Source organism: Eleginops maclovinus, chromosome 22 (assembly GCF_036324505.1).
Source record: "Eleginops maclovinus isolate JMC-PN-2008 ecotype Puerto Natales chromosome 22, JC_Emac_rtc_rv5, whole genome shotgun sequence".
Taxonomy (NCBI): domain Eukaryota; kingdom Metazoa; phylum Chordata; class Actinopteri; order Perciformes; family Eleginopidae; genus Eleginops; species Eleginops maclovinus.
In genome coordinates this window covers 23,048,570-23,191,552 of record NC_086370.1, presented here as the reverse complement: position 1 = coordinate 23,191,552, position 142,983 = coordinate 23,048,570, and the positions used below count along the sequence as shown (strand labels likewise).

The window sequence follows — 142,983 nt, the reverse complement described above, 5'->3', positions numbered from 1 at the left end:
AATGGAAGTGTGGCTTTAAATGTGCACATTAAAGAAACTCTCATGTGCAGGTTGTCTTTGCACAAACCCACCAGAACCTGAAAAACTGGAGAGATTAATTCATATGGAGGTCCAGAGCACCATGAACATCTCTGAGAGAGACCCCCCACCCCCATCAGGATCTTTCTTACACCTCCAGATTGTCAAATAAAAGAGGGACATTTCCACAGAGACATTCCTCAGACCTGTCTCAACGTCCTGCAAGAGTTCACTGTTCTGCTATGAAGGTTTGCATGCATGCTTCACAAGCAAGTCTACTGGAAAGCAACCTGTTGTCATTCACAAAACAATGGTGAAATAATGGTTTCACTCCTGCTCAAACCATGTACTCTCTGCACGAGCAGACTAAGGAAAAAACAAGTTCCTATTCAAGTAATGCAACTCATGTGCCGCACAAAACACTCTGCAACATGACAGATTAAGGATGAGGCGGTTTGAAAGCTCTAAAAGATGCTACAGAGAGACGATAAAGGCCTTTCCCAACAGCTGCGTTCAACCAGGGCATGCAAAGGAAAGATAACTGGTAATGACTTCATAATCAATCGATCTATGAGCACACTTTTATCCAGATTACATATGTTGTGCAGCATATTTAAACAGCTTCTACCTCTTCTCTACTTATTAGGGTTAGGATTGAGAGAAAAAGACACAAGTTGATGTGAATCGGAGACGTACAGAGGGCAGGAAACCTTAACCCTCCACTACAGTCGCTGTTTACACCTGGATAAAGTGAGTTCAAACAAAACATTGTATGCACAAGTTGGCTGTAAAACAACCCAGGAGACAAGCAGTGGTCTCCTGGGTAAAAGTCATGTCAGAGATTCCTTGTGCGTCAAAATCAGACGCAGGTGATGGTTGTGGATGGTCGTTGACTGGAAGAACTTCTGGGACACAAGCCAGGACTTCATCCACCGTTGTAGGGTTCCTAGGGTCCGGAAAACACCCCAATGAGTAGAACTGAAGACCCTCCGAAAAGACGTTACGACGTAAGGGTTTTATTGCTTATTCTCTTGCATGTATTGCAAATGATCAGAGGTCCTTGTGGCCGTGTGCAGGTGCTTTGAGGAGCTTTTGTTTCAGTGTGTTTGTCTGTTATCTGGGAACTTTAAAAATGCGTTGGCAGATTTTAATTAAATGTGATGGACCCGGCCCAAGAGGAAGGAGATGTGTAGATTCTGATCTGGGATTTTATAAATCATTTTGCTTTATCTGGATCATTTCCTGCATCAGTTCTGCTTGTGAACTGATTGATGGACGCACTGAGTGACAGATTTAACGGCTGCTACTGCCAGACATGATTATTATTTAACGGGTGTTACATACGCCGCTTCCACTTCGTGTCACACTGTGATTCAGAGTACTTTTGCACTTTCGGCCAACCTATTTACCCAGGACTCACAGTGCTATGCGCAGGGAATTTCAATGATTTAGATATTATAGATGATGCCGTCCATCTGGGGATTCCACATGCAAATCAGACATACATGTCTTTCTAGCCTAAAAATCTACACGAATACACGCAAAGAAATGAAGGGAGCTCTGTGTGAACTCATAAGTATAAAACCTTGATGCCATGACGGCTAAAAATCTCTTTCCCTGCATGAATGAAGTTGTATCCGCTCTCTGGAAGTGACACTAAACCCCTGAACCATTGCTGTTTCCAGAAAATATTCATATTATTCTCCTTGTGCGAGGGCAGAAATCTGTTCCATACCTCGCAGCTCCGGCGCCACATGGTTCACAGTCTGCCAATTTATTCCATGCATTTCCACCCAACGCACTGCAAGCATTTCATGGTTCCACGGCGTTGATGGACTCACACCTGTGCAGCTTCCAGCTATACTGCAGGAAACACATCCTGCATGCATATCATGGCAGAAATGTAGATATAGAAGGCAGTATAGCTGGCTTCTTATCCTCAAACTGAATTTAAAGTCATGGCTTTACAACTCAAGATGTTCACAACGACTTATTCAGATGTTTTTCACGTACTTATCTGTATTAAAAAAAAGCTGCAGGCGATTAAATGAGACATGATGAAGCAGCTATTGAAATTGTTTGGGTATTTAGGGATGTAAACGCAGCCGTAGGGTGCTTTCTGCAGAGTGATGGGTGTTAATGAGTGTGGGCCTCAGGCCCAGAGACATTGAACAAAGTCCCAAAACTCTAATCATCTTTGGAAAGCCTGAAAACAGCCTGTAGTTTAAAGTATTGTCTGAGTGAAGTTGTTTTCGTCCAAAAGCATTCAGATATTACTCTAAAAGTAAAAACAGAACAATGGGGCATATTTATAGCCCAACATTAGCCTCCTTTAGCTTAGCGGTGGGGACGTGAAGTCATGTGACCGTGCTGTAGTTCCTTTATAGCCCAACATTATCCGCCTTCAGCTTAGCGGTGGTGACGTGAAGTCAGGTGACCGTGCTGTAGTTCCTTTATAGCCCAACATTAGCCTCCTTTAGCTTAGCGGTGGGGACGTGAAGTCATGTGACCGTGCTGTAGTTCCTTTATAGCCCAACATTATCCGCCTTCAGCTTAGCGGTGGTGACGTGAAGTCAGGTGACCGTGCTGTAGTTCCTTTATAGCCCAACATTAGCCTCCTTTAGCTTAGCGGTGGGGACGTGAGGTCATGTGACCGTGCTGTAGTTCCTTTATAGCCCAACATTAGCCTCCTTTAGCTTAGCGGTGGTGACGTGAAGTCATGTGACCGTGCTGTAGTTCCTTTATAGCCCAACATTAGCCGCCTTCAGCTTAGCGGTGGTGACGTGAAGTCATGTGACCGTGCTGTAGTTCCTTTATAGCCCAACATTAGCCTCCTTTAGCTTAGCGGTGGGGACGTGAAGTCATGTGACCGTGCTGTAGTTCCTTTATAGCCCAACATTAGCCGCCTTTAGCTTAGTGGTGGTGACGTGAAGTCATGTGACCGTGCTGTAGTTCCTTTATAGCCCAACATTAGCCTCCTTTAGCTTAGCGGTGGTGACGTGAAGTCATGTGACCGTGCTGTAGTTCCTGTAGCTCATCGTTGCAGGACTCCATATGTGACATGATGTTCTCTCAAATAGTTAGAAACATTTTCCTCTCAGCTGAACCCAGGTTTCGATCCTGTAGCCAAAAAACTTGGACTGTCCAGTTTTAGTTAGTTTGATAGACATATGGAACTTGTCCCTGAACCCCCCCCCCCCCTCATACTCTGCATGATATATTGCAGAAGGGATCTTGCAGTTTTGAATTTTGGCTAACTCTATATATTGAATGAAATACACGATTGATTCCTCCGGAGGATCTTTAAATAATGTTTCTTTTAATCCGTATTAATGCTTTGTAAATATTGTAATATTAGTTATTGTGTATTATAATATGCACATCTTCACTTGAACCTCTTGTTTTATTTTGTTTCTTTTTTATTGCACATTTTTCCAGATTAAACACACACATGCAATTTGTTCTTATTTATCACACTGACACTAACAAGTAATCTGCACAGAGGAGCTAGATCTCCTGTGTGTCGGTCGGTCCAGATGTGATTCTCCGCTCCAGTGAAACCTCCTTTGATGATTTGGACTGATTTCTGCAGCAGTGTTAAGGGGATATCTGGAGAATAAACTGGCAAACTGAGAGAATCTGGCAGTGAGATTAAGTGTCTCTGTTGCAGGTAAAAAATAGAATGACTTTTGGGCAAAGACATTTATCCATCTGCTCTTTCTGTCCTCACACACTCCTGTTCACACACATCCTACGTATTATAACACTGGAGGGATATCATAGCCTCTCTTTCCCCATCCTCAAATTTTTTGGGACGAGGCACAATCGGAGGTCGGGGCTCAGAGTCCAGCTGTGAATGAGAAGGAGATGAGGAGGAGGTGGCAGGGAGTGACTGTGTAATGAGATTGATGCCAGGAGAAGAGGATGCATGAGTCCTAATGGGATGATCAGTGATGTAGAGGAGAAGGAGGACAAGCTAATGATGAGAAATGGTGTTAATTCAATCCGGAGGGAAGAGGAGGAGACAAAACAAGTTTCATTACGGTGTTCCCTCTCCATATCGGCTCCTTATTTCTCTCTCTCTTTGAAACCAAGTTAGTAATTTATCTGTATTTGTGTGTTCTTTATACTCAGGTAAAATGACATTTCACAGAAACAAAGAGCAAAGAGAACGAGTAGTTTAAATTAAATGAGATGATATTTAGATATACCTAACTCATCCTAAATTGGGTAATTGTTTTGTCACAGCAGCAGAACGTACAGGTATTACCTGAGTGAAAAGTAGAATAGAATATAAACACTGCAGGATCCAAAATGCTTCTTTTGTTATTTCTATTGTCCTTCATCTCGTTAGCACCACGTTCAATCCCTATTGGTTATCTCTTTGTCACATGGGTGTGGTTAATTGGTATGTATTACATGGCTTAGTTTAATACAGTTAGAGGCGGCAAGGGCTCAGTCTGTAGGGACTCGAAGGACCAGTGTGGACTGGTAGCTGTAGAGGTGCCAGTTCACCCCCACCACTGCTCCTAGTAGGATGGGTTAAAGGCAGAGGTCCTGTGTGTGCACGTACACGAGTGACAAAATAAAGAGGGTTTCATCCTCCGATTCCGACCCCGATTGAGTACAACTTGTGGAAAATGTCCCTGGTTATTAAAGGGGAAAAACTGCAGACGCTATGGCATCACAATTACCAATTACCAATTACCATGATCAGGTCCATGCATCATTTTCCTTTACACAGTTATCTAAAAATGCAACTAAGGGAAAAACGTTTTAGTTTTCTGTATCCTGATTATATAATCCTGTCACACCCTGGAGGAACTCAATGCACAGTTCATGTTGCTCCCTCTGGTCCAGGAGGAGTTTGCTCCAGTTCTGCAGAAACCCTCCATGTTTTCTGAGAGTGGGAACAACAAACAAGAACTCAAACTGGGAACGACCGGACGACCAGCTGAGGGTTTCTGCAGTGGGAGGAACAAACAACCACCAGCTCAGTGCCAGTCAGAGACCAGGGGGGGAGAGTGATCACAAGCATCATGTAACATTTCCAAAATACTGACATCAGAAAAACACTCCACCACTGCCTTGTTTCCGTCTGCCATCCTCCCCTCTTCTTTCTGCACCTCTACTGTCCTAAATTGCACCGTGCATGTGAGTATTTGCTCCTGTCATGTCTCTGAACCTGTGTCACTAGCAGCCACTTCACAGTTTCCATCAGCAATTTGAGAAACCCAAGGGATCCTCCTTTAGCAAAGCATTTCAAAGGCATCTACTTTCTTTTCGACATTGGTGTTGTATGACCAGGTTTCGCATCTCTAGAGTGCAAACGTTGTCATGTAAATGAAAACAAGGGTTCTATTACACTATTACCACACCTCCTTGTTATCCCACAACTCCACTTGAGCAAAGGACATTTCCATTTACCGTGGCAGCGCTGTTAAGTGCTGCATGGTATTATTGCAGGTACATTTTTAAGAGTTTTATAAAGCCTGAAATGAAAGTAAAAGCTGCAGCCAGCGCTGGAAAACCCTCAAACCCCTCCTCTACAAATACAAACTATTTGCTTTAATGTCTCTGCTTTCATGGCAGCAGGAACTATTTCAATGTTTGGGGGGGGTTCAGTCAAGATGACATTTTGACATCGGACCCATGTGGAAAATTATGCACATTTCCTCCAACTGCTGAAATTATAATTTGTACAACACTGTCACGGCTCACATCACGTTCATTATACCATGTTTCTGCTGCCAGAGATGCAGCATTTGGCAGGGATTTGTATTTGGATGCATACTCCGAGGCCCTGAAACACGAGTGGGCGAGCGTTTCATATCCCGCAGAACACATAGCAGCTGAACCAGAGGTGTGTTAGTAATCAGTGTTTGGTTGGAAATTAAATCCTGGAGGCTGTTCTCTATCAGCGCCGGTTGCTCATCTCTGACCTGAACCGTGCCAAGGAAACTCAGCCAGGTCTCTCTGCAAGGGGAACAGGTGCTCAGGTCTGCTGGCAAACACTGAGGATACACTCATTCACCGGGACTAATCCATCATACAACACTCAAGCACACAAACACATTTAACTGAGTTGTTACCAAGGTGAGGAGGGGTTACAGTTACCTGGAAAACCTGCCTTTCATAAAGCAGATTCAGGCAGTAGGCGTATAGATTCACTCAGAACAGCTGACAGAGGAGAGTAACATCTGATGTAAAAAGTAAGACATTTATTTAAAAACTTGAGATTTGGGAGAAAAAAGTCCGAATTTAGAGAGATTTGAGGCCGGCCTGAACGCCTGGAACCCAAAACCATGAGAGGGAGTTGTTTTAATTAAAATGCTAATTTCCTTGATTTGAATAATGATAATAAATGGATGAAGCACTCATCATGATTCTACCTAGCAACACGTTTTTTAAACTAAAGATATGATGAGAGCAGGACCTCTACCTTTTTTAAATGATAACAATAATATAACAAAGATAAGAAGAAGAAGAAGAAGAAGAAGAAGAAGAAGAAGAAGAAGAAGAAGAAGAAGAAGAAGAAGAAGAAGAAGAAGATTGACGTTACAATGTGGGTCACAAGATTGAACAGGAATCCAAATATTTCAGGGCAAGACTCTGAAGACATTTTTTCAACAACAAAAGGTTCTGAACTGGACCAGGTTCAGGAATTTGGTTTCGGTATGAGGAAATCATGTGAAATTCACAGAAACGCAGGATTCTGTACGACCAAAAACAAGGACAAGGCTAACACAAAAAACATCCGATTGATATTTGAGTTCTCTTACATGTTTAAAGCAACCCTCCCCGCCACGGTTAGCATGTAGCCTGTGTTCAATCTAAGGGTCTGTTTGCAGGTCTCATAGTAACAGGGTGGATCAGAGGCCATAATTAACCCCTAAATTAACTGTTTTAAATCAGTGAAGTGAAGAAGCCTCTGCAGACAGCAGTCTCTGCAGAGTCGCATATGAACTAAATGTGTTTGTGCTGCAGGCGGTGTGGCATTCACCAGAGTTCACTGCAGCAGCAAACCAACAGCACACAGAGGCTTCGTGATGAAGTGTGAAGTAATATCCGGTGTGTGAAATTGTCATTCGGTATCAACAGGACGTTTGTCCCGAGACCGAGGATAAGCCTCATCCTGACTGAACTCAGATGTATATGTAAACCTCTTTCATAGAGTCCTTCCTGAGCTCTCCAAAGTTGATAGGATTAACTTTACAGAACTTTAGATGATGCTCTTTTTATCAAACAGCGGAGAAAACAAGCTTATGGTTTAAAGTTGATTTACCTTTAAATAATTGTATTCACCTTCATGTAGCCCCGTCGCTTTTCCTGCTTCCGGTTCATATGCATGTGTTAGCTCTTCTTGTTTAGCCTAGGTGACAACAATTGCAAGTGTCCTCTTTTTCGCCCCCTCAAATCTGGTCACCCTAGTTTAGCCTTATCTAATTTTACAAGCTAGCTACTGAAAGTTAGCTATAACAATAGTGAGCTATCAGAGAATAGTAGCTTAGGTTTGCTATCTATCTTGCTAATTAGCTAGTGAAATGTTAGCCATCTATTAAAGTCAGTAGCTAACATTAGCATTCTACTTAACAATCCTTCTAACAAAAGCGAGCTATCTGAACAAAGTAGCTTGCTATTGTAAGAAATAATAATCAAGATTAAGAGTAACCACAACACTGTCTTATTTTGAAATACAATCTTATTTTGAAATGGTTTATTTTGTAACCGGATGTATACAACACTGATGACGCGTGATGCCGGACGGAAGAAAACTGCGGGTTTGAGCGTTGGTTTCCTTAGCGGACAGAATCTGGATAAAGAGTGAATAGGGGAATTACTTGTGGTGTTATACATTAAACACACAATGATTCATTCTCCTTGTTGACGCTGTAATACCGTAAGGAGGGAGATGACCCTATGCCACGGAGTCACTAAACTGACCGGAAGTACTGTTACGACTTGAGGCGACCAATAGGAAGAGGCGACCTCTGGACAAAGAGCAATGCAACTAAGGCATCCATCTCTTTTTGCTCGGACCCTCGGACAGTAAACACCTCATGAACCCTATTCATGTTTTGGGCCTGTTCAAGTGTGTTCTGAGCTACTGAGCCACAGCTGTGAGACTTTTGTAAAACCTACTGCATCCATTATTAAATACTCCTTTTAAAACGGAGCTTCACTTCGCTTATTTTAAATCGACTCCTGGGCTTCGAATAAAAGAACATTTCCTACACTATCTAAATAATGATCTGGCTAACGTTAGCTAGTTATCAAACAAGCTGGCAAAAGAAAGATGGTTAGACAGTGATCTACACGCTGGCTAATGATTGCTATCTATTTAACTAGTAAGCTAGCTTCCAGTAGCTACGTATCAAACAAGATAGCTTGCAAATGTTAGCTATGTAGCTCGATATTTCAGAATGTGTGGCTCTCATTACTTAAATTATCATGTAACCCCCTATGGTTGGACTCGCAGTGAGAGAACCTTTATAACTTATTAGCAGTTCCTTCAAAAGCTTAAGCTTAGCAAAGAGTGATAAAGCTGGCGACGCTATGCAAATAGCACCAGCAGAAGAACTACCACATATAAGACAATGTGGAGGCGCCCTTGAGCAGGAGGAGCAGAGGGATAATCGTGAGAGTAATTTGTTCCAGCTGTCAGTGTGAAATGAATGCAGACCGCTGCTCTCGTCCAGTGCTGTTCCTGGCTGTAACGACGTTATTATGTAATTAGTCTTTCTGGGAACAGAGTCCTGCCGAGGCCCCACTCACTCTCCTGATGTATACTTATCGATGTATTAATCGGTGCTTTCCTCGCTGGTGTTGTCCTGGTGACACAGGGACAGAAATAGAGAAGTTTAATCCGGTTAATGCAGATTAAAAACACACCGACGCTCCGGATCCAAACATCAGCACAAACACAGAGAGACATCAAGGTACCTTGCACTACACTTTGAGACAACACTAATGGCCCTTTTCCACCAAACTGGTTCCGGTTCTTGTGCTTTTCTAGTTCTACTCTGCTGCGTCATCATTTGCGTCATCGCTTGTGTCATGGCGTAAGCGTTTACGTGCCTGCATCGACAACAACACTGGCGGATTGTAATCATGTTGCTCTTGCTTTGTCGAGCCCACCTGGAACGTGTGAGAATGATGAACATATCAAATGTGTCTCTGTGCTTAATTAGGTCATTTGCGTAGCTGAGGAAGTATTGTGCAATATGTGTTACTTGGTTACTCCTCTCTCTCTCAGGGCGACTGAAGATCTGATCTGAGCAGCAATGCGTTAAGAGGCGTGGACATACCTAATACACTGACAACCCCCCACCCCCCCCCCCGCCAACCAATGGGAGGAGACTACACCTCCAAGGGGAGGGTAGACAACATCTTTGTAAACAGAGAAGGGGAGCTGTGGATCTGTGAGAGAGGAACTACTTAAATGTGGTCTGTGGAACAGTGACTTAGGAAGGGACCTCGGCCGAGCTCCTTTTGTAGACTCATCATATCATCATATCTTTGCATAAATAAATACTGGTAACTTCACGAGAAGCTTCCTGGATTCTTTTTGGCTACTCCTTCAGATTTAGATATGCAACAAAAGACAACGACTCCTTCCAGCCTGCAGCGAGGTTCAAATGTTCGTCTACAACTTCAACGACGATGACGCTTGAGAAAGAAGGTAAATATACCGTTGATCAGGTTAATCCCTCCTCCCAACGTAAGCGTGACGTATTGGTTTCTTGGTTCTTGCCGGGCAGCCAAGTGGGGCCAGCTAAGAACCGGTTGGTGGAAACAGGAAGAACCAGATCTTAATCAGGCTCTAGCCCGGCCCTGGTTTGGTGGGAACGGGGCAGAACATGTTGAATATCATGTACTAATACTGAAGGACACAGCAGGACTCTTGAGGCGAAGCTCTCACCTGAACGGAAACATAATGCCCTCGTCACCACCCTGAAGCTGCCACACTGATCAGAGATGGGTTTTATCCCATGTGAGTTAATGTTAAAAGCAGAAACCAGATGCTACCAGATGTGTTACAAGGTCACTGCGGATGAAATGATGGTCACATGAGCAGACGCTCCTAAAGGTCACATTGAGTGAGACGAAGCGGAGATGATTAAGTTATGGGTGAAGTTTCAGAGCTCAGTATAATTCCCAGCTGATCGAGGTAGCTTAGTTTGGACCACCTTCAGTTACGTCCTGTGGAGAGGATGAGTTCTGTGACCTTCAATAAAAGCTGTGAGAAAGAAAAACGTCCTCTGTGTTATTGAGATCCATTGTTGTCCAAAAATGAACACAAACACATCAATGTTTCAAATGGGAGTTGAGAAGTGATAAAGGAATGAGAGACTCTGCAAACCCAGTCCTTCAAAACATGCTGTAAGGTTTATGTCACTGTTACCATTGGTGCCAAAGACTACCTGAGTGAATGAGCATAGGCAAGTGTTGATGTTGCATTTATTTAAACTGAATTTCCCCTTCGGGGGATTAATAACGGTCCATGTTCTTCTTCTGTTTAACGAGAAGAAGGAGAAGAAGAAGTGCCATTTCTTTACCACAGTTTGAGGTTTGGTGTCGATCGGGATTTTAACCGGCAACCTTTCAGTTCCCAAACCAAGTCCCTACAGACTGAGCTTCTTCTGCTTGCTTACCCCACTAACAAATGGAAGTTTTGGATCAGAAGTGAACAATACAGCATGTGAGCAGAATTAGAAGTGATAAACAGGAACAGCTTCAAACTAAACCCAGTCTCAGCATCACCTGACAGATCTGATCCCACATCCTGAGGAACTGATGAGCTGCTGCCTCAGCTCCGGCTGCCTCACTGGAGCTAATTACTCCTCCTGTAGCACCCTGCACCCTGCACCCTGCTAACTGTGGTTATTCAAAGTAAACACCTTCAACAATTGCATCCCAGCAATAATATCCACTATTTTAGTTTCATTATGTCTACTGAAGCTGAGACGCACTGCTGAAAGCCAGTGTGTGTGTGTGTGTGTGTGTGTGTGTGTGAGTGTGTGTGTGTATGTGTGTGTGAGGGCAAACACAGCCATAATTAAACCAGTGTGTTGCACGAGCAACAAAAGGAAGACAGACGGCGCTATCAGAGGAGGTTTCCGGTTACAAATGATTAAAATATGGTAATTCTGCAAAATTTGGCCACAAACAGCTGCTTTCCTGCTGCCAAGAACACGCAGGCTTGATCCCGCAGACTCTGATGGATTATATTGTTGCCATTAGCAGAGTTTATTGTGCTGAGCTGGATATCAATGTGAGTTTGACAGCCGTATGAAACAGCTTCCAAATAAAGGACTAATGCAAAAATACATAAACAAATAAATCTGATAAAGTGCAACACCACTGATCAAATGTGTGGCATCCCAGCAATTCATTTCTGAAAACTGTGAGAGAAGCAATAATAGAAATTGCATAAGCAGTCATGACATTAGCTAATGTGATGAATTACAGGAGAGGACAACGTCTCATTTGTCTCTGGAGTAGTAGTGAAGAAATGGCGGAGGCAAAGACACAACACATCTGTCCACACAAACAGAAAAAGAACAGAAACACATTTATCTGAAGCTCATGTCACTACATTTGGAAGTAGGCAGCATTCCCAGCAATTTAAAGGGGCTTTAGGTGGTTTTAAGCTCTCCTGCAGGGACTTCTTCAGGTTTTAGTGCATGTAAATGGTCTGCAGAGGTAGTTTCTCTGGAGCCGTGTCCTGAAGAACAGGAGTAGGTTTACATTTTTAAGCTTCAGCCCTGTTATGATGGCATGTAGAGACGATGTGTGTTGATTCTCCCAACTTTAAGCTGCATGAGATTTCCTCTGGGAATAAAGAGGAGTTTGGCACACTGCTTCACAACTCATGCTCTCTCCATATCCATCTCCTCCATGCTCCTCCGCTTCCTTTACTCTCCTGACATGCATCCATCATGCAACGCTGCTGCACTCGTTTACACTTCAAAGGCTTCCCTACCTCCGTGACCGACTCAGATAAGTGTATAGGATGGATGGATGAAGGCTTCCCTCCCATAGAGCGCTTTAAGCTGTGCTGGCGTGATTCTGTGTATCCTGTGATATAGTTATACTCTCAAGTTTGAGAGAGGCTCCTGCTCCAGAGAGTAGAACACACGACACCTTTAAAGTACAACTCCCTCCCGTCTTAGGTGTGTTTACGTCTCATCAGGGGTGTCTGCCTTCCTGTCCTCTCCCTGATGTTATGCATACATACACACTGAACACGCACCCATCCAAAGAATCCAATCTGAGCCTTTGCTCCTCAGTAAATGGGCCACATTTGCATCTTTATAATATTCCCTTTCAGCCGCCCGGGCGCAGGGAGCTGTGTGTTTTGCTCCGTTCACTGCTGGATTAATTCTTAAACTGCTGCCGGTAACATCCTCACAGCTCCTTTATTCCCATATCATTGTAACCCAGTGTCTGTCTGCCTTATACGCACACTGCTCTTGTCTCTCTGCTGCTTTATTTACAGCGTCTTTCTGCCTGTCACTCTGCCTGTCACTGTGCCGTTGAGCCGAAGCGCTTATCAAGACTGACTCACCGAGGCGGGACAATTATTTTAGCAGCAGTTCATTTTCTTTGATCCAGAGCCAGAGGGGAACATCTCTTATTTGGTGAAGATTTTTTGGATTTGGATCAGGAGAAGAAGCAACTTCTTTCATCTAAATCTGGATTAGTCTACATTTCACTTTGTTGTAGTATCAGACGCTTGTTGATACCCACAATCCCTCACATGTTGTTTCCTTAGGTTGGATTGGATTGTTTTTTAGTACATAAATCTTATGCACAAAGAAATGAGTTTGATTAAATGAAGAATAAAATCCTCCAATGTTCCCATTTTAATCCAAAAGTTAAAGCAACATCAGCGTCTGACTACGGATTATCTGCTTGACACGTGTACCAAAAGATCATTATTTAAGCAATTACTTTGGGCTTACACCCTTCTGTTTCTGTAGTCCCAGTGGCTTTAGCTGTGAGAAACAACCATGCATACTCCAAGCCTGCAGGAACAGTGTCGGGCATTGAAGTTAATTTTACTTTACATGACAGGTTGCATGCAAATCTTTGCCAAAATGACACCTTTAATAAAAAGTTTTTCATGGTATCAAATTCCTGGAAGTTGCTCAGACATATTTTAACAAGCAAATGTCAAAGTCACCGAGTTTTTCCTGCACATCTCCCTGCAGACAATGATCCGTCCCCATCAGGGAGGCATGTCGTTCCCCCCGATGTGTGAGGAGGATTAAGGGTCGTAGTAACGGCACAGGGTGTGAATACTGAGCAGACGTCCGTCACTTCTGTGTCGCTCAGAAAGTGTCATCTTCGCTTTCTGACACTTTGAAGACGCGTCTGCTGTAATACCAGGCTGCCTCCGAGACCTTTTCTATGCCAGAATAAATTAGTTTTAAAAGTCAAAAGTAATTTGGCAAGTTTGAAACAGAGCACTTCAGCCTCAGCAAAAATCCTTCCAGTAAAACGGTTTACATTATATTGCAGAAGTTAATTATTGATCCATAAATCATCACTTTAATGTTGCAGCGTGTCATTAAATGGAGCAACAGAAGAAGACAGACAGGAAGTAAACACTAAATGGAACATTAGAAGAAGACAAATAGGAAGTAAACACTAAAGGGAACAGCAGAAGAAGACAGACAGGAAGTAAACACTAAAGGGAACAGCAGAAGAAGACAGACAGGAAGTAAACACTAAAGGGAACATCAGAAGAAGACAAATAGGAAGTAAACACTAAAGGGAACAGCAGAAGAAGACAGACAGGAAGTAAACACTAAAGGGAACAGCAGAAGAAGACAGACAGGAAGTAAACACTAAAGGGAACATCAGAAGAAGACAAATAGGAAGTAAACACTAAAGGGAACAGCAGAAGAAGACAGACAGGAAGTAAACCCTAAAGGGAACAGCAGAAGAAGACAGACAGGAAGTAAACACTAAAGAGAACAGCAGAAGAAGACAGACAGGAAGCAAACACTAACGGGAACAGCAGAAGAAGACAGACAGGAAGTAATCCCTAAAGGGAACAGCAGAAGAAGACAGACAGGAAGTAAACACTAAAGGGAACAGCAGAAGAAGACAGACAGGAAGTAAACACTAAAGGGAACAGCAGAAGAAGACAGACAGGAAGTAAACACTAAATAGAACAGCAGAAGAAGACAGACAAGAAGTAAACACTAAAGGGAACAGCAGGAGAAGACAGACTCTGAAGCTGAGCGATAAAAGCCTGGCAGGTTGGAAAGCTGCAGAGTCAGTGCTATGTTTACAGTGAATGCTTTAATGGACAGTGAAAAAGAGGCTGCACAAACACCTGAGGTATGAAAACGACACAAGGTCAAACAAAGGGCAGGTGGTGCGTTGTCTCCGAGTAACCTTTAGTGGACGCTTCAGCAGAAAGCAGCAACACACTCTTTCTTAGCTGGAGTTAACAAGACATCAAATTGTGGAGTGGATGCTCTATCTGAGGAGCTGCAGCTGTCATTACGGCGGAGTGACACTTAAAAGCAAACAAGAGGAGCCTTTCAGAGGAAATCAAGACAATTGTAGAGCAATTTAAAACACTCCCAAGCAGAGAGAAGAATCTGCAAGAGTGAGGTGTTTGGGCTGGAGCAAAACAAGAAAATAAAGTCCAATGACGACAGAAAATATTCTACTAACATTTCTATGAATGAAAGGAAAGACAGCTTAGGTTATGGGATGTTTTTCACGTGCTGTTTTGTGTTCTTCTGACTCAGGTTTTGGTTGGACGTCCTAAGTTCCTGCTCGGTGGTTTAAGAGATTAGTAGCTCTGAAATGTAATCAGGAACAAGGCCATGGAGTACATTAAGAGTGATTAAACTTCTCAAAATCAATACTACACTTCACTGGCAGAGGATACACTAAACGCAGGCCAGGAGAGTTTGCATTAAGCAAGAGGATGGGAGGTGCAGGAGCCCCTTAGCCTATCATGTACAATATGCTGGAGTGCTGGCCAATAAGAGGGTTAGTGTTCCATAATAATGTCACTGGGGGGGAGTGTGTGGGAAAGGGGATTTTTGACTCTGCAGACCATTTACATACACTAAAACCTATAGAACACACCACAGGAAAGAGAAAAGCCCAAAAAGCAAAATAGGCCTCTTAAAAACATGCTCACCCATTCTTTACTTTACTTTACCCTCTTTAGAGATTTTTAGTTTCCCCTGCAATCGTCCATGAGGTGTCCGTCTGGATCAATAAAATCATAAACCAGTTTTAATCCCCTCTCTGAATCCATTCAACAGTCTGTTCCTGTCGGCCCCTCCTCTCTTCCTGACACCTCCGAAACTCCAGCCCCCCCTGAGAGCGATGACAGGAGCTTTTTGTAATGTTCGGGTCCTGCTGATTTTCCAAAAAGGAACCACATTAAAGTAGGACGAGCCAAACGGGGTCAGGGGAAGAGGTGAGTGCTCAGCTCTCTGGGACGAGATGCATCTGCCAAAAAAAACAACCCTGAGCCAACACCTCTGATCCAATCAGCTGAGACAACACCTCCTGTGCTGGGTAAGACTTCAACACACACAGATACTAATTTCACTTTGGAGCATATGTCTGTAGGGCATGGAGTTTCTATTATCAGTATGTAGTGTCTCTACTTTAAAGAGTCCTCTCCTGCTGATGTTCAGGTGTATATCAGTATGTAGAGTCTCTACTTTAAAGAGTCCTCTCCTGCTGATGTTCAGGTGTATATCAGTATGTAGAGTCTCTACTTTAAAGAGTCCTCTCCTGCTGATGTTCAGGTGTATATCAGTATGTAGAGTCTCTACTTTAAAGAGTCCTCTCCTGCTGATGTTCAGGTGTATATCAGTATGTAGTGTCTCTACTTTAAAGAGTCCTCTCCTGCTGATGTTCAGGTGTATATCAGTATGTAGTGTCTCTACTTTAAAGAGTCCTCTCCTGCTGATGTTCAGGTGTATATCAGTATGTAGTGTCTCTACTTTAAAGAGTCCTCTCCTGCTGATGTTCAGGTGTATATCAGTATGTAGAGTCTCTATTTTAAAGAGTCCTCTCCTGCTGATGTTCAGGTGTATATCAGTATGTAGAGTCTCTACTTTAAAGAGTCCCCTCCTGCTGATGTTCAGGTGTATATGAGTATGTAGTGTCTCTCCTGGGACATGTCTCCATGCTCTAATGTTCAGACAGCTCTTTATATTTCTCATACTGCCTGTGCTGCAGCACCTCTTTTCACCCTCTGTCTGAAACCAGAGCCCAGTCTGCTCTGATTGGTTAGCTGGCCGGTTCTGTTGTGAGTGGTCGACCGCCAACAGATGTCCCGCAGTGTTAAAAGCTGTGACTGCAATCAGGGAGTATTCAGGAAATTGCTTCGACATGCATCGACAGTTATTTTTTGGGGAATGCAATTTAGTAGAACAAAGAAGTCGGGTGGGGGGAGGGAAAGGAGGGGTGATACATCGCTCAAAATGATTGCTTAGGTATATAAACAAAAACAAATTAGTATGCTTTGCAAACACAAATCAGCTCACTGGAACACAATGCATGCTGGGAAACAACATATTCTGATTCAGGCGACTCGCTCTGACACACACACACACACACACACACCCACACACACACACACACAAATTGAGAATATAGTCCCGCTGCCACATTTAGAGCCGTTAGCTTTCTGCAGCCCGATGCAAACATGATGAATGTCTCAGAGGAACCAAACATCCACACAGAAAAACACGGGGGTACTTTTACTCCAGTACAGATTTGAGGTTCCTGACATTCAATTTTCTTTGTGTTTGCACCGTTGATGGGAAGACAGCTTAAGGGTTACAGTTTTTCTTCTCAATTTTTATTCCTCTTCTTATTTTTACTCTATTTTATTTATATTTTTAATGTTATGTTATTTTCATTCTTATTTTACCACCGTTGGATTATTTACTTATTGTTTGATTTCTTAATTTGTTGAATTACAGTTTTTTATGTTATTTTTATTGTTATTTTATTCTAATTCTTGTTGTTATTTTTATTTACTCTATTTAATTTTAAATTGTAGTTTTTTTTATTCTTATTTTTTATTTTTAAATCTTATTTTATTTTATTTATTTTACAGATATTTTTAGCGTTATTCGATTTTTTAATTTCCATTTTAATGTTTTTATTTATTATTAATGTATTAGTGTATTATTGGTACTTCTAGGATCTAAATACCTCCTCCACCTCAACGTCTCTGTGAAGGCTGCACACACTGGGTTCACTTTCCCCAGCAGACCCTCTGCAGCTTCAGGGCGGCGTTAAATAAACTCTTATTAAAGGGTTTTAGTAAAGAGTGATATTAGAGCCGCTATGCTCTGCTTTGTGTTTCTGATCTCTCAGCATCTGTTGAAATACGGGAATCAGAAATGCCGGCTGACTGAGAGTGGTAAGTATTTCAGCTCTGAGTGTTGCTGTGTCAGAGAGGCCGCCCTGACGCCTCCACTATAATCACGATGACCGAGGGAGAAGCAGAAGGTCAGGGTTCAACGACAGGAAGCAGCGACGGGTCCGTCTCACTGAACCACAGAGAGAAAACACAGATTATAAATCTCTATGATTTCAGGATCACTTTCAACTCTCTCTGGGATGATTGGTCAAAGTTAGACAGACCTGGATCTGCTGGGACTCGTACTGTAATTGGGTTTCTTCGGTTTAGCTGTTTACTTCATGACAAATAGTTTGATGCTATAAATCAGACCAAACTTTATTCATACAGCAACTCAAAGTGCTACCAAACCCTCCAAAAATAACCTAGAGAATTAAATAGCAATTACAAAGAGAATTGAATGAGAATCAAATAAGAATGAAATAGTTTCATTCAAAGAGAAATTACCGTGCTCAAGCTTTAAAATGGTCGCTTCAATTCACAGCACTCTCCGAATGTTAACGTATGATTAAGTGTTTTTGGGCGGCTCTTGCTGGAGGGATCGTCGCTCTTCATTATCTCCGCCTAAACGACTCCTCCTGGGACATCGTGAACCTGCCGCTCCACCTTACAATCTCTCAGCCGTCCGCGTGACGACAATCAGGAGTGACAAAGACAGAAAGAACTCTGCTCTGGGACAAAAATGAGTGTTGTTTAACAGCATTAGCTGGATTTACATAGCGTCCATTCTGCAGATGCATGGTGCTGCATTCGGGTAGATATTATCCACCTGTGTTTAGAGGAAGAGGTAATGGCTGTATTGATGAGATGCAGGACAGCGTCTCTCAGGTTTTTAGCCTGCAGCGAAAGAAGCATTTAAAAGTTTGCCCTTCACACTTCTACACACTTTTTAACACACTTCTCACTTTTTAGACAAACAACACACTTTTCATTACTGTCACTAAACCTCCAACTCACAGTCAACACACTTCAGCACCACGGACAGCTCCCAGAACTTTCTGGAAAACACTTCTACAAGCTGTGGACTCCCCTTTCCTGTAGTGTGTTGTGTAGATTTCTGTGCATGTAAATGTACATTGTACGTGATAGGGTTAGGGGCGGGACATCTCTACCCATCAAAACAGAGCCGGCCAGCTCACCAATCAGAGCAGACTGGGCTCTGGTTTCAGACAGAGGGTGAAAAGAGGTGCTGCAGCACAGGCAGTATGACAAACATAAAGAGCTTTCTGAACATTAAAGCATGGAGACATGTCCCAGGAGAGACACTACATACTGATATACACCTGAACATCAGCAGGAGAGGACTCTTTAAAGTAGAGACACTACATACTGATATACACCTGAACATCAGCAGGAGAGGACTCTTTAAAGTAGAGACTCTACATACTGATATACACCTGAACATCAGCAGGAGAGGACTCTTTAAAGCAGAGACACTACATACTGATATACACCTGAACATCAGCAGGAGAGGACTCTTTAAAGTAGAGACACTACATACTGATATAAACCTGAACATCAGCAGGAGAGGACTCTTTAAAGTAGAGACACTACATGCTGATATACACCTGAACATCAGCAGGAGAGGACTCTTTAAAGTAGAGACACTACATACTGATATAAACCTGAACATCAGCAGGAGAGGACTCTTTAAAGTAGAGACTCTACATACTGATATACACCTGAACATCAGCAGGAGAGGACTCTTTAAAGTAGAGACACTACATACTGATATACACCTGAACATCAGCAGGAGAGGACTCTTTAAAGTAGAGACTCTACATACTGATATACACCTGAACATCAGCAGGAGAGGACTCTTTAAAGTAGAGACTCTACATACTGATATACACCTGATCATCAGCAGGAGAGGACTCTTTAAAGTAGAGACACTACATACTGATATACACCTGAACATCAGCAGGAGAGGACTCTTTAAAGTAGAGACACTACATACTGATATACACCTGAACATCAGCAGGAGAGGACTCTTTAAAGTAGAGACTCTACATACTGATATAAACCTGAACATCAGCAGGAGAGGACTCTTTAAAGTAGAGACACTACATACTGATATACACCTGAACATCAGCAGGAGAGGACTCTTTAAAGTAGAGACACTACATACTGATATAAACCTGAACATCAGCAGGAGAGGACTCTTTAAAGTAGAGACTCTACATACTGATATACACCTGAACATCAGCAGGAGAGGACTCTTTAAAGTAGAGACGCTGCATACTGATACACACCTGAACATCAGCAGGAGAGGACTCTTTAAAGTAGAGACGCTGCATACGTCACCAGCGTCTCTTTTCTCCCACAGCTTATTATCTCGTCGGTCTTAAATCTGACGAAGGCTAAAAGTTTGCAGGAGTTATAAATGAACTTCTGAATCCCATCAATCTTGGTGGCGTGGCAGCAGAGGATGACAGCTGAAGTTTACCTCATGCTACTCAGCTGTCACACTGCTAATGAAGATCTCTGACCTCGTCTCTTCAGAGCTGCGACACAGTGAAGAACAATTAGACTCAGCGCCAAGGAGAAGCAGTATGTGAGACAACAGAACAATGTAAAAGAAGAAATGAAGGATCAAAGAAGTGTTGCCCGCTGAGTATTAAAAATAACAGATGCATGAAATTAAAAACACAACTCACAGTGGAAACCATGTGACTTCCTAACCTCCACATGCTGACTCCCTTCACTGCGCCGATGTGATATCAAACTGTGTCCTTCAGGAGCAAACAACAGCAGATGCATTTATTATTGATATGAAACACAGCGGCTCAGTGTCCTACAGACTCCCTGCAATACACACAGCAGTGATACTGAACATCAGAACTAACACGAAGCAAACACTGATATATGGAGTACAATACCAGCTGACTCAGGTCAAAAGTCAAGGTAAACAAACACAACAAAAACAAACGTGTCAATTTTAGGATTCAATAAATCAGAATTTGACACACACACGACTCCCGTGTGATCAGGTAATTACTGGTTTCATTCAGCAAGCCATTTTTCTATTTGTTCTGTTGTGTTTATAGGAGCAGCGGAGGGCTGGTGTGTGTGTGTGTGTGTGTGTGTGTGTGTGTGTGTGTGTGTGTCTCCTCACACTGTTGCGTGTAATTCCCTCCTCCGCTGAAACATTTATGTGACAGAGACAGAACAAACTCTGAGACATGACAGAGCTGTGATCATATCTCACACACACACACGCACACACACACACACACACACACACACACACACACACACACACACACACACACACACACACACACACACACACACACACACACACACACACACACACACACACACACACCGAGCGCAGTGCATATCTTTTGCTTTTGTAATCATGTGGACATTTGCATACAGTCCGAATCATTCATTGTTTTAGACCCTGAAGTAAAATCTTAACCATTTCCTCATTAATCCAGAATATATCTCCAACACACACACACACACACACACACACACACACACACACACACACACACACACACACACACACACACACACACACACACACACACACACCAAAGGCTATTTTTGTCCGTGATTCATTAATGCTGGTCGCTGTGTTTAACGTCTCTCAGCGATGGTCGCCATTCATGTGATCTGACAGCTGAGGCAGGAAGCGTCGCGTGCAGAGACGCTGAGCAGCTGGCCGCTCTGCAGGGTGTGTGTGTGTGCTTGTGGTGTTGTGTGTGTGTGTGTGTGTGTGTGTGCTGTGTGTCTGTGTGTGTGTGTGTGTGTGTGTGTGTGTGTGTGTGTGCATTTTTAGCATTGATGCATTTTTTGCAAGACTCCTTTGGGCTGTTTTTGGCCCTCGTATTTCAGAAAATCGAAATTTGCATCGATGCACTTGTTTGTTTTTGTGTGTGTGTGTGTGTGTGTGTGTGTGTGTGTGTGTGTGTGTGTGTGTGTGTGTGTGTGTGTGTGTGTGTGTGTGTGTGTACATTTCAAAGAGGCAGGCCACTAGGGAGCTAAATAGGCTCAGCCAACACAAGAGCAAAGAGAGATGGTATAAGGCAGAGACTGCAAAATATAACTGAATAAATATGTGAACCCACCAGAAACTAAAACTTCTGCGGGGTTTCATCAGCGTGTTCCAGAGGTTGTACTTTGTTTTTGTCTTAAGAAATATTATGTTGACCGTGGAGGAATTTTGCAGAGGAAGCTATCCCTCATATGTACTTTAGTAGAAGCTCTATTGTTAAAAAATAATAATGCAATCAAACTAAAGACTTGGAGTTAGACGTAACTTTGTGTCTCAGTTATAAATCTTACTTTCTGCATTAAAGAGGCTCTGTTATGCTTTTACCTGCTGGTTGTGGTGCATGTAAATGGTCTGCAAAGGCTCAAATCCCCGTGTTCAGGCAGAGTGAGGAGCACTTTTATCCTTGATTTTTATCATTTGCAGGCCATTTACATGCATTCAAACCTATATAACACACAGGGGGAAGGGAACAATGGAAAACCCCAAAAAGCAGAATAGGGCCTCTTTAAATAAAGCACCTGTTAAAGGGTTTTTACAAAAACCATACCACTGAATTTTGGCAATTAGATGAAAGAAACCAGTATTTCTCACACCTAAAAACATTTAAAAATGGGTCAACAGAAATAAAGTATCCCAAAAATGTCATTATCACATTGATACTCAGGAGGATGCATCCTTTTCCATCCTGTTGTCCAGCAGTGGCTCAGTCAGTAGGGGCTTGGACTGGGAATCGTAGGGTCGCCGGTTCAAGTCCCCAAACAGACTTGAAATATGGAAAGTGGACTGCTACTTGGAGAGGTCCCAGTTCACCTCCTAGGCCCTGCTGTGGCGCCCTTGAGCAAGGCACCAATCCCCATTGCTCCTCGGGCGCTGCACAATAGCTGCCCACTGCTCCCAGTACTAGGATGGGTTAAATGCAGAGGACACATTTCACTGTGTGTGCTCTGTTGTGTGCATGTGTGTGACACTAAAGAGGGTTTCATCCTCCGATCTATTAATATTGATAACACGCTTTGTAATTTCTAACAGGGAAATTAATCACAGTTTTTCCAGCACGTATTTATTGCATCATTTAGGGACGACTTCATACTTATCAGGATCTTAACTCCACTGCTTTTGAAGATATTATAATCATCCTAAAACACTGAGAAATGACTGTCACTGTGACACTGTGGCACAAACAAGCCGAGAGGAATACCAGAGGAAACTCCCTCACCCGGAGTTGTTATTTTTCCACAGAAATGATAGATCCAGGAGGCTGTGAAGTGGTAATGTCTGGACACTCCGGCACTGGTTTAAAGTGGAGCATCGTACCGGTTATGTAACCACGTCTGTCACTCGTTCAAATGAACCATACAATGTTAAAGAGTGCAGGAGAGGAGCTGCCAAGTAATGTCCCATGGTCAGCGATCCACGCATCAAAGGGAGGAGATAATGTTCTGAATCATTTAGAAAGTGTTTAATTATCAGCTGCAAGGTACTGTGTGTGTGTGTGTGTGTGTGTGTGTGTGTGTGTGTGTGTGTGTGTGTGTGTGTGTGTGTGTGTGTGTGTGTGTGTGTGTGTGTTGTTTATTTTTATTCTAGGAGCTCTGTGCAGCTAACACTCATTCACACCTCCCAGCTGCAGAGTTCCAGCAGTCACAAAGTGTGAAGTGCCTGAGCCGCTGTGGTCCTGCTCTTTATTCACAAAGCTCTCATTCTGCAGCGGCTCCATTCTGCGGGTCAGCACTGTGAACCCTGTGTAGGACCCCAAAGGGTTATGATAGAAATGTATGGTGCGGGTCCCCAGCACATAATACCTGCCTGATGCTCACCTGCAAATGTTGGGCAATTTGCACAACTAGCACGAGTAGCGTTAATTGGCATAAACAGACAATAGCTTAAAAATGCTTTCGCTGTGGTTTTGAAGGTTATTGAGGATTAGGATGAACAATAACAGTTTTGAATCCCCTAAAACTTTAAAATGGACCCAAAATTCATCTAAATCAGCCCACAGGATGTACAAGTATGGCCACTTTCTGGTTAAGTTTGCCATTTCCGGGTTCACAATAGGACTCTATGAGCTGGCAAACAGAGGGAGAATGTGCAGCGAGGCGGTCATCAGGGAAAACATGACTACAGTTAAACACAAGGAATCAAATCTGAGCTGACAGAAAATGCTCCGTGTCCACACATTTAAGATCACACACACTAGTTAATGAACATATAGGTTCACCTGCTGAATTAAAAACAGAGCAAATGATCCAAAGAAAGAGAAACCCATGAAGCAGGTTCAGGCAGAAGGCGCATAGACTCACGTTTAGCACTCAGGTGGAACCTCTGTCACTAACAGCCCGGATTGTTTCTGGGGGACACTTCCTCTCACAGGTGCATCTGGATAGTGAAGAGCTCTTGCTGAAGTTCTAACTTTACAGGTGAGGAGTCTGGGAACATTACCTCGGTGAACTCGTGCCAAATGTCTCCAAAGTAGAACTTCAGAAACTTTGATATTTCACCGTCACTGTCGCGGGGTTTTCACCCGATTGCAGTCTTGCAGGCAGGACAGCCGCAGCTCAGCAAAGGTGAAGTGGTTTCTGAGAGAAAGGGTTCATCTGATTGAAGTCAGGTAGTTAGTGTTAAATATTTTAGCTGGGAAAAGAGACCTTATTCAACGAAATTGACGTTGTTTGTTGTCTGTAAACGTCCATTAGCACCGCATCTCGGATGGTTACCACCACCTGAGTGCGGTCTTGCAGGCAGGTTATCCACAGCGCAGTTAAAGTGCGATTATTTCTAAAGAGGTAATTTAACGGAAATTTAAGACCGTTTCTTCTCTCTGAACATCCATTAGCACCTCAGAGGCTTTACTCCACCTGAGTACAGTCTTGCAGGCACTGAAGGTTTACTGACTTTGTTTTCAGTGTTTTTATTTTGCTCCTACGTGTATAAACTGCCCCCAAGAAAGTAGGTGTATTCAAACAAACCAAACCAATGGGACACTGCTGAACGGGTTATTGTTGAATAGTTAATATTGAGATTTAAGACGATTAGCCCTAAAATACAAACATTTGGCTAACAGCCTTTCTCTGGTTTATTGGCATTGTGTCGTTTCCTTCAGTGCTGCTGTTTTTGAAATGGTTAAGGAACATTATTAATAGTATGATGTTTATGTTTACCCATCTTGTGTAGTAGATGGAGGTTTTTGTATGCACTGAAACAAGAGAACAGATGCACGCTGTTGTGTTGTACACTTCACCTTGTTGTTATTTGTTCTGACGGAATGCAAATGCACTCCTTCTGTGTTACATCGATCATGGATGAGCACACACTTCACAACACCTTCTTCCATACAGGAAAGAAAGCCTGAGAGACAGAGAGAGAGTTTGCTGAAGCAGAGGGAGAGTGATATATTTATAAAGCAGGAGACAGCGAGAGTGGAAAGGTGGAGAAGAAGTGGGGAAGAAGAAGACAGAAATAGATGAGAGGAGGTGGAGGAGGAGGAGGAGGAGGAGGAGGAGGAGGAGGAGGAGGAGGAGGGATGCAGCTTTTTGTTTTGGTGTCTTTCCAAAAGACTTTGTGGGTGAGCTCCTATCTTCTGGAAATAAGATCCTCTTCAGGGCGAGATGTAATTGTGCAAAGAAGCGCCTCTGAGATATTGTATAAGCTTTAACCTTAAAGACCCCACGCTGGATGCATAGAGTTCCGGTTTCTTTACTTCCTCTCCAGAAAAAGGAGAGTAAAAGAAAGGATCAGAAATCTCAGTCTCAGTGTCAGCCTGCTGCCCGCCACTCGTCCCCCACAGACCCACCGGACACCCACCCCTATTTATTCTCCGTAAGCTGTCTCTGCCGTCTGACCAGACATCTGACCCCATCTCCATATCTCTGGACTCAGTAAACCCTTTCTGACCAACAGAGAGATTGTTTTCTGGCAGAACTTTCACATTTTACGGGGTAATCTGCATTTTGTTTTGAGGGCTGATGAATACTGTGACTGCTGCAGAGTCATTTGCGGCGGGAATGAATTCTAATCACCTTCCCATTAAACACAAAGGCCCGATTCAGCTGGTTTAACTGGGATATGGAAACATGCAGCCTCCATTGCGCACACATGTTTACAAACAGAAAAAAGTCATTTTGTGTCTAAGAGCTCTGTATTCCCCTGCAGGGAGAGGGTCAATTTGAGAAGCTTTCACCATGTAATGAACGTTTTGCGGAGACACAGGCATCAGAACTCCTTTAGTCGTCCCACAGCGGGGGAAGGTTCAATTACTATAAACCTCCAAGTGTTTCCTTTGTGTCTGTAGAGGGTGTTTAATGACTTCCAGAAACCAGAACCAGACATCCTATGAAATAGTGTTGCTCCAATCTCTATCCCATCAGCGCTGTGATACTTCGGTGTTTGTTCCTCTCTTCGAGGAAGAAGTCGTTCATATTTTGAATATTGCCACTAATGAGCACCTGCAGGGAAAAAGGAAACGCTGGTTATTAGGAGCTCCTTCTCCCCGTGGAGAGGCAGGTAATCACACATGATTTGTTAGGCCGGTATCCGAGGGTCTGTTCAAATGTAAATGAGGATTTTAGGAAAGGAAGGTGAGCAGCACTCAGAGAGGTGTTTGTAGCCGCGTTGAAGAGCATAAAGGAGCCGGGGTTTTCATGCAGAAGGTCAGCCTGTGATGATTAACATTCACAGCTGATTTATAGATCACTAAAGGGCATTGTGCACGGTTTGAAGCATCCTAAAGACATCGTGAAGAGAGTCAACGTAGCCTTGATTACTCTTCATATGATGTAGATATCTTTCTTATCCTTTGATTGTGAAACGGCTCACCTGAATTGTCAATTCTAAATTGTCAATTTGGAGATTCTAGAGGTCCGTTAATTTTCAATAACAGACCGTTGCTAAGGAGAACAGATCAAGTGGCTGTCCCCCAGTAAGACAAGAAAAAGTGAACCAGAGAAGGAGAGAGGCTAGAAGAAGGAGCGCTGGACGTGAGAGAACTCAACAGAAGAAGCGACTTACTCACGGCATGCTGACTGCAGTGAGGATATTAAATCAACAGGACGCAGCGTCTGGCCTCGGCCTCTCGACGATGGGGAGGGAAGTCTTGGAGGAGTCTTAAGACATGAAGACGATCCCTAAATAAATAATGATGACTTTGCTCGGGGGCCTGCAGGGATCCTGCTCCCAGAAAGTGCGGAGGAAGCAGCGGGATCTTCAAAGTGCTTCGTAACCCAAAATGTCCAATTACAAGACAGAATCCCTTCATGTTTTCCTCAGTTCTGTTCGTTTGAATCGGGATGTGTCTGAGTTGTGTGAAATTGCGGCGCTGAAACATACTTTTGACGTGAGATATGAAGGACAAATCCTCGTTGAAAATAATGCCAAGATGTTTAACTAAAAGCCTGAGTGGTGATACTATATTTCCCTCCATTGCTTTTATTTTACCAAGTTATATCTTAATGGTTAGACTAGTTCTTTGGATTCCCGCTACTGATAAAATAGTGTTGGCAAATCGGCGTTATTCCGCATCCTCCGGCGAGCTACTATCGACAAATCTAGCACCTTCTAGTTCTGGTGTTGTTGGAGACTTTTCCTTTGACTGCAAATGAGTCTCTCATGCACAAAGTCTCCCCTGAGTGTCTCTTCTGGGTCACGTTGCCGGTCCCAAGCCCGGATAAAGAAGGCAGGTTGGAGGTAGAGCAACAACTCCATCCCATGTAACGTAGTCTTTTGATTAAATGTGATATTCCAGTTTTCAGGACAGCATTTACTTATGTAACGTGGGTCTAGACAAAGCATTTAAGTCATCAAGTGTTTGTCTGTTCCAACGGCAAACATTTAAGGGGGTTTTTCCCACTTTTTGTCTCTCCTACATCACAATCAAATCAATTAGCTAATTATGCAAATGAGGCGATGATGTCATTTAGTGACTTTCAGGACAGCCAATAGCTGCTTTCCTTACTATGGACACTGCGATCAACTGGATTTGGTTCTTTCGCCCTGGCTGCTCTAACTCAAAAACAGACCGTAGCTGTAATTATTGCACACTTTGCAATTTAAAAACTGAAGTAAATTCATCCTGCACAATGCCTCCTCGTGAACCGGGTATGTAATGAAGAGTGTCCTCATTGTACCTCACTCTGCATGCAAAGTGGATGACTATGAAAATGCATAACCTTTCCTTATTCACAATCTTCTATCCAATACTTTCCCTTCTTCCACCTTAGTGTGCTCTTGAGATGTGCAGAAACGGACATGATGAAAGCTTTTACGTTATTTTCTGCAAACGGACACATTTAGTCTGTTTTGGAGGTGAAAGGGGACGTTCAAAGTGTCTCTGTATATGTTCATCGTATCTTCTAATGGCCTCCCAACATCAACCCTTTCAAACGGCATGTATTGATTTCCTTCGGGGACAGAAGAGCAGTCTGGCTCTGACATATCATTACTTAATAACAGAGGTAATGGCGTTGGTGTTGGCTAACTGCCCCGTATATAAACGTCCAGCAGACACAGAGCAACATTAGGAGTAAATTGGTGGTTTGTAGAGGCGTCTGATGGATGTGAGTCCAATATTCACTCTGCTTTTATCTCCCTCTGAAGCTGCGCTGTTCCCTGAAAACAAATCTGTATCTCAGTGTGTAGCGTCTCTACTTTAAAGAGTCCTCTCCTGCTGATGTTCAGGTGTATATCAGTATGTAGTGTCTCTACTTTAAAGAGTCCTCTCCTGCTGATGTTCAGGTGTATATCAGTATGTAGCATCTCTACTTTAAAGAGTCCTCTCCTGCTGATGTTCAGGTGTATATCAGTATGTAGTGTCTCTACTTTAAAGAGTCCTCTCCTGCTGATGTTCAGGTGTATATCAGTATGTAGTGTCTCTACTTTAAAGAGTCCTCTCCTGCTGATGTTCAGGTGTATATCAGTATGTAGAGTCTCTACTTTAAAGAGTCCTCTCCTGCTGATGTTCAGGTGTATATCAGTATGTAGAGTCTCTACTTTAAAGAGTCCTCTCCTGCTGATGTTCAGGTGTATATCAGTATGTAGTGTCTCTACTTTAAAGAGTCCTCTCCTGCTGATGTTCAGGTGTATATCAGTATGTAGTGTCTCTACTTTAAAGAGTCCTCTCCTGCTGATGTTCAGGTGTATATCAGTATGTAGTGTCTCTACTTTAAAGAGTCCTCTCCTGCTGATGTTCAGGTGTATATCAGTATGTAGTGTCTCTACTTTAAAGAGTCCTCTCCTGTTGATGTTCAGGTGTATATCAGTATGTAGTGTCTCTACTTTAAAGAGTCCTCTCCTGCTGATGTTCAGGTGTATATCAGTATGTAGTGTCTCTACTTTAAAGAGTCCTCTCCTGCTGATGTTCAGGTGTATATCAGTATGTAGAGTCTCTACTTTAAAGAGTCCTCTCCTGCTGATGTTCAGGTGTATATCAGTATGTAGTGTCTCTACTTTAAAGAGTCCTCTCCTGCTGATGTTCAGGTGTATATCAGTATGTAGTGTCTCTACTTTAAAGAGTCCTCTCCTGCTGATGTTCAGGTGTATATCAGTATGTAGTGTCTCTACTTTAAAGAGTCCTCTCCTGCTGATGTTCAGGTGTATATCAGTATGTAGTGTAGGGGCGGTGGTGGCGAAGTCCATAGGGGCTTGGCCTGGGAACTGGAAGGTCACCAGTTCAAGTCCCCGAAAGACCAAGTGCCACCGTGGTGTCCCTGAGCAAGACACTGGTTACCTACACTGCTCCCCGGGCGCCGTACATAATGGCAGCCCACTGCTCCTAACACTAGGATGGGTCAAATGCAGAGACCGCATTTCGTTGTCCTAGTACTTGTACTCTGTGCAATGACAATAAAGTTGAATCTTCTATCTTCTAATCTTCTTCTACTTTAAAGAGTCCTCTCCTGCTGATGTTCAGGTGTATATTAGTATGTAGAGTCTCTACTTTAAAGAGTCCTCTCCTGCTGATGTTCAGGTGTATATCAGTATGTAGTGTCTCTACTTTAAAGAGTCCTCTCCTGCTGATGTTCAGGTGTATATCAGTATGTAGTGTCTCTACTTTAAAGAGTCCTCTCCTGCTGATGTTCAGGTGTATATCAGTATGTAGCGTCTCTACTTTAAAGAGTCCTCTCCTGCTGATGTTCAGGTGTATATCAGTATGTAGAGTCTCTACTTTAAAGAGTCCTCTCCTGCTGATGTTCAGGTGTATATCAGTATGTAGAGTCTCTACTTTAAAGAGTCCTCTCCTGCTGATGTACATGTTTTCTCCTGGGAGGGACAAAAGCCTGGATGTTGCCGGTCTGACATTTCCACTAACTAACTAACTGTGTGTGTGTGTGTGTGTGTGTGTGTGTGTGTGTGTGTGTGTGTGTGTGTGTGTGTGTGTGTGTGTGTGTGTGTGTGTGTGTGTGTGTGTGTGTGTGTGTGTGTGTGTGTGTGTGTGTGTGTGTGTGTGTCAGCTGGATGAATGCGCCTTCATCAGTGCGATGTCCGTCCTGATGAAGTTGCCGCTTCCTCGCAGTGACTCATCCCGGCAGCATGTCTTCCCCCTCAGTGAGAACACTAAGAGCCCGTGAGTCAGCGTCGAGTTGGACGGCCGATCAACGCTCTATCGTTTATTAATTTGCAGAACTCATTTCCTCTGTTTCCTCCTCCCTTCCCCTCACCATTCACTCCTCTTTCCTCTCCTCCTCCCACTCTTTTTCATCAGCTTCTTCCTCCCCATCTCTTTCCTTCTCAATCTTTTTTCGCTGATGCAATCAAGCTTACAGAACTTGCCAACTTAACTTTAAGAAGAAACCTAATAAAGGTAGCAGTGTTCCTTCACTCCTCCTCCTCCTCCTCCTCCTCCTCCTCCTCCTCCTCCTCCTCCTCTCTACACAGCTCACTTTCTGACTGGGAAAACAAACTTCTCACTTTGAATTCACGACGAAAGAAGTGTTAAACATTCTGAGTATCAGGACATGACAGTAGGTGTGAACTTCTCCCGGAGTTTCTCTCTGCTGAGTTTTGAAGAATTTACTCTTCATGATATTTTCTGAATGTGGGAAAGCTGAATCAATACATGAACCTTCAAGTTACTACCTCGTGCTTTTGTAAACTTCTCTCATTCTTAAATGTATGGAGGCCGACAGGTGCAAACGCGCAACAATGGTTCCATCAGGAAGAACTGCAGCTTCAGAAAGGATGCAGATATAGAAACACAAACTGAACTCCTGCAGAAACATCTGCAGCAGCTCTTCAACACATGCAGCATCTAGAGAACATTCAGCAGAGGAAACATGAGCAGTTTACTGAAAGCTGCAGAAACCAAACGCTGCAAGAAGCTCCAACACAACGGAGACCAGGGGACACTAAAGAGAGACGCACACAGCTGGAGACCAGGGGACACTAAAGAGAGACGCACACAGCTGGAGACCAGGGGACACTAAAGAGAGACGCACACAGCTGGAGACCAGGGGACACTAAAGAGAGACGCACACAGCTGGAGACCAGGGGACACTAAAGAGAGACGCACACAGCTGGAGACCAGGGACACTAAAGAGAGACGCACACAGCTGGAGACCAGGGGACACTAAAGACAGACGCACACAGCTGGAGACCAGGGGACACTAAAGACAGACGCACACAGCTGGAGACCAGGGGACACTAAAGAGAGACGCACACAGCTGGAGACCAGGGGACACTAAAGAGAGACGCACACAGCTGGAGACCAGGGGACACTAAAGAGAGACGCACACAGCTGGAGACCAGGGGACACTAAAGAGAGACGCACACAGCTGGAGACCAGGGGACACTAAAGAGAGACGCACACAGCTGGAGACCAGGGGACACTATAGAGAGACGCACACAGCTGCAGACCAGGGGACACTATAGAGAGACGCACACAGCTGCAGACCAGGGGACACTAAAGAGAGACGCACACAGCTGGAGACCAGGGGACACTAAAGAGAGACGCACACAGCTGGAGACCAGGGGACACTAAAGAGAGACGCACACAGCTGGAGACCAGGGGACACTAAAGAGAGACGCACACAGCTGGAGACCAGGGGACACTAAAGAGAGACGCACACAGCTGGAGACCAGGGGACACTAAAGAGAGACGCACACAGCTGGAGACCAGGGGACACTAAAGAGAGACGCACACAGCTGCAGACCAGGGGACACTAAAGAGAGACGCACACAGCTGGAGACCAGGGGACACTAAAGAGAGACGCACACAGCTGGGACCGGAGCGCTGGGGGACGTTCAGGATCAGAAAGCTGGAAACTATTTTTGTGTCGATCTTTTTTTGCATATTTTTTTAGGTCAAATTTATTTTGGTCGCCAACATTTCTTTCTCATAATTTTCCTTTTTCTTCTTTTTCTCCGCTTGGTAACGTTCAGGATCATAAATGTATTAAACACCACCGTGGTAGGGAACAGGTTCGCAGTCTTCTTCCTGCTCAGGGGAAATCCAGGGACTCAATAAAATACATAGACCTAAAACGTACCATGATATCATCTCCAGTTTACTGTGAGGTGATCTCTGTCATTGATGTCTGAATGTTAGACTTATGAGACTCAAATGTTGATGTGGGAAAAACAAATGGAAGAAACGGACCAATCTATTATTCTGCATCTAGGATTTCTTCAAGTCTGTCCCAGAAAAACCCTGGCTCCGGCAGTTGGAGTGCTTTAAAGATGAGACCTACTTTCTGAAGATAACAGAACACGTCTGTGTGACAGCAGAGATAGGAATACATCCCAGACTCCATTGAAGACGTTCACCCGGGCTTTTCTTAAAAAGACAGATGAGTCATGTCTTTGATGCTCGACAGCGCACAAGAAATAATTAGATCCAGTTATTTTATTAAATCGAAAGAGATTAGAAGTGTAGGTCTGGAGCGAGGGTGTCAACATGCAGGCACGAACACAGCGAGTGGGTGAAGAGCGCTGCCTTTTTATTCAATTGAGCTTTTTGTGATTACTGTAGCTGCCTGTCCCTTCCTGAGCTGAACCCGAGGATAACATCACGTCCAAAAACGAGATATCATGTTAAACTTTAACATTCATGCTGATCCGCCAAGAGCTGAGGCAGATACAAGCCCTTAAAGGGGCCCTACCGTGTTCCCTTTAGTGTTGACTTCCTGTCCGTTTGCCTCGGATGTTCCCTTTAGTGTTTAGTGTTTTATAACGGGCAAAATACTGAAATGAGCACATTGGATTGTTTTTAAACCAAATGATAATTCATAAAATAATTTAACAACAAAGTTATCTTTGTGTTCTCCGTTTTGCATCTTCGTGAAGTGGGTCTTTTGATTGATTAAGCACGCCTTTAAAATATGGGTCTTTTTTGCATCGAAACAACCACACACACACACACACACACACACACACACACACACACACACACACACACACACACACACACACACACACACACACACACACACACACAGAGCTGCAGGCTCACAACAACAAAGACTAAGAAGAAAGAAGTCTTTTTTGCAGCTGCAGAATATTTTACCCACTGCAGAGTTCAAACCAGCAACCCTCACAGTGTTGCTCAGAGGTCTGTGGACAGTGGAAAATAACACCAGATGGAAACAACACACAGCCTCGCGGCCTCCAGGGAAAGCACCAACAGTACAGCTCAGTGACAGAGCGCTGCATCGACCTCTGTTCTTTAATCGATCAGAGAGTCGGATGGGTTTTCCTGCTGACGTGTTTGTTGTTTGACTCATTTACTTCACGGCCCGGGGCGGCCTTTGTGTGAGTGGTGGCTATTGATTCAGCCTTCGCACATTCAGCTCACAAAATATCATGAAGAGTAACTTCTTCAAAAACACAGCGGACAGCGGGAGAGAAACTCTGGGAGAACTTCACACCTACTCTCGTGTTCTGATACACAAAGGAGGATTGTTTTAAACGTCTTTCCCTGGACAAGTTTGTCTCTGTGAGTTGCAAAAAGAATAATGCTTGCAGGACGGGGACATGTCAATCATTGTTCAGGCTAACTGTGTGTGAGGTTTTCCTCTGCTTCTTTCTGTTAGTTATTTGTGTCCCTGCAGCACATAGATATCTGTGCAACATTAATTCCAATCAGCACAACTCAAACATTTTTCTCAACAATGAGATGTCTTCTGCCTGTTCTGTGTGTAACTTTGGAATCGTTTTGAAGTCCAGGTTTCAGGGTAACCACACATCCCCTACATGAAGGAGAGCTGTAAAAGAAACCACTTGCTCTCATCTTCTTTCTCCATCCTCAAATCCGTCTCCAGCAGATCAATCCCATCTGCTCCTTTGAAGTATCCCAGTTAGATGTTGAAATGGAGGGAGGTGCTTTTGGTCCGTCGCCTATATTTTTAGAAAAAGCTGACAGCAGCTTTGATAGGTTTTATGCTCTTAAATCTCTCGAATCAGGCAAGTGAAGCAAGATGCTGAAATAATAGGAAACAAAAGCTTTGTGAGTTTTATTTTTAGACAAAGCGAGACATTCTTTATTCCACATGACGCCCATCATTAAGGTCAAACTGTCCTTTAATCTCTCTTTGAGGTGTGGGATTAAGAAGGTCAAGATGAGAACAGAGAGCTTATTACAAAGTACAGAGGTGGAGCTAAAGAAAAACATCTTCGCTCCGGTACAAACTTCCATCCAGGAATCCTAAACGGTAAGATTAGGTTAGCTACGTTAGCGAGTTAGCTTCCAGCGGATCTGCAGTGACATCAGAAGGAGTCATGTGATCACATCGTTAGAATAAGAGCAGACAACATTTCAGGAGAACAACAACAGAGACAGAGACAGCTTTATGACCCTGAACGTCCCCCAGCGCTCCGGTTCCAGCTGTGTGCGTCTCTCTTTAGTGTCCCCTGGTCTCCAGCTGTGTGCGTCTCTCTTTAGTGTCCCCTGGTCTCCAGCTGTGTCTGGTCTCTCTTTAGTGTCCCCTGGTCTCCAGCTGTGTGTGTCTCTCTATAGTGTCCCCTGATCTCCAGCTGTGTCTGGTCTCTCTTTAGTGTCCCCTGGTCTCCAGCTGTGTGTGTCTCTCTATAGTGTCCCCTGGTCTCCAGCTGTGTGCGTCTCTCTTGAGTGTCCCCTGGTCTCCAGCTGTGTGCGTCTCTCTATAGTGTCCCCTGGTCCCCAGCTGTGTGCGTCTCTCTTTAGTGTCCCCTGGTCCCCAGCTGTGTGCGTCTGTCTTTAGTGTCCCCTGGTCTCCAGCTGTGTGCGTCTCTCTTTAGTGTCCCCTGGTCTCCAGCTGTGTGCGTCTCTCTTTAGTGTCCCCTGGTCTCCAGCTGTGTGCGTCTCTCTTTAGTGTCCCCTGGTCTCCAGCTGTGTGCGTCTGTCTTTAGTGTCCCCTGGTCTCCAGCTGTGTGCGTCTCTCTTTAGTGTCCCCTGGTCTCCAGCTGTGTGCGTCTCTCTTTAGTGTCCCCTGGTCTCCGTTGTGTTGGAGCTTCTTGCAGTGTTTGGTTTCTGCAGCTTTTAGTAAACTGCTCATGTTTCCTCTGCTGAATGTTCTCTAGATGCTGCAGATGTTGAAGAGCTGCTGCAGATGTTTTTCCTTATGTGATTTATCTGATGGGTCATGTGCTCATAATACTCGCTTTAAAGAGCTTATTATTATCCTGCTGGAACAAAAATGTTTCCTGTGACTGCAGGGATAAAATATGTGTGTACAGGAATAATTTGTGGCAGAGAAATCCCATAAAGCTTCAGTCCTGCACACTTTATGGGTCATTAAGTCCAACTGTTCAGATCCTTTCTCCACTATATCTACCCAGCGCTTTCAACACAATGCACATGTTGGTAAACTGCATATATAACCCCCGCCCCCCGGGACTGTCTTCTCTTTGTTGTGTGTGCTCCGAGGACAGCACAAACTCCTGCAGGATGTATATGAATAATCCCAGGGAAGAACATCCCCCCTTCGCTCAGGACTTTGTTAACGGGCCGAGCATCTGCTGGCATTTCAGAAGCATCCGGAGAGCCTTTTGTTTGGTTTGCATCTCTATCTTTTCCGGGCTAAATGGGATTAGAAGGCCCTGATGAATACAGTCACAGTGATCAGTCCGTTCTCCTCTTAATTCATACGGACAGATGTTAGAATAACTTCTCCTTTTTTCTTAAGTGATGCCCCTCAGTTTCTGCCCAGAGCGTCTCTTTGAAGGGCATTTATATTTCGCTCATACTTTATGCATTTCCGATGCGAAACGCTATATATTTAGTGTGTGTGTGTGTGTGTGTGTGTGTGTGTGTGTGTGTGTGTGTGTGTGTGTGTGTGTGTGTGTGTGTGTGTGTGTGTGTGTGTGTGTGTGTGTGTGTGTGTGTGTGTGTGTGTGTGTGTGTGTGTGTGTGAATGGCAGCGAGCCCGGAGCGACTTCCCTTCAGTGACTTTCCTTCTTTTCAGATCACCGCCTCTAAAGTGATCTGATTTTTCACACACAAGGTCGAAGTCGTGCAGGAATATGACGGCTAAATATTTTCACGAAGTAATGAGGGCAGACGGGGGGGGGGTTGGGTTTGAGGTGAGACGACAGGCACACACTCCTGACTACTTCGCGTTACCTTTGGATAACCTCAATGCAAATAAATACAAGACAAAAATAAATATCAATAAGATGGTTTTTATGCAAGACAACAGAACAACGTGAGCTTAGAAAAGAAAGGTATTCAGGATCAGAAATGTGTCAAAAGAACAGAGTATTTCACAAATGCTGTTTTAGTTTAACACAGGAATTAAAAGCAAATCAATCTTGTGTAAGGAAGTCGTCTGAATGAAAACCAAAAAGCAGACTCAGGCCGTACGTCAACCTATAACTGATCTTCATTATAAAATGTAGAAAGTAATCCCACTGATTTGATCCGGACTGATATACGTTACTTATCTTCTATTGCTGTGACTTCATACAACATGATGTCTGGGTGGATGGATTTGTCAGAGGGGCGTGTAATCGTCCTTTTGTTTGTTTGTTTGTTGGAGACACAATGCAGGAGAGGGACAACCCCCAGGAGCAGAACAGGACCTCTTTAATTCACAGTGTTGAGATGAAGCCATGGCGCTGTCCGTGGTGCTGAAGGAGCAGACAGAACACTCAGTGTGAGTTTATAATGGGTCTAAAACATTCTGTATAGTATTTAAGTATTAAAGGTATGTCTATAAACTACACAGATATCCACAAGGGAGGTTCTGAACCCATCTACACAGATTTATGTTGCTTTGTGAACTGCTTTATGCTTCCTTTTGTGTATGACAGGTGCTCTATAAATAAACTCTGATGTGAGTTACAGTATTACCAAACAAAGATGAGCAAGTCAGTAAAAGAGTGAGTCAGGATCACCAGTTATCAGAGTGAGTATGATTATCGTATTCATTTTTCAAACTGAATCTCTTCTGCACTCCCATGTAGTGATGCAAGCTCTGAAACTGGGTCTCTTTTTCTATATTAAAAGGAGTCTTTCACTTAAATGAAAGATTAATAAAGTTGGCATTAACACTGATGACGCTTCCTCAGTAAAACCAGACTTTTGTTTAATTGTCCGTCCGTTTCTCTTCCTCAGTTCAGTAGAAAGGAGGACAGCAGCACTGACTGTACAGATGGTGGTGTGCAGGGCAGTAAAAATGCACCTTATAAATCCAACTGCAGGAACATCTCTTTGCTAATACTCTCATGAAATCACAGAAACCGGGGGGAATAATCCGGGTTATACACTCAACACACAGTAAGGTCTTTTTGTTGCTCACAGGAGGTGATCTGAAACACTGAATTATTTGGGATTTGATTTGCACCTCCCCAGACCTGAACTGAGCGGACAGTCTGCTCACAGTCTCACATCTTTTTCAGCTTCTCACTTTGGAGTGGACTTATTCCCTCCTAACAGATGAAGGTAATCAGTAACCTCCTCTTCATCCCTTCATCCATTCACCACTCCCTCACTTCGACCCTTTATCCTTTCATTCTCTTCCTGTCTCAACCAACTTCCTACTTCCCTTCATCCGTTCATCCCTTCCTCTAAATATCCCCTTGACCCTTCATACCTTTTATCCCTTCATCCTTTACTCCCCACTACCCTTCGACCCTCATTCTTCACTCACTTCACCCCCTTAACCTTCCTTCCCTACATCCCTACATCCATTCATTGTTCCCTACTTATATCCCCTCGACCCTCCATCCCTTAAACCTTCCCTCTGTAGATCCCTTCATCCATTCATTGTTCCCTCCCTAGATGCCTACTATCCTTCAATCCTTCCTCCAGCCCTACATCCTTTCATCTCTAAATCCCTTCATCCCTTTCTTCATACATCCGTTTGACCCTCCTCCCTCCCTCTATCCCTTCTTCCTATTTCTTTAGTATATTTAGTCGTCCCCAGATGAGGCGACACCATGGGGACTGGGTGTTTGTATTTGCAGTATTACGAGCGTGTGGTCTGGGCAGAATTCCTGGTGAAACCTTAAAGAAAACCTTCGATTACCCCTGAGCATCTTGGGGAAGGAAAAGGAGATCTTCGTGTTTGAACTTTGGATTTGGTAATGGTAAACGTTTATTAAATAAGTCTTTTAGAAAAAGATTTGTCACCAAGTCATCTGTCGTACAAAAACGCCCAGGATTTACAGAAAGGATTGACTGCGTCTGTCTTTGATTGTCTTTGGGTTCAGACAAGAAAACTTATTTGCAGACATCCCATTACTGTCTGAGAGATTCTGACTAACACATGTTCTGACCTTCTTTAGAGCTCATCAACACTTCAATTGATAACACTTCGATGGATATGGATTGGGATAGCTCCACAAGCGTTTGTGCGTGATGAAATATACAACCAGAAGAGATTCAAAGTGCCGGGGGTCTCTCACACAGGGGGTCCAGTCTAACACGTGAGGTGCGTAGCTGGAAAAGAGACCTTTGTGTGTTGCAAGTAAACCCTTTACGAGTGAAAGGCACAGGCTGAGAACCTCCTCCAAACCTCTCCGGTGTGTCGGCTCGCCCGTCATGACCTAAAACATGTGTTCATAAGTGAGCAGCCTGATTACAAAACATCTGCTTCATGACTTTTGGCACATTCAACACAGTGATTTCGACAACAAACAATATAAACTTATACCCCAGAAAGGTCTTGGCATGGTTGTGTACACATTTTACATATCAGTTATAGTCCGTTGTGTTTAGAGGAAGTGAAATAAAACACGGTGATGATTAGGGAATACATCGGGGGCTCTAAGGCAAGTTTTCCTTGGCTTCATCTGGAAAAAGAAGACACGGGTGGAAAGCTTCCTTATGGTGGTGAAACAGTACAGAGTCAGTGAGTAGATCCAACATTTTACGCAAAGATAATCAGTTTGGTGGCGGATGGGTTCATCAAATGTTGCACAGGAGTTTTCTGCACTGATTTAAAAGAAAGTTCCTTCATGTGCATCCATGCACCCCCCTCCTGCCTCATCTCCCCGCAGCAATCATCGCACACATTTGGTCGAACGAACGGTCCTGGCAGTGGAAGATCCTTCTCTGCAGAGCGTCTGATCGGCAGCTTCAAGCCTCGCCGTCCGGCTTCTCCACCAGCTTCAGAGCCTCGTGCATGCCGGCAGCCGACAGCTTCCGGTTGATGTTCCTGTAGCGGCACCGCAGGAGGTTGCTGTAGGTGGTCCTCAGGTCGCGGTTGAAGAAGGCGTAGATGAAGGGGTTGATGAGGGAGTTGGCGTACCCGAGCCACAGCAGCGTCCTCTCCAGCCACAGCGGCACGCAGCTGCACTCCACCCCGCAGACGAACGGCCGGGCGGTGGATACCAGGAAGAAGGGAAGCCAGCAGAAGGTGAAGGCGCCCACCACGATGCCCAGCGTGGCCGCCGCCTTCTGCTCCTGCTTGAAGATGGACTGGTTTTTCCTCTTCCGGCGCTGGTGGTGCTCCCCGGTTTTCAGGAGGCGAGAAACCCGGGTGCTGCACTCCTCCTCCACCTCCCGCTGGAGCTTCAGCGCCGCCGCCACGCAGTCCAAACTCTCCTCCTCCTCCTCCACTACCTCCGTGCCTTCCACACTTCCAGTCTCCTCCGATACATCCGCCCGGTGACCTTCTTGCCCTCGCCTCCCCCCTCGGACACCCTCCCCCTCCCTGGGGAAGCAGGTGATGGTGTGCTTGGCAGCGCTGAGCTTGGCCGCCCGGTAGATCCTGTAGTACATGATCAGCATGACGGACATGGGGATGTAGAAGGCCACCGCCGTGGAGTAGACGGTGTAGCCGAAGTCCTGGCTGATGAGGCAGACCCGCCCGTCGTTGACGTTCTGCGCCCAGCCGAACAGCGGGGGGAGGGTGATGGAGGCGGAGAGCAGCCACACCGACAGCACCATCTTGGCCATGCAGCAGCCGTTCTGCCGCACCGGGTAGGTCAGCGGTTTGGTGATGCCCAGGTACCTGCAGGGAGGGAAACGTCTGTTTTTACTGAAATTCATGACTTTTTTTCCCCAAATTAGGACTTTTTCAAAATGCAGATTCTAACTTTTTCCCCAAAATCTCAAAATTGTTCTCTAAATTCTTTAAATGTACGACTGCTTTTTCTGAAATTCTGACTTCTTTTAATAATCCTGAGTGGATCAGCTGTTCTCTCTCCTCTGTCAGCTGTTCTGTTCTAATACTTTCAGTGTGAATACTCCTACTGCCTGAATCTGCTTCATGGTTTCCTCTTTCTTTGTTCGTTTGTCCTGTTTTTAATTCAGCATGTGAACCTATATGTTGATTAAATAGTGTGTGAGCTTAACTGTGTGTCTTAAACTAAAAGGGAGCTTCTCCTGTCAGCTCAGATGTTATTCCTGCTGTTTCATTGTGAGGCTGCTGGCTGAATATGCTTCATGAAAGGAAGGTTTTCCTAATAAAATCATTTCTGATCCTCAATATCTTGGTTTGTTCTTTACTAAGGTCACATTGTTCTGCTGCTTTTTCATCCCTTTGGATATGAGACATGTTGAGTTGAGTCCGTCAAAAAGGAATCTGACACAAGGACAAAGAAACCATCAGGAAGGTCACATATCTGATCCCGTCTGCAGCCCCGGAGTCTCCCCAAATTTGCCCTCAGGTGCCATTAAGATCCATCACAGAAACCCCACGTTACAGTGTCTTGTGAACACATTTCTTATTAGTCCAGGTAATGGCAATTTTGGGAAGAATATAGGAGTAGGATGTTGCCAGAATGTGTCTGTTTCTGACAAAATGTGCATGGGGAGAGTCCTGTTCCATGCGTAACAGCTGGATAAATCATCACTCATTAATATATAAAGTTGTATATCAGCCCTGGTGTATTCTCTGGCTTCTCCTTCAAAGATCAGAAGTGTAAATGTTTGAAATCTCGTCAGGAATAAAAAGCGTTCCTCTGTGAAAGGTTAACATAACTCCATCTCACCTGTCGATGCTGATTACGCACAGGCTCATGATGGACGCGGTGCAGCACATCACATCCATGGCGATGAAGACGTTACAGAAGAACTGACCGAAGATCCACTGACCCCCGATCAGGTCCGTGATGCTGACGAACGGCATGACGGCCAGAGCCACAGAGAGGTCCGCCACGGCCAGGGACACGATCAGGTAGTTGGAGGGCTGCCGGAGCTTCTTCACGAAACACACGGAGATGACCACCAGCATGTTCCCGCAGATGGTGCTCAGGGTCAGCATGGTGAGCACCGCGCCGATCAGCACCTTCTCGAAGCGGCCGTAGCTCAGGATCTGCTCCCCGCACCGCGTCCCGTTCATCTCCATCACCTGCGGCTGAATGGAGGTGGATGGAGACGTCGTGGCTGCCGCTGCCGCCGCTGCTGCTGCCGCCTCTGCCGCGCCTTGCGCAATCTTCAGCAGCCGCGGCGCCAGACCCTCAGAGATCATCATGGTTCCTCCGGGATCGCCCCCTCCAGTCCGGTCTTCTATCATCCACGACGACCTCATGTTGCCACTACCGAAGCTGCCGTTACTCGCTCCCACAACAACCATGCTGCTGCCCTCTGTGCCCTTTTATCCATGGACTTGGTGACCGGTCTGCTGGTGACATGTGCGCACACCGTTGTGCCGGTGTTGGAGTGAGAAATTAGTAATCCCCCTCCTCAGGGTGAACTACTCCGGCTTAGGTCCTCTTCCCTCAAAAAGCCTCCAGTCTTCTATTTACAGGAACACGCGTCATTGCGCACAGGACGCATCTCCCCAAAATACCTGACCTACAATACACCAGTGTGTTTCCTCTTGTCCACCCTAGTGGTACACTCCTCTGTTCAGCCTGATGTGTGGAAAGACAAACACTTATGAACCGCAGTGCCGCGCATTTATACAAAAATTGAGCGTGACGTCAAAGTACATGTTGGGTAGCCCATAGCTCTGCAGAGAGCTGGGTGTCCGGTCATCAAGCAGATAAACGGTCCGCAGAACACAACATCTATATGGCATTCATTAGAGTTCATATAGCGACAATGTCTTGGCAAGGACACGCGGATGTCCGTGCGTAATTACGCAGAATGGATCACTAATGCCTGTTGGGGTCGCCTGTGTTTTAAAGCATCGCTCCTTCCATTCACACACAGAAGAGAGAGAGAGAGAGACAAAGGGTGTGAGCACACACACTGTGAATGGACAATAGATTATGAAGTGGGCATTTAAGGAGATGCTACTACAATATAAATAATCCATCCAAGAGAAACTGAAGACATTTTGGGATGATATCAGTTCCTATTTGACAGGGTCAGATGCTTTAACTGTCCAAGGGAAACTTTTAAGGAAGAGACAGGTGGTTAATTGCCTTGTCTGTGGACAGATTGAATTTGTTTTGCTTCAGATAAAGAGAGCAGGGCTTCCTCATCATCCAGGAGTTCCTCTCAGTCTGTCAGATGTATGGTTCTGTTGGTGAGAGCAGAGCTGCTCCTGAGGACTGTTCATCATTTTCTAATCTGAGTCCAATTATTTCTCGATAACCTCACACCGGACGTGGGGACGGTGCTGTGGGAGCCTTGGACAGCATTGTCCTCCTGTGGTCAGACGTCTGTACTGCAGTGGTGCTGGAATTCACTTCCTTCTCAATGAACAGTGAACACGTTGCAAAGTGTAATGTATTTCCATCTCCTTCAAAGTAAAAGCATCATTTGAGTTTGGCTTTATGTATTTTTGAATGCCATGGTTTTTATTTTTCACCTTTATTATTTATGTCAAAGTATGTTTGTTACACCACTTCTTCAATTAGGCAATAGGACTTGTTTCTTATATTCTATTTGACTATTCTAATCATCGTAATGGTTGCTAATGGTGTGTTTGGTTTGTTTCAAGTGTAATTAAAGGATGTACGCAATTTAAATGTCAAAATAAATGTTATGAAGAAAGTCAAAGTTTAATGTTTGTGTGTGTGTGTGTGTGTGTGTGTGTGTGTGTGTGTGTGTGTGTGTGTGTGTGTGTGTGTGTGTGTGTGTGTGTGTGTGTTTATTAGAGACATCTTTTAAAACGTATTGTTTCTCATGACAAAGAAGCTCAAAATAACCATCACTTGTTTTTCAGACCTATGACTGATACCATGAGGAATAATACATTCACATGGTACCTTTATGTTATATCAAGTAAATAAATAAAACAAACAATGATCTCAAAATAATTATAATATATATTTTATGAGTCTTTATTTGAAGATAACGACTTCAGATTTTATTACATTACATTGGCGTAATTTGGCAGAATAGACTTTCATAAAAAGGGCATTTATAATAAATACACAAATAAAATTATCTCAGATTAATTAGAAAAATTCTCACAAATAACGAATTAAAATGAGGGCTTTTATTGTGAAGGAAGCAGTGTGAGCTTCCTCCACCTGTCGCTTGACACACACACACACACACACACACACACACACACACACACACACACACACACACACACACACACACACTCCCCTCCACTTCTTCCATTAATCCTCTCCACAGTTTCCAGCCTTCCCACAGGGAGCTGCTGTCAATACTGTGTTGCCTGTTCGGAGAGAAACCCCCTTTATGAGCGGAGCAGTGTGTGTGTGGCGCAGCAGCTTAGAGTGGAGGATTAAAACACACCAGATGTGGACACCGGGAAGAACACTGGAACTGGATTCCAAAACACGGAGGAGGAAATGACCGAGGAGGATGAGGGAAGAGCAGTTAATCAGTGGCTGAATGGGTGACAGTTTATTAGGATTATTTATTTATCTTTGACCCGACACCGGGGGAGGATCCCTGGTCCTCCTGGACACCAAAGCGCTGGGTTTATGCACTCTTCCTTCCTTCAGCTTCTGCCTGACATCATCGGCTGGTGGCTGGGAATGAATCATCGTCTTCATCATCAGGGGGGGTCAGGGATGCTTTCACTGCACCCTTAAAACACACACACACAAACACACACACATAAACGTACACAAAGCCTCACTGCTCCGGCGTTATTTGGGATTTGGGAAGCATGGAGGAAATCCTGCGGAAGCTGCAGAAAGACGCGTCCGGACACAAGCACAGATCCCTCCGCGACGCCTGCGTCTACGCCCGCGGTGAGTGCTCAGCCGGGGGGGGGGGGGCGACGACTGTACATCCATGGGGGAGAAACTGCGACTGTATTCCCTGCTAGCTGTTAGCAAACATGCAGCTGCTGTCATCAGCTCAGGCCTGTGAGGCTGTGTATGAAGCAAGACGCCAGGATGCGTAAGGTGTTTCCCACAGGTTGACCCTTTATTCTTGGTGACAGTGAGGAGGGGGTTTCCCTATCCATGATCTAAAACAGGAAGCTGCACCTGCTTCGTTTCAGACCATGAGAGTGTGTTTCAAATCTGATCTGATTGTGCATCATTCCTGTCCTAACGTAAGGTGGCTTTAGGGATTGCATGGAAGATGGTACATGAATGCACCACCAGTTTATCTGCTGGGATAATTGAGAGGCAGCATACTGTATGCTTCCTTTACTCACCTGCAGTGTTGCCTAAACAACCTAAAATTCCCAAGCTATTCCTAATATCCTGGTTCAATTTGATTTTAACTTGCAACCAAGGAACCAGTCTGTTTAAAAAGACCTTTATTTCAGACAGGCATTAAAGGGAAGAGGACAAAAGTACAGCTTGGAGTTCATATTCTTGTTAATATGAGTGGGATTTAAAGGTATCGGGTTCATGATCGCTGTAGTCTGCTGTGGCACGACTTCACCATGAATCAAGAAGACATACAAATGAAGCACAGATCACGATATACATACCACTGAGCAGCGCAGATATGCAGTTCAGTTCAGGAATATGTACGATAAGGGGCGCGTTGTGTTTTTGTGGGAAGTGGCTGACTCTCAAAAAGGTCCACATGATGTCCTCACATGAACCACTCCGTCAAAGAGGGGTAAAGAAACCAGAAAATATGGGAAACATGAGGCTGTCGCTCTTGTGTTATTTCCCTGTGTTACATTAGAAAAATGGGAGGAATAAGAGGAACGAGAGCATTAATCCTCAGTGCTGACGTTACTGCTGACTCACTCAAATCAACTCAAACACAAAAAGCTTCACAAACAAAAACAATACTGACCCCCTCTTTTCCCATAAACAGTAGCTGTGTGATTGATAAGAACACAGGACTGAATAAAACATGAATAACAAAAGTTGTATGAATCCTTTATTTGCCTCCAGGTTTGAAAAAGGGTTGTTCAAACTCTAATGATGAATTGCATTCACAAAAAAGGCAGTTTTCCTTTTAGAAACTCTCACTAAGTCTCACTAAGTCTTCACAACACATGACTTTAACTGGACTAGAAACATTAATTTCACATCGTTTGAACACGTGGAAAGAAAGCCGATTGTGCTGACGTCTGTGGGGATATTTTTAGTCTGAAAGCATGACTGGGCAGCCTGACCTTTAGCTGACAGGTGGAACTCTGAGGCAGCAGGTACAGAACGTCTCACATTGTGCTGATTGTAACACACACTCGCCTACACACTGAATTAGTGCACCCACACACTGCGAGGCAACATAACCGGGATGCAGATGCACGGTGTGTGTATTAATGGGAGCCTCTATAGTGACATCATTTAAAGGAGGATCGACTGGGATGGATTTCATCAGCAAATGTTAAATGTTTTACAGACTGCTTCTGGAAAAGTGGAGATACGCCTAAAACATTTATCAATGTTTAGCAGCTCAGAGTTACAGCTCCCTGAATGTGAAGTGTGGAAAATGTCCCACCTTAAACACACACACACACACACACACACACACACACACACACACACACACACACACACACACACACACACACCCACAGGGCAGGTGTATACGGTGCAAGGGCAAGGCCAGTGTACACTGAACCTTGATGCACGTCTGCATCATGTCAGCCTGTGCAGAGCAACAGGAGATTTAAACTGGACTGTCAGCAAGGCTCATATTTCACTGTGGAAGATTGGCAGTATATAGGATGTCCCTTTATAAAGAAAAATAACGAAGCCAGGTCGAGACAAAATGTCCCTGAATCACAGCGTCTGAGGTTATTCCAGCATGGGACGTACTGTTCCCTTTATGTGCTGCACAGCCTGACTTTTAACAGGACGTCTGATCCCTGGCTTTGTTGAAAGAGGACATATTCTGCCCAATTCCAGGTTGTATTTTGAGCCTCTACTGGGAAATGTCTCCATGCTTTAATGTCTAAAATGTGCTGTTCTAATGTAACACAGGGAAATAACACAAGAGCGACAGCCTCATGTTTTACAATACAGCTACTCTGTTTATGCCCTGGGAAAAGAGGGGGTCAGTACTGTTTTTGTTTGTGAAGCTTTTTGTGTTTGAGTTGATTTGAGTGAGTCAGCAGTAACGTCAGCACTGAGGATTAATGCTCTCGTTCCTCTTATTCCTCCCATTTTTCTAATGTAACACAGGGCAATAACACAAGAGCGACAGCCTCATGTTTTCCATATTTTCTGGTTTCTTTACCCCTCTTTGACGGAGTGGTTCATGTGAGGACATCATGTGGACCTTTTTGAGAGTCAGCCACTTCCCACAAAAACACAACGCGCCCCTTATCGTACATATTCCTGAACTGAACTGCATATCTGTGCTGCTCAGTAGAGGATTAGGGTCACATGTGAAAAATGATTTGATCTATTAAACGTGAATCTTTCTACCTGAGTTTTCAGATGGAAGTCTGAATTCTGAGAAAATAAACTGAATTCAAAGAAGAAAAATCAGGGCAAAATTCTGAAATCTGAGAAAAGTAGTTCTGTTTTCCCTGAATCCTCTTCCATACGGTTGAATTTAGCTTTTGTTTGGGAAACCAGCTTTTCGTTGAGTACTTTCAGAAGTTCAACAAAAATAATATATTACAGCTGTTTGCTTTTGGTTTAATAAAAGAGTTACGGCTTTTATCTGTCTCAGTAATCACAGCGTTTGTTTGTGCCTTCAATTACTGCAGAAACCCTGGAGTGTCAGAATGGATCATTCAAGATTTCCCCGTCACAACTCCGGTAAGTTAAACGCCATGAATTCTGTTTCATTTCAGCTCAACTCACTTCAGATTCAAAGCTTGGATGTCAAGACGTCCTATAGTCGCAGTAGCAAAGAAAACGGTAGGCCTAACAGAACATAAACAGTGTTTAGAGCTGGAGATGATGGGGTGCAAGACGGTTTGTTCGGCCATGAAACGCTTGCATTAAGTGGTACAGCTTCCAGCTTCACTGCAGAGGATATAGTGTAGCTGAATAATGAAATGCAAACTGTTCCTTCACCTCTATTTTACACACGCTGTACGATTTGAATGAATTTGAATGATCAAATTGTTCCTGAGATGATAATGCAAATACTTTAAGCACAGGTAACGGACTTTCTCTTCTTTGTTTGGCAGACAGAGCAGTTTGTCTTCAAGCAGGTGTATGAAGCGTCTCTACTTTAAAGAGTCCTCTCCTGCTGATGTTCAGGTGTATATCAGTATGTAGTGTCTCTACTTTAAAGGGTCCTCTCCTGCTGATGTTCAGGTGTATATCAGTATGTAGTGTCTCTACTTTAAAGAGTCCTCTCCTGCTGATGTTCAGGTGTATATCAGTATGTAGTGTCTCTACTTTAAAGAGTCCTCTCCTGCTGATGTTCAGGTGTATATCAGTATGTAGAGTCTCTACTTTAAAGAGTCCTCTCCTGCTGATGTTCAGGTGTATATCAGTATGTAGCGTCTCTACTTTAAAGAGTCCTCTCCTGCTGATGTTCAGGTGTATATCAGTATGTAGTGTCTCTACTTTAAAGAGTCCTCTCCTGCTGATGTTCAGGTGTATATCAGTATGTAGAGTCTCTACTTTAAAGAGTCCTCTCCTGCTGATGTTCAGGTGTATATCAGTATGTAGAGTCTCTACTTTAAAGAGTCCTCTCCTGCTGATGTTCAGGTGTATATCAGTATGTAGAGTCTCTACTTTAAAGAGTCCTCTCCTGCTGATGTTCAGGTGTATATCAGTATGTAGAGTCTCTACTTTAAAGAGTCCTCTCCTGCTGATGTTCAGGTATATATCAGTATGTAGCAGGGCTTGAAAACGAAATTATTTTTCAATCGTTCCGTTCCGAACGGTTCAGGCATGTTTAACGTTTTCGTTCTTGCGTTCCGCCACCAACATATCGTTCCTGAACCGGTTCGGAACGTAAAATATCGTTCGTTCTTATCGTTCCGGCAGTGTTTGGCGGGCCTATCAAGTCTATGTGTGTGGACTTTACCTTAGAATAGACGTAGGCTACTCATTAGTATTTGCCCTTGATTTACACCGTAGCTCTGCCCAAAAATAATAGGCTAAATCACCGGCGGCATCCAAAAACATTCTGATGGGCTATCCATCCCACATAGCTTACTGTAGCCTGTAGGCCTATTCCATGATAAATAATTTCTTATCAAAAACATTTCTGGATAAGTGGGGGAGAGACGGGACGAATGAAACACGTGCGCCAATGCGCGAGATCCACATTTCTGTTAAGCTTTTTTTCTACCATTCTGAAGACTATATTTAATCTAATTCACTTATTCTATTATTATTACTTTAGGCTACTTACTTGAGCCCTGTTGCAGAATTTATAGTGGATCCTCCTGTTTTATTTTGATCCAGCATTAAGGCGTGGGTGACGATTGAAACAAGTGTTTCATTCGTCGAGTGTCCTCCTATACTGACACTTAAATCCTTTTTGTCAGTAAACCTGACAACGTTAACATTTCAGACTTTCGGATTTATTAAAGTAACGATTCATCTGCTGTATGGTCATAACATCCTACTGCATAAAACAACTAAAACAACTTTTGATCACAAAAAAACTACGACGGGTAAGATGAATGTAGGCTACTGACAGAATAGCCTACATGTTTCATATGTGTACTGTTCTCGAGGAAATCGCTGTTTCATTCGTCCCTGCTCTCCCCCTCTCCTGCTAGAAACTCCTTACCTGGTTGTAAGTTTTATCCATATGGAGATCTTCAAAGGCTTGCTCAATAATTCCTAACCCCGCTTATAAGCGAACATGTTGTAGCCTGTCTGTTGCTGACAAATATACCTCCAATTTCCTATTTAACGCCGCATTAAATGAGAAATGTTTTCTCATCGGGTTTTCCTGGTTCCGTCCCATCTAAACAACACGTAAAAGCCAAAATAAATGTAAGCATTCAATCCGTAACAACCAAACTAGCCAGCTAACATTAAGTCCTAATTGGCTATATAGCTAATGTTGGCTAGTTAGCTCACATTAACAGTGTAGCTGATTCGTTTTTCGCTGCTAGAAATGTCTAATACATAGATTTTATATTTATATATTTATATTTGTAACCTTGTAGTGAGTTACTGCTAAGTTAACGTTATTATTGTGGACTCGGTTGATTAAACTCAGTTACCTTTGTTGATGTTTTATATAGCTCAGCTTCAAAAGCATCGCCTCTCGCTGGGGTGTGATTCGTGACAGCAGCCTGCATTGAGCCTAGCGGGCAGCGAAGTGAACGTTCAACCGGAAGTAGTCTTTTTTTCCCCTGACAAAGGCTATGCTTTTGTGAAATTTTATAAAAGTTTTGAGAACGAAAAAAAACGTTATTAACCGGTTTTGTGGATTTCAGAATAACAATTCTGTTCCGGAACAGTTGAAGACCATTTCGTTTTCGTTTCCGTTTCCGTTCCTCGTAAAATTCCGTTCGTTTTCGGTTTTCGTTTTCGTTCCTTGAACCGGTTCGGAGCCCTGTGAGTGTCTCTACTTTAAAGAGTCCTCTCCTGCTGATGTTCAGGTGTATATCAGTATGTAGTGTCTCTACTTTAAAGAGTCCTCTCCTGCTGATGTTCAGGTGTATATCAGTATGTAGAGTCTCTACTTTAAAGAGTCCTCTCCTGCTGATGTTCAGGTGTATATCAGTATGTAGAGTCTCTACTTTAAAGAGTCCTCTCCTGCTGATGTTCAGGTGTATATCAGTATGTAGTGTCTCTACTTTAAAGAGTCCTCTCCTGCTGATGTTCAGGTGTATATCAGTATGTAGTGTCTCTACTTTAAAGAGTCCTCTCCTGCTGATGTTCAGGTGTATATCAGTATGTAGTGTCTCTACTTTAAAGAGTCCTCTCCTGCTGATGTTCAGGTGTATATCAGTATGTAGAGTCTGTACTTTAAAGAGTCCTCTCCTGCTGATGTTCAGGTGTATATCAGTATGTAGAGTCTGAAACCAGAGCCCAGTCTGCTCTCGTTGGTTAGCTGACCGGCTCTGTTGAGATTGGTCGACAGCTTACAGTCCCGCCCCTTAGCCTATCATGTACAATGTGTTGGAACGCTAAATCATGCTGAGACTCTGGAGAGAAAATGGAAAACAGTGTGGTTGGTAGAAGCTGCTTTCAAAACTAAAGTCCAGTATTTGAATAGGAATGTGTTGCCATGGAAATACTCCTGCTTATGTTTCCAAGTGTTTAAATGGATGGAGGAGCCACTCTGAATTATTCATCCAATAACATCTGTTGTTTCATTAGGGATTATGACATTAAATATTGATGATAATGTCTCCGTGATGTCCGCCTCTGTCTCTCAGACACTCACACTGCCTGACAGAACAAAGCAGCATTGAAATGGGACGTCTTTGATTGACAGAATTATGATAGTTTTGAATGATTAAATACGAAACCTTTTTTCAATGAATGTTTTAAATTGAATGTCGGCTCTTTTGAACCTTTCTGAGCAGTTGATAAATAGCTTTTGGGTCTTTTTAGGTAGTGTTTCTTGTGCTGTTGACTTTGAGATTCTCATCCTGATTATTACACAGTTCACTTGATTCCGATTGGTCAATTTGGATATCCGGAGGTCTGTTATTTTTGCTAGCGGTCAGTTGCTAAGGATAGTAGACTGTTGCTAAGGATAGTCGACTGTTGCTAAGGGTAGTAGACTGTTGCTAAGGATAGTCGACTGTTGCTAAGGGTAGTAGACTGTTGCTAAGGATAGTACACTCTTGCTAAGGATAGTAGATTGTTGCTAAGGATAGTGGACCGTTGCTAAGGATAGTAGACTGTTTCTTAGGATAGTAGATTGTTGCTAAGGATAGTAGACTGTTGCTAAGGATAGTAGACTGTTGCTAAGGATAGTAGATTGTTGCTAAGGATAGTGGACCGTTGCTAAGGATAGTAGATTGTTGCTAAGGATAGTGGACCGTTGCTAAGGATAGTAGACTGTTGCTAAGGGTAGTAGATTGTTGCTAAGGATAGTAGATTGTTTCTAAGGATAGTAGATTGTTGCTAAGGATAGTAGACTGTTGCTAAGGATAGTAGATTGTTGCTAATGATAGTAGATTGTTGCTAAGGATAGTAGATTGTTGCTAAGGATAGTAGATTGTTGCTAAGGATAGTAGACTGTTGCTAAGGGTAGTAGACTGTTGCTAAGGATAGTAGATTGTTGCTAAGGATAGTAGATTGTTGCTAAGGATAGTAGATTGTTGCTAAGGATAGTAGACTGTTGCTAAGGATAGTAGATTGTTGCTAAGGATAGTAGACTGTTGCTAAGGGTAGTAGACTGTTGCTAAGGATAGTAGATTGTTGCTAAGGATAGTAGATTGTTGCTAAGGATAGTAGATTGTTGCTAAGGATAGTAGACTGTTGCTAAGGATAGTAGATTGTTGCTAAGGATAGTAGACTGTTGCTAAGGATAGTAGACTGTTGCTAAGGATAGTAGATTGTTGCTAAGGATAGTAGATTGTTGCTAAGGATAGTAGATTGTTGCTAAGGATAGTAGACTGTTGCTAAGGGTAGTAGACTGTTGCTAAGGATAGTAGATTGTTGCTAAGGATAGTAAACTGTTACTAAGGGTAGTAGATTGTTGCTAAGGATAGTAGATTGTTGCTAAGGATAGTAGATTGTTGCTAAGGATAGTAGATTGTTGCTAAGGATAGTAGACTGTTGCTAAGGGTAGTAGACTGTTGCTAAGGATAGTAGATTGTTGCTAAGGATAGTAAACTGTTACTAAGGGTAGTAGATTGTTGCTAAGGATAGTAGATTGTTGCTAAGGATAGTAGATTGTTGCTAAGGATAGTAGATTGTTGCTAAGGATAGTAGACTGTTGCTAAGGGTAGTAGACTGTTGCTAAGGATAGTAGATTGTTGCTAAGGATAGTAGACTGTTGCTAAGGATAGTAGATTGTTGCTAAGGATAGTAGATTGTTGCTAAGGATAGTAGATTGTTGCTAAGGATAGTAGATTGTTGCTAAGGATAGTAGACTGTTGCTAAGGATAGTAGATTGTTGCTAAGGATAGTAGATTGTTGCTAAGGATGGTAGACCGTTGCTAAGGATAGTAGACTGTTGCTAAGGATAGTAGACTGTTGCTAAGGATAGTAGACTGTTGCTAAGGATAGTGGACCGTTGCTAAGGATAGTGGACCGTTGCTAAGGATAGTGGACTGTTTCTTAGGATAGTAGATCGTTGCTAAGGATAGTGGACCGTTGCTAAGGATATACTGTTTCTTAGGATAGTAGATCGTTGCTAAGGAGGACGCTCTGATCAATGGACGATGTGCAGTCATCAATTTGCAGAAAGAAGTCTGGTCGATTTACCGTCAGCTGTGGACAGCAGACCTTGAGTTGAGCCGCTGTAGAACTGAAGCTCAGTGGCCGGAGGTCAGCGGTAACCACCTGTGAATAATGAGGGAGACAGAGAGCGAGTGGGAAGCAAAACGAGACTGAAAAAGATTGAAAAGCTAATCACAAACAGCTGCTGGGTTAGCTGTGTTATCCTCCAATTATATTTAACTCCAACAATGAGATGGTGGGAGGGTAAAGCAGGGCCGAGAAATAACTCTATTACAAAACACTCTCCATAGCCAGTCATTGAACTACGAGCAATCATGTTGACAGAGTTGTTTTTTGCTCGTGTGTTTCCAGAGAGCGCTGCCTGCTGCCTCTACAGATGGCTCTGGAGTCTAAAAACACCAAACTGGGACAAACAGCGCTCACTGGGATGCAGGTACCGTCAAAAACCTGCTTCAAACTAAATGTTTACTGTTTACCATTATCCTGTAATAGTGGGGCAGGAATTACTGAAGTGGTGAGGTGAAGTCATGTGACCGTGCTGTAGTTCCTTTATAGCCCAACATTAGCTTCCTTTAGCTTAGCGGTGGTGACGTGAAGTCATGTGACCGTGCTGTAGTTCCTTTATAGCCCAACATTAGCTTCCTTTAGCTTAGCGGTGGTGACGTGAAGTCATGTGACCGTGCTGTAGTTCCTTTATAGCCCAACATTAGCTTCCTTTAGCTTAGCGGTGGTGACGTGAAGTCATGTGACTGTGCTGTAGTTCCTTTATAGCCCAACATTAGCCTCCTTTAGCTTAGCGGTGGTGACGTGAAGTCATGTGACCGTGCTGTAGTTCCTTTATAGCCCAACATTAGCTTCCTTTAGCTTAGCGGTGGTGACGTGAAGTCATGTGACCGTGCTGTAGTTCCTTTATAGCCCAACATTAGCCTCCTTTAGCTTAGCGGTGGAGACGTGAAGTCATGTGACCGTGCTGTAGTTCCTTTATAGCCCAACATTAGCCTCCTTTAGCTTAGCGGTGGAGACGTGAAGTCATGTGACCGTGCTGTAGTTCCTTTATAGCCCAACATTAGCCTCCTTTAGCTTAGCGGTGGAGACGTGAAGTCATGTGACTGTGCTGTAGTTCCTTTATAGCCCAACATTAGCCTCCTTTAGCTTAGCGGTGGTGACGTGAAGTCATGTGACCGTGCTGTAGTTCCTTTATAGCCCAACATTAGCTTCCTTTAGCTTAGCGGTGGTGACGTGAAGTCATGTGACCGTGCTGTAGTTCCTTTATAGCCCAACATTAGCCTCCTTTAGCTTAGCGGTGGAGACGTGAAGTCATGTGACCGTGCTGTAGTTCCTCTATAGCCCAACATTAGCTGCCTTTAGCTTAGCGGTGGAGACGTGAAGTCATGTGACCGTGCTGTAGTTCCTCTATAGCCCAACATTAGCTGCCTTTAGCTTAGCGGTGGTGACGTGAGGTCATGTGACCGTGCTGTAGTTCCCTTATAGCCCAACATTAGCTTTTTTCTTTAAAAATCCTTCAGTGGTTTTAATATGTGGAGATTATCCTGCAAGTATCATAGTATCATAATATTTTCTCTGTGCCTTTCGTCCAATCAGAAGCTCCTTTGTGAGGACAGGTTTGTGGGCGGGGGCGGTGTGGAGGTGGAGGTCCTGGACAAGCAGCTGCTCAGCCAGATGTTGGAGGCCATAAGAGTAACCCCCTCCCTCCATGAAGACCTGCAGGTGGAAGTCATGAAGGTATAACTTCTATAAATACCTGAATAATGTTGTGTGTCTTTAGTATGCTGTTTTCTAACTCCTTGAATAACTTGACAGTAAATCAAATATATGAAATGTGTCTCCCCCTTTTTCTAAATAACAATAGAAAACTCTGTTTCTGTTTCCTGTGTGCAGGTGCTGCTGTGTATCACCTACTCCCCAAACTTTGACATAAATGGAGACTCCATCCTCCGGATCGCTGAGGTAGGACAGACGCTTCATTATTTCAAGTTCCGACTCACAGGGACTTTCTTGCTCCTGGTTTCAGTATTGATTTGGCTGTTCCACTTTGTTTTGTCCTCTCAAAACAAAACACACAGACAGGCAACTGTTAGCAGAACAAACATGGGCTCAGTCTACTTTTAAAGGTGAAGCCTTGTTCCGCCCTACTCGCCTGAAGCCTGATCTCATGCTGTAATCTCATCAATAATTCAGAAAGCTGAGATGAGTGGTTCTGCATTCATAGCAAAAACCTACAGACCGTCATGAAGATGTTATAGCTGGAGACTGAGACATGGGGATGAAGGGAGAAGTCTTTCCTCTGATCTATGAGGCGTTATTTTAGGCGTCCTCCTGTATTTGCATGCCAACAAAGGAAACCCTCCGAGCTAAGATCTTTCTGCAGACTTTTCAAATTGTTATTCCATCCTGATGTGGATATTGCTCACACATCAAATGCACTGTCTTGCAATGTAAAGGAACGTAAACACATTATAATATTAATCCTTCAGATAAGCATCCTGAAAACAGGATAGAAGTTGGCCACAAAAGGGACCAATAAATCATATTTCTGCCTGGCTTTGAGTTGATCCTTCCTCTGCACGCCTTGAGGAAATTATCCAGGGTTTCAGGATCTCTAAACCCACCACCGTTCAGCTTGAAACACGTCTCTATGAGTTTGCATCACGCTCCCGTGTGGAGATTAGCAGCTGTGGTTCGAAGCAGATGCAAAAATCGTATCGGATCATCTGTAGAAACTTCACACATCACTCCTTTGTTCATTATGATCCAAAACTCCCTTTTACATATCCTCTAAATCATTCTGTGCACAACCAGCCTCCTCCAAACAATAACCCAAAGCGTACAAAAACATGTTTCTATCTGGAGTGTGTCCTGTGGCATCACAGCGGCTCCTGTGTGTGTGACGTCCATTAACAGCTCATAAAGAGCTGCTCAACATGATGTGTTAATGGGCTCCACTAGCAGGGTTGTGTGTGTGTGTGTGTGTGTGTGTGTGTGTGTGTGTGTGTGTGTGTGTGTGTGTGTGTGTGTGTGTGTGTGTGTGTGTGTGTGTGTGTGTGTGTGTGTGTGTGTGTGTGTGTGTGTGTGTGTGTGTTGGGGCCTAACTCAGGCTGGCTGGAGAGGCTGTCCGCACCACTCCATTATCAGAAACACTGAGGCTCGGTTCTTTTAATGCAGCAGTGATGGATTTATTCAGTTCCAACCACTGGGAGTTAACCCTTCACCCAGACACATGAAGGAGCTCAATGCTCTGGCTCCCATTAGAGACTCTGGGAACCACTGATAACCCGGCCATGTCGGAGTGGGGCCCATTTGAATGCTGTCTCATGAAACGGGTTTGTGTCCATATCCTGTTTATAAGAAGTGGATCACTCAGTATTCCCCATTTGTTTGAAGACCTTGGTTTTAAATCTTGGGGTTTTGTTTTGTTTTGTTCGAGAGGGTGAAGCAAAGTTTAGCCTAAAGCTCAAAGCCCCAAATAATACCACGTTTTATCGTCTATGTAACAGAATGCGCAGTACTTCACCTTTACTCACACCGTAGGAAAGTAGTCTGCATTTACAGACATCGTTCCTGTCTCCATTGTTAGTCGACTGGTTTAACTCCATGAACTGAAATCTGTAAAAGGTTTAAAGTTATAAGACGAGAACACACACAACCATCGGACTGCGACCTGTCAATATCAATGTCAGACATCCTAAATAATAACCTGACTTATCGAGGCGGCCTTTTGATCCTCTTAGCAACAGTCTGTTCTCGTTAGCAACAGTCTGTTCTCCTTAGCAACAGTCTGTTCTCCTTAGCAACAGTCTGTTCTCGTTAGCAACAGTCTGTTCTCCTTAGCAACAGTCTGTTCTCCTTAGCAACGGTCTGTTAGCGAGAAATAACGACCTCAGAAATTGACCCATCGGAATCGAGTATTCAACTAAGCTACTAAGTAATATACAAAATTAAACTCTAATTGACATCATGCAGCGTTGAAGAAGACTTGAAACTGAGATTTAGACCTTAAAACCTCAGGGAAAAGGTTGACGGAGGACCGGGTCATTCTCTCATAGACTTCTACACAATTGTACTCCTGCCAGCCTGCATTACGCAAAGGAGCAGAAAGAAGACATGCAGTCTCCTTGCAGCTGGATGCAGGGTGTATTGAGCCGTCATTGATCAGGCTCAGGTGCTGGGAGGCTGTTACAGCTCTGTAATTAGCAGAGGCTCTACGGTCAGAGTCTTTATGGAAAGAGCAGACCTCTGAGAAGACTGTAAATCACATTCATTGCTCCCTTTAACCCTCCTCCGGTTCACCTCTGCAAGGATGTGTGTGTGTGTGTGTGTGTGTGTGTGTGTGTGTGTGTGTGTGTGTGTGTGTGTGTGTGTGTGTGTGTGTGTGTGTGTGTGTGTGTGTGTGTGTGTGTGTGTGTGTGTGTGTGTGTGTGTGTGTGTGACCTTCTACTGTGGCAGATCTGATATTTGAAACAGACAACACATCCTCCTGCCCCCCCACACTCAATTGTCTGGTCTCCGCGGTAACCTGTGACGCCATGGAAACCTTCCTTAAAATCTTGTGTGTGTGTGTGTGTGTGTGTGTGTGTGTTTAGGTGTGTATCAGGACATACATGTCCAGCTGTCACCAGCGCAGCATCAACACGGCGGTCCGGGCCACGCTGAGCCAGATTCTGGGAGACCTGACGCTGCAGCTCCGGCATCGACAAGAGGTCCAACCCTCACACGCAACACACACACACACAAAACCCATACAGCTGTGTGCAGTGTAGACTGAGCGTGGGAAACACAGCAGAACTGCAAATATAATGCTTTCACTCTTTATGAAATGTTGCAGAACAAACAAACCAAGTGCACGGGATGAGGAGTTCAGGGAGCGTGGGACATTTGAGCATTGACGTCATAAACAGGGAAAAGAAAAGTAAAGATGACGGTTAATTAGGAAATCAATTAATGGGTAAATAGTCATTTCTAAGAAACAATTTGAATATTTATTTCTGTCCAGATCCACAAATAGGAGTACGTAAGTAACCTTTGAAATTTTAGTACAGGACTCAAACTCCCCAATCTGTCACACACACACCACTAAATAACCCCTATAGAAAGCTCTCCTCACAGTAACTGTACATCCTGCTGTGTTTCCTCCCCCCCAGGGAGCCGACGGAGACGAGGTGACTCCCCCCCCATTACACAGAAGAGGTAAATCATCCATCACCAGAGAAGCCGCCGGGCTGTGATCACCTCTATCATACTGTACCCCCATGCAGGATATGCAGTCAGCAGCCAAGTCTGTTATCACTGACTGTGTGTGTGTGTGTGTGTGTGTGTGTGTGTGTGTGTGTGTGTGTGTGTGTGTGTGTGTGTGTGTAGATATTTCTCCTACCAGTCAGTCGCTTGGTGAAGATGTGGTGACGGTGCTGACAGTTTTCTGTGAAAAGCTGGAGTCAGTGGACAGGTAACCCTACAGTGTCTTATGTTTTTATATGCATGTATACAATATATGTTTTCCTTCTGCATTTTAGGAATTGAAATATCTTTTACAGAGACACAAAATATAGAAATTAGGAGTGAAGAACCCTTTCTTTTACTTCAATATGTAAGTGATCCTTCAGTTTCACACTTGTTGGTGGACATCAGGGATTTTCTGTCGCCTCAACGAACCTCACAGATTCTCAGTGACCTAAAAGGAAATGTATTTTAATGTGCCAGACCCTTTAAAGAACCAAAACTGAGTGTGTTAACAGACTGTGTTGATGAGTCGCTTTACTGGTAAAATGATTAAGCATTAAAGAGAGAGCTGAAGCGTTAAGGTGACTAATTGGTAAATCCATTGACGGACACATAATTGGTTACTTTAAGAAATATTTAATAAAAAAAACAGTCTCTCAATTTAGCTTTTTTAATTTAAATAGCATTATTTAGTTTTGTTCTAACAAATCAAGACACTTGAAAAGATGACTTTGGATGGATGCAATACATCTAGAAAATAATCGTCACATTAATGACTGTAGCTCAAATAGTTTGCATTATTCAAACAGGATTACAGACCCCCTCCTCTGCATATACGCCTCCATTTCTCATTGCAGTAACCTGTATTAGTTGCAGGATTGTGGCTGAATCATCGCCATCCAAAATCTATTTAGGAAGTTCTTCTCATGCAAGCTTCTTAAAAAGGATGAAGTGTGATGTGTGTTATGCTGCTCTGAATCTCCCCCCCTGCAGTGATAACCAGCTGCTGCAGCTGCTCTACCTGGAGTCCATCCTCTCCATGCTCAGCAGCTGTCCTCCCACAATGCACCTGTCCAGAGGGTTCACAGACCTCGTATGGTACGAAAAGCATATCATAATCTAAGGTGCATGAAGTGCTGTCCATATGTCATTTACTTGATGTGTGACTTTGGGAGACTTTTCTCCAATTACTGGATTTTTTCGTGTGTTGTTCGATCTGTTAACCAGGTTTATTGAAAATAATCACACTAATGTATTCTCCTATAATCCCAAATAATCCTCCTCCCAGGAAGCAGCTGTGTCCGTCCCTCGTGGCGATCATGGGAAATCCTGTCAACGACAAAACCATCACCTCCCACCACGGCCACATGGGGGCGCCGGACCGCCTCTCCGACAGACTCAGTCTAGGTAACCTGGTTTTTAAAGAAAATACACAAAATTGCAATAGCAGTTTGAGTCATTTGGAGTTTGTTCTACAGACATGATGCAAAGAAAGCACATTTGGAGATCACTTACGAAGCCCACTGGGTATTTCTCTTTGGCTGTTGCAGAAACCTGCTTTAATTTGACTCATTTGGACTCAAAAAAGTATGAAAATGTCCAAAATATCCTATTTTTTCATCATTATTTGAATGCAGCCTTTTGTCGACGTAAAGCCATGACAAAGTTTGTAGAAATAAGCTTCACGCAGCGTTGTTGTTACTGCTTTAGAGCGAGCATCTAATTAGAGGATGAATAAGCCGTCATGGTGACCGGCTCGCTGGGGATCAGCCTGTAAACTTCTTTCTGTTTCAAAATGTTTTTATCAACATGGCTTTAGTGGCTCAGCTTCATTCCCCTGCTTGTTTCCCTTCTCCCAGGAATCGGCCAGGAGGTGGAGCTCTTCGGTGGGGGGGTGTCGGATCAGGGCCGAGGGTCCGGCTGCTCCTCCAGCGCCCCCGCCAGGATCGCGCCGGTGGTGCGCACTGTGTGCTACATCGCGGCGGAGCTGGTGCGTCTGGTGAACTGCGTGGAGTCCATGAAGCCGGTGCTGCAGTCGCTCTACCACCGGATCCTGCTGTACCCCCCGCCTCAGCACCGCACCGAGGCCATCCGCATCATGAAGGAGGTGGGCGGGCTGTGGGGGGGAGACAGCATTATACTTTTCCAGATAGATTTTATACCTTCAGACAGCTTTGATTCCCTTTACTACTTCACTGAAGTATTTCTTTAGGCTGACAAGTTTCCACCTCTAAGCTAAAGGCTGCTTATGTTGGGCGTGATGACGTTTAGTCGAGTCTTTTAGACACTTGTTAGCAACCCCCGTTGTGAAATCCACCAGTGGGGTATTTACTGATGTATTTTATGTCATAGAACAACCAAAAACACACTCAGAAAACCATCGACTTAAAGATGAGGCTACAGGAAGTGGTAAAAGGCTAACTAATTTCTGGGTCTTAGGACTCATTCCTGCAATACATTTGTTTAGTTGTAATCTATCTTTCTCTGTGTGTGTGTGTGTGTGTGTGTGTGTGTGTGTGTGTGTGTGTGTTAGATTCTGGGCAGTCCTCAGCGTCTCTACGATCTGGCCGGTCCGTGCGTGGCTGAACCTGAAACCCGGAAGCGTTCATTTTCAAAGAGGAAGTCTCACCTGGACCTGCTGAAACTGTGAGTGAATCTTCCATCTTTATTCTAAAAAGGCAAAATCTACTGAATGCATGTCGTAGATTTTCCAGAATTGCATCAAGTACACATCTCCCAGGGTTATTTTAAAAGAGTGTTAAGTAGTAGTGGAGGTGTATGAAACGCATATAAAGGTACGTCTGTGTGTTTCCTCTCGTCCTGCAGAGTGATGGACGGGATGACGGAGGCCTGTATGAAGGGAGGCATCGAGGCGTGTTACTCCTCGGTCTCCTGTGCCTGCGCTCTCCTCGGGGCCCTGGATGAACTGTCCAAGGGCCACGGCATCCAGTCTGAGCAGGTAGGCTACTGACACAGCGGGTGTGTGTGGAGAATGAGGATAATACGTCTTCTCTAAATATGAAGTAGTAACCCAGCTGCTCCTCAGGCTCGGCTGCTCCTCCGACGTCTGGAAGACCTGAAGGACGGGACGGAGTCGACCCGGGAGTCCATGGAGATCAACGAGGCGGACTTTAGGTGGCAGAGACACATCCTGGCTTCGGAGCAGCCTCCCTGGGACCCCAGCTCCTCCTCCAGCATGGCCCCCGCCGAGCGCAGCCCCGACATCAGCATCAGCATCACCACCGAGACGGGCCAGACCACCGTGGACCTGGAGGTGGAGGTGGAGGTGGAGGTGGAGTTGGAGGAGCCCAGCCAAACCTTTCCAGAGGACTGTGAGGAGGACACGCATCTCCCATCGCCATCGAGTGGAGTAAGGGTCTTCAGACTGCCCGTGCATTCTTTTATCTTTGTCGCTTCTTTAATAAGTACAATCCTGTCCTCAGGAGGGGACCAAATGTGATCCGAACCTGGAGGTGAACCAGCGGGAGGACGGGGGAGGGGATAAGGAGAGACCGGGAGGAGGAGAGAGAGGAGCTGTGGTTCCTCCAGATGTGGTGCAGCGGAGTCACGGCCTGGTTTACCCCGACATCACCAACTTCCTGTCTGTGGAGTCCAGGACCCGGCCGCACCACGGGGCGGGGTCACGATACAGCGAGAGCAACTTCAGGTGTGTGTGGAGGCTAAGACTGGAGCATACGGGGGGGGCAGGGTTGAGGTGTTTCTGTGGTCGGAGCATTGATTTGTTTTGTACTTTTTGTCTCCTCAGCATGGAGGAGCAGGACTTGTCCCGGACCGAGTTCGACTCGTGTGATCAGTACTCCATGGCTGCAGAGAAGGACTCGGGTCGCTCCGACGTGTCCGACATCGGCTCCGACAACGTGTCCCTGGCGGACGAGGAGCAGCAGACCCCGCGGGACTGCCCGGGCCACCGCTCCCTGCGCACAGCCGCCCTGTCGCTCAAATTGCTGCGCAACCAGGAGGCGGACCAGCAGAGCGCCCGGCTCTTCGTGCAGTCGCTGGCGGCGCTGCTGCCCCGCCTGCTGGGGCTGAGCACCGCCGCCGACGTGGACCTGTCTCTGCAGAACTTCTCCTCCACCTTCTGCTCCGGGCTGCAGGCCGGTGAGGAATCCTTCTCTGACTGTGCTGTGTGTGTGTGTGTGTGTGTGTGTGTGTGTGTGTGTGTGTGTGTGTGTGTGTGGGTGTGTGTGGGTGGGTGTGTATTTGCTGAAGGTGTAGGGACGTCTTCCTTTATGTATCAGCTGTCCACAGAGAGGTCTCTGCTGCTGGTTGAGTCCCGTAATGAGACATTAATGGAGGACCAACACAGAAATGTCTCCTCCTGTTGATTTCTCTGAAGTCCAGCTCTCTGTGTTTCTTGTCTTTACTCTCCAGTTTAGCCATCATCGATCCAAAAGTGATTGATTGTATCCGCACTATTTTAAATGCATATACATGTTGAGCTTCTCCTCTCGGATCACATTAAACTTCAACATTAATTGACTTTGTGAATTTCTACTGAGGCTGCATACAGAGAGTTGGTGATTAAAACACAGTACACCTCTCTGACTCACACTCAGTCCATGTTTCACCCCTTGTCTTGTCTACTAACTCACTTTCTTATCGCCAGTTTTCCTCACAAGATCAGTATACAAACAATAGTTTCAATTCAATAATGACGGCACATTTTTAAGGAACAACATGCACTGTAAACATCAATCTAAATAAGATGTGAGTAAGGAATGATTCCAGTCTGAAGGAGCTTTGAGCTGATCGTTTCCTTCTGCTTTGGAGATTGAAGTAGGGGAATAAAAGTGCCACCTGGTAATGATGTTTCCCCTCTGTGTCTCTCCACAGGGGGGATCCACTCCCCGGGATTCGAGGCAGGCGACACTCTGAGCTGTCAGTCTCTGATGAACGCCGACGGGCTGTACCTGGTGTCCTACTCTGCCATGTTGCTCAACCTCAAGCTGTGCTGCTGCGACTACTACAGGAGGAGGACGCTCGCACCCGTCCTCAGCCTGGTGAGCACGCACGCACGCTACTACACAAGACAGGGATTTGAGCCTCTGCAGACCATTTACATGCACCAAAACCTATAGAGCAAACTAGAGATGGAACCACACAAAAAGCAGAATTAGGGTCTCCTTAAACCAGAGGGGTGTGTGTGTGTGTGTGTGTGTGTGTGTGTGTGTGTGTGTGTGTGTGTGTGTGTGTGTGTGTGTGTGTGTGTGTGTGTGTGTGTGTGTGTGTGTGTGTGTGTGTGTGTGTGTGTGTGCACAGAAGGAGTTTGGCCGTCTGATCCAGAGCAGCGGGGTTCTGGTGGTTCTGTCTCAGGCCTGGATCGAGGAGGTGTACCACCAGGTGTTAGAGCGCAACCTGCTGGGGGAGGCTGGGTACTGCGTCTCCCAGGAGGACCACTCACTGCCCCTCATCACCATGCTCACAGGTACACACACACACACACACACACACACACACACACACACACACACACACACACACTGAGGTTTATGAGGCGCTAACCTTTTCCCTGTCCTCCTCCCCCTCCTCTTCCTCCTCTCTCAGATATCGACGGTCTGGGCAGCAGTGCGATTGGAGGTCAGCTGATCAGAAGGGCGTCCAGCCAATCACCACTTAGCTGTGATAGGACGAGCAGCGACACGGTGACGGCAGGTCAGCAGCTCATGTTCCTATGCATAAAATCTCTGAGCAGAGGCCTAAATATCTTCCTCTCTAAGGTCACTTTGTTCTGGTGTCACACACACACACACACACACACACACACACACACACACAATCTTAAAAAACGCTATCATCCGGTGTGACTCAGCGGCGGTTACCATGGAAATGCTGCCCAGTTTATTGTCTTCCAGGGAGCAGGAGGGCAGGTGGTCTCTGACTCATTTTTTCCAACCGCTCACTAAATCTGTCCTCTGCTCTTTCAGCCTCTTCACACAGACTCAGTATGTAGTGTCTCTACTTTAAAGAGTCCTCTCCTGCTGATGTTCAGGTGTATATCAGTATGTAGTGTCTCTGCTTTAAAGAGTCCTCTCCTGCTGATGTTCAGGTGTATATCAGTATGTAGTGTCTCTACTTTAAAGAGTCCTCTCCTGCTGATGTTCAGGTGTATATCAGTATGTAGTGTCTCTGCTTTAAAGAGTCCTCTCCTGCTGATGTTCAGGTGTATATCAGTATGTAGACTCTCTACTTTAAAGAGTCCTCTCCTGCTGATGTTCAGGTGTATATCAGTATGTAGAGTCTCTACTTTAAAGAGTCCTCTCCTGCTGATGTTCAGGTGTATATCAGTCTGTAGTGTCTCTACTTTAAAGAGTCCTCTCCTGCTGATGTTCAGGTGTATATCAGTATGTAGAGTCTCTACTTTAAAGAGTCCTCTCCTGCTGATGTTCAGGTGTATATCAGTATGTAGTGTCTCTACTTTAAAGAGTCCTCTCCTGCTGATGTTCAGGTGTATATCAGTCTGTAGTGTCTCTACTTTAAAGAGTCCTCTCCTGCTGATGTTCAGGTGTATATCAGTATGTAGAGTCTCTACTTTAAAGAGTCCTCTCCTGCTGATGTTCAGGTGTATATCAGTATGTAGAGTCTCTACTTTAAAGAGTCCTCTCCTGCTGATGTTCAGGTGTATATCAGTATGTAGTGTCTCTACTTTAAAGAGTCCTCTCCTGCTGATGTTCAGGTGTATATCAGTATGTAGTGTCTCTACTTTAAAGAGTCCTCTCCTGCTGATGTTCAGGTGTATATCAGTATGTAGTGTCTCTACTTTAAAGAGTCCTCTCCTGCTGATGTTCAGGTGTATATCAGTATGTAGTGTCTCTACTTTAAAGAGTCCTCTCCTGCTGATGTTCAGGTGTATATCCGTATGTAGTGTCTCTACTTTAAAGAGTTCTCTCCTTTTCACAGTCCTACAGTGCAGTAGGATTTAGTATTCAGTTATAGTCTTGCTGATCTGTGCTCTCTAATTTCAAAGCACTACTAAAGAAGGTTTCCAGCAGCAGCAGCAGCAGCAGATCCAGGGTCAGTGAACCTTCCTATTTAGAGCGTGGATGATTTATCAGCGCTGGGGAAACACTCCTCCTCTGAGCATCACATCAAAATTACTCCAGTCTGGAAGAACACTTGAGTTTTGACCTGTGATAAACACCTCTCGAGACAGAAGGGAATTCAATGCTTCTTTATGAATATCACTCCTTTCACAGCGGCTGTAGTGGCCAGGTTATTTATCCTGTATTGGATTGATTGACAGTCGCAGACAGTGCTAATCTAAAGTAGTCCCGCCCTCCTCTTTGACGTCTCTCGGCTGAGTATGTCTCTGTTTGTTTTTCAGGCGCCGTGTTCTCCCGCTTCATCCTCACTGGCGTGTGGAAGAACCTGATCGACGTGCTCTCCACGCCGCTGACGGGTCGCATGGCGGGAAGCTCCAAGGGCCTGGCGTTCATCCTGGGGGCCGAGGGGGTGAAGGAGCAGAGCCAGAGGGAGAGGGACACCATCTGCCTGAGTTTAGACGGCCTCCGCAAAGCTGCTGCGCTCAGCTGCGCCTTAGGTGGGTGGAAAAAAACCCACCAACACAGGGATTTTAGCCTCTGCAGACCATTTACATGCACTAAAACATATAGAACACACTACAGGAGAGGGAAACCCCCCAGAAAAGCATCAATGGTCCTCTTTAAATCTACCAAGGAGATTATATTCACGGTTTATCAGCAGCGTTAAACTAAATCTGCTCCAGTTTGAGTGGAACTTGTTGGAAGAGGAAGAAACTCTGGAGCTGATCCGATTAACAGGGAGGATACACACAATGGGGTTCATCATCATGTAATCTGCCCGGCAGATCTTAATGAATATGAATGAACACATGGTGCACAACCTCAGACGATAGGGGTGTGTGTGTGTGTGTGTGTGTGTGTGTGTGTGTGTGTGTGTGTGTGTGTGTGTGTGTGTGTGTGTGTGTGTGTGTGTGTGTGTGTGTGTGTGTGTGTGTGTGTGTGTGTGTGTGTCTTTCAGGTGTGGCAGCCAACTGTGCCTCAGCTCTCGCCCAGATGGCTGCAGCCTCCTGTGTTCAGGAGGAGAAGGAGGAGAGGGAGGTGGGGGAGATGGGAGACACCATCACACAAGGTACTGATGGAGAACACACACTCTGTGAACACACATTTAACCGGGATCTGCGTACACACACACACACACACACACACACACACACACACACACACACACACACACACACGCACACAACTCACAAAAAGGCTAAATGATTTCATTTTGTCACAGGATGATTTTTATTGATTTCTTTCATGGTAATGTTTTTATTGAAGGTAAAGATGAGAGATATTAATGAGTAAAATCATTTAAATAACTTAAATAAAGATATTTACCTTTCAAGGAAAAGTAATCCTTTAGTGACACCTAGTGGAATCTCTGACCACATCTCCTCTCTCATCCTCTACAATCCCCTCCTTTACTGAAAGCAAAGACAACGTTTAGATAAAACTCACGCAATTCAACAGCTTTTTTGATATGCATTATGCAGTTTCACTTAGAGTGTGTGTGTGTGTGTGTGTGTGTGTGTGTGTGTGTGTGTGTGTGTGTGTGTGTGTGTGTGTGTGTGTGTGTGTGTGTGTGTGTTTAGTGAAGCAGCGTGTGGAGCAGCGTCTGGAGCAGATGGCTCGTCCTCAGGGAGTCCGGTTGCACACGGCTCACGTGCTGTGCATGGACGCCATCCTCAACGTGGGGCTGGAGATGGGCAGCCACAACCACGACTGCTGGCCCCATGTCTTCAGGTACACACACACACACACACATACACATACACACACATACACACACACACACACACACACACACACACACACACACACACACACACACACACACACTCACACTAGCCCTGCCTCTGTCTCATAGGGTGACGGAGTACATCAGCTCGTTGGAGCACACACACTTCAGCGACGGCTCCCTGCAGCCCTCCTCTCTGACCACCATCATGCAGCAGGGGGGGGCGGTGGACCTGGGGACGGAGCTGAGCTGCGAGCCCAGCCCGGAGGCCTCGGAGCTGGGCCTGAGTCAGCCCGTCATCCAGCCTCTGTCCATCCAGGAGCTGCTGAGGGAGAGCCGGGGCCGGGGCCTGGAGCTGAGGGGGGGCAGCCTGATGACGGGGAACAGCGCCGCCAAGGCTGTGTGCACGCTGTCCACTCAGGCCGACAGGTCACTATTTACTATATATATCATGGATTTATGTCTATACATTCCTCTCTACTTTCAGTTATGTTTACATGTTGTCTTATTTTTATATTTTACTGGACTTTTAACTTCTGATGTTTAAAGAACTATTTTGGTATTCATTATTCCACATTCTTTAACCATTATATTTTTTATTTAATTCTTTATAGCAATTGTCTTACTTTAAATGTTTGTTAGTAATTTTTAGATTTTTATTTTATTAACTTGTGTTTATAAAAAGAAATCTTGATTTGATTTCATATTTTATTCAACATTTTACTCTGACTTCTGATTTTTATTATTTTAATTCACTTTTATACTTGAAGTTCTTGTTAATAAAATGTGATTTTTTTACTTCACATTATTACTTTATCAACTTATTTTTATATAAATATTTTATTCAGATTTTTGTTTTTATTTATTAATATTTATTTTTAAATACATTTCTAAAATCCAAATCAGATCTCACAAATTTCCCCCCAGGATAAAAACAATGTTATCATTAAAATGATGATCAAATAGGCTGCAGAGTGACGGTGACTTTAATACACTTATCTCCCAAAACTCTGCTTCCCTGACATCTGTCGCTCTGCAGTAGTATCTGAAACGACCACCAGGGGGCGGCAGCAGCACAGCGATGCCTGCTGTACGACTGCCGGATTAAATCAGAATTAGGTTTAAACTCAGTCCTCACAAGTATAGAAATATGAACATGTGTGTGTGCATGCCGGCCGCTCTGCACTTATTAAAGTTTGGCACAGCAGGGAATACAGTGTGTTTATTTCAAGGATCATCTCTTATGCAACCGATGATCTCGCTGCTTTTAGGGTAGAGTAAAATAAATGTTCCCACTGATCTCCAGCAGCAGATGGACGGCACATTCTCAAGCTGCAAGTGGTGCCGGGATAATAACAAAAAAAACAGTGACATTAAAGGACAACAACGCAGCGTTTCTGCCTGAATAATTTAATAAGTAGAGTTCTTAATGCAGAGTGTTTTTGCACAATTTTGAAAATACTCAATCATAATCATAAGTGTGTTTCTGTTGCAAAAGAAAAAGCAGGTATCAAACAGTACATCCATTATCTTTTGGGCATTTTTTAGAAGTATTTTATTTGGGAAAAAATCCCAGAAATCAGAAGGAAATTGAGACACTGAGAGGCGGGGGGTGGAGATGTGATGAACCTGTTAATGTTCTGTTTAAGTGGCGCAATTCTATGGAGAGAAGAAGGGAAAATACCTTCTACATGGCTGCATTGAAACCATGGTGTGTGTGTGTGTGTGTGTGTGTGTGTGTGTGTGTGTGTGTGTGTGTGTGTGTGTGTGTGTGTGTGTGTGTGTGTGTGTGTGTGTGTGTGTGTGTGTGTGTGTGTGTGTGTGTGTGTGTGTGTGTGTGTGTGTGTGTGTGTGTGTGTGTGTGTGTGTGTGTTGCAGGCTGTTTGAGGAAGCAGCCACTAAGCTGAACCTGGTGGGTCTGGTGGGTTTCCTGCAGCAGCTCAGGAAGGCCTCTCAGTGTCAGCTGTTCCACTCTGTGACCGAGACCGGAGACTACTCACTGGCAATGCCAGGTACACACACACACACACACACACACACACACACACATACACACACACACACACCAGACACACACACACACGCAGACACACACACACACACACACACACACACACACACGCAGACACACACTTTTTTTGTCATTTTTGTTTGAAATTTGCAAATATTAGGATGCATTTGCAGCAACTTAGGGAGTTCAAATTAGAGGAAATAAATGCTGAATAATAAAGACATGCAGACTCACCCCCCCCCCCCCTGTACGTCTGTAGGAGAGGCCAAGTCGACTCTGGAGCGCCGCAGTGCTCTGCACCTCTTCCGGCTGGGCGAGGCCATGCTGAGGATAGTCAGGAACAGGAACCGGCCCCTGCTGCACATGATGAGGGCCTGGAGCGTGGTGGCCCCCCATCTGGTGGAGGTAAGGAGCCTCTTTAAAAACGAGAGGCGGGGGTATCCAGACTTTGTGCGTGTGTGTGCTTGTAATGCCGTTTAAATGATCTTCCTCTCGCAGGCGGCGTGTCACAAAGAGCGCCACGTTTCCCAGAAGGCCGTTTCCTTTATCCACGACGTGCTAACAGAGGTGCTAACGAGCTGGGCGGAGCTTCCTCTCTTCCACTTTAACGAGGCGCTGTTCAGACCCTTTGAGCACATCATGCAGCTGGAGCTGTGCGACGAGGACGTGCAGGACCAGGTGAGGACAGAATGGATATCTGGTAATATCGATAGTAAGTCCCATGCAGCACCTCCACGTATCCTCCATGTGTCCCTGCAGGTGATCACCTCCATCGGGGAGCTGGTGGAGATGTGTTCCCCTCAGATCCTGTCGGGCTGGAGGCCTCTGTTCAGCGCTCTGAGGACAGTCCACAGCAGCAAGTCGGACACTAAGGACTACCTGCTGGGGGAATACTCCATGGGTACGAAGAAGACCTTTACATTTCTACTTTATCATCCTTTATTCCTTCTTTCTTTAAATCCTTCCTCTTTTCCCCCCCCTCTTCCTCCCCTCCCCTCCTCCAGGTAAATCCCAAGCTCCGGTGTTCGATGTCTTCGAGGCGTTCATCAACACCGACAACATCCAGGTGTTCGCCAACGCAGCCACCGACTACATCATGTGTCTGATGAAGTTCGTCAAGGGCTTAGGTTAGTCTCAAAGGGCCTCTGGGATTCAATGTATGCTGGATGTAAGACACTCCTAACAGGATGTGTACATTCCCTTCTTGTAATCTGTTGTGTGTGCAGGGGAGCAGGACTTTAAGGAGATAGGAGACTGTGTCCATGCATCTGGTTTCAGCTCCACTGACCTCTGCCTGCCCGCTCTGGACTATCTCCGCAAGTGTTCACAGGTAGGAACTCAAAAACTACACATTTAAACGGACTTGGTCCTGATCAGGGATCCTTTATGCCTTAACGAGGGACCTAATTGAGCGTTTGATTGACAGCTGCTGGCGAAGATCTACAGGATGCAGTCGAAGCCGGTGTTCCTGGGGGCGCGGCTCGCCAGCCTGCCAATGAGATCGCAGGAACGCTCGGTCAGCACGGAGGACGGGATGGACTGTGTCCTGCAGGAGTTCGACGACGACACAGGTGGGGTGTCTGTCTCTTATAGGTTATTGTTAGGCTCCTCAATCACCACAGTCTCTGTAACCCTGTGTGTGTGTGTGTGTGTGTGTGTGTGTGTGTGTGTGTGTGTGTGTGTGTGTGTGTGTGTGTGTGTGTGTGTGTGTGTGTGTGTGTGTGTGTGTGTGTGTCCTCAGGTCTGATCCAGGTGTGGATCCTGTTGCTGGAGCAGCTCACAGCAGCCGTGTCAAACTGTCCTCGCCAGCACCAGCCTCCGACCCTGGAGCTGCTGTTCGCTCTGCTCAGAGAGGTCTCCACCGTGCCAGGTAACACAGACACACACACACACACACACAGTCCAGACCACCCACACACACTTCGACCGCTACATGCCGACTCCGCCTCCCCTCCCTCCAGGTCCCGGGTTCGCTATCTTCTCCGTCATCCAGCTGCTGCTGCCCGTGATGTCACTGTGGCTGCAGCGTAGCCACGGCGACCACTCCTACTGGGACGTGGCGGCGGCGAACTTCAAGCACGCCATCGGCCTGTGCTGCGAGCTGGTGGTGGAGCACGTCAACAACTTCATACACTCAGGTGAGCGCCGCGCGTGTGACGGCCGCTTCCACAGCACATTATAAAGGATTATTTACATGAAGCATCTCTACGTTTTAATGACCTGTGTGTGTGTGTGTGTGTGTGTGTGTGTGTGTGTGTGTGTGTGTGTGTGTGTGTGTGTGTGTGTGTGTGTGTGTGTGTGTGTGTGTGTCAGATATTGGTTACGAGTCTCTGATCAACCTGATGCTGAAGGACCTCTTTAAGCTGCTGGTGGCCTGTGTGTCGGAGCCTGCAGAGACCATCTCCAGAGTGGGCTGCTCCTGCATCAGGTGAGCCTCATGACCAGCTGTTAAACTGGTATGTGTTATGGTGGGAGTGTGGGAGGGGAGGGGGGGTTGAGACCTGGAGTAACGTACTGCTGGTTTTGGTCCCTTCGTTGGGTCTCTCCCTGCAGGTACATTCTGGTCACAGTGGGTCCGGTGTTCACAGAGGAGATGTGGAGGTTAGCCTGCTGCGCTCTGCAGGACGCCTTCTCTGCTACACTGGAGCCTGTCAAGGTACACACACACACACACACACACACACACAAACAAACACACTTTTTGGAGATCATCTGGAATCGTAACCTACTGTCCGATTTAAACTGCACACAGAGAACAGCTTGTTACTGTGCGTGTGTGTGTGTGTGTGTGTGTGTGTGTGTGTGTGTGTGTGTGTGTGTGTGTGTGTGTGTGTGTGTGTGTGTGTGTGTGTGTGTGTGTGTGTGCACTCAGTAGAGGGGACATCTCCAGGCTCTTAAACACTGGATAGTGTTTGTCCCTGTGGCAGCTGACTGACTGCAGATAAGCAGCTTTACAGCTTACAGCCGTGTGTGTGTGTGTGTGTGTGTGTGTGTGTGTGTGTGTGTGTGTGTGTGTGTGTGTGTGTGTGTGTGTGTGTGTGTGTGTGTGTGTGTGTGTGTGTGTGAGAAAGAGATATAATGATGATCTTATCACCGTTGACAGATTTTGCTTTTTTCTATAAGCACTCGCGCTCCTATTGGCTAGTGCTCCAATACATTTTACTCAATAGGCTAAGGGGCGGGACTTCTCTAATTGGTTGACTTATTATAACAGAGCCAGACAGCTAACCAATCAGAGCAGAATGTGCTCTGGTTTCAGACAGAGGGGGAAAAGAGGAGCTGCAGCACAGGCAGTATGAGAAACATAAAGAGCTTTCTGAACATTAAAGCATGGAGACATGTCCCAGGAGAGACACTACATACTGATATACACCTGAACATCAGCAGGAGAGGACTCTTTAAAGTAGAGACACTACATACTGATATACACCTGAACATCAGCAGGAGAGGACTCTTTAAAGTAGAGATGCTACATACTGATATACACCTGAACATCAGCAGGAGAGGACTCTTTAAAGTAGAGACGCTACATACTGATATACACCTGAACATCAGCAGGAGAGGACTCTTTAAAGTAGAGACACTACATACTGATATACACCTGAACATCAGCAGGAGAGGACTCTTTAAAGTAGAGACTCTACATACTGATATACACCTGAACATCAGCAGGAGAGGACTCTTTAAAGTAGAGACACTACATACTGATATACACCTGAACATCAGCAGGAGAGGACTCTTTAAAGTAGAGACACTACATACTGATATACACCTGAACATCAGCAGGAGAGGACTCTTTAAAGTAGAGACGCTACATACTGATATACACCTGAACATCAGCAGGAGAGGACTCTTTAAAGTAGAGACTCTACATACTGATATACACCTGAACATCAGCAGGAAAGGACTCTTTAAAGTAGAGACACTACATACTGATATACACCTGAACATCAGCAGGAAAGGACTCTTTAAAGTAGAGACGCTACATACTGATATACACCTGAACATCAGCAGGAGAGGACTCTTTAAAGTAGAGATGCTACATACTGATATACACCTGAACATCAGCAGGAGAGGACTCTTTAAAGTAGAGACGCTACATACTGATATACACCTGAACATCAGCAGGAGAGGACTCTTTAAAGTAGAGACACTACATACTGATATACACCTGAACATCAGCAGGAGAGGACTCTTTAAAGTAGAGACACTACATACTGATATACACCTGAACATCAGCAGGAGAGGACTCTTTAAAGTAGAGACACTACATACTGATATACACCTGAACATCAGCAGGAGAGGACTCTTTAAAGTAGAGACACTACATACTGATATACACCTGAACATCAGCAGGAGAGGACTCTTTAAAGTAGAGACACTACATACTGATATACACCTGAACATCAGCAGGACAGGACTCTTTAAAGTAGAGACTCTACATACTGATACACACCTGAACATCAGCAGGAGAGGACTCTTTAAAGTAGAGACACTACATACTGATACACACCTGTTAAGCTTTGAAGAGAAAGGAATGATTTGTAGAGTCCTTGTTTTTGTGGTTTTCTTGCTAATGGAGCCTTTTGGTGGATTGAATCTTAAAGATTAGGAACTGCCTCCAAGATTATAAAACAAACAGTGGATCTGTAGGGCTTAAACTGTCAACATATAGCTTAACATGCTATCAGCCACAACACGTAGTCACTCTGTTTACGTAACAGACTGTGACAGTTGCATGTTGGGGTTTTGTTTTAGATCATGTATTTATTTAGGACTCATGGGACATTATATAAGAGCTCCTTTCATCCAGTGCATATTAAACTGTGACTTTGAGTCGTATTTAAGGCAGCATGACATGTAGTGGCTCAGTAAGTAGGGGCTTGGACTGGGAATCGTAGGGTCGCCGGTTCAAGTCCCCGAACAGACTTGAAATATGGAAGGTGGACTGCTACTTGGAGAGGTCCCAGTTCACCTCCTAGGCCCTGCTGTGGTGTCCTTGAGCAAGGCACCGGACACCTCCAATCCCCCCTCCCCATTGCTTCCCGGGCGCTGCACGATAGCTGCCCACTGCTCCTAGTACTAGGATGGGTTAAATGCAGAGGACCAATTTTACTGTGTGTGCTCTGCTGTGTGCATATGTGTGACTAATAAAGAGGGTTTCATCCTCCGATTCTATGTATCTATCTATGTTTCACATGTGTTTAGATATCAATACTTATACATAAAGTCAGAATGCTGACAAAAAGTCATAATTTGAATAAAAAGTAAGAAAGTCCGATTTTTTTGAAAAAGTCAGCGTAGTGTGAAAGGTCATCGTTCGGAAAGTTCAATTCAAGTGTGAATTTTGAGTAAGAAAATTTCAAGATTTTGAGAAAGTCATAATTTTCAGAACAAATCAATTATGAGAAAAAAAAATGTTGGAATCCAAAAACCAAGTCAGACCTTTGAGTAGAAAATTGGAATTCTGAATGAAAGCCTGAATGCTGATTCAAAAAGTCTGTCGGTCGGTGATCCGTTTCCTGTTGCTCCGTTAGTAATAGAAGTATAGAAGAAGTGGTTTCCTCTCTCTCATTTTCCCTCTTTCTTCTGCAAACCAAATAAGGTGTTAAATAAACGTGATTGCGCAATACAAAAATATCTGTAAGTACGAATACTCCAAAAAGTCCTAATTTTCATTAGAAAGTCAGAATTTGAAAAATGTCAGAATTCAGATTTCAGTCTCTTAACCCAAAACTGAACCATTTTGGGTCAGAACTCCCCCCTGGTGTTTTACCGTGGTCCTGATCCTCTCTCTCTTGTCGCTCCATTTTTTTGTTTTGATGAAAAGTTTGTTTGATATTGAAACATCGACGGTCACTTTGTATAATCTACTGTCCTTTTTTTCTGTCTGTTGTAGAGTTACATGATTAAAATAAAATGGCGGGGCGGGGAGGGGGATTTGGGTAAACATAACATTTCTCCAGGGGAAAATATTTACTAGATTACCATGCAATAAGTCGTCCAATAGATTGTGTAGGACGCTGGCAGCACTCACCATAAAGCTTATCCTTAACATGTAGCTTATGCTTTCAGAAACATCAACACTGACCTTCGGCGGGGTTTAGAGAGGAGCTGAATTATTCATAAGCGCTGCATTTAGGTCACATCCCATACATTGTGCATACTGTGTTTTAACACGTGGAGTTCATCGGGGGGAACATCTACTCTCTCTCACTCGCTTCTCTTTCACGTGAACACTTTGCACGGACTCACCATCTTACATAAGAGATTATGAACTATTACAGTATTAATCAAAGGCTTTATGCACAAAAAGCTACAGCATTGTTTGGCTGATGAAACAATAACATCATAAAACATATCAAAGCATTATGAATGCAGTCCAGACAGAATATCCATGTGTGCTTTTATTTCCCTTTACCAAAATAAACAAAACACAATCAACAGGTTTCCTTCAGAATTGCTCTAAGTCTCTCCCAAGTTCTCCTGGTGCTTTCCCTGTGGTTAAAAAAAACGTCTGCCTACTGGTGCTCTACTCCCACCACCACCTGTTTCCAATATATGCAATTACAGCAGGTGCCCAAAGATGCCTTCAAAATAAAAGCATAAAACAAAACGTTTCACTGATGAATAATATAAAGCGATGAAGATGTCTCCAACAGTCAGCATAGTGCGCAGTGTTCATAACTGCTGGGTGTTGTGTTTTTAGTGGGAACCAAACTTTCCAATAAGTCCCGATGACACATAATGCAAAATAATAAGCAGCAGCATATCTGAAACTGTCAAACACTAGGTTAGTAACAAAAACTACTTTTACAAAACTCCAAAAACCTCAAACACCTCAATCAAGAAACAACCTGCCTGCCAACCGTTCTGTCTGTCTCTGTGCAGAACCTGCTGGCCTGTTTCCACAGCGGCTCGGACAGTTTCTCCGGAGACGCCTGCGAGGTGAAGGTGGCGGCTCCGTCCCACTCTCCTGCAGCCGAGGCCGAGTACTGGAGGATCAGAGCCATGGCTCAGCAGGTCAGCATGACTCAAACGCTGTGGGAGAACCATGGCAGGAGCTCTGTATGTGCTTCAGAGTGGGTAATGCAGCGTCGCCTTTAGAAAGAGACTGAGATATATGTGTTGATAACTTGATAAGAAAAGGCCCAGCGTTGGTCGAGAATAATGGCACTTCTGCTTCTTATTATTCTCAGATTAGGTTACTGATTGCATTCTGAAGTATATATATACAACTCCACTGACTACAGTAGATGTGTGTATTAATATCGACGTGTCCTCTCTGTGTCCCAGGTCTTTATGTTGGACACCCAGTGCTCTCCAAAGACGCCCAACAACAAGGAGGGCTTCGAGCACGCTCAGTCCTGCGTGCTGATCATCGAGCTGCCGGCCGACCAGCAGTCCAACGGACACGCTCAGAAGAGGTTAACGTTATTAAAACACTGGCAATGTGTCGGTGATCCGTTTCCTGTTGCTCCGTTAGTAATAGAAGTATAGAAGAAGTGGTTTCCTCTCTCTCATTTTCCCTCTTTCTTCTGCAAACCAAATAAGGTGTTAAATAAACGTGATTGCAGACAGAAATACAACCAAATTAACTCCAATAATTAACCATTACTGTCTTTGTCTTTCTGCTGCTGGGTTACAGGAAAATTGGGTAAGGCTGTTTCCTGTAACACTGTTTGATTTAACATGAGGAATACTGTATAGTATCCTCCAGAAGCCAGAGTACTGCAGCTGTTGTTGAGGCAACAGATTTTCCTTCATTTCAAATCGTTGTAAAGTCTGACCCTCCTCTGGTGTCTGACTCCTGCAGGATCCCCTTCCGCACCATCGTGGTGAGCCTGCTGTCGCACCAGGTTCTCCTGCAGAACCTGTACGACATCCTGCTGGAGGAGTTCGTCAAGCAGCCTGAGGGAAGTGAGAGGGTCACGCCGGTGACCTCCGACCCCAGCAGGGCCTCCGCTGGCTTCCTGCGCTACATCTCCATGACCAACCTGGCCATCATCCTGGATCTGCTGCTGGACTCCTACAGGTTACAACAAGACAGTCAAGCATAGTCCAACATGATGTCATCTTTATCTGTCCGTCCAACCAGTGTGGTCTCTGCTGCAGGACGGCGCGGGACTTTGACACCCGGCCCGGTCTGAAGTACCTGCTGATGAAGGTGTCCGGTGTGTGTGGAGCGGCCAATCTCTACCGTCAGTCGGCCATGAGCTTCAACCTGTACTTCCAGGCCCTGCTGTGTGCTGCGCTGAGCCAGGCCGACAGCATGACGGCACAGCAGGTACTCGACACACTCCCAGAACCCTGCGTTCAGCTCAAGACGCACCAATATATTTTATACCATCAAAGCATGTCTGTTAAAGAGGTTTCCCTCTCCTGTAGTGTGTAATATAGGTTTTAGTGCATGTAAATGGTCTGTACAGGCTAAAATCCTTCCCCCCTCCTGCCTGAAACGCCTCCATTAGACTCCTTCTTTTACTTCCAGAACATAGTGACATCACTATAGAACTCTTTCTATATGCTCGAGCTCCAACATTTTGTACATGATTGCCTAAGGGGCGGGACTTCTTTAAGTGGTTGACCAATCACAACAGAGCCGGCCAGCTAGCCAATCAGAGCAGACAACAGCAATAAAACTTCCCCTTTTATTTGACCCAGGTGAAGAGGATGCTGTATGAGGAAGAGGAGGGCAGCTCCGACTCCTCTCACCCCGGATCCGCCTCCTCAGAGGATGAAGACATCTTTGAAGAAACAGCACAGGTAACACACACACACACACACACACACACACACACACACACACACACACACACGTCTTTTCTGTGCATGTGCAAAGCAAAAAAATAACAACGGTGACGGTAAAAACTGAACGGTGATGATCATCATCCTCTCTCTTTCCGGTAGGTGAGCCCCCCCCGCGGCAGGGATAAGCGTCACCCCTGGCGGGCCCCTGTCCCCTCCCTCAGCGTGCAGCCTCTGAGCGGCGCTGACTGGGCCTGGCTGGTGAAGCGTCTCTACAAGCTGTGCCTGGACCTGTGCAGCAGCTACATCCAGATGCACCGCGACCTGGAGAGCACCCTGGAGGAGGTGGCTCTGCTGAGGGGGGGAGGGGGGGCGGGAGAGCACGTCTTCTTCCTGCCTCTCTTCCAGTCCGAGACCTCCACCCCTACGTCAGCAGGCGGGCTGTCGGCGAGGGAGACGCCATCAGAGGACGGGGGGTTCCGGTGTCAGGTGGCGGACGGCACGGCGTCACCCGGAGACACACCCACCCCCAGCCCCGGATACAGGTCTGAGCCCAACACATGGGGCACAGTTTAGAGGGTGGTGCCGTGAAGACATACAGTAGTCTTGTAGTCCGACCCAGGAGGCAGTCAATTGAGTACATGAGTTAAGGGGGGGCTTTTAATTTGCCAATTAAAGCAATTATTTCCTGTCTCTTCCCTTAGCTGCACCGGCAGTCTCCCCCTCAACCTGCGGTCGGGAGGAGACAGGAGGGACTCCACCCCCACAGGAAGCTCAGTGGGAGGAACACTTGGAGCCGCCGGGCCAGGGGGGAGGAGGAAGGAGTGGTGGGAGAGCGCCGGGAACAAACTGTACACCATCGCCACAGACAAAACCATCAGCAAGCTCATGATGGAGTACAAGCGGCGGAAACAGCAGCAGCAACAGCAGAGCAACGTCAACCTGTTCATGAAGGAGCAGGGCCGTGCTGCAGGGGGGGGCGGGGCGGAGCAGCAGAGGCCCCCGCAGAGGCCCCAGCATCTGGTGGACCAGCAGGGGCCACCACTGAGGCACTCTGTCAGCGCCGGGCCGGAGGTCCTGAGGCAGGAGAAGAGACCCCGATCAGGGTCCACCATCAGCTCCCACAGCATCACCCTGAGGGACTCGGAGGCCCAGATACAGGTGCAGCAGAGACCAGAGTTTACTGACCCACACCTTTATATTTAAGATTCAACAACATAAACCAAAGACAACAACCAAAACCAAAGACAACAAACTGATCAGTTTATTGCCGCCTCTGTTGGCTCACTTCAGTAATCTGTTCACAGCAGTGAGAGTAGGCTGCAGAATGTCCGTCCGTTTCAAATAAGTCAAGAGCACATTCAGAAAAAAATACCAAAAGTCATTGAAACATTTAACCTCTTTATGATATTGGTTTAACAAAATCTACCTACGGGTATAAATAAATAACCTGATTGGTTTGATGGAAAAGAGGTTAGAAATGAGAGGAGGAAGAATATTTTATATTTTGCAATTTTCAAATAAATGCCAAAAATTAGGAGAATGTTTAAAAAAGTTATAATGTAATTAAAAAAAATATCTAAAAATGTTGTGTTTTTTTATGGTGATTTAAAATCTAAATTCTGAGAAAAAAACATTTTAAATTTCTCAGAAATATCACGTGAGATTATAGTTTAGAGAACTCGACGGTTCAAATGACTCTCTACATTACAGGTCGGTAAACAGGTGAATCTGTGTTTAGATACTGTGTAGTTGACGTTGTCTCCCTCCTGCAGGCGTGGAACAACATGGTGCTGACCCTCCTGAACCAGGTCCTGCTGCTCTCGGACTCGTCCTTCCTGGCCCTGCAGCCGGCGCTCTACCCCTGCCTCAGCCAGCTGTCCTGTCACGTGACCGACGCTCGAGTCCGCCAGGCGCTGCGCGAGTGGCTGGGCCGCGTCGGCAGACTCTACGACATCATCGTGTGACGTCACAGCGAAGAAATGCACCGATGGAGAGCGCAGTCAGTGAAGGACGTTCAAATTGAAAGGAGAAGGAGGTTGGTTCAGTGCTGTCATGTGACGGCACCGCTGATTGATGATTGGCCGATGTAATGCCAATGTGAGCATCAGAAAAAATCTGTCTATGGATTTGTGGCCCCTTTTGAAGAACATCATGTGACTTTAAATGGGAGGTTTTGATTGGCAGATGAAGAACAGAGGATTCAGTCGCTTTGGTTATGATGGACATGTTGTTTTTTAAAGGGAACGTGCCTCTTGTTCTTTAGTTCTTGTACCGTGTCAAAAGCTTTAAATATGATTTACTTTTTATCAGTCCTGCAGAAAGCTGATTTGCAGAATGGCTCATAATCTTATGATTGTATTGTCATATTATCCAAAGATGCTTCCACCGGGGGATGAATAATACACAAATTACATCAAGCTTTTGTTTCATCCGTACGGAAGAGGATTAGGGCTGGAAAAGAGTTTGGGAGATCTGCCCAAAAGTGTCAGAAAAAAACCCTTTTAGTTCTGAGAGAAAGTCAGAATTGAGAGAAAGTCAGAATTGAAAGAAAGTCAGAATTGAAAGAAAGTCAGAATTGAGAGAAAGTCAGAATTGAGAGAAAGTCAGAATTGAGAGAAAGTCAGAATTGAGAGAAAGTCAGAATTGAGAGAAAGTCAGAATTGAGAGAAAGTCAGAAGACAAAATGCTAAATGATTACTTTTCTCAGAATTCAGACCTTTTTCTGAGAACTCAAAGAAAACACATTTTTGGGTCAGATCTCAACAATAAAAGGTCAGGTGTGTCCCTAAATCTCTTCCGTAATTCCTGATGTGGATGCAGACATAATCGTGGACAAAAACAAGGATTTATTTTCACTTTTACTCGTTACTTTTTCTTCTGACTGCAAAGACACCTTTCAGAGTGACCTCAGCTAATCTCTGAGCTACACAGCGTCAGATCATCAGCAACAAATCCAGCTCAATGAGGTCAACAAGTGTCATCATATTTCATATAATGTCATATTATTTATTTACTTCTGCACAATCAGAGAGTGAGGCCCGTTAAATCTGCCGGAGACCTGTCTTTGCATCCGATCTGAATCTGATTATATATTAACGTCGCTGCGATGCATTTTCTATATCCGTCTGTACTCCGTGCTTTGGACAGAATGTGTATTTATTGTCTGAACTCAAACTCTCTGGATCAAGTATTTATTTAAACCAAATCCCACAAACAGAATGTGTATTTTGAGAGTCATATCATGTGTACATATATTAATGTAAATGATTTATTATTTAAGATATTTAACGTGTCATTTTTGGCATTTTCTATTCTCTTGTGAGTTGAATTTTATATTTTACTTTCACTCCATGCAGTATGTGCTAACTGACTGACATGAGCAAGGCACTATGGCAGTGTGAGGTCAGAGGTTTGATTCCCACAGTGAGAGACACTTGTACCAACCATTGTTGAAAGGCCAAAGAGAGATCAGTACATGACAGCTGAAACCGTTCTCTGTCATCAGAGGCGAAGAAACAGCTTTTACTTAATTTCCTTTCCAATATCAAGCCAAAACGTATCAATTGTACTCATAATATTTCAACATTTACACCACCAACTAAGCAACGTCCTGCTCCACACAGGATTCACCCTTCAGATTTCAATGACCCTGAGCCCTCTCTGAAGACCTCCTGCTGTCTGCATGTGTCGGCAGAAAGGTGCCATCTGTAGGTTGTACGCTTGTATACTTATAGTTAAAATGCCACTAACATCCCAGTGAAACAGTCATGAAGTATGTTTGGATCAAAGACATTGCAAGTGTTATTAATCCCTTTAAATCTCAGAACGGTTACCAAACAGAGATTAGGTTACGCAGAGAGAGCAGAATCTGTACAAACTGATTTATGCCCCTGTGCTTTTTACAAGAGATTATCAGAGAGGGAAGCAGAGAGAGTGAACTGAAGCTGAGGGGGGGGCTCCTAACAAGATTTACTCTCCTTTCCTCTCAGTTTCTCATCATCTAAACACTTTGTCTCTTTTGTCTGCTCTCCTTTGACTGCTGTCTGTCTGGTTCATCCTGACCAGCTGGGATTCTGCAGACCTCATCTGTGACTCCATGACTGAATGCTACAGGTTGAGGCATCTTTCAATTAAGCAATTGTTCAAATCCACAGCTGCCTTTCAGACTCTAGTGTGTTCCATAGGTTTGAGTGCATGTAAATGGTCTGCAGAGGCTAAAATCCCAAAGTTCCGGAACATGGTGACATCACTATATAACGCACGCGCTTCTATTGGCTGGCGCTCCAACACATTGTGCGTGATAGGCGAAGGGGGCGGGACATCTCTAAGCGGGTTGACCAATCACAACAGAGCCGGCCAGTTAACCAATCAGAGCAGACTGGGCTCTGGTTTTAGACAGAGGGTGAGCTGCAGCACAGGCAGTATGAGAAAAATACAGAGTTTTCTGAACATTGAAGGAGACATGTCCCAGGAGAGACACTACATACTACCAACCTAAACATGGGAGCACCTTTAAGTGAGCCTAGGGTAACGTGGGGTTGTAAAACCAGAAAATCCTCATTTCTGACTACATTAATTGTCCCTGACCGGTCCCCAAGTGTCCTATTTATTTCTGTTTGAGGGCGAGCAGTGGGTGGACAGATGTTGTCGGCCGTCAGTGTGATCAGCAGCAGAGAGCAGGATTTATTCGGCGTTAAGTCGCTGACAGCTTCTATAAATACGGCAGTGTAATGGTCGCCGTCCTGCAGCAACAGTTCGCTTGGTTTCATTCAGACGCTTTAACTTGCACTTCTACTACGAACATAGTTGACATGCATATCGCAGAGATTAAGATGGGGTGCAGAGGTTGTGGCACGCTGGACTTCATCACACGCTTCATCTGTAAGCAGATTGAAGCACTCAGTGTCGTTCAGTTCTGAGGAGAAATCCGTCCGTTGTTGCATCACCAGAAAGATTTTTATCACAAAGTCTTTGCAAGATGTTAAGCTCTTTTTGTTTCTGCTTCATCAATGTTAGAGCTCATCTTCTGTCTTTTTGCAGGGAGAAAAGTAATCGCATTTCTGCGCATGATTTACAGTCAATTCATCAACAGTTCTGTTGTGAAGTGGAGGGATTACCGGGACAGATTGAAGGCAGTGGGCTGATGGATGCTCAGAGTGCTAGAGAAGCTAGTTACAGGAGAAAGGTTTTCTCAAAACCTCTTCAGGAAGGAGTGAAAGCAAAGAAACACAAGATATTATTTCTGGAAGTCAAAAGGACATTCAGAACTAGATGAAAAAAGGCCAAAAGTACAATCAGAGACATTTCTTTTTAGCCAATAAAGTTCTGAAATGTTCCTAACAGAAGCAGCCTGCTTTGATTTGGTTTATTTCTGGCTTAAACTCAATATTTCCAAGGGTAAAGAAGAAGGGTAAGTCAGGTTTTAGGAGGGTTCAGAGGACATGGTGATGAAACACCTGCAGGACAAAAGGAGTTTAGTCTTGGTGTCTCTACGGAGTATTTCTGCCGCTGTGATGAAGTAAACTGCTCTTACGGTAGAGATCAGCAAGATAGGATTTATCGGCTTCGATGATCTAACCAATGCTGTGTTGAGTTGCATTGTGGGAAGTGTAGGTTTCACTTCTTGGATCAAACTCCAAAACCACCATTAGTCAGGATATCTCTGACTTTTTTGTATGATTTTCACAATTGGTTTTAAAACGTGTCAGTCAGAGTGATGAGAGAAAGTAGTCGAAGTCACTAATAATTGGTTACTCCTGTTTAACTGATCTCTAATCAAACATGCGTCAGATACAACATGGAAATAGCTGTCAAATCATATTAGTTGGTGCATTCAGGTAATTCCATGGTACTTACAAAAGCAGCCCACAGGTGAATGGGGTGAATGACATGTAGTATGTAAAGCGCTTTGAGGGGTCGAAAAGACTGGATAAAGCGCTATATAAGTACAAGTCCATTTACCGTTTACCGTTTAACCGCACCTTTGTTGATTTAGATAGAAACACTGGATCTGCTGCTCCTGAACCACTGGCCCTGATGTCAAAGGTTGTGTCCCATCAGTCAGTGTAACTTCACTCCAAAGACAAGGTGTGTGTCACATTTGTGACTCCCTCCCAGTCGCAGAGGAAGGGCTTTTCTAGGCTGTTTTTGGAACGGCTCCACTGTACAAATGTAAGATATCTCCACCAGTATCCCTGCATGACTGTGCAGACGTTCCTGACGTGAACGCAGCTTTTCTGCACACTCACTCGGGTGTTTGTTAGACTGTTTGCTTCCTCCTCCGCTGACCTTGAACGCCCCGCTGTTGGACCGGTCAGCTAATGTCGTGGTTGTGATTTCTAAAAGTGTATTTTATTTTCTGCTTTTGATATGAAAGTAAAGCTCCTGTAATCTCTCCGTCTGGAGTTTCTACCTGCTCTGGCTGTGCCTGTCCGCTCTGTGTTGTACAATAAAAGCTGTTTATCTCACGTGTTTGTCGTCAATTACTATAATTACATTTATAACTAATTATAATTACAATTAAAACCCCTCCTACTTTAGCTCATCTGCAAAATGTTGTTGAAGGCAGAGAATGATTTAGAGTGCTGCCTGATCAACGCATTGAGCAGTAACTGTCTTTTGTTGTCAGACCGATCTTCTGGTTTGTTATTTTTCAAATAAAATCACAGTGTTGACGTTAAAGTGACCGGACTTCTTTCTGCGGATTGATATGACTACATATAGTCCCTAGATCCTCAAGTCTGCTCCACTTAGCAACGGTCTGCTCCCTTCAGCAATGATCTGCTCTCCTTAGCAACAGTCTTTTATCAAGAATTAACAGACCTCTGGAATGTCCAATTTGACCAATCAGAATCAAGTATTCTAAGCAGTGCAATCAAAAGAAGTGAAACATGAGTCGATGCCATGGAGGAACACTTTACCGCTGCCGGTATTTACAGAACCAGCCACACTTATATAGATGGATAAAAGCTTGTGTAAACCCATAAAACTGATATGAAACCAAGTTTAAACACAACTTTTAAATGTAATCTCAGACTTTCTGGAAGGCTAGACGCCACGATGATGAATTTAAGTCTGGGAAACAAAAAAGGATTGATTTTAATAATCAAAATAAAGGTGAAGGCTTCAAATCAGCCCAATGCCTTTGACTGCACTGTGTAGTACATGTGTGTGTATTTTAATTATGCAAATAAACCTAAATTATTTAGGTAAATAACAATTCTGTAAATAATACACTTATTTTTCCAATTAAATTGTGTTTAGTTGCTTTGTTGAGTGATCACACCCTCCATCCTATTTACTCACACACACACACTTAGTTTGCTCCTGCTGACCAGCAGCTGTAAATCCTCCCATCAGCTGGACACACGGACTGTCTGCTGCCCTATTTTCTCCCCCCTCCTCCTCTCCCCTCCTCTCAGTTGTTATTGAGGCTGATCATTTCAGCTCTGCCCTCAGTGTCCCTCTGAGCTCACAGCGGATCCTCGTATCTCACTACCTCCTCTGAGCTCTCCGTGGCCCCTCCAGGCTTCAGGCTCTGCAGGCTCCAGGCTTCAGTCTCTGCAGGCTCCAGGTTCCAGGCTCCAGGCTCCAGGTTCCAGGCTCCAGGCTCCAGGCTCCAGTCTCCAGGTTTAAGGCTCCTGGCTCCAGGCTGGGCTTCAGACCCAGCCACCATGCGCTCTCTGTTGGACAGCAGCTGGGACAAATATGGACCGGCCGGCCGGGACTCTCTGGACTGGTCCCCTGGCCCCTCGGGTCAGCCGTCCAGTGACGGACAGGCACCGGTGAGTTCATCCAAACTTACTGCACTCTCCATTCATCTTCATTTTTTAAATCAATATATATTTATCATTTCGTCTTTAAATTTGGTTGAAAAAAAACAAATGAAATGCAGCAAAGAAGTTTCAAATCTGTAAATTAAAGTAATACAACTTTCTGTAACAGTTTCTAAAAGAGAAGCAGCTTTTAAAGATTACTCCACAAAGATGTGCAGAATCTCAATGTGGGTTTGCATGCACGTGGCTTTGCACCGTACCCCAGTAAAATGAGGTAATCCAAATCTAACGGGTCCAATGACTTCAATCATTGGTGAGTCCTCTCTTTAACTTGTTTGTCCTTTCTTTAATGTTTAAAAGTTTGCAGAATCACATACAGCCAGTGAGGAATGATCTACATCACAAACTAAAATATTATACGTATTCCAACATTTAAATAAACAAAGAATATGAAACAGAAATGTGTCCTTGTTTGATCTTGGCTTTAACAGCAAAAACACTTATTAAAATCTAATGTGTTCAAAGACTCCTCTCAATCAAAGTACTTATTTCCTTCAATTCATCTGATCTACGTTTGTTCTCGAGAAGTGATCCAACAAGTAGTGGTCAAAAGCAGCCAGCAGCACTTTTTCTACTCCTGTTAACATAAGGAGTGGTTTTGGGCATTTTACCAATGTCATTATTTAAAAAGGTCTGTCCAAAGCTAGATAAAACCTCACCTGAGGGATACATGTTACAGGTCATCTGGGTCGAGTTTTAGTCAGACAGACAGATAGATGTTGTCTGTCTGCTCTCAGTAACACTCAGCACTGTAGGGTACAGATGGTCCAGATTAACTTGTGTAAAGAGGTCAAACAGATGTGTGAGTGACGGCGCCCTCTGTTGGCCAGATGTTATCTGAACACCATCTGACTGCAGACGGTGTTACTGAATGTTGTATCATTAAACCTTCATGACTTAAAGAGTCCTGCTGATGTTCAGGTGTATATCAGTATGTAGTGTCTCTACTTTAAAGAGTCCTCTCCTGCTGATGTTCAGGTGTATATCAGTATGTAGTGTCTCTACTTTAAAGAGTCCTCTCCTGCTGATGTTCAGGTGTATATCAGTATGTAGTGTCTCTACTTTAAAGAGTCCTCTCCTGCTGATGTTCAGGTGTATATCAGTATGTAGAGTCTCTACTTTAAAGAGTCCTCTCCTGCTGATGTTCAGGTGTATATCAGTATGTGGTGTCTCTACTTTAAAGAGTCCTCTCCTGCTGATGTTCAGGTGTATATCAGTATGTAGTGTCTCTACTTTAAAGAGTCCTCTCCTGCTGATGTTCAGGTGTATATCAGTATGTAGCATCTCTACTTTAAAGAGTCCTCTCCTGCTGATGTTCAGGTGTATATCAGTATGTAGTGTCTCTACTTTCAAGAGTCCTCTCCTGCTGATGTTCAGGTGTATATCAGTATGTGGTGTCTCTACTTTAAAGAGTCCTCTCCTGCTGATGTTCAGGTGTATATCAGTATGTAGTGTCTCTACTTTCAAGAGTCCTCTCCTGCTGATGTTCAGGTGTATATCAGTATGTGGTGTCTCTACTTTAAAGAGTCCTCTCCTGCTGATGTTCAGGTGTATATCAGTATGTAGAGTCTCTACTTTAAAGAGTCCTCTCCTGCTGATGTTCAGGTATATATCAGTATGTAGCGTCTCTACTTTAAAGAGTCCTCTCCTGCTGATGTTCAGGTGTATATCAGTATGTAGTGTCTCTACTTTAAAGAGTCCTCTCCTGCTGATGTTCAGGTGTATATCAGTATGTAGAGTCTCTACTTTAAAGAGTCCTCTCCTGCTGATGTTCAGGTGTATATCAGTATGTAGTGTCTCTACTTTAAAGAGTCCTCTCCTGCTGATGTTCAGGTGTACATCAGTATGTAGTGTCTCTACTTTAAAGAGTCCTCTCCTGCTGATGTTCAGGTGTATATCAGTATGTAGAGTCTCTACTTTAAAGAGTCCTCTCCTGCTGATGTTCAGGTGTATATCAGTATGTAGTGTCTCTACTTTAAAGAGTCCTCTCCTGCTGATGTTCAGGTGTACATCAGTATGTAGAGTCTCTACTTTAAAGAGTCCTCTCCTGCTGATGTTCAGGTGTATATCAGTATGTAGTGTCTCTACTTTAAAGAGTCCTCTCCTGCTGATGTTCAGGTGTATATCAGTATGTAGTGTCTCTACTTTAAAGAGTCCTCTCCTGCTGATGTTCAGGTGTATATCAGTATGTAGTGTCTCTACTTTAAAGAGTCCTCTCCTGCTGATGTTCAGGTGTACATCAGTATGTAGTGTCTCTACTTTAAAGAGTCCTCTCCTGCTGATGTTCAGGTGTATATCAGTATGTAGAGTCTCTACTTTAAAGAGTCCTCTCCTGCTGATGTTCAGGTGTATATCAGTATGTAGTGTCTCTCCTGGGACATGTCTCCATGCTTTAATCAAAAAGCTCTTTATGTTTCTCATACTGCCTGTGCTGCAGCACCTCTTTCCACCCTCCGTCTGAAACCAGAGCCCAGTCTGCTCTGATTGGTGAGCTGGCCGGCTCTTTACTTGCACAAACACCTATACAGACTACAGGAGAGGGAACAGCATCATGGGGCACCTTTAAAGCACCAACAAAGAATGAGTCCCCTTAATTAATTGTTGCTTTGAATCCTCTAACCTCATGTCTGTGTGTCTCTCTCCCAGGACCAGAGCTCAGGTGAGGCCATGAGTGCCGGATCCATCACGTACATCGTCATCGCAACCGTCACCTTCTTCCTCGTCTTCTTCAGTGTCCTCGGCTTCCTGTTCAAGCGGCGCAGGCACGTCTTCGGCCTCAACAGCAAGCTGGGATTGGCCAACGTGATTAACCTGGAGGACCTGGAGGACCCAGAGAGGAACTGCGAGCTGCTGTCTTCCATCCGGCGCAGCAGGGGGCAGCAGCTGCCCAGCTCCAGCTCCGAGCAGGACGTGAACGACGGCGTCTTCCTCATGGTCTACCTGCCCTCGCCGTACGAACAGACTCTCACCAGGATCGCCAGGGCGGCCAGCACGAAAAGACCCAAAGACCCGGAGCTGATGCCGCCGAGTCCCGGACCAGAGACCGGCAGCAGAGGTGCAGAAGAGGAAGGGACAAGGCTGGAGGACAAGGCAACCGTAGAAGAAGACATGAAGGCGGAAAGTAGTTCTGCAGGGATTTTGTAGGTCAACAAGGAAGCTAGCGTGGCTCTGGTTCCCTGAGATAAAAAGCCAATGGGATTTCTCGGAGGGATTTTGCAGAAAATAAGCTCTTTAGTAGTAGTAAGGGTTATGATACTTACAGGTTTTATCCACCGAGGTTATCTTACAACCAGGTCACATGACTTCCTGTCACCACCGCTAAGCTAAAGGCGGCTAATGGTGGGCGCGATGTCGGCTCATTTAGCGGCCTCTGTTTTTAATTCCACCAGAGGGGTATTTACTGACGTATTTGTTGTCGTAGGACTAAACGTTAAGATTTCCTCTGCTTGTGTTAACCACAGGCCTTATATCAGGAGTCTAACCCAAAAATAATTGAGACAAGCGAGACCAAAATGGTAAAATGCTTAATTTCCGGTCTGAAATTCAAATATCCAAGACCTAAGCTAAAGGTGGCTAATGTTTCCCATGATGACGTTCAGTAGTCTCTTTTAGACACTTGTTAGACACCTCCCCTTTTTTAAAAACATGACAAAGCTTCACCCTTTGGTGATTTACTAGAAGAAACATTTCAAACATCTTGGACTTCCTGCATCTATTTAAAAAGCCCTCTGACTTCAAAGTTCGGGAACTGGCAGTGCAAACATTTTGACTCATTTAAGGATTATAGGACTCCTTCCTGAAGCTTGCTATACACAAAAGAGAGAGGAGAGGATGATTACATATCCAGACTTCCTGCTGAGGAAAACTCATCAATCCTACCCAGAGACACATTAATCTTGTCCCTAAAATGAAGAGTTAACCCTTTACAGTGCGACCCCTTTTCTCCCTGTTGGGTTGGCTGGGTCTCCTTCTGTAAAACTGCTTGTATACCCTCAACCCTGTGAAGCATGATGAAGTAATACTCGTTTTCTTTTCAGGACAAACAGCTTTCAGAATGTTAATGCTGCAGGGAAGTTTTATGACTGCTCTCTGTGTGGTATGAATTTCCGCGTGTTGTTTGTGTTTATGGCCTGATTGCTATTTTTTACATTCATGTGAAATCCCTGCAGCATGAGCATTCTGAAAGCTGTGTTTGTCCTGGAAAGAAATATGATTATAAGTTGATTATGCATAACAGGGTTGAGGTTATGCAAGCATTTTATCAGAAGGAGACCCAACGTGAACAAAAGGGCTTGTGTGGAGTTGAAAGAGCTGCACCAACATCTCTTGCTTTGGATTTGTTGGTGTGATCTTTGACTGGAAACTCATTGCCTGTCTTCAAACCTCCCTTTGGATAGTATCCTCAGTGATTCTCCTTTTAAAAGTCAATGGCTGCTGGACACTCCCACAGAACGACTGATTTCCGATCATCCTCTAGACCACCACGGTCTGTTTCAGGAACCAAACCTTCGACAGTCCAGTGAGGAGACAGTTCGCTAAGAGCGGTCTGTACCGTCCTGCAACATGTGCATTATAAAATGACTGAAGAAGGATCCACTTCAGAGTCTACTGAGTGTTTTGAACATACCTCCCACATTATACCTCACACGTGACCTGGTTTTTAGGTTGTTGGCACGTAGGATTGTAAAAAACGTACATCTGGATTGAAAGCAGGATTTTCTACAACAATGTGCATCACAGCTGTAGCATCCTTTTTAGAGATGTATTTTGTAATATCTCTATTTATTTTTGCTGTATAATATACCAGTACATTAACTGTTGTCTTATTGTCTGACCCTTGGGATACAATGACTGACAATAAAGTGAAGATTTCTGATTCATTAAGTCTCTCGCTCGGTTCTGAAGATTGTTTTTGCTTTATCTTCATCTGTTTCCTCTACGAAGTCCAACCACTGGCTAACGGAGTACTAGGAGCATAATATGGGTCTGATAACAGTGTTACAAAGGTATAATAACAGAGCAATATGGGTGTAACATGCTCGTTTGTGATAGCAGTGTGGGGGTAGTATTGGTGTAACAAAGATGGAATATGGGTCTTTGTTACATGGATTTGACATGGGTATTGTACGCCTGTGATATGGTTGTAGTATGGCTTTTCTTTTGGCAGCAACTTGTCCAAAATGTCCGTTGTGGAAATTCCACACTTATCACCTTCTGGTAAGAAAAGAACAAATCTACAAGCTTCAAATCAAAGTTGTGTTATTTAATAAAGAGTAGAGCATTTAACAGAATCAAGTTCCAGCTGGAGGCCAGATAACCTGCACAACCAATGCAGTAAAGGATCTGACCCCGATCAAACATTAAACCAGATTCTTAAAGGGAAGGAAGAAGGGGAACCGCCAATCAAATTCTATATTACAGGATATTAAAACAAAGGGGGAGCTAAATCAAAGGACAGAGAGACAGACTGTATTCAACAAAGTCGTTTACAATACAGTGGTGTAAATGTTGGCCAGAGAGGCAAACATAATTACAAGCTAAACATCAAAGGTTAAAGAGAGACAGCCATTTGTCTTCCTCAGGAAGGAACACTCAAGTTTCCCCACAGGGATTAATGAAGGTACATCTTAAGTCAATATGTTAGCAGCTTGATGTACATTTCATTAGTGAGATGTGGATTGAAACTGGGAAAGTCGAACTGCAGAAGAAGCTTACAGTGACATATATGTAATTAAATGGGACTATTATAAATGTCTACGATATCCAAAATCCAGAATACCTCCCTACATTCATACAAAGGCTTTTCTAATGATCAGTTATCTCTGGTTTGTATTCATAGAAAGCAGCAGGTAGTTTCCCTTCCTTCTAGACCGCCTGGAATTGACTGCAGTGCGTCTCCTTTCCTTAAGGTGTTAGTAAACCAAGGAACAATGCTTTTCAGGCTTTGCTGTGATTACAGATCAAGCTGCTGTCTGTGATGTTCCTTCACCTCCCCGGTCTCTGGATATCCTGTCTGAATTAAGAAGAGTAAACGTAACGTATCTCACATCGGCCACACTGTTCATTTCAAACCGGAATGAAGCTTTGTTTTAATCAGCTCTCAAACATGGAACGCAGAAACACATGAAAGCATTTATTCCAATCAGGACAGGAAAAACAAGAACCTCGAGAATAAATGTGTGAAAGGTAGATGTTACAATGAGCAGCAACCAGCTGATGTTCAGGTGTGTATCAGTATGTAGTGTCTCTACTTTAAAGAGTCCTCTCCTGCTGATGTTCAGGTGTATATCAGTATGTAGTGTCTCTACTTTAAAGAGTCCTCTCCTGCTGATGTTCAGGTGTGTATCCGTATGTAGTGTCTCTACTTTAAAGAGTCCTCTCCTGCTGATGTTCAGGTGTATATCAGTATGTAGTGTCTCTACTTTAAAGAGTCCTCTCCTGCTGATGTTCAGGTGTATATCAGTATGTAGTGTCTCTACTTTAAAGAGTCCTCTCCTGCTGATGTTCAGGTGTATATCAGTATGTAGTGTCTCTACTTTAAAGAGTCCTCTCCTGCTGATGTTCAGGTGTATATCAGTATGTAGTGTCTCTACTTTAAAGAGTCCTCTCCTGCTGATGTTCAGGTGTATATCAGTATGTAGCGTCTCTACTTTAAAGAGTCCTCTCCTGCTGCTGTTCAGGTGTATATCAGTATGTAGTGTCTCTAATTTAAAGAGTCCTCTCCTGCTGATGTTCAGGTGTATATCAGTATGTAGAGTCTTTACTTTAAATAGTCCTCTCCTGCTGATGTTCAGGTGTATATCAGTATGTAGTGTCTCTACTTTAAAGAGTCCTCTCCTGCTGATGTTCAGGTGTATATCAGTATGTAGAGTCTCTACTTTAAAGAGTCCTCTCCTGCTGATGTTCAGGTGTATATCAGTATGTAGTGTCTCTACTTTAAAGAGTCCTCTCCTGCTGCTGTTCAGGTGTATATCAGTATGTAGCGTCTCTACTTTAAAGAGTCCTCTCCTGCTGCTGTTCAGGTGTATATCAGTATGTAGTGTCTCTAATTTAAAGAGTCCTCTCCTGCTGCTGTTCAGGTGTATATCAGTATGTAGCGTCTCTACTTTAAAGAGTCCTCTCCTGCTGCTGTTCAGGTGTATATCAGTATGTAGTGTCTCTACTTTAAAGAGTCCTCTCCTGCTGATGTTCAGGTGTATATCAGTATGTAGAGTCTCTACTTTAAAGAGTCCTCTCCTGCTGATGTTCAGGTGTATATCAGTATGTAGAGTCTCTATTTTAAAGAGTCCTCTCCTGCTGATGTTCAGGTGTATATCAGTATGTAGCGTCTCTACTTTAAAGAGTCCTCTCCTGCTGATGTTCAGGTGTATATCAGTATGTAGAGTCTCTACTTTAAAGAGTCCTCTCCTGCTGATGTTCAGGTGTATATCAGTTTGTAGTGTCTCTACTTTAAAGAGTCCTCTCCTGCTGATGTTCAGGTGTATATCAGTATGTAGTGTCTCTACTTTAAAGAGTCCTCTCCTGCTGATGTTCAGGTGTATATCAGTATGTAGCGTCTCTACTTTAAAGAGTCCTCTCCTGCTGATGTTCAGGTGTATATCAGTATGTAGCGTCTCTACTTTAAGGAGTAGGCTATAAGGCAAAACTGTGAAGTGAAGCACTTAAATATAACCGGTTTGCCTTTGTTCAGGTATGACAGCAGAACGGTTATGATGACAGCTCAGGTGTCAGCTTGTAATACACTGTCTGTAAGTCACTCTCAAACCTGTCCAGTACCAACCAGGCTCTGCATTAGACTGTGAAACCACTGCAGCCTTGATATTTTCATGATATCTCACATTTATTTAGCTTTCGTTTTTAATTAACTCCCGAGGGCCCCTCCCCCTCCTGGCTGCAATATCATCTGCTTTAGTAAATAAAAGAAACAAAGAAAAGCTGCAATGCTTCCAGATTTTAAGAAAGGTAAATAATGAATTAAAACGGAGGAGAAATCGATTCATCTGACGGTATCCTGCAGGAAACACAGCTTCAGAATGATCCTCCTGCAGCCTCAGGGCTCCTGTGGTTCTGCAGCCACTCCCCGCAGACACACACACACACACACACACGCACGCACGCACGCATGCGCACGCTTTATAATCCCTGTTTGAAGCGGTCGCCCGGTGAAGCTGCACGCGGGTCCGCTCCTCTGCACCGGCAGCATGGCTCTAAACGTCCCGGGTCTCATAGCCACCATCGTCTTCTACCTGCTGGTGCTCGGCATCGGCATCTGGGCATCCATCAAATCCAAGCGGGATGAGAGCAGGGTCCAGGCGAACCATGCGGACATGGCTCTGCTGGGGAACCGAGACATCAGCCTCATCATGGGGATCTTCACCACCACCGGTCAGTGGCTCTGCGGGCATGCGGTCTATCGTATATCTGCAGCCTATTGTCTGCAGCTTCCTGCTTCACTGGGGCTGTGCTGTGTTGCTACTGGTGATTTTGTGAGGGTGCATTGCTGGCTGTGTTTTGGGATAATCTCATGATGTGTGTGAGGTCCGGATGGAGCTGATTGAATACATGTTGGATAACTTTGCTACACTAATCATCCCATGAGAGCTGGTTCATGAGCAGGCAGGAAAATGCATTCATTTAATAAAGTCTGGTCATAAAGATATTCATAAAGATATAACAGGTTAACTGAAAGTTTGAGGTTAAGTGTTAGTGGTTCTTTTATAGACATTTTTCACTTTGATGATATCTTCATCTCCTATTACTGTAAACTGTGTTTGTGTTGTTACACACTTTTGTGTAGGATGACACATGCAACAACAGAATCACTTCTGGAATCCGAGACAACACTCAAACTCTTTTCAATTATAATGTGTTCTTTACTTTAAGGACATCTGCAGCAATAATCAAATTGTGTGTTCTGTGTGTATCATGCAGCTACCTGGGTGGGCGGGACCTTCATCATCGGCACGGCGGAGACGGTCTACGATCCAAATTTGGGGCTCATCTGGGCCGTGATGCCTTTGGCAGCATCGGTGGCCTTCATCACTGGTGGGAGTCTTTGTTTGAAGGTTCATTACACTTTAAAGAGGCCCTATGCTGCTGGTTGGGGTGTCCCCTTTCCTGTACTGTGTTATATAGGTTTGAAGGCATGTAAATGGTTTGCAAAAGCTAACACACTTAATACTGCTGGTAAATTCAGTTGGTTTGCATCAATTCTAAGGAAACAGATGCTGAAAGAGATATTCATTTATCTCTGATCAATAAGGTACATACAACTCAATCAGTTAAGAAGGGCTGGTCAGACCCAAACAAATGAAATAAATAATCAAACACAACTCACTGCATGTAGTCATGTAATTCCCTCAAAGCACAGGCAGACACAAGTGGCTTTCTTTGTTTCAAGGTTTCAAGTTTCAAGGTTTTATTGGTCCTATGCACAGCATATACAACGTATATGTTGGCAATGAAATCTTATGTCCCATGCTCCTCCAGCAACTCCACATACATGGTGCAGATAAGATAATAAAATAGTGCAAAAAGAGAGAAGAATATTTACAATAACAACAAAGATTTGAGGATGTGAAATATATACATATGTGGAATACATTGAGAGTATTTAAATACTTTACACTGTGGAATGAGGAGGTATGGACAGATGCATATATTATGTATAACAGATGTATAGGGCAGATATGTATAATATATAGATATGTGTACTATAAACAGATATGTATGGCAGATGTGTATAATATATATATAGATATATATGTATGTGTGTACTATAGACAGATGTGAGTAGACATTCACACAGCTCAGGAGTTCAGCAGTCTTATAGCCTGTGGTATAAAACTGTCTCTGAGTCTGGTGGTCTTGGTCCGGATGCTGCGGTACCGTCTGCCAGACGGCAGCAGACAGAACAGATTGTTGCTGGGGTGATGGGGGTCCTTTAATATCCTACCGGCCTTCTTCCTACACCGCTGGGTGTAGAGGTCCTCCATGGATGGCAGCTCCGTCCTGGTGATGTGCTGAGCAGTTTTCACCACCCTCTGTAGATTGCAGGATATGACACAGTGAGGGTTTTTCTGAGTAATCTGTGTCCAAATCCACCGTGAAATCTCGTTGGCTGCATGCTATGAGAAAGAGGGAAGTCTTCTTGTTTCCGTATAACCATTTTACTTCTTTGACCACAGCAATAAAGTCTACCTGATTTCTTGGTGCTTTAGTGAAAGTGTGATTATCTCTTCAAAATCTACTGTATTGTTTCTTAAATAGTCCTCACTGTGTCATATCCTGCATTTGAATCTGGTTTCAAAAGGTAAATCCAACCAAAAGTGGCTTTTTAAGGATCCTCTGAACCTCCCAAGCTAGTGGCTAATTGTCCCTTTTTGTTGGGGACTGAAAGTCTGCATGAACTAAGAGAGATGTTGTATAATATGAAAGATTGAACACATGTAATGATGCCGGGGAGTCTCATCTGTAACTCCACTCCTTTTTATTCCCAAGGCGGTTTTTTCTTCGCTGAGCCCATGAGGGACAGGAAGTACGTGACCATGATGGACCCTTTCCAGATCAAATATGGAAACACACTGAGTGGACTTCTGTCTGTGGCGCCGCTGATGTCCGAAATCATCTGGGTGACGTCAACGCTGATAAGCCTGGGTAACAATTCAGGAAACTGAATCTGGATGAATATAAACGTGTGTGTGCTTCCTCTGCCTAGATGCTCTTATTGTTTGCTCTCTAAATGCCATTTCTTTTGCTTATTTGCTGATAGTGCTGCAGCGTGTCTGTACATGTGTTTACTTTCTAAGTGTGCATGGCCATTGCATGTATGTTTTACAGGAGTAACTATGAGTGTGATCCTGGATTTGTCCTACGCTGTGTGCATCTGGATCTCTGCTGCCGTGGCCATCACCTACACCCTGCTGGGAGGCCTCTACTCTGTGGCCTACACTGACGTCATTCAACTCACGCTCATTTTTGTCACCTCGGTAATTTGGTCAATCTCATCTGAGTTTGGATTAACACAAAACTCCTTTAATCGCTGTCCTTTTATTTACTATAATTCCCAATGTCCCAACGTCCCCATAGGTCTCCACTGAGGGGAATGTACAATGCTCCACTCGGGCGCCTCACAAACAATAGTCAGATATAAAGAGTGGATATAAGGTTGGAGGAGGGACCCCGTTAAATCCTTTGAGAGATGCTCGGTGGCGCATGAAGCAACAATGGCCTGCCTCTCGAGAACAAAAGTACCCGTGCTGTATGTGGCCCCATAGAGGGTACTCACTTGCATTTTCCGTAAGCCCCGCCTCCGATCTCCCGCCCTCCTGGAGGGAGAAATTAACAATGGATTAGGCTTCTAGGGCATTTTAGAACTTTTAGACACTACTGATTTAAATAAGGGCTATGAAAGTATTCGTACCGTAGAGTTGATGTCTACGGGTCAGATCTGACCAAAAGTGGGTTTTTAAGTTTTAAGTAAAAAGTGGGAATTCTGGGAAAATACCATATTTTGACAAAAAGTCAGAAATCTGAAGAAAAAAAAATCTTTAAAAAAGTCAGAATTCCTCAAAAAGTAAATGTTTTGAAATTCAATTCAGAATTCCAAAGAAACAATAAGAAGTCAGAATTTGAATAAAAAGTCAGAAATCGGAAAAAAGTCAGATTTTTAAAATAATTCTGGTAAAAAAAATAGAATTCTGAAAGAGAGTGCAAACGATGAACACAAATCTGAATTCCTTAAAAAAAAGTAAAAGGTCGGAAATTCAATTCAGAATTCCAAAGAAATAATAAGAAAAAAGTCTGAATTTCCAGAAAAGAGTCTCAGCCTAAAGTCAGCATTCTGACTTTTCTCCTGTATATTGTATTTTGTAGTCCAGATGTATGAATGTGAACCAGCTCTTCTTCTGAACTGTATGGTGTACCTCTCTCTCCTCAGTGGCTGTGCGTCCCCTTCCTCCTCACGAGTCCCACCTCCGTTGACATCACCACCACATCCTTCAACCACACCTTCCAGTCTCCCTGGGTCGGCTCTCTGCCTGCTGACAAAGCCTGGAGGTGGATCGATATCTTTCTGCTTTTGGTATGGTGTGTGTGATGTGCTACATGGACATGGTGATACATGAGCTTTAAAGTAAGAGCAGCATGACCCAGGGCTGAAAGGTCACTTTCCTAGTACTTAATTTACTTCCATTTCATACCAGTGTATACTTAAATACTGACTTCCACTACAGTTACAGAGTTACGGGTCAGCGGTTGTTGCCCACAATCTTCTCTTATGCTTATTTCTCTGTCGTATCAAGAGTATCGGAGACCTCGGTTTCCAGGACTTCCACCAGAGGACGTTATCAGCCTCTTCCTCCACCACGGCTAAGTTGCGATGCTACGCTGCGGCATTTCTCATTCCTACGTTTGGGATTCCTCCGGTGATCATCGGGGCAGTGGCTGCATCGACGGGTGAATCAGCTGTGTTAAAATACCTTTCAATGTGAAACACTACCACATAGAAATAGATGCTATAGAGAGTGTTGTATAGCTGTAATGATCATCAGTTCCTTGTTCTTGCTGCATCCTTTACCATGGTCTTATGTTCTGCTTCCCTAGACTGGAACCAGACTTCCTATGGTTCTCCGCCTCCGTTTGAACGAGGTCAAACAGGTTTGATTTTACCGCTCTCCCTGCAGTACCTAACCCCGCCCTACATCTCAGTCATCGGCATCGGAGCAGTGGCAGCTGCCGTGATGTCATCAACTGACTCCGCCCTGCTGTCTGCAGCCTCCATCTTCTCCTCCAACATCTACTCCAAGATCCTGAGGACAAAGGTAATAAACTAGCCAATTCACTACGGTCCTAACCAGGGACGCTGGAAGTAGGGGTGCTGAGGGTGCTGCAGAACCCCCTGGTGAAGGACTACTGCAACACTGCAACACTGACGTAGTAAATCATTTTTATTTTCAACTTTCTACTTTCACATCATCGTGATATTTTGGTGCCTGTAGCATAATATTGAATCTAGCTCATTTTTTGCGTTTGGTGTGACATCATCGTCACCGGGTGACCTCACTCAGCACCCCCAACTCTGAATGACTTCCAGCGTCACTGGTCCTAACCCTAACCCTCAAAAGAGAGGGGCAGGAATGAGTCCTAATACCAGGAAAGTACTTTAGCTTAGGGGTGGTGAAGTCATGTGACTGTGCTGTAGTTCCTTTATAGCCTGATGGTTCCTGCCTGTCTGAATGTGACAATGGTTTCTCCATCAGAAGTGGCAGCCTGTATTAAAACCTTCATGTGCTTAGAGCCTCGATTAGTTTTTCTTCACCAACCCGATCTCTTTTTGCATCCTCTACTTCTCCTTCTTTTAGGTATCCTCGGCCAAATGGGTTAAGATCCTTTTGTCCTGACATTTGAGCAGCAGTCTCTGCCTGGTTTCTTTTATCCATTATGTCTGCCCTGACTCACCTACAATGTGCCTGGGTTTACACAAGGTCATAAATGGCCCCATGCCTAACAGCTGGACTTGGTCAGGAGGAGCTACTTCAATGACAATCCTATCAACTCCATAGTTTGTTATTCCCATTTGTTGGGTTCCTGGCCTACTCGTTGGAGGTCTTATAGTAAGATCACTTGGCCCTGATAACGGTTGCATTATCAAGTGGTGATTCATGGAACAAGTGCTGTCTCAAAGGGTTGTCTGGTAGAGAAAGGGGGAATATCTTGGCCCAAAAGATGAAGTTCATTCAGTGCATATGCAAAACCACTGTGAGACGAGTAATGTTGCACGGTGCACCGATACTAGAAAAGGTATCGCGATTCCCTGCCGTTAAAAATGCAGCGATTCCCCCATTTCATCAGTACCGGTACTTTATGAATGACATTGTTTTAATAAGAGCCGTATTTCCTGTGTTTCCACTGCAAGTGCAAGTGCTATTGCCGATGTGACTCGGCTTGGTGACAAAAAAGACCCAAGAAACGGGAATCAGGGAAGAGGGAAGAGGGAAGAGGGAAGAGGGAAGAGGGAAGAGGAAAGAGGAAAGAGGAAAGAGGAAAGAGGAAAGAGGAAAGAGGAAAGAGGAAAGAGGAAAGAGGAAAGAGGAAAGAGGGAGAGAGGAGAGAGGGGAGAGGGGAGAGGGAGAGGGGAAAAGAGAGCGCTCCATTTATTTCTCCCGTGTTATTATCCAACGTTAATGTGAACTGTTGAATAATGTAGTTCATCTACTATAAGTAGTTTGTTTGACTGATTTTTTTTCCAGGTTTGAAATAAAAGGGCGGCAGTGGCTCAGTCAGTAGGGACTTGGTCTTGGGACCGAAGGGTCGCCGGTTCACGTCCCGATCGGACCAAATAAATAAATAAAAATGGAGTCTCCTCCTAGGCCACTGCTGAAGTGCCCTTGAGCAAGGCACCTAACCTCTATCTGCTCCCTTGGCGCCGGGTACCTGGCTGCCTCTCTGCTCTGCCACCTCTCCTCTGCATGTGGTTGTGTGTGCATGTATTTCCTCTGTGTGTTTAATGTGTGTCAACACAACAGAGTAGAGAAAGCAATTTCCCTGTAAGGGATTAATAAAGTATTTCTTCTTCTTCTTCTTCTTCTTCTTCTTCTTCTTCTTCTTCTTCTTCTTCTTCTTCTTCTTCTTCTTCTTCTTCTTCTTCTTCTTCTTCTTCTTCTTCTTCTTCTTCTTCTTCTTCTTCTTCTTCTTCTTCTTCTTCTTCTTCTTCTTAAAGCACAATAAAATATTTCAGGCGGTTTCCCCTTTTTTAGGAAAAGTATCGAAATTGTATTTTATTGAAATCGCAATTCTTGACTTGGTATCGATATGGAAACAAAAATGTTGGTATCGTGACATCACTAGAGACGAGCAACAAAGCATCACATTTAACTCATCCTGACCTGTTTGTAGAATGTTTTTTAAGGCCTGGATCGATTCATTTGTGTAACGGACAATCCCATTCCCAACAGGGGTCAAAAGTAAACGATTTGGTTGGTTGAAGTATTTGAACAGTCCTAGTTCAATTATGACTCTGCTCCTGCATGCTAGGACCTATTCTCTTTGCCAGAGCGGCTGCTACTCCTCCTTTATGTTGAAGATCCATATTAGCAGGGTTCACTAACATAGTTGGTTGATTTAGTTCAAGAGTTTCAATATCTGCCATTCTCATGTCGAATGTGTTTTCTCCTCGGAGTTGTAAGAGGGACACTGATAAGTGGCGTTTGTGATTTATCTTCCCCATAGGGTGGAGGTAGGATCTCAGACTCTGCATACCATGCTTGTTGCTCTCTGTCCAAGCGCTAGTCGATAAGAAACGTGTTTAGATCGGGGTAAGCCTTTGGGTCAGGGTTAATCCGACCTGGGGGGGCAGAAGGGCCAGATAGTGCTTCTGTGTATCCCTCCCGTTCTGTGTCTGGCTCGGAATCATTGAACTCCGTTCTGACTTCATCTGCCATTTTAAGTGGTTTCTGTTCACTCTTTTTACACATGTAAGTTCCTCTGCTTTTAATCGCGCCGGGTGATCAATCCGACTCTACCGTCACTTTGTTCCAGGTTACTCTGCTGGATTCAGCTGGTGCATGTGAATACCTCAATCAAGAGTTTTATGTATCAGCTTCGAGTTACTTCAACAGCCTAGGTACCCTTCTAACCTATGGTTTATCTTCATTAGATCTCCTATTAACTCTTCATCATGTTATATTCCACATAATTTGTACTAACGCAGCTCTTTGTCAAGGTGGGTGACGTGAAGTCATGTGACCGTGCTGTAGTTCCTTTATAGCCCAACATTAGCCTCCTTTAGCTTAGCGGTGGTGACGTGAAGTCATGTGACCGTGCTGTAGTTCCTTTATAGCCCAACATTAGCCTCCTTTAGCTTAGCGGTGGTGACGTGAAGTCATGCAACCAACATACAGTTTATGGTTTTGTTCTTAGGGAGGACAATGAAGACAATTTGTGGAATGGAATAAGAGAGGTTTGCAAAGACAACTTAAAAATGTTCCTTTTTTGTGTTTCCTCTTTGTAGGCATCAGAAAACGAGATCCGGTGGGTGATTCGTATTTCGGTGGTAGTATTCGGCCTTGCCGGCACATCGCTCACCTTCCTGCACAGGGGCGTCATGGCTTTCTGGGTCCTGGGCGGAGAAATCGCCTACATCTTGATGTTCCCACAGCTGGTCTGCGTGCTCTTCATCAACATGTCCAACGGTTACGGAGCCACAGTGGGCTTCCTGGGTTCGTTTCTGTTGAGACTCTTGAGTGGAGAGCCTTTGCTGGGAATACCACCTGCCATCCATTTCCCAGGATGCACCCTGGAGGACGGGGTTTACGTTCAGTATTCCCCCATCAGGACCATCTGTATGCTGGTGGCTTTTGTCTTGATATTGCTGGTGTCCTACCTGACTTCTGTGCTCTTCAACAAAGGACTCATACCTGAGAAGTGGGACGTATTTCAAGTTAAGGGTGCAACCCATATACAAATCCCAATGAATGGTGCTACCTCTAATGGAAACCTTAACTCAGTACCTCCTTGTGAGAATGGAGATGCCTCAGATCCAATGCTGGAAGCAAAATGCTGAAATTTGCCAAACTACTTCACCTTGTATCTAAAACCGGACACTAAAAAACTGTATCACCTCACATCACCTTGTAAGGGTAACTCCTAATGTTTTGCTTCATTAAACGCCTTTGATTGGAGCAAAAGTCTTAACTGAGCTTAACTGTGTATGTTAAACTAAAACGGAGCATTTTCTGTCAGCTCAGACTTTATCAGCAGGAGAGGACTCTTTAAAGTAGAGACACTACATACTGATATACACCTGAACATCAGCAGGAGAGGACTCTTTAAAGTAGAGACGCTACATACTGATATACACCTGAACATCAGCAGGAGAGGACTCTTTAAAGTAGAGACACTACATACTGATATACACCTGAACATCAGCAGGAGAGGACTCTTTAAAGTAGAGACACTACATACTGATATACAGCTGAACATCAGCAGGAGAGGACTCTTTAAAGTAGAGACACTACATACTGATATACACCTGAACATCAGCAGGATAGGACTCTTTAAAGTAGAGACTCTACATACTGATATACACCTGAACCTCAGCAGGAGAGGACTCTTTAAAGGAGAGACACTACATACTGATATACACCTGAACATCAGCAGGAGAGGACTCTTTAAAGTAGAGACTCTACATACTGATATACACCTGAACATCAGAAGGAGAGGACTCTTTAAAGTAGAGACTCTACATACTGATATACACCTGAACATCAGCAGGAGAGGACTCTTTAAAGTAGAGACACTACATACTGATATACACCTGAACCTCAGCAGGAGAGGACTCTTTAAAGTAGAGACTCTACATACTGATATACACCTGAACATCAGCAGGAGAGGACTCTTTAAAGTAGAGACGCTACAGACTGATATACACCTGAACATCAGCAGGAGAGGACTCTTTAAAGTAGAGACACTACATACTGATATACACCTGAACATCAGCAGGAGAGGACTCTTTAAAGTAGAGACGCTACAGACTGATATACACCTGAACATCAGCAGGAGAGGACTCTTTAAAGTAGAGACACTACATACTGATATACACCTGAACATCAGCAGGAGAGGACTCTTTAAAGGAGAGACACTACATACTGATATACACCTGAACATCAGCAGGAGAGGACTCTTTAAAGTAGAGACTCTACATACTGATACACACCTGAACATCAGCAGGAGAGGACTCTTTAAAGTAGAGACTCTACATACTGATATACACCTGAACATCAGCAGGAGAGGACTCTTTAAAGTAGAGACTCTACATACTGATATACACCTGAACATCAGCAGGAGAGGACTCTTTAAAGTAGAGACTCTACATACTGATATACACCTGAACATCAGCAGGAGAGGACTCTTTAAAGTAGAGACTCTACATACTGATATACACCTGAACATCAGCAGGAGAGGACTCTTTAAAGTAGAGACTCTACATACTGATATACACCTGAACATCAGCAGGAGAGGACTCTTTAAAGTAGAGACTCTACATACTGATATACACCTGAACATCAGCAGGAGAGGACTCTTTAAAGTAGAGACTCTACATGCTGCTGAACATGAGTCAGAGCCTTATTGTTTGTTGTTTGCTTCATCCTGTACTTGTTGTGACTTCAGTAACAGCCCTAATCTTGCACTCTGCAGCTTCCCGCTCAGATCAGATGGAGAGATATATGGTGTAACAGAAACATAAGATTGATGCTTTGATGTGGCAGGAAACAGAGGGTTGATGTCCCAAATGAGGCACCGCATTTATCTTTCTGTTTTACAGTATTTATTGAAAGCTTTGCAAACAACTGTGGTATACTTTCACTTTTAATAGCATCACCTGCTATCACACTACATGCTGCTACTGGGTTTTGTCATTTTCAATCAGTGTCATTTATATTTGATCTTAAATATCTCGTGCATGCTTCTTAATTAATATTAATATTTTGAGTTATTGCACAGGAACTACACATGTTCACTGATAAAAGTAACAACCCCACAGTTGATCCTGAACACTAAGACAGTTCCTCCTCTTCGTGTTTCTGGGACTCTAGTAGTAGAAAGGGATATCGTTCATGCAGAAGTCGGGCTGCAGGCTCTCGAAGGTGCAGTCCGACGTCTCCATGCTGCAGCGGCCGCAGTGGCAGCTCAGAGCCACCGGGTAGGAGACAATCGGGTCCACCCCGGGGGGGCAGTCAGGGAGTTCGAAGGTCTTGTAGTGGAAGCCCTGGTACGTGCACACATGCTGGTACACTTTGCTGAATGGGGACCTGATGACAGGGTCCTGGAGGGAGCAGACAGAACATCATTTAAAATAAAAGATTGAACTATTTTAAGAAGACATGCTGCCTGAATCTGTTTGAGGCTACTTTTATTCTTCTTTATTTTAAATATATGTTTTAAAGAAGCACATGAACTCCTTATTTATCACAGAAAGACACTGATTCAATCTCCAAAGGACCAGTATTTTTTATAGGGTTAGTTCAAATGTATGGGATTCATATGAAGAAATCTGAGAGACAGCCTTAATATTCAGTCCATTGAACAATTCCTTGACTTATAGAGAAAAGGAATGAGAGAATGTGATTGTCCTTGCAGTTAAGCCTCCTGTGGATCAGAGACTTATTGCTTTTTAATGGGAGCTCAAAACGTCTCAACCTTGAAGTTGCCTAGTTATTTAAAGCTTTCTTATTTCTTGCATTCATATTTTATTATTTGCACCAGTCACAATACTTCCTTTCGTCACACACACTTGATGATTACTCCCATGAGACTTCATCCCGCTTCCCACAGTACCTTGGTAGGGCAGTGTCCGCTGCAGATGGTCGTCTCCACTTGATGACACTTGGGACAGCCATCCTTCTCCAGAGAAACCGTCTGGTTGACCAGCTGACAGAGCGGCAGCTGGAAGAAACTGAGGGAGGAAGAGCTTTCAGTTTGGTAAATCTACAAAAACATGTCCCTGCTGTGCCATCACACCGTTCCTCCCAAACATGTCCTCTTTCTTTGATACACAGCATCTTTTCAGCTATTTATTTCACAGTTAAGGGAAACCTAAGACCAAAAGTCATATTTCCCTGCAGTTGATTAGAGTTTGTTTGATATCTGTGTGCTTAAATCTCCACTTTACCTCACTAACTACTTACTAAATGCTCCTGTCATAATCCATATCATTATAACATCATATTACATTGCATTTAACGGGTGCTCTTAACCAGAATGACTTCCAATAAATGCAATAACTCAAAAACATGCAGATATATCCCTTCAAATAACACCAAGTGCTGGTAACATTACATTTGCTCAAAAACCAGAGTAAACAAATCAATGTGACTGTCAGAAACACTCGGTACAATGTAATATAAAGGTAATTAAAATGTGTTTTTGTTACCTGCAGGAGCCAGGGGCAGAATGAAGGCTGAGGCCCCCAAAAACAAACTCAGCAGGACGGAGAACTTCACTCCTCTGACCGGAACAGCCATCGTCCTGCAGGAGAGCAAGCAGTAAGTGCAGTCTGTAACGAGTGAATAAAGCACAACCTGGGATCCGTAAAGCATTATTAACCTATTAGACGAGACAGTAGGCAAAAACATGTTCAAGCACTTCTACATTTTGAGGGTTTGGGCTCTTGTGCATCCATTGCTTATCTTTTATCAGAAGAGTGGGAGGAAAACATCAAAATAAACACCTATAAGTTAAAAAATGTATATACTGCATTACCTGCTATAACAGCTATTTCTAGACTCAACATAACACTGTAATTATGGAAATAAAGATTGGATGCATAACCCTTAATCCACTTCCAAAACAAGTGCAAATGAGAGAAACATGAGTCAGATAACTGTACAGAAAGCTGGTAGTCAGTGTGGAAGACTCACCTGTCTGTCTGCCTGGTGCTGGTGTTCGGCTGGGTTTTTATCTGGCAGAAAGGACTTCGTATCCAGGATGAAAGTCGCTCATATCGGACGTCAATCACTGGTGACCTGTGTGCAGGAGGTCAGGTATAATCTGCTGCTGCCGGTGACTCTATCCTGTTGGGGTCACTGTGACACCCTCACTTCCCCCTGACATGGTGTCATTTCCTCTGTGATGGGACAATCCATTCATGTGTCTTATTCACTAAGCGCTATTTATTTCACAATTAAGGCAAATCTATGACCGTATATCTCATTTCCCTACAATCTATTAAAGTATGTTTGCTTAAGCCTCACTTCACCTTACTCACCACTTGCTAAATGCTCCTTAATATAATGAGCAGGCAGGCCAACATGTAACTTAACTAGCTCCTCTTTTCCATGTTTATTGTCTGGATCACCCAAGGTGGAACTGTAAACTGTAACATTGAATCCAATTATTCAAATTAAATAAGAGTAACCAAAAATATGTGCAAAAACAATAGAAAAGGAGGAAATATACACCAACAATTAAAATAAATTGAAAATTAATTAGCGATACGGACACAAGGACAACATTGCTTGCACATTTAAGCTGTTTTTATTATGTGTTACGGTTTAGAATAACCCTTTAACATCTGGAAAAAAACATATAATTAAAACAAACTAAAGAAATCGACACACAAAAAACTGAATAAATGGGAATTCACCATAAACACATACGGACCGTGTAGCAGACATAATAACTAAAATATTTGAGTTATTTACTCTAGATCTTTCTTCAAGAAATTCAAAGTTTAGACGAAGCTTCGAAGCTTTTAGATCCGGAACTAATCATTCCTCATTTGGAGTCGGGCATAAAAACGGACGCACCGATTCGATAGATACTGCGCATGCGTGAAGACCAATGTGTTACGAAAATGATTTTTACTTGAAGGTTTTCTGAGTTTTTCTACAGAAATATTTACTGTTAACGTTTTAAAATTAAACAGAAACAGCGGAATAATGTCAGAAGAAGAGCAAGAGACGAAGAAGGTGAGTGACTCATTTAACTGTTGATTTATTTATGATTTAAGGAAGAATTTTAGATTTTAGAGGCGAGTTTAGAAGGTCAACAACACCGGATATCGTCCAGAAACTGATAAACATATTCAGACAGATCTCCAATTTACTCCTGATTTAGTATTTTAAAGTGCCTTAGTATTTGTGTTGATGTGTTAAAGCTAAAGCAGCGTTCATTGAAACAGATCTGGTGTACATATGACCATCTGTGTGGACATTCAGAGACAACAGAAGCCCAGCTAATGCTAACTTAGATTCATTTAAATGTCAAATATCTTTAATGTGGATGAGGAAAATTCAGCTGTCGAGATATTAGTGTACAGACCAACAGAAGTGAACCACATCCCACTAATTATACCAGCTCTATGTCTTAGTTATACCATTCAATCACTGTAATGCATCTGTAAAGAACTGTGCAATATATATTCCTCCTCTGTTAATGCTGTTACCTGGCTGCTATCTCACTACTTTATCTTCAAAAAAGGAAAGAAATTAAGAAATAGTGCATTGGAAACACATGATAGAAACAGTCCTTTGAAAAGCAAAGATAATAAAAAGCATAATTACAGTGCAGTGTGAGAATACTTCAACTAAAAGCAGCTTCAAAAATACAAGTCTTCAGCCTGGATTTAAAAACCAGATATACCCCCACCCCGGTAAAGTTAGCTCTATGTTGGATAACAGGCGGTTATTCCCTCCGGCTGTCTGTCTGTCCGTTCATCCGTCCAACGTTTGATATAAATAAACTCAAAGCCTCATTTCTTCTTCGTAAGCTTGCATGTTACTCCAAATCCATTCCAGATATTATTAATACACAGAAGAAACTTTTTTATTTATTGCGTTTGAGTGATTTTATGTTTGTTATTCTCTAGTAAAGGAGGGTCTGTTTTCATATGAGCATTTTATGAAAAATTCAGTGTTTGTTAATCGATTACTCTTTGTTATTTCCAATAGCTTCCAAAGACCTGTGACATAATGAAATACGGATTTAATTCATTCAATAGTTTCCACATCATGTGACCCACAGACTCCAGATCAATGCAGCGTGTATCTGGGTCACACACACCCGGCAGAGATGCACACTGACACACACTGATGCACACAGCCACAGAACACCGCTTATATAAACATACGTCAAAAATAACCCTCGACACGCAGAGAGGAAGAGTCTGATGAACGTCATGTCTCTGTCCGTCTGTCCTCAGGGTTTCCGGCTGCTGTGGATCCTGGATGTCCAGAAGACACCGTGTGCCCGAGAGGCCCTGCTGCACGGAGCGGGGGGGTCGGTTGCTGCCGGCCTGCTCCACTTCCTGGCCACCAGTGAGTCTTATTTTAGTCTGAACTGTGCGTTCTCTGCTCATTTAGGCCATTTTTTTTGGACTCAACTTCTACAGAGGCCTTATTCTGCTTTTTGGGTGGTCCCTCTCCTATAGGTTTTAGTGCATGTAAATGGTCTGTAGAGGCTCAAATCCCTGCTCTGTTCCTCTCTTAGTTTAGCCTCTGTGTGTCCTTGTGTCTGCAGGTCGGGTCAGGAGGTCTTTTGATGTTGGTTTTGCAGGCTTCATGGTCACCACCCTTGGGTCCTGGTAGGTTGTCATGATGACTCGTCATCTTCTACCCTTTAAATACATTTTTTCTACCCTTTAAATACATTTTTTCTACCCTTTAAATACATTTTAACTGCTGCTTTTATTTGATTTATTATTAATTATTTTATTTATGATTTAATTTAAGCTGCATCCTTTTCTTTTTGTTAATCCAAACCTTTTGAATCACTTCCCCCAGTATACCCACTGTAACAAGCACCCTGCACCCTGTCTGCTTGTCAGTGTTTTCCTCCATGCTCACAGATGTTATTGAAAGGAAAACCTGCCTTTCATGAAGCATATTCAGACTGATTACATGTAATCCATTACTCCCTGTGCCTGCCTCTCCTCTCAGTAACTTAACCCCCCCCATGTCTCTGTGCAGGTTTTACTGCAGGATTAACAACGCTAAGCTCCGTGTGCAGCAGAGGATGATCCAGGAAGGCATCAAGAACAAGGTCATGTACGAGGGTAGCGATCTGGACCCCACGAAGAGACCTGCAGCGGAAAAACCACCGGGGCCCTCGTGACCCCCGGCGCCTGGGCTCCTGCCCAGAGGAGAGGCCCCCCTGTTGGGGCTACAGAGACTTTCCGCTTCAACTGCACTGCTGATGGACAGGACTGAGAGTCAAGAGTTTTATGGGTACTGTTTGGTTAGGATTTAAAGCCCCACAGATGGAAGCTGGTCCTGAAACACCCCCCCAAAAAAATCTATATTTTGTGAGTTTTGATCCACCCCTACATCGACCAATCAAATGAACCTCCCTCAAACCCTGTGGTTAATGAAATGCTGTGGTTAATGCCCTCCTTTTCCACTGTCTGAACATGTATCCTGCACACTAAATAGTTCAATCACAGCTGTTTTGTTAGGACTACAGGACAAAAAAGGCCCAAATTGATTTAAAAAATGATGTTTTGTTGTGTGTGAACTGTCAGTTACCTGCTGTGACATCACTGAGAGGGACGTGGCCTAGATGTAAAGCCTTTAATTTCACCTTTTTTGTTATTTAAATGCATGGAAAAATAAATAAAATACCGATGTGATTATGTGTGTGTTCAGTTTCTGGGTTCTTGTTCAGGTGTTGATCCTCCACTGTAATAAGTCTATTGCAAAAAAAAGACTATTTTGTATTGTAAAATGTTCTTTTCAGAGATAGAAACCGCTCCTAATGCTTGTATGGATGCTACAGGTATCTGGGAAATAAAAACGGGTGTTTGGAGTCGAGAAGCATTTTTCATATTTTCTACAACTCGGTCCGTCGAACCAGAAACCAGGAGACTGAACCCCTTACAAGCTCCAGGTAAGAAATCAAAACATACTTAATATATACAGAATATAATGTTCATTTGTTTGCACTGTGCTGCTAAATGTGTCGTGTCATTTTAAACAGGTTAAGGTGTTACTGCCGTTTTAGGAGTCTGCTGGCTATAAATACCAAAGACTATAAAGTGATGTCCTCTTGTGAAGTGTCTCTCTTTATCCAGGTTTGGTGCTTCGCTGCACGGCCAGCAGGTGTCCCCACATCCCCCCTCTGTCCCCGTGGTGAGTCCACTTCAATTATTCTGGAGGAAGTGGAATTACACCAAACGCATCAAACAAACGACACTAAGTAATACATTTAGTCTGGTCTGAAACTAAAGTAACACTTGGTGATGTCAACGGGTGGGAAGTGTATTTACTCCAGTACACATCAGAGATACTTATACATTTTCTGTGCAATGTCATACTTTTATTTCAATACAATTCAAAAGCAATATTTAGCAGTGGTTACTAGGTAGTTCCCCCCCTGTAGTAAACACTTCTCCACTTAATACTTTAAGACTTCCTGTTGCTTAAATACTTTTACATCAGTGATTTATTTAGCTGATCCCCTTTTTAATCAGATATGTATTGCTCAATATGTCTCCATTTATCAATATTTCCCCCATCTTTAGAGAACAAATACAATAAAGTATGATATTGAACAGATTTCTATTCTTTATTTAGAATTTGAACGTATTGTTCTTATTTTGTATTTATTTGATTTTTTATTTGTTCAAAACATTACTTTTTTTTTTTACTGATTTTTACACCTGTTTTAAAAGGCAGAATTAGTGGATTTAATATCTATAATGTCCCTTTTCCTTCTGTAAAAATGTGGAAAGTGTAGTGTGCATAGAGGCTAAACTTCTGCTATTATTTGTTAAGTTTAAATGTATAATTGAAATCCTGCTCTTCTGCTGACACACTTCTATTTTTTAATGATTAGAGGGTTTCTTGTGGGAACATAAAACCTCCTGGAACAATATTTATGCCGCACTAAAGCTCTCAACTCAAATACATAAAGCAGGAATATATGCACGGTGATTTATTACTGCAATACCAACCCCCCCCCCCTACTGTACTTCACACTCATATCCCTGAGCCTCATCACCACCCTGAGTATCAAAGGAAGGACACAGGAAGTAGTGCCTCTTGGCAGCCGCCGCACTTATAGTCTTATAATAGAAGACCTTCATCACCGCCTCACTTTGTCCTCTGACGATTGTTCCACACACACACACACACACACCAGTCACCTCGTAATAATACCTCTGTGATATATTGTTACTCAGGGGAAGAGATGGGGAGGGAGGGAGGGAGGGAGGAGGGAGGGAGGAGGGGGCGTCTGGACATCTGTCACTGCGGGCCTCTCGGCCTCCATGTTGAATTATCAAACAGAGGGCATCGTGAGCTGAGGCAGATTAAGTGGTGTGGACTGAAGCAGCAGCAAGAGCAAAACAATCTAAATATTATTGTGAAATATATCTTTATTCATGAGCGGCCATATGTACGCAGAGACACACAGGCACGTGGTTTGATTACCCTAATATTACTACAAGTGTTTAAATATGGCAGCAGCAAATAGTGAAGACAGGGCACATTTTTGGGGTGTAGTAGGTTGTTTCAAGAGAAATTCCAGTATTTTTAAACTAGGTTTTACACTCTTATTTGATCCTTCTTGAATCCTATTATTATTGTTTATTTTTAATTATGATAATTATATTTTGTATTATTTTTTGTGTTTATTTAAATAATTAACAGCGTTATTAATTCAAGTTTTTTGTATTTATTATTTTCAGTTGTATTATTTTATATATATATATAATAAATACCTAATATATATATATTGTTTTAATTGTAAATATTATTAATTACTATTATTTTAACCCATATATATATATATTTTAATTCGTAAAATATTTCAAACTGTTGGCTTATATCGTCTTTTTTAATTATAGGTAAAGAACTGTTTTATTGTTTGTAGTATTATCAAGTTATACATTATATTTCTATTATTATTATTTGTTTTATTTTCAGGGTGGGTAATACCTTTTTTCTATTATTATTAGGGACTTTGCAGAGTGACATCCATCAGGACATAACCCTGAGCCTGTTGCAGGAAATAATCCCCTTAATCCCTCCGGTTGTCTTTTCCTAAATACCAGCAGAGATATGAAGAACTTCCCCTGAATATAAATCCAACATTCCGGTGAGTTGAAGTTGTGTTAAGATGTCATAAAAAGGCTGTGTTGGTGTATAAGGTGCAACACGACACACTGTTCATGTCAGGAAGGTAAACTATAGTGTGTAAAGTAAAGGGCATGAGAAATATGTTTATTTCTGACTGATTAGAAACGTCAGGCGACTCTCCGATAATCCGTTTTGCTCCGCGCTGAGTTCACCATAATTTAATCTGTTGGCCTCATTGGGTTTTTTTTTTTAAAGCAGCCTGTAATTACTCCGTATCAGAGCTGCAGCATTAACCGCTCACTGGCCTGGTTTAAGACACAAAGAGTTTTAAATGCTTTAAATAAAGAAGACCGTGTGCAAACCCAACACAAACACACCTTTTTTCTTGTGTAAAGCATGAAGGAATTATCTCATAAACCCCGCAGGCTGCAGCCCGGGGGACCCGAGCGGTCAGCGAGCCTCGTATTAAGTACCTTTATTAATATTTTTCTTTGGAAATTCAAAGAGCTCAGTGAAGAGCAGGGGCGTCCTGTTAATGTTTGTCTTTTAATATTAACTTCCTGCCAAAATCAGATGTTTTCTTGGGTGTTGTTTCCAAGATAACAGAGCTGCACCGGCAGGACAGTAATCCCAAATCCAAGTTTGTCTGTCAGAGAGAAGATTTTACAGGTGGCCTTAAAAGGTTTCCCACAACTCCTTCACACCTAAGATAACTCAAACAAATAACGTGCTCCCATTGGATGATCAGTTTGTGCACACAAGTTTATCAACTCTCTGGCCTCCTTCACATGTGTGTACATCTGACAAAAGAAGAAGAAACTACAGTACAATCATCAGCAGCACTTTGGAGTTATGGTTCATACGTAAAATGTTGCTCAAGAAAACACGTGAAACAATCGTGAGTATTGCATTCCTGGTCATGGTGGAGGGGAGTGGGGGCCGACCGGTAGCAAACGGGCTGCAACGAACCAAACTCTGCCATCAGGAGAAGAGGAAAGTGCTGCAGCTTGTGAGCCGAGTGCAGATATAAAAACACGTGAAGAAACATCTGCAGCAGCTCTTCAACACATGCAGCATCCAGAGGACATTCAGCAGCTTGAGGAAACATGAGCAGAGTTTACTGAAAGCTGCAGAAACCAAACGCTGCAAGAAGCTCCAACACAACGGAGACCAGGGGACACTAACGAGAGACGCACACAGCTGGAGACCAGGGGACACTAAAGACAGACGCACACAGCTGGAGACCAGGGGACACTAAAGACAGACGCACACAGCTGGAGACCAGGGGACACTAAAGAGAGACGCACACAGCTGGGACCGGAGCGCTCGGTGACGTTCAGGATCATAAAGCTGGGCCATTATTTTTTGGGCCTGTCATCAACATGACCAACAACTAGGGGTAAAATATTGGCAGTGACATCAGGAGTCATGTGATCACATCGTTAGAATAAGACCAGAAAACATTTCAGGAGAACAACAACAGAGACAGAGACAGCTTTATGACCCTGAACGTCACCCAGCGCTCCCAGCAGTGTGTGTCTCTCTTTAGTGTCCCCTGGTCTCCAGCAGTGTGTGTCTCTCTTTAGTGTCCCCTGGTCTCTGTTGCGTTTGGTTTCAGCAGCTTTTAGTAAACGCTGCTCATGTTTCCTCAAGTGGCTGAAGCTGCATGTGTTTGGCACATTTGTGTTTTTATATTTGGATCCTATGCGCTCCTAAGGTATGTTTTCTGGGTCGTTGAAGCACGTTGGCACCGGTCGGCCCCCTGGAGGAGGTGGTTGGCTTTACATGGTTGTGCCCGGGTCGTAATTGTCATACAATCAATGAAATAAAAGGCAAATAAAATGCAAAGCTCTCAATATAACATAAAGAACATTGGTGTGTGTGTTTTCCCACTTGTACTGTATATAAAAGTATACAAAAAATTCAAAATATACTGTACTTTTAAAATAATGTAGTTTCACATTTAATAATTGTTCTTAAACCAGTCCTTAAAATGGTATAAAATGTGTTTTTTTTAAATGAACGTTCCTACTTTAACATGCCGACTCTAACATGGGCTCACACGCCTCAGTGTTCTCGCTGGGCTCCTTCAGGGCCTCGTCCTTAATGTCAGACTTCAGCTCGTCCTGTGTCTGTATCGAGTACTGCGCCTTCACGTTAAACACGTCCCAGCGCTCCGGGATCAGGTCCTTGTTGAAGAGCACGGAGAACAGGTAGGAGAACAGCAGGATGGACGCCACGGCGGACAGCATGCAGATGGTCCGCACCGGGGCGCCCTGGATGTAGACTCCGTCCACCATGCTGCCCCCCGGGAACTTGATGAGGGCGGGGATCTTGAGCAGGGGCTCGCCGCTCAGCACCCGCAGCAGCATGCCTATGAAGCAGCCCAGCACGGCGCCGTAACCGTTGGAGACGCTGAAGAAGAGCACGCACACGAGCTGCGGCAGCATCAGGGTGTAGGTGAGGTCGGAGCGCAGCAGCCAGATCATCAGCACGCTGTTGTCCAGGAAGGTGAGCGAGGTGCCGGCCAGACCCACCACCACCACGGAGATCCGGATCACCCACTGGATCTCCCGCTCCGATGCCTGGGGGGGACCGGGGGAGAACCGGGGGGGATCAGGTATTAATACAAACTTTCAGCTATCCTCCTCCTCTTCCTCCTCATACTCTTCCTCTTTCTCCCCATCCTCCTTTTCCTCCTCCAACTCCTCTTCCTCTCGCTACTCTTCCTCCTCCTCCTAATCCTCTTCCTCCTCTTCTTCCTACCCCTCTTCCCCCTCCGCCTCCTCTTCTATTCTTCCTCCTCCTATTGTTCTTCCTCCTCATCCTGCTCCCCCCCCCCCTATTCTTCTTCCTCCTCCTCCTCTCACTACTCTTCCTCCTCCTCCTCCTCCTCCTCCCCCTCCTCCTCACCTGTGGTCTGATGATGTTCCTGTAGATGTTTGCAGTGAAGATGGAGGCGGCAGACAGGAGGGCGGAGTCAGTCGATGACATCACGGCGGCGGCCACCGCCCCGATGCCCACGATGGAGATGTAGGTGGGGGTGAGGTGCTGCAGGACGATGGGCAGCACCAGCCCCGTCTCCCCCCGCAGGACCGGAGAGGGAGAGCCATATGACGTCATGTTCCAGTCTGAGGACACGGACACACACACACACACACACACACACACACACACACACACACACACACACACACACACACACACACACACAGTAGGAACTCAGTTAATTCAGGCTAAATTCCCCTCAGTGTGTGCACCTCACTCAGCTCAGTGGCGATGAGGAAGAGCAGGATGATACTGCATCTTTTTTTGCATCTTTTCTCATTTAATTCTGTTATTTAGATAAAGTGTTTGTTGAATATCATTTAGCAGAGGATGATTCAAACATCTCACACCCGGCACTGCACCAGGTTTCATTTGATTGAGTCAGTTATGTTAAGAACTCTTCATACCTTCACTGACCTTAAGTTTAGGTATGAAGAGTTCAGGTCCTTTATTATTTATTTAGTATCATTAATAAACTTTGTGATTGATAAAACACCAAAAACCAAACTCAAGATTTAATAAAACAATAAAATAATAATAACAAACTGTATTTAAAGAGCGCTTTTAAGGTACTCAAAAACACTCCAATTCATAAAGACATGTAACTGATTCCTACTTGTGGACGCAGCGACGGCTCCCAGCAGGATGGGGGGGATGCCGAGCGTCGGGACGATGAAGGCGGCGGCGAAGCAGGTGATCTTGGCCGTGGACGAGGAGGCGGCTGACAGCGTCCTCTGGTGGAAGTTCTGGAGACCCAGGTTGCCCAAACCCTTGGAGAGAGACGAGGAAGAAAGAGACAAAGAGGAAGAGGAAGAAGAAGACGTTCTTTATTAAAGAAAAACCTCTGGGGGAAAGACGGAGGACCGACAGTCGAGGGGGAAGGAAACAAAACCAGAGGTGAGTTTGATGAAGAGAAAAATCCTCACTATTTGTTTTGTTACACGGCTCATATGAATACTCCATTCTGATTGGTCAATTAGGACATTCTGGAGGTTCTTAATTTTCACTAGCAGACCGTTGCTAAGGAGAACAGACTGTTGCTGGGGAGGATTAAGGCACCATGTGCTGTCATATCAATCTGCAGAAAGAAGACCGGTCAATTCAACGTCAGCTGTGGACAACAAACCATAGTTTCCTCCATCAAGAAGTAAACACTAAAGGGAACAGCAGAAGAAGACAGACAGGAAGCAAACACTAAAGGGAACAGCAGAAGAAGACAGACAGGAAGTAAACACTAAAGGGAACAGCAGAAGAAGACAGACAGGAAGTAAACACTAAAGGGAACAGCAGAAGAAGACAGGCAGGAAGTAAACACTAAAGGGAACAGCAGAAGAAGACAGACAGGAAGTAAACACTAAAGGGAACAGCAGAAGAAGACAGACAGGAAGTAAACACTAAAGGGAACAGCAGAAGAAGACAAGACAGGAAGCAAACACTAAAGGGAACAGCAGAAGAAGACAGACAGGAAGTAAACACTAAAGGGAACAGCAGAAGAAGACAGGCAGGAAGTAAACACTAAAGGGAACAGCAGAAGACAAGACGGGAAGCAAACACTAAAGGGAACAGCAGAAGAAGACAGACAGGAAGTAAACACTAAAGGGAACAGCAGAAGAAGACAGACAGGAAGTAAACACTAAAGGGAACAGCAGAAGAAGACAGACAGGAAGTAAACACTAAAGGGAACAGCAGAAGAAGAAGACAAACAGGAAGTAAACACTAAAGGGAACAGCAGAAGAAGACAGACAGGAAGTAAACACTAAAGGGAACAGCAGAAGAACACAGACAGGAAGTAAACACTAAAGTGAACAGCAGAAGAAGAGACAGGAAGTCGTCTTATATCATACAAATCAAGCAAGACTGGAACTGGAACAGAAAATGTAAAATGGACTGAGAGCTGCTTTAGGTTTTTGGAAATCCTTTGGGATTTAAAAAGGCTCAATTTAATCTTATCTTAAATAATGAGAGGCCCAAACGGGGGGCTTCTTCTTGTTCTTTTCCCAGGACCGATGGGAGCTTATTAACAGATTTAGCTAAACTTTTTTACAGAGTCATGTTTAGTCCTGCAAAACTTGAGCCAGATTTAAAACTCCCGACTATTTTATGTGGAGGAATTCACATTTCTGCAGGTTCTGAGCAAACATGACCCCAAGGAACATGTTTGAGTTACACCTGCAGTGCGGTCCGCCTCGTTGCACAACAGCGATCACAGGCTATTGAGATAAAGGGAGATATAATCTGTGAAAAAGCTCAATTGGATCCCGTCCAGTTCAATCTGAAACTTGATGTGCTGCCCATAATGTGATAAAGCAGCGGGGCAGAGGACATCCTTGGACAAACCTAAAACCAGCGTCACCTTTAACACACATAGGAACAAAGGTAGCCATTTCAATCTAGAGTTGCTGAATGTGATCATAAACTACGATATTTATTAATAGTCTAGGTAAGCTTTCTAAAACTGTATATGAGGGCTGGCATGTTGGGCTGCATACAAATACTCTGGCACTTGCCCAAGATCTGTAGAGAAGCTACCAGCAGAGATTGATAGAAGAGAAACTGTAGCAGGAGGGCTATGGAGGTACAACTTAGAGAGGTCCTATTGTACTTTTGGGGGTTTGCCCTTTGTGTTCTATAGGTTTTAGTGCATGTAAATGGTCAACAAATGCTAAAATCCCAAAGTTCCAGAACATGGTGACAACGCTAAGGAACGCTCACGCTCTTATGGCTAGCATTCCGATACATTGCACATAATAGGCTAAGGGGCGGGACATCTCTAAGCTGGTTGACCAATCACAACAGAGCCGGCCAGCTAACCAATCAGAGCAGACTGGGCTCTGGTTTCAGACAGAGGGTGAAAAGAGGTGATGCAGCACAGGCAGTATGAGAAACATAAAGAGCTTTGTGAACATTAAAGCATGGAGACATGGAGACATGTCCCAGGAGAGACACTCAAGGACTATTTTTAGTAGCACCTTGAGGCTCCAAGACATGGATGCTGAGCAGGTGAAAAGTCACCAGCTTGTCACAGGATATCAAGCAAAACCTCATTTCAAAACTGAACCTGGATACCTTGCACGAAATCTGAGTTTGGTATCAAAGTCTATCATCCATTGCAACTGCATTTTTCCCGAACCAGTGAACAAGAGCTGGGCCGAGCTGCCCTGCACACCACACCTTACAATTGATGAAGGCAAGACAAGCGTTCCTTTTACACAGTAATTTCAAGGGCTGTTGCTTCGAGGGAACAGCTGATTACCCGACCTACACTGAGGGTGTTCTGTCCTCAGTGTAAAACAAAATAGAGAAATGTTCCAGTTACCAAACCACAGTCGAGCAGAGCTGTAAAAATGCAGTCAAAACACGGCGTAAGAACAGTATGCAAGTCCTGAAGAAGAGGTATCATACAAAAATGAGAACACATTTGTTACTACATCGCCTTTTGCATGAGTGGTGCAGGAATGAGTCCTAAAACCAGGGAATGAGTTACCTTAAATAAGGTCTGTGGTTAACACAAGCTTAAAGCATTTTAACGTTTGGTTCTACAACATATAATACGTCAGTAAATACCCCACTGGTGGATTTAACAAAGGCCGTTGCTAACAATTGTGTAAACGAGACGACTAAACGTCATCACGCCCAACATTAGCCGCCTTTAGCTTAGCGGTGGTGACGTGAAGTCTGTGCTGTAGTTCCTTTATAGCCTAAAGTTAGCTTTTTACTTCAGAAATCATAAAGTGGTGTTAATATGTTGAGATTATCCAGCTGAATAAAGCGTGCAAGCATCCTGAACATTTGTTTGACACAGAGGTCATTTTCTGCAACTCACTCACAACTCACACAACGGAGAAATCCCAGGCTTTTTTCGAGGGAGTGATGCTCACTTCCGATTCGCCCACATAAAATGCACCCTCCCTGCACCGCTCTGATGAGTCTCTCATGAAAAGCCCCCCCGTCTTACCAGAAGTAGAAAGTTATCGATCCACCTCCAGGCTCTGTCGGCCTCCAGAGTTCCCACCCACGGGTTCTGGTAGGTGTAGTTGTAGGCGGTTTCCGTGATGTCTGTGACTGCGGGGCCCGTCAGAGCGAAGGGGACGCACAGCCACTGAGGAGAGAGAGAGACCCTCGTGTAAGACCACCAATAACAAACTAAAAAGAGTACTTTATTTATCCCAGAGGAAATGTTGAATATTTTAGGATAAAACACAGTAAAGGTAAAGTGAATGTGTTCAAAATATATTTTATAAAATGTGTTTTATATAAAGCAGGTGTATTACTATATACACAGTGGTTTATCTGTCTTAATAAGCTCTTCATTCTGCACAGTTTACGAGGGTTTTGCCGCCGATGGTGAAGTGAAGTTAATCCTAAAATAACACGGCTATTTCTTCCTCACTCAATTCAGCCAAATGGTTTATTTATTTACTTGTACTTCAGTGTTTGGGGAGACAGCTGGCATCTATAGAAGCATGCATAATGCAGATGATGGTACCTGCATAGCTTGCCAGTCTTGTCTAATGTACCGTTACCACATAAACACAGACATATTCTCACACACACACACACACAGTATCCAAACTGAGCCATCTCACAGTTGTCCTGAGACGATGTTTAAACAACAAAGGGACTTACTCCAAAATAACACGGTCTGAAATGAATGAAACCCTCCTTCAAAGCTGGAAAATTCACAAAATGCAGACTTTAAAACAAGGAGGCTCAAGCTGCTTACATAAGGAGAATATCAAATAAACGTTTTGCCGTTGGATAATGGGATAATACTTTGTTAGAACCTTCCATAACTGCAGGAAAATGGAGAAGTGAAGTGACTCAGTAAATCCTTATTATCCCCAAGTATTTACCCAAAATTGGCTGACATAATCCTCCATAAGCTACAGCTCATACCAGACCAAATAAGGCTGTGGCAGCAGAACCCCAGAGTGTGATAAAGAGAACAGGGATCCGTTCTACCGCTGTGTTCTCATGCAGTGTGTCGAAACTCAAACACCAAGTTAAACCGCATCCTATTAGGACAGAGGTTTGGTAAGTTTGACCATTAACTGTCAAACAAGCCCTAAAACCTGGTAATGAGTCAGCAGCTTCCTACTTCCTGTTCCCTGGCCCGGAAGTCAGTGGTTTGTATAAAAAAAGGTTGCTAACATGTGCGTAAATGAGACGCTTAAACTTCATCATGCACAACGTTAGCCTCCTTTAGCTTAGCGGTGGTGAGGTGAAGTCATGTGACCGTGCTGTAGTTCCTTTATAGCCCAACATTAGCCTCCTTTAGCTTAGCGGTGGAGACGTGAAGTCATGTGACCGTGCTGTAGTTCCTTTATAGCCCAACATTAGCCTCCTTTAGCTTAGCGGTGGTGATGTGAAGTCATGTGACCGTGCTGTAGTTCCTTTATAGTCCAACATTAGCCTCCTTTAGCTTAGCGGTGGAGACGTGAAGTCATGTGACCGTGCTGTAGTTCCTTTATAGCCCAACATTAGCCTCCTTTAGCTTAGCGGTGGTGACGTGAAGTCATGTGACCGTGCTGTAGTTCCTTTATAGCCCAACATTAGCCTCCTTTAGCTTAGCGGTGGTGACGTGAAGTCATGTGACCGTGCTGTAGTTCCTTTATAGCCCAACATTAGCCGCCTTTAGCTTAGCGGTGGTGAAGTCATGTGACCGTGCTGTAGTTCCTTTATAGCCCAACATTAGCCTCCTTTAGCTTAGCGGTGGTGAAGTCATGTGACCGTGCTGTAGTTCCTTTATAGCCCAACATTAGCCGCCTTTACCTTAGCGGTGGTGAAGTCATGTGACCGTGCTGTAGTTGCTTTATAGCCTAACGTTAGCTTTATACTTAGAAAAGATCATTTCCTGCAATAATCCACAATCACATGGAGCAATCCAATGCTTTTAGTCCAGGGAACCAGGGAGATGCCAACTCCCTGGTCAGCATAGCAGGTTGATAGCTTCGTTCTTTCCAAAGTTTAAAAATACCCCTTCAAACTCCTCCAGCGCACCAACATTAACACGTGTCTCTTTTAATCTGACCACAAATAGAAATGTTAAAATGACAGTGGTTTGACGGGTAATTGAGCACTGTCACTCTTTCCTGGTGAGCAGCAGAACATGTACAGTGGAGCGGGGGGAGGGGAGACATCAAGGAGTGCACTAAACCCCGCCTAAAACCTCAAATTGATGTTTTTAAGTATTCTGTACAGACATGCGAGACACAACATGTTAATTACTGAGTTTAAAAGCTCTTGTTGGGCCTATTTTTAAACTTTAAACAGAGCTTAAATATCCGTTTCCTTTCTCTCCAGCCTTTATTCTGAACCTGGCTGAGCGCCTCGCAGCTTTAGCTCGGAATTTAACATCGACTGGTTTCTGTATATTCGTCTACATCATGTCCTCAAATGTTGACCTGTCCCTTTTATGCTTCCCTGACCTCCAGGGAATGAGAGGAGCAGCAGGAACTCACCAGGCTGATGAAAATGAGGACGAGCTGGATGATGTCGGTGTACGCCACAGAGTACAGCCCCCCCATCAGGGTGTAGGTGATGGCCACGGCTGCAGAGATCCAGATGCTCACAGTGTAGGACAAATTCAGGATCACACTCATGGTAACACCTGGAGAATGCACACACACTTTAGTGTTTACTGATCCAGAAAAGGGAAGTGTTTCATTACAGCAGCATGTTTAAAAAGCATTGCATATTGAAGTTGAGTTGAGTTGACTTAAAAATGGGATAACATTCAATAAAGGAATTGTATTAAACATAAATAAAATAAACAAAAAAGAAAAGAGTTCACTAAATTAAATTAAATGACTGATCATTATTTTTCAATACATAGAATAACGTACTAACTAAGTATAAAGACATATATCAAATCAAATCACCACAATGAACTATAAATATGTATAATACAATACAAGAATAAAGTTAAACATATATTAAATAAACTAAAGTAAAAATAATTAATACAAATGACAAAAATAAATTAAAAAATAGTGAAACTCAAAATATGAACATTAAATAAAACAAATATAAAATGTACTTTCATTTAAAACAATTACATTTAAATTAATAGTTAACAAATTAAAATAAATAAAATACAAGATATATACAATAGGTTGGAACACACTGTAATAGACCAACTTACTGCTGACACCAAATATATGGTTTGATATGCTATTAAACACCAACAGTTTTTGAGGTTTTGACTGACACGAGGAGAGTTATTGATAATTAAAATGTGTGGATGAAGTATTCCTTTAAGATAAGGTAAGATATACTTTAATAATATTTATATATTTTGTCAAGTGTGTAGAGTCAGAGGATAAGCTTTAAACCCTGTTTTTTATCCACCGGCTTAACAGAAATACAGCTGTGTGGTTCACAGGTGCGTTTCCCTGCTGTTATTTCAAACCTGAAAGGAATCTTTATCTCTACAAGGTCTTTTAAGGACCAGCGATACAGGACTTGACTTATCCTAGTTTAAACAGTTTGCAAAGGGAAGGTTCTTATTTCTGACGTTCACACCATCCGGCCTTTCAATGCTATAGTCTCTTATCAATTCATCCGATAAACACTTCTTAAAGGGGCCCTACCCTGCTGATGTTCAGGTGTGTATCAGTATGTAGCGTCTCTACTTTAAAGAGTCCTCTCCTGCTGATGTTCAGGTGTATATCAGTATGTAGCGTCTCTACTTTAAAGAGTCCTCTCCTGCTGATGTTCAGGTGTATATCAGTATGTAGAGTCTCTACTTTAAAGAGTCCTCTCCTGCTGATGTTCAGGTGTATATCAGTATGTAGAGTCTCTACTTTAAAGAGTTCTCTCCTGCTGATGTTCAGGTGTATATCAGTATGTAGAGTCTGTACTTTAAAGAGTCCTCTCCTGCTGATGTTCAGGTGTATATCAGTATGTAGAGTCTCTACTTTAAAGAGTCCTCTCCTGCTGATGTTCAGGTGTATATCAGTATGTAGTGTCTCTACTTTAAAGAGTCCTCTCCTGCTGATGTTCAGGTGTATATCAGTATGTAGTGTCTCTACTTTAAAGAGTCCTCTCCTGCTGATGTTCAGGTGTATATCAGTATGTAGTGTCTCTACTTTAAAGAGTCCTCTCCTGCTGATGTTCAGGTGTATATCAGTATGTAGAGTCTCTACTTTAAAGAGTCCTCTCCTGCTGATGTTCAGGTGTATATCAGTATGTAGAGTCTCTACTTTAAAGAGTCCTCTCCTGCTGATGTTCAGGTGTATATCAGTATGTAGAGTCTCTACTTTAAAGAGTCCTCTCCTGCTGATGTTCAGGTGTATATCAGTATGTAGCGTCTCTACTTTAAAGAGTCCTCTCTTGCTGATGTTCAGGTGTATATCAGTATGTAGAGTCTCTACTTTAAAGAGTCCTCTCCTGCTGATGTTCAGGTGTATATCAGTATGTAGTGTCTCTACTTTAAAGAGTCCTCTCCTGCTGATGTTCAGGTGTATATCAGTATGTAGAGTCTCTACTTTAAAGAGTCCTCTCCTGCTGATGTTCAGGTGTATATCAGTATGTAGAGTCTCTACTTTAAAGAGTCCTCTCCTGCTGATGTTCAGGTGTATATCAGTATGTAGAGTCTCTACTTTAAAGAGTCCTCTGCTGATGTTCAGGTGTATATCAGTATGTAGTGTCTCTACTTTAAAGAGTCCTCTCCTGCTGATGTTCAGGTGTATATCAGTATGTAGTGTCTCTACTTTAAAGAGTCCTCTGCTGATGTTCAGGTGTATATCAGTATGTAGAGTCTCTACTTTAAAGAGTCCTCTCCTGCTGATGTTCAGGTGTATATCAGTATGTAGCGTCTCTACTTTAAAGAGTCCTCTGCTGATGTTCAGGTGTGTATCAGTATGTAGCGTCTCTACTTTAAAGAGTCCTCTGCTGATGTTCAGGTGTGTATCAGTATGTAGCGTCTCTACTTTAAAGAGTCCTCTGCTGATGTTCAGGTGTATATCAGTATGTAGAGTCTCTACTTTAAAGAGTCCTCTCCTGCTGATGTTCAGGTGTGTATCAGTATGTAGAGTCTCTACTTTAAAGAGTCCTCTCCTGCTGATGTTCAGGTGTATATCAGTATGTAGTGTCTCTACTTTAAAGAGTCCTCTGCTGATGTTCAGGTGTATATCAGTATGTAGTGTCTCTACTTTAAAGAGTCCTCTCCTGCTGATGTTCAGGTGTGTATCAGTATGTAGAGTCTCTACTTTAAAGAGTCCTCTCCTGCTGATGTTCAGGTGTATATCAGTATGTAGAGTCTCTACTTTAAAGAGTCCTCTCCTGCTGATGTTCAGGTGTATATCAGTATGTAGCGTCTCTACTTTAAAGAGTCCTCTGCTGATGTTCAGGTGTGTTTCAGGCTTCAAAGGGCCTCTTTAATATCTGTTAATTTATTGAAAGTGTGATATTTAATAACCTAATTGTGTTTATTCCTGATGTCATGCAGCTTGACTTGCTATTTGATTATGAGGAAGCATTTTGTTCATACGGCCGTTGGTGTGATTCAAGATCTCGTCACACCCCATGATGGAGTTATTTCAGACCGTGCATACAATTAGAGACAGGCTTGTGTTTCACTCAACACCTCGGCAGAGAGCGGCGATCAACAGCTGCTCCGCTGCCAGGGTCAACAACACAAGTATCACATGCATCACACCCACACACAGAAACATTCTTACCTAATCCTATGAGTGTTCCTGTTACCCACATAATCTCTGATATGAGTGAGGCCAGAGACAGAGCGGCCGTCGGTACTTTTCCATATTTGATCTGGAACGGGTCCATCATGGTCACGTATTTATTGTCTCTCATCGGCTCGGCGAAGAAGAGGCCTCCTGAGAAGACGGCAAAGACAAAGAACACACATTCAGATGCGAAATAAAGAGTAGGAACATTTAAAATCCCAATTCCTTTATTGGATTACGATTACAGCTCTCCACTTTTTGTATAGTATCTGTCATATTTGATTAGATATGTACTCGCATCATTTTATTTTACGGACAACTTTAAAGCTGATGTTTGTCTCTGTAGTTGCCGAATGATTTAAGGCACATCTTTAGGTTTCAGAAAATGTGTAAGAATAGGGTAATTGTTTTATACCAAAATGCAGATTTTCCATAAAGGCTACCATCTGTTTATTTCTGTTTTATTTTGAAAGGTGCCCCCCCCTGCTTCCTGTCTCTGTGAAAGAATTCACTAAATTAAATGAAATAATTGATGTATTATTTTAATAACTTAAAAAAATAAATATAAAGACATTTATAAAATCAACTAAAATTACTACAATGAATAAATAAATTCAAATACGTACAATACAAAGAATAAAGTTCAACATATGTTAAATAAAATAAAAATCAACACATGAATAAAAAATACTTAAATAAATAAAATAATATTCGTATTTAAAATAAAATACAAAAAAGTAAAACAAATCTTAAATTAACTTCAGTAAAATAAATACATTTAAAAAAACAAAATTGTATATATATATAAACATAAATATAATTATATATATAAATATATATATTTATATATATAAATATTTATATAAATATTTATATATATATATTTATATATATAAATATATGTATATAAATATATATTTATATATATATATTTATATATATAAATATATATATATAAATATATATATATATATAAAAATATAAATATAAATATATATATAAATATATATACATATATTTATATATATATATATATATTTATATATATATTTTTATATATATATATATAAATATATAAATATAATTATATTTATATATATATTTATGCCATGCAAGGCAGATTATATCCCTTCACAGAACTAAAGTGTACCTTTAAAAAAAGTGTAAACTGGTGATGGTCATCACGTTTCATAGAATCAGAATTGAACTTTATGAAATAAAAAAGGCAAATATTTTTTGTATTAAATAAAAAGACATTCTTGAAACCAATCCTGGAAACTCACCACACAGGAGGAATGTGACAAACCCTAACCCCTACCACTAAATACATCTGTTATTACCGCCATATTTAATAATAATTACTGCCATTTATCTTTCCTTTGTTCTGCGAGCTGAAGCTGCTGCTCCTCACAGAGAGGAGAGAGGAGAAGCTGTGTGGATTACTTTAGATTGTGGATGAGGGTACATGCCCCCATTTTTTCGTTATTATAAAGAAAGACAGGGTATCCGACATGGACGTTTGAAGAGTAGTTCTACCGCAAAGTTATTCTCCCTGGAGACTTGCACCAACATGCCGTAATCCTGATCAAAACTGTTTCTGTTCTTCGCCATTTCCAGTCAAACCACGCATCATTCAACATTTCGGCCTTCAAATAAAAGTGGGCTTCAAAATGAAAGTTTGACTTTTTTCCGTGATTTCTTTTTCACTGCGTACCTGCAACCCACTCAAAATGGGACCACCACCCACCAGTTGAGAACCACTGATCTGGAGAATCAAACAGCTCCTATCATGGCTGCCACTGAGGGACTCCGTTAGGAACCTTCCTAAGACAGACTGACTATTCGACCCGACCTAAGACGTTCTTCTCCCCGCTCCTTTGGGCTACAAAAACTGCTAGGTATTCTTCTCTCTATGTTTATGACTGCAGCATTTATACCAAAGCAAACTCCTCATGCTGTATGTGTTCTTGGTAATAAAACCCATCCTGATTCTGAAGTGGCAGAGCAGGTTAAAAAGCCAAGCAGAGATAAGAAGGAAGCAGAGAACACATTAGTGATAAAACAGAGATGCATAAGTACAGAAACACGGCTGAAAAATGCAATTTAAGGAACACTAAGTGACATAAATGGCAGGTCCATCACTCCCAAAGCCTGGTTATTGGTCATTCAAATGTATATAGTTCAACATCCAGCTTTGATTTAGTCCCCAGATCTCTAACTTTAAGCAACCCTCTTTATTTCCCTGTTAAGCTATTTTCCCTTTAATTCCCCCTCAGGAGTTTCACAGGAAGCATTTAGCAGAAGTGGTTAGCCACTTACAAGATGATCCATCGCATCTCGTGATCTACCCTGATGGTAAATGATGACCTAAATAATGAAACGCACTACACACACGCTCTCCTTCTCCCGTGATGGAAGACTTTTATTCCATAAAGCACTAAATCGCTTCTTATAATAACCATAGCTATAGGACGCGTATACTGCAGAGGCAATCAGAGAAAGAGCCCCGTCATTGTGAGCAGGTTTCAGCGCAGGGTTAACAGGATAAATCTCCCCCTTTTTCATCATGTGACTTTCATGTGGAGGAGGAATGCTGCTTTCCTCGGCTAATCTCCAGACTTGTAGCGACGCTGCGTTTCCATTGAGACGGCTCCTGATGCACCTCAGGAGCCGTAAAGGTGCTAAATGTTTCTGATTTAGGGGAACGAATCCCCGTATATCAGTATGTAGAGTCTCTACTTTAAAGAGTCCTCTCCTCCTGATGTTCAGGTGTATATCAGTATGTAGAGTCTCTACTTTAAAGAGTCCTCTCCTGCTGATGTTCAGGTGTATATCAGTATGTAGTGTCTCTACTTTAAAGAGTCCTCTCCTGCTGATGTTCAGGTGTATATCAGTATGTAGAGTCTCTACTTTAAAGAGTCCTCTCCTGCTGATGTTCAGGTGTATATCAGTATGTAGAGTCTCTACTTTAAAGAGTCCTCTCCTGCTGATGTTCAGGTGTATATCAGTATGTAGTGTCTCTACTTTAAAGAGTCCTCTCCTGCTGATGTTCAGGTGTATATCAGTATGTAGAGTCTCTACTTTAAAGAGTCCTCTCCTGCTGATGTTCAGGTGTATATCAGTATGTAGAGTCTCTACTTTAAAGAGTCCTCTCCTGCTGATGTTCAGGTGTATATCAGTATGTAGTGTCTCTACTTTAAAGAGTCCTCTCCTGCTGATCTTCAGGTGTATATCAGTATGTAGAGTCTCTACTTTAAAGAGTCCTCTCCTGCTGATGTTCAGGTGTATATCAGTATGTAGAGTCTCTACTTTAAAGAGTCCTCTCCTGCTGATGTTCAGGTGTATATCAGTATGTAGTGTCTCTACTTTAAAGAGTCCTCTCCTGCTGATGTTCAGGTGTATATCAGTATGTAGAGTCTCTACTTTAAAGAGTCCTCTCCTGCTGATGTTCAGGTGTATATCAGTATGTAGAGTCTCTACTTTAAAGAGTCCTCTCCTGCTGATGTTCAGGTGTATATCAGTATGTAGTGTCTCTACTTTAAAGAGTCCTCTCCTGCTGATCTTCAGGTGTGTATCAGTATGTCCCGCCCCCTTAGCCTATCACATACGATGTGTTGGAAGCGCTAGCCAATAGAAGTGTTTAAAACAGTGATGTCACCATGTCCAGGAACACAGGGATTTTAGCCTCTTGTTGAACATTTACATTCACAAAATAAACTTTAAACACACAACAGGAAAGGGAAACCCCCTACACAGCACAACAGGGCCTCTTTAATAAGTGGTTTCCTACATTTCCCAGGAGACCTTTCAGCAGTTCCCAGGAACTCTGTAAACAGGACAGTGGAGAGTGAGTAGTTCAGATTTTACTGAAGATAACGCTGCCTGCTCAGTCCAATAACAAACAGAGATTAAAACTACTGTAAAGCCTTCTGGATGTCCTAAACACGAACAACAACACGCCGATTCTGATGTATTACCTTTCTAACAATGACTGAAAGCCTGTCAGGATTTAGCCGTTAAAGCAGAGTTCAGCCAAGTGTGACGGCATGAGCCTGAGATGTGCTAGATCTCCACAGTACAGAAAATACACCCTTTTTTTATTTAAGGAACAATGTAAAATTAGACGTGAGTGTAGGAGTAGAAGAGCAGAAGTGTTCTGCAGTGGTGGACAGCAGGGAAGTGCATTTATCCAGAATCATTTTCCATGTATGTTACTCTGAACCTACATTTTAAAGGCAGTATTGGACTTTTTACTACATTTATCTGACAGCTTTAGTTACTCTACAGGTACTGAACAGTAAATAAAACATATGATTATAGGTTCAAATATCCAGCTGCAGTATATAAAGTTAGCTCTGACTTTAGCGAATCATAATCCACTCATTTAATATGATATATGCAAGGCTACTCTGCACAAGTACTTTTAAATGTGTACTTTAAGTATGTTTGGATGCTTATTATTTTGTACTTAAGTCAGTTTTTGTTCGCAATACCCTCACTTGCAACAGACAATTTTAAAGTATACTTTTATGTAAGTAAGCTGAGGTAGGGTTAAGGTAGGGTAGGGTCCCTAATGTACGTAACGAAGGTCAGAAAAAAGAGCAAAATCAGTTTTGTTTTCATCTATTATGTTGAGCAGTCTTCTGTTTTTTCATTCTCTATTTGCCTTTCTTAGACCAGGTTTGCAGGCTGGTCTTATAGCAGAACCTGAGGGCAGTCATTTCCCTACAGAGATGCAAACTCCTCTCTAATTTGCAAGTGGGGGCAATACCTATTTTCCATATTGAAATGTTGCTATACGGCAAAGAATCAAACCCTCATGTATATAATGTATGAATCCAGATGTGTTTTTTAGAGTTATAATCCTTATCTTACCGAGTAATGACGGGTTCCTGTCACCTGTCCCTGTCTAGAGGAGTGATTGAAGACCGCAGTGTTGGACTTGACCCCCATTAGGAAAGATCTGAGGTATTCCCGACTTGAGTTATGCTTCCGACAGAGGACGTTTTCCCAGAGGTCACTTGTCAGGAAATATAAAGGTCGTTTAAAGAGGGTATATTAGCCCAGTCTGCTCTGATTGGTTAGCTGGTTGTTAATGATCGACCTGCCAAGAGATGTCCCCGCCCCCTTAGCCTATCACGTGCAATGTGTTGGAGCGCAAGCCAAAAGAAGCGTGAGTGTTCAGGAGAGAAGTCACCATGTTCAGGAACTTTCTGATTTGATCCTTTGCAGACCGTTTACATGCACACAAACTCACCACAGGAAAAGGGAAAAGATTAATAGGGCCTCTTTGAACCAACAGCTGCTGCAGCGCTTCCCTGATAAGCACAGCGTGCCCACACAGAGTTTACATTTTTACCCGGCGAGATGGGAGATAAGCATCCCAGAATAATCCCTTATCCTCTCTGTGTGGTGAGTGTGGTGAGTGTAATGAGCGCTGCCGCCTCTTGGGGCCACTGGTTCCCTCCTCACACTGTAACAGGAAAATGAAACCTCACCTATGATGAAGCACATGGTGGCTGCGATGGGCATCACCGCCCAGATCAGTCCCATGGAGGGGTTATAAACGGCCTCGGCTGTGCCCACGATGAAGCCCCCTCCGACCCACGTAGCTGTTTGCACACAAACACAGTCACATACGGGCAGAGGACACACTCACAGGACGTTACTGTGTCCCTGTAACCTGAGAGCAGGAACCCTGCAGTGTAGTGTAGCTCAGGTGATTAAATCTAAATGAGAATTTACTGTAAATTTAATGAGCAATTACTTTAACACAATCCGTCATGACAGCAAGTGATTTGTGAGGAGGGCAGGCGTTATTACACAACACGGCATGCTTTACAAAATACATCGAATTCCTCTTTTATTTTACTTGTTTAAACCACATTAACTTCAAACCATTTATTTAAAATAATTAATAATAATAATTAATAATATTAATAATAGTAATAATAATAATATTGTCTATTTAAATAATATTATTAATATTCTTGTTTGTATTAATAATAATTTGCTGTACGTTTAATGTCTTTTAAACAGCCCATCATGGCAGGGATTGAGAGGCATTATCGCCCAACATGCTCCTGTCATGCGTGAGGATACATACAATAAAGAAAATCTATTTCCTCTTTTATTGTACCCTGACTCAGCTGCTTCAAGCTACTCTAACTTCTTGATTTCAACCCGGTTTTCTATTGTTCACGGATCAATAGTGAACATTTATGTAACAGCTCTCGGTCAGACACTGTGTTCCGTTAACATGAATTACCCGCTATGATAAAAATGGTGCATGCCATGTGCTCTGTATGTTCTATTGGATTAATCCACATAACACTCAACAGGGGGGGGGGGGGGGGTGTCGATGTGCTGAACAATGGGAATGACAGTCTCGCCATATGCCTTTTATTTTAAATAGCTTTTATAACAGGGCTATTTAAATTTCATTTAGCTACGTTTTCATCTGTCCGGGTCTTTGAATGCCCCACATATACCAACGCTAAATCCCCGTATGCGTACTTGGTATTTAACCGGTCCTGGTTTCTGATGAAGAAACACCTGAGGCAGATCATTTTTGGGGAGGGGGGGGTTCAGATTAAAAAAAGGCACGGGTTTTTTTTCCCGGTACTCGCCTGTCATGGTGAAGATGCCGACCACCAGGTTGATGCCCCGGTTCCCCAGCAGAGCCATCTCCGTTTTATCCCCCTGGCCCTTCTTGGCCTCCCGCTTGGACTTGAAGGAAGCCCAGATCCCGATCCCGAGAACCAGCAGGTAGAAGAACATCATGACGGCCACGCCGGGGATGTTGACAGCCATGGTGAGGCTGCAGGATGCCGACTGAAAGAGAGACCGTGTACCCGGCTGCAGGAGGAAACAACACATCCCTCCCCCCACCTCCCCCCCTCCCCTGCGTGTGGAGGAAATGCTCGGAGGCGCGCGGCGGTGGAGCGCGGTACTGCAGCAGTCGCCCTTCAAGGTGAAACCAGAATCTGAGGATGACGTCACGGGCACTACGTCCATTTACACACAGTGTGTGTTGGTGAAACACAATCGAGCACCGGGAGAGGGTTGCGTAATGAGCACGGTGGGGAGGGGTACTCTACAAGATGTAATCCATGAGGTAGAGGTATTTTATTAAAGAAAGTACCACAGGATAGAGACATTTTTAGAGGTGAATGGTGCACTTTACTCCACTGCATTATTTAATCCCTTTAGTTGCTAGGCAGATTAGGATTAATGATGGTAAATATAATCAGCCCTTAAATGAGACTTTAGTTCACCTGCAGTAAATCCAGCAGCTACCCTGCAGTATACAAAGCCATTCAAACTAGCTGCACCTTTACCAGCTCTGAGAACACTTACATGATCAATCATTATAAAACATATCAGAGATATTATTCTGAAATGGACCAATCAGACAATGACTACTTTTACTGTCGCTACTTTAAGTACATTTAGAGGAGAGTACTTTCTACTTTCACTGGAGGAACATTTAGAATACTTTTACTGTGACAGAGTATTCCTACACTCTGGTACTTCTACTTTACTCAAGTACAAGACCTGAGTACTTCTACTTTACTCAAGTACAAGATCTGAGTACTTCTACTTTACTCAAGTACAAGATCTGAGTACTTCTACTTTACTCAAGTACAAGACCTGAGTACTTCTACTTTACTCAAGTACAAGACCTGAGTACTTCTACTTTACTCAAGTACAAGACCTGAGTACTTCTACTTTACTCAAGTACAATATCTGAGTACTTCTACTTTACTCAAGAACAAGACCTGAGTACTTCTACTTTATTCAAGTACAAGACCTGAGTACTTCTACTTTACTCAAGTACAAGACCTGAGTACTTCTACTTTATTCAAGTACAAGATCTGAGTACTTCTACTTTACTCAAGTACAAGACCTGAGTACTTCTACTTTACTCAAGTACAAGACCTGAGTACTTCTACTTTACTCAAGTACAAGACCTGAGTACTTCTACTTTACTCAAGTACAAGACCTGAGTACTTCTACTTTACTCAAGTACAAGATCTGAGTACTTCTACTTTACTCAAGAACAAGACCTGAGTACTTCTACTTTACTCAAGTACAAGACCTGAGTACTTCTACTTTACTCAAGTACAAGACCTGAGTACTTTACTTTACTCAAGTACAAGATCTGAGTACTTCTACTTTACTCAAGTACAAGATCTGAGTACTTCTACTTTACTCAAGTACAAGATCTGAGTACTTCTACTGTTACTGAAAGTACTTGCTCAATACACAACAAAATGTGAATATAGAAACAGTAGTGGTTTGGAAATGCTGCTAATCTTAATGATCAGAAGCACAGACTGTATTTGTGTGTGTTCACCTACTGCATGAAGAAGAATTGAAATAAATATAAACCATGAAGTTGATTCCTTCAGTACGTCTACCTCTGATATATCCGTCTGTATTTTAAAGGTATTGTAACACGGTTATCCTGCTAGTAATATCCATTTTTTAGGATACTTAATGTGGTTATGTAATGAAATACAGCTTCCTGTTTCTGTCCCCTGATTACAACATCTCCCTACCCACTGTGCCTGCAGTGAAACCTATACAGTATGTTGATATGCAGCATGTCAGCTGTAAATATGTAATTTAATTAAGTGTTCTTATTATTTTTAGTGCCTGCAGATATCCTTCACAGGGGATGAAAGCTGCGTCTCTTTCTTTAATTATAGCTCGTATCGTTGATGTTACCCAGCATGCGCTGCTGCTGCCTCAATTTAAAAAGCATTAACAGACGAAACTAGAGCCCACTTTTATTTTGAAGCGGCCGCAAGAAACGCTGTGTATTTGTCACCAAGGTTAGAGACGGATGGGATGGGGGGGGCTCATTAAAATGGCATCAACAGAAGAATCCCGTAGACGGTAACCTGCTGCAAAGAGGTGCTAATTAACAACAAAAGGCCCTTAAATAGTGTCCCTTAGTTAAGTTAAGGTCATCTGAGCTTTCAACAGCATGTAAGGAAATCAATCAGCAGATGGTATTCGCTCTGTTGGCAGAGGGAGGGAGGATCATATCCTTCCCTATATACATTCACAGGTTATCATGTTCCAGATATTCCACATGAGGACAAATTTTCCACTAATGAGGGAAAGTCAAGGGGTCGGCAAGAGACGGGTTAGGACTAATTATTATTTAATGTATTTATGCAATATTATGTCAAAGCAAGGAAAGTAGATTTTGGATTTGACAGTGAGGTTACCTTAGGAGGACGAGGACCTATCTATAGAGAGATAGAGATATTAAACAATGATAAGACAAATGCATTATTATTATTGTTGTTGTTTATAAAAACAACAACAATAATAATAAAAACAACAACAAAAATAAAAACAACAACAATAATAATAATAATAATTATATATATATACACTTAACAAAAAAGGTAAATATATCAATAAATGAAATAAAATAAAAATAATAATGATAATAATAATAATATTAATAATAATAATAATAATAATAATAATAATATTAATATTAATAATAACAATAATACATTTTAAAAAATCATTCCCAGGCTGAAATGATGCCTTACTAAAGAAAAAAGTAAATGAAGCAATAATAATAAAAATGTAATAATAATAATAATAATAATAATAATAATGATAATAATAATAATAATAATAATAATAATAATAATGATAATAATAATAATAATAATAATAATAATAATAATGATAATAATAATAAAAAATAATAACAATAATAATGATAATAATAATAATAAAAATAATAACAATAATAATAATAATGATAATAATAATAATAAAAATAATAATAATAATAATATTAATAATAATAATAATAATGATAATAATAATAATAATAATAATAATAATAACAATAATAATAATGATAATAATAATAATAATAATAATAATAATAATGATAATAATAATAATGATAATATTAATAATAATAATAATAATGATAATAATAATAATATTAATAATAACAATAATAATAACAATAATAATAATAATAATAATAATAATAATAATAATAATGATAATAATAATAAAAATAATAACAATAATAATAATAATGATAATAATAATAATAAAAATAATAACAATAATAATAATAATGATAATAATAATAATAAAAATAATAATAATAATAATAATAATAATATTAATAATAATAATAATAATAATAATAATAATAATATTAATAATAATAATAATGATAATAATATTATAGTCATAAAGCAAATAGTCATAATAATAATAATAAAACTACAAATACATTGTAATCATAACAATAATCATAATGACAGTAAAATAACTAGTAAGAAGGTTTTATTTATAGAGTGCTTTGAGTTGAATGAGTTAGCATGAGTTACTATGAACCCAGAAAACAACAAGGCTATTAATACAATCTGAACGTTTTCATGTTTGGCTCACACACTGTTTGCATTGCGATTTACAAGGGCTTCTATTTCAGTCCCAGTGTGTGTGTGTCAGTCCCAGTGTGTGTGTCAGTCCCAGTGTGTGTGTGTCAGTCCAGTGTGTGTGTCAGTCCCAGTGTGTGTGTGTGTGTCAGTCCCAGTGTGTGTGTCAGTCCAGTGTGTGTGTGTCAGTCCCAGTGTGTGTGTCAGTCCCAGTGTGTGTGTCAGTCCCAGTGTGTGTGTGTCAGTCCCAGTGTGTGTGTCAGTCCCAGTGTGTGTGTCAGTCCCCAGTGTGTGTGTCACTTCAACTGAAGAGACATATACTCCATAGTCCATTATAGAACTATAGGAACGAAGGGAAGGCATTTTAATACACTGAGTTATTTATAGAACAGATTAAAAGGGAAGATATTGGCCATGTAACAAATAACAAAGAAATAATGATAATAATAAAAACAAAACAACAACAATAATAACAACAACAACAACAACAATAATAATAATAATAATAATAATAATAATGATAATAATAATAATAGCCTGTTATTTCAAAATATCAAAACATTTGTATTGACCAACAAAATTATGAATAAATAATAATAATACTTAAAATATGAACAGTAAAAAATATCACTTACATACAGTTTAAACAATAATAATAAATAACACAAACAATGATAAAAAACTACAACATATATATATATATAATATAATAATAATATATATAATAATAATAATATAATTATAGAAAATAAATAAATAATACATAATTTGCATTCATTAAAAGAAATAAAATAATAATAAATCAACAAATAAAATCTTTGAATCCAAAATGTAACAATAAATACAAATAAAATTAATTACACAAAAACCAAAACATATAAATAATATAAAAAATAATAATAATACAAAATGTAAAACATGAAATCTTATTTACATACAAATAAAAAAACTAAGCAAAAATGTAATGATAAATACAAAATAAAAACAAAAAATCTAATTTAACATAAACAAAAACAAGCCTACAGTTAGACAATGCGTCAGCTTTGAGGTTTTCCTCTGGGAGGTCATTCCATTTCTGAGGGCCCTAACAGTGACCCTCGACCCCTGACACTGTGACCCGGAGAACAGCAACTAATAACCCACCGGAGGATCTAACGTAGCATTCAGGCTCACAGGATGTCAGCGGTATTTCCTGGAATCTTTTACACGACCTGGGAGGCAGTAACGTAAACCATAAGAAATATGAAGACAGGGGCCAACAAAGACTCTGCAGGCTCCGCTCTGTTAGCATGTTATTAACACGGGACCCCGGCTGCTTTTCCCATGATGCAAAGCAGCATCCCAGGGTCTTTTCCCAGAAACAGCAGGTTTTGCTCGGTACCCATGAGCACCTGCTGCTCTCAGGTCAGCTTGGCCAGATATTAACACATCGTCTGCATAGAGGGGGAATGAAAGGAGCCGAGGGGGGTTGAAGGTATTTAAGTCTTGTACGTTAGGACCTGAATGTCTCACAGGAAGAGCAGCACCTTTGTTCTCAGGATGTATCTGCTGCAGTAAAAGTCATTCCAGATTAAATTCACACTTTTTTCATTGATTTATATTCAATATGCATGGTCACAAAACCGGGGCTCCCCTGATGCATGTTGGGCTTTTATTTAAAATACTTTACTGGAAATTCAAACTGTGCTTTCTCCACACATATAAAATGAAATAAATGACCAATTTGGAATTTCTTGTGAGTCTCCCTCTCTTTTGTTGTGACCTGCACCCGGACGTAACAACATTTAATTTCTTGAGGCAAATTTACATTTATTTGACTTTAATTTATACTTTTTATGTGTTTCTATTCAACTCGCGTTCCAATTTAAAATAGATAAAATAAAATATAAAAATAATAATGCATTTAAAAACAAAACCTGTACGTTCAAATTTGCAATAAAAAGATCAATTACAAAAATAGAGATATCAAATCTTCAATAAAAGATTGCACATTTTATCACAAGATACAATTTGTACACAATATATTGAATATTATATAATTGTTTTAATACCATAAATAAATATCTAATTAATTCTATATAAACATAAAAAAGTATAAATACAAACTATGAAATAACACAAATAGAATCAATAATAATATTAATTAAAATAATAATAACATGTTATTATTATAACATATAACAGTCTAATTGTGATTTATAATTGCTGTTGTATTTGCAGACGCTGCTGTTTATAGTCAGCAGTGTCCTCTATGTTTTCCTTCCATTGTCTCTGCGTGCCAGAGGACATGAGCATCTGTCTGAGCGCGCTGTCATCAGGACTAACAGCTGCTTATTTATCGTCCCCTGATGATAAACCCGCCCGACTGTATCTCCCTCTGTATTATTCAGTAACTGTGCCTCCACAGGACCCGGTGTTGGGTGATCCTCCTGTCAGACACTGAAGCCGACACCTTCACCGAGGATCCAGCGGGACGCCTCAGAGACACATTCTGCAGATTACAGAGCACTTCAGATTACAGCGTCACACACTGGTTCAACTGGGCATGCAGTTGGTTTTATTCTTGAGTAATTGATGTTTTTAAACTGGTTTTGTGCCCTTTTTACAAAGTCTGTGGGTCTGGTTCACTTTAAACTAGAAGGAGTTGGTGGTGGTCTGAACATCCAGAGAGCGGACATCATGACTGTGAGATCTTACAAGTGCCTGGGTGTTCATCTGATCAATAAACCGAACTGGTCTGATCACTCTGCTGCTCTGTACAAGAAGGGACAGAGCAGACCTGCTGAGGAGACTGAGGTCTTTCGGGCTGCAGGGGCCCTCCTGCACACCTTCTATGACTCTGAAGCTGCAGCATCAAGGCTGCTGACAGGAAGAGACTGAATCGACTGGTTAGGAAGGCCAGCTCCGTCCTGGGGAGTCCTCTGGACACTGTGGAGTAGGTGGGAGACAGGAGAATAGCTGGGCAATGTGTCCCAACCCCTCCTGGAGACCCTGTCCGCACTGTGCAGCTCCTTCAGGCTGATGCACCCTCAGTGTCTCACGGAGAGATACCGCAGCGGTCAGACCGTACAACCACCACGGCCCCCGGTAGACCCCCACACACAACCAAGACTATAACACTGCTGTTGTGCAATATGTGCAACATATGTACCGTATAGCTGTGCAATGTATTCTACCACCGTTTATATTTTCACCTTGGTGCCATTGGACTTGTATTTTGTAAATTGTGTCATTTCTAGTTTTATCTTTGGAAATGTTTCTTCTTGAGAGATACTCAGCAGTTTTTTCTCTTTACTTGCTGTAACAAATATAAATGTCCCCTCTGTGGGACAACCAAAAGGTATTCTGATTCTGATAAGACGAAGACAGAAACATGGAAGAAATACTTTCATTAAGAATTCAATGAAATGTGTTATTTAAGAAATGACGTTATTAACTCTTAACATCCCTGTTTGCCGTCTGCAGTTTTCATCCCTGCCTTTCTCTGCATTTTACTGCCCCCAGTTGTGCTTTCATTGTCATTACCTCTCCTCATAGGCGTGCACAGAGAAGAGCAAACACAAAAATACTGATAGCTGCTTATTTACACTGATCCATTTGTGTCCTTCCTGTCTGTTCTCCTCTGGCATAGGCTAACGGCCTTGGAGGTGCTGTTATCTTCATAAAGGAGGGGCGGCCTGGGCTTCCTGAGCCTTGATGTTTCCATACCGGGTACCAGCTCATGCTGACCTAAGATAGAATCAGAAATACTTTATTTATCCCAAATTGGGAAATGTTTTCGTTACCGCAGCAAAATACAATACAACATGAAGCATACCAAAAGATTAGAAATAAAAATAAGAAATATACAGATAATAAATAGTTTATAGGTTTGGTTGTTTTGGGACAGCTGGGTGCTGATCTGACCTAGATGACAGTTTTAGTTAGATGTAGTGTCCACTCTTATTTATTTTGGCGCTTGAAGAATGTTGATTACCCACTTGGAAATAGTTAAAACCTCTTCCTACAGTTGAGATCTTCAGATCTGGTTTGGCAACCGCTGTGGCAACTCACATCTGCAAATAAATCCATCAGTGTTTGCCATCAAGTTCCAGCTCTCCGCGTATCTCTCTGGGTTTCGTCTCCATTGCTTCAGAAGTTACCATCACAATAGACACCTGAACATCAGCAGGAAAGGACTCTTTAAAGTAGAGACACTACATACTGATATACACCTGAACATCAGCAGGAGAGGACTCTTTAAAGTAGAGACTCTACATACTGATATACACCTGAACATCAGCAGGAGAGGACTCTTTAAAGTAGAGACACTACATACTGATATACACCTGAACATCAGCAGGAGAGGACTCTTTAAAGTAGAGACACTACATACTGATATACACCTGAACATCAGCAGGAGAGGACTCTTTAAAGTAGAGACTCTACATACTGATACACACCTGAACATCAGCAGGAGAGGACTCTTTAAAGTAGAGACACTACATACTAATATACACCTGAACATCAGCAGGAGAGGACACTTTAAAGTAGAGACTCTACATACTGATATACACCTGAACATCAGCAGGAGAGGACTCTTTAAAGTAGAGACACTACATACTGATATACACCTGAACATCAGCAGGAGAGGACTCTTTAAAGTAGAGACTACATACTGATATACACCTGAACATCAGCAGGAGAGGACTCTTTAAAGTAGAGACACTACATACTGATATACACCTGAACATCAGCAGGAGAGGACTCTTTAAAGTAGAGACACTACATACTGATATACACCTGAACATCAGCAGGAGAGGACTCTTTAAAGTAGAGACACTACATACTGATATACACCTGAACATCAGCAGGAGAGGACTCTTTAAGTAGAGACTCTACATACTGATATACACCTGAACATCAGCAGGAGAGGACTCTTTAAAGTAGAGACACTACATACTGATATACACCTGAACATCAGCAGGAGAGGACTCTTTAAAGTAGAGACTCTACATACTGATAAACACCTGAACATCAGCAGGAGAGGACTCTTTAAAGTAGAGACACTACATACTGATAAACACCTGAACATCAGCAGGAGAGGACTCTTTAAAGTAGAGACTCTACATACTGATATACACCTGAACATCAGCAGGAGAGGACTCTTTAAAGTAGAGACTCTACATACTGACATACACCTGAACATCAGCAGGAGAGGACTCTTTAAAGTAGAGACACTACATACTGATATACACCTGAACATCAGCAGGAGAGGACTCTTTAAAGTAGAGACACTACATACTGATATACACCTGAACATCAGCAGGAGAGGACTCTTTAAAGTAGAGACTCTACATACTGATATACACCTGAACATCAGCAGGAGAGGACTCTTTAAAGTAGAGACTACATACTGATAAACACCTGAACATCAGCAGGAGAGGACTCTTTAAAGTAGAGACACTACATACTGATATACACCTGAACATCAGCAGGAGAGGACTCTTTCAAGTAGAGACTCTACATACTGATATACACCTGAACATCAGCAGGAGAGGACTCTTTAAAGTAGAGACTCTACATACTGATAAACACCTGAACATCAGCAGGAGAGGACTCTTTAAAGTAGAGACTCTACATACTGATAAACACCTGAACATCAGCAGGAGAGGACTCTTTCAAGTAGAGACTCTACATACTGATAAACACCTGAACATCAGCAGGAGAGGACTCTTTAAAGTAGAGACTCTACATACTGATAAACACCTGAACATCAGCAGGAGAGGACTCTTTAAAGTAGAGACTCTACATACTGATATACACCTGAACATCAGCAGGAGAGGACTCTTTAAAGTATTTGTTTTACTGTAGCACCTCTCAAACAAACAGGAATACAGTAACGATAAAGACCATCAGTTTTATGTAAATATGAAACCCTGCGCTGCATTCAAAGCAGACGGCTGATAAAAGGCTCAGTGCTGACATGCATGACTTACAAGAAGACCTGACGCAAACAAAACAGAACACAAACACGATTATTGATATTCAGACGGGCTGGTTGGGAAGTGGGAATTGAGGTATTTGACCAGAATTGAACTCTAACCTCGAATCATTTCAAGACATTTGAAAGCTTTTAGAAACAGATGATGACGACTGATGGCTTCACGGAGGAAGGCTGACTTGCTGCAGGTAAGATAACCTTTTCAATATGATGAATGTGCTTTGGAGACTTTAAAAAATAGACTAAAATACCTCAATTTATGAGAGAAAGGCAGTTTATTTAACATATAAGGATATGAAAATGCTTTGTATCACTGAAAGGAATATTAAGATTAAGATGTGAATTTTTGACCTTTTTTCTGATTATGTTAGAGCTGAAATCACCTGTTGGGAACAATATATTCACTCATGCTAAATGAAGTAAAATAGCGAATTAAAGACTGCGTTGTGTTAAATCAGATCTATAGTAAATCTAGTGATTTTTTCAGGTTGTTTTTGTGGCAATTAGATGAAAAAACGTCTCATTTCAACATAAAAACGGGACAAACCTTTATTTCAAATGTAAATATTAAGATACAAATGTGCAATGTTTAATTGTAAAAATGCCTGATTTTGTCCTGAATAGACTGAGGCTGTCTTCTCAGAGTGTATAAATATCCTCTGGTGTTTGGCCTCTTATGGCTGACGGTAACGCGGGGGCATCGGCTGTCTTCGTCCTCCTCAACGTCACCGGGAGCTCCAACTCCACCCGCGCTGTGCAGGCGGCTCAGGTGATCCAGTGGCTGACGCTGAGCATCGGACTGCCGGCCATCGGACTCGCTCTGTACACCCTGAAGAACCTGTCCAAAGGTGTGATCACATGTCAGATAATAACTTTATATGAATGCACCGATCCTCCTGTCTTTCTTCAATCATAAATACTATGTTTTGCCTCGAGGCCTCATGATGTTCTCCTCAGTTGAACGTATAGAATTGCTCATCATCACTTTCCTCTCCAGGTGAGAACAAGGTCCCCATGCACGTCATGTTCCTGCTGGTCTCGGACATCGTGAGCTTCTTCGGCCGCCCCAGCCTGGACCAGGACATGGTCACCGGCGCTGCCTTCTCCTCCAACCCCACCGACTTCATCTTCTACTTCGGCATCGTCACCAACGTGACCCTCATGCTGTTCATCGCTCAGGAGCGCCACCTCACGGTGGCCTACCCTCGGTGTCTGGTCTGCTGCGGGAACATCCGGCGCTCTCCCGTGGTTACCTTGATGACGTGGGCAGCTCCCTTCGCCATCTTGGCCCTCGCCGTGCTGAATTACAGCTTGTGGTTCGCCGTGGCTCTGCTCGCTCCGTTCCCCTTCCTCCTCTTCTTCACCGTGGACTCCTGGAGGGCCGTGATGTGCTCCCGGTCCAACCCTAAAACCCCCGAGAGGAGGAGGGGGGTGTGGGGGATTGGAGCCATCCTGGCTAGCTACACCCTCCTGTACGTGCCCTTCATCCTCAGCGTCCTCCTGGAGGCGCTGTCCTTCGGGGAGACGGTGAAGTACCTGGGTCTGGTGTCCCACATGCTGCTCTACCTCAGCCCCCTGGTGGACCCCTTCGTTTACATATTCATGACCAAAGGGTTCAAGGAGGTGATGCTGGCGCTGCCCTGCTGTCAGAACCGCAGCTGGAGACAGAACCAGAGTCCCACCGTGGAGACCGTGGCCGAGAGCGTGGAGACCAGGCTTTGATGAATCAATTGGGAGCAATCGGGTTTGGAATATTTGCCCAAACCAGAGACCCTTTAGGTCAAAGCATAAACCACAAAGCTGGCAGTGATGGAAGAAGTACTTTTACTTTAGAAGAACTGCCGATGCCACGTTTTTAAATACCTGTTTCAAGCAGAAGTCGTGCAAACTAAATCTAAGCAAGTTCTGCGATCAAACAAATATATTAAAGTACCAAAAGGAAAAGTTGCTGTTGTGCAAACGGACCCTTCATACATCTTGGTTCAGTGACTGGATTGATGTGTTCATTCTAAGCTCCGGTGTCTGACATGTTTACTCACGTTGTAATGTGTTGGTTGTTGTTTCTGTGTGTTTTCTGTTCTTTTGAAAAGTGAAAACCTCCTGTCGCTGTGTTTTTAGGGTTATTGTGTTTTTGATAACACACTCATCTGTGACCAGGAATAAAGAAGGCAGTCAAACCCAGTACAGCTCAAAGAGAGGCCTCATCGGAACAGACATTCATTCACATTGGAACATAACATTCAC

General features: G+C 43.2%; 8 protein-coding genes across 10 annotated transcripts; 5 read left to right on the top strand and 3 right to left on the bottom strand.

The window, feature by feature from the left end:
* Positions 1-37,503: 37,503 nt before the first annotated feature.
* LOC134858899 (5-hydroxytryptamine receptor 7-like) lies at positions 37,504-41,374 on the bottom strand. Its single transcript, XM_063875116.1, has 2 exons — positions 40,791-41,374; positions 37,504-39,808 (listed from the first exon to the last, which is right to left on the bottom strand). The coding sequence occupies exons 1-2, from the start codon at positions 41,372-41,374 to the stop codon at positions 38,932-38,934; spliced, it is 1,461 nt and encodes a 486-aa protein (XP_063731186.1). The 3' UTR covers positions 37,504-38,931.
* Positions 41,375-43,351: 1,977 nt separating this feature from the next.
* On the top strand, positions 43,352-83,642 carry arfgef3 (ARFGEF family member 3). Its single transcript, XM_063875140.1, has 42 exons — positions 43,352-43,925; positions 46,811-46,862; positions 52,743-52,824; positions 53,994-54,134; positions 54,291-54,359; positions 56,993-57,109; positions 57,551-57,596; positions 57,768-57,852; positions 58,620-58,724; positions 58,915-59,033; positions 59,486-59,733; positions 60,160-60,272; positions 60,453-60,585; positions 60,673-60,996; positions 61,070-61,293; positions 61,393-61,745; positions 62,481-62,647; positions 62,907-63,072; positions 63,192-63,299; positions 64,969-65,184; positions 65,646-65,756; positions 66,268-66,418; positions 66,543-66,842; positions 68,292-68,425; positions 68,684-68,829; positions 68,923-69,102; positions 69,184-69,325; positions 69,429-69,551; positions 69,651-69,754; positions 69,851-69,995; positions 70,166-70,294; positions 70,386-70,562; positions 70,738-70,852; positions 70,978-71,080; positions 75,316-75,447; positions 75,721-75,851; positions 76,241-76,459; positions 76,540-76,711; positions 77,089-77,190; positions 77,335-77,717; positions 77,877-78,333; positions 78,948-83,642. The coding sequence occupies exons 1-42, from the start codon at positions 43,841-43,843 to the stop codon at positions 79,137-79,139; spliced, it is 6,801 nt and encodes a 2,266-aa protein (XP_063731210.1). The 5' UTR covers positions 43,352-43,840; the 3' UTR covers positions 79,140-83,642.
* On the top strand, positions 81,987-89,890 carry LOC134859194 (uncharacterized). The gene is made up of 3 exons (XM_063875542.1): positions 81,987-82,056; positions 84,703-84,959; positions 87,657-89,890. The coding sequence occupies exons 1-3, from the start codon at positions 81,987-81,989 to the stop codon at positions 88,152-88,154; spliced, it is 825 nt and encodes a 274-aa protein (XP_063731612.1). The 3' UTR covers positions 88,155-89,890.
* A 3,268-nt stretch (positions 89,891-93,158) lies between these two features.
* On the top strand, positions 93,159-102,158 carry LOC134859120 (high-affinity choline transporter 1-like). Its single transcript, XM_063875449.1, has 8 exons — positions 93,159-93,395; positions 93,942-94,055; positions 95,511-95,666; positions 95,850-95,998; positions 96,949-97,092; positions 97,313-97,466; positions 97,614-97,831; positions 101,020-102,158. The coding sequence occupies exons 1-8, from the start codon at positions 93,212-93,214 to the stop codon at positions 101,569-101,571; spliced, it is 1,671 nt and encodes a 556-aa protein (XP_063731519.1). The 5' UTR covers positions 93,159-93,211; the 3' UTR covers positions 101,572-102,158.
* Positions 102,159-103,329: 1,171 nt separating this feature from the next.
* lhb (luteinizing hormone subunit beta) lies at positions 103,330-105,594 on the bottom strand. The gene is made up of 5 exons (XM_063875450.1): positions 105,428-105,594; positions 104,941-105,035; positions 104,563-104,569; positions 104,346-104,463; positions 103,330-103,833 (listed from the first exon to the last, which is right to left on the bottom strand). Exons 2-5 carry the CDS (start codon positions 105,029-105,031, stop codon positions 103,600-103,602), a joined length of 450 nt encoding a protein of 149 aa, XP_063731520.1. The 5' UTR covers positions 105,032-105,035; positions 105,428-105,594; the 3' UTR covers positions 103,330-103,599.
* Positions 105,595-106,297: 703 nt separating this feature from the next.
* LOC134858377 (cytochrome c oxidase assembly protein COX20, mitochondrial) lies at positions 106,298-109,137 on the top strand. The gene is made up of 4 exons (XM_063874232.1): positions 106,298-106,477; positions 107,710-107,824; positions 108,027-108,090; positions 108,476-109,137. Exons 1-4 carry the CDS (start codon positions 106,448-106,450, stop codon positions 108,618-108,620), a joined length of 354 nt encoding a protein of 117 aa, XP_063730302.1. The 5' UTR covers positions 106,298-106,447; the 3' UTR covers positions 108,621-109,137.
* A 3,182-nt stretch (positions 109,138-112,319) lies between these two features.
* Positions 112,320-131,186, bottom strand: LOC134858915 (high-affinity choline transporter 1-like). 3 transcript variants are annotated; one of them, XM_063875136.1, is made up of 8 exons: positions 130,950-131,186; positions 129,819-129,932; positions 124,315-124,470; positions 121,093-121,241; positions 118,587-118,730; positions 115,248-115,401; positions 114,497-114,714; positions 112,320-114,168 (listed from the first exon to the last, which is right to left on the bottom strand). In XM_063875136.1, the coding sequence occupies exons 1-8, from the start codon at positions 131,131-131,133 to the stop codon at positions 113,617-113,619; spliced, it is 1,671 nt and encodes a 556-aa protein (XP_063731206.1). In that variant the 5' UTR covers positions 131,134-131,186; the 3' UTR covers positions 112,320-113,616. The 3 variants fall into 3 exon arrangements, with proteins under 3 accessions (XP_063731206.1, XP_063731208.1, XP_063731209.1); XM_063875138.1 differs by lacking the exon at positions 129,819-129,932 and having other exon boundaries at positions 130,950-131,184; XM_063875139.1 differs by lacking the exons at positions 129,819-129,932; positions 130,950-131,186 and adding an exon at positions 129,196-129,337.
* A 10,229-nt stretch (positions 131,187-141,415) lies between these two features.
* si:ch211-132e22.4 (uncharacterized) lies at positions 141,416-142,751 on the top strand. The gene is made up of 2 exons (XM_063875033.1): positions 141,416-141,587; positions 141,737-142,751. Exons 1-2 carry the CDS (start codon positions 141,416-141,418, stop codon positions 142,459-142,461), a joined length of 897 nt encoding a protein of 298 aa, XP_063731103.1. The 3' UTR covers positions 142,462-142,751.
* The last annotated feature ends 232 nt before the right edge of the window (positions 142,752-142,983 follow it).

Coding starts and splice junctions, on each gene's coding strand:
- LOC134858899 (XM_063875116.1), bottom strand. CDS start 41,374: ATGGTTGTTGTGGGAGCGAGTAACGGCAGCTTCGGTAGTGGCAACATG. Junction 39,809..40,790: donor TGCGTAATCAGCATCGACAG/GTGAGATGGAGT, acceptor CCCTCCCTGCAG/GTACCTGGGCATCACCAAAC.
- arfgef3 (XM_063875140.1), top strand. CDS start 43,841: ATGGAGGAAATCCTGCGGAAGCTGCAGAAAGACGCGTCCGGACACAAG. Junction 62,648..62,906: donor TCGCACCCGTCCTCAGCCTG/GTGAGCACGCAC, acceptor GTGTGTGCACAG/AAGGAGTTTGGCCGTCTGAT. Junction 71,081..75,315: donor CTACACTGGAGCCTGTCAAG/GTACACACACAC, acceptor GTCTCTGTGCAG/AACCTGCTGGCCTGTTTCCA.
- LOC134859194 (XM_063875542.1), top strand. CDS start 81,987: ATGCATATCGCAGAGATTAAGATGGGGTGCAGAGGTTGTGGCACGCTG. Junction 82,057..84,702: donor CTTCATCACACGCTTCATCT/GTAAGCAGATTG, acceptor TGGCCCCTCCAG/GCTTCAGGCTCTGCAGGCTC. Junction 84,960..87,656: donor CCAGTGACGGACAGGCACCG/GTGAGTTCATCC, acceptor TCTCTCTCCCAG/GACCAGAGCTCAGGTGAGGC.
- LOC134859120 (XM_063875449.1), top strand. CDS start 93,212: ATGGCTCTAAACGTCCCGGGTCTCATAGCCACCATCGTCTTCTACCTG. Junction 93,396..93,941: donor GGGGATCTTCACCACCACCG/GTCAGTGGCTCT, acceptor TGTATCATGCAG/CTACCTGGGTGGGCGGGACC. Junction 97,093..97,312: donor TCGATATCTTTCTGCTTTTG/GTATGGTGTGTG, acceptor TGTCGTATCAAG/AGTATCGGAGACCTCGGTTT.
- lhb (XM_063875450.1), bottom strand. CDS start 105,031: ATGGCTGTTCCGGTCAGAGGAGTGAAGTTCTCCGTCCTGCTGAGTTTG. Junction 103,834..104,345: donor GCGGACACTGCCCTACCAAG/GTACTGTGGGAA, acceptor TGCTCCCTCCAG/GACCCTGTCATCAGGTCCCC.
- LOC134858377 (XM_063874232.1), top strand. CDS start 106,448: ATGTCAGAAGAAGAGCAAGAGACGAAGAAG. Junction 107,825..108,026: donor GCTCCACTTCCTGGCCACCA/GTGAGTCTTATT, acceptor TTGTGTCTGCAG/GTCGGGTCAGGAGGTCTTTT. Junction 108,091..108,475: donor GTCACCACCCTTGGGTCCTG/GTAGGTTGTCAT, acceptor GTCTCTGTGCAG/GTTTTACTGCAGGATTAACA.
- LOC134858915 (XM_063875136.1), bottom strand. CDS start 131,133: ATGGCTGTCAACATCCCCGGCGTGGCCGTCATGATGTTCTTCTACCTG. Junction 129,933..130,949: donor CGGCATCTTCACCATGACAG/GCGAGTACCGGG, acceptor GTGTGCAAACAG/CTACGTGGGTCGGAGGGGGC. Junction 115,402..118,586: donor TCGATAACTTTCTACTTCTG/GTAAGACGGGGG, acceptor TCTCTCTCCAAG/GGTTTGGGCAACCTGGGTCT.
- si:ch211-132e22.4 (XM_063875033.1), top strand. CDS start 141,416: ATGGCTGACGGTAACGCGGGGGCATCGGCTGTCTTCGTCCTCCTCAAC. Junction 141,588..141,736: donor CCTGAAGAACCTGTCCAAAG/GTGTGATCACAT, acceptor TTTCCTCTCCAG/GTGAGAACAAGGTCCCCATG.